Here is a 116,380-nt window from a genome sequence, read left to right on the forward strand (position 1 = left end):
TTTCTTGGAAGGCATTTAGAACCATCAAAGCCTCCCTCGGTATGTTGGTAAAAAAAAATTCTTAAAATTGTATCTTTAAGTCTGTTGAGATGCAGTTTGTACTGCATGCAGCATTCATCATGGTAATGACAGTCAAGCCAGAAGGAGTCACACTGAAATATTCAGCATGTTACAATCAGAATAGAGGACTAGAACAAAAATGTGTATGGAGAAGGGTGTATGTTCCATTTTATAAAGTTTATCTAGAACTTAATCTGCAATCTAACTTTTCATCCAGGTAGCTCCATTTTACATGTAAAAAATGATGGGATAGTTTTATTAGTGTTACATGTTAATACTATCAACTAGTCTGATATGTAATTATTTTATCCACTGGGTTCGAGTCACTAGTAGTGCATATGTATTGGTTAGACTGAGTTCTGCATATTACATTTTTACTTGACTGCCATCTGTTTTTTGTTTTTTTTTAATGTTGAAAATGTATGCAACCAGAGCCTGCATGTTTACTCTGTAGTGCTACCCCTTCGAAAACCTGAACCTACCTGTTTGCCAGGTATTCGGTAGGTTACCTCATTGCCTACTAGGGCACTAAAAATATGTGAATGTTCTTTAGAGGTTCCTGCAGCTTAGAGGAGAGGTCAACTAAACATACCTTAACCACCCCTAAATACATTTTATTTGGAACATAAAGTTAATACTAACTATTCTTAATGTGCCCCCCCCCCTTCCTCTTACCTATCCTGCATACCTTGTATATCTGTGTTCTTCCAGTCCAGTCACATGATCCTGCAGCTTCAGCTTCACTGTGTAAGAGTGCTTAACAATGGCTGTCAATTCCTGGAGCCGCAATGTCTCCTATTGACTTCCATGGCCCAGCCATTGTCGGCACTCCCTCTTCTTCCCTGCAGCAGCTGCTCCCTGACACAGGGGAGTTGGAGCTGGAGGATCGCGTGACTGGAGCAATTAATAATGTACACAGATCATTTTTATACAAGGTATGTAGGAGGGGGAGGGAGCATTTTTAAGAACAGTTAGTATTAGCCTTTTACTACCACTTTAAGTTCCTAAAGCTACTGAATTGGGAAATTTTATAATATTAAATTCGCACTCCAGAAACTAGTATTATACATGCACTTAATAGTATTGTATTTTTCTGTTTTCTCTAGATCTTGAAGAGGACATTTCCTTTCAATGGAAGAGTAGACGCACAAAATAATCATAAAGTGTAACCTTTCATATCCCATGGACTACTAAGCAGAGTGACTGTTACAGTGGTAGTTCCCTACCACCAAACAGAAAGTGGCACGTTCAGGTCTGTGCTGGCCACAAGGACATTTTAATCCAGATTGGTGGATTATCTTCCACCTCTGATTCTGTGCACCTCTCCAGAGTATACAACCACCTGAAGAAAAGCAGTTTATGTGGACTTTATTCACTTGCACTTTGTAGCATTTTGTGAGTAAATATAGAGGAATTATTTTTTATATGTTATTTGACTTGTCATATGTGTAATACTAATATTGATCATCCTCTTCCTCACTAGAGACATGCATGGACTTGTATTTAATTTCTAGCAATGCAGACCTCCCTGGTAATTCTCACTGTATAGTGTACATTTTAGATTTTCTACTGCACTGCCATGGTAGTGGTAGTAATCCTAGAAGACCTTGATAGTATATTGCTGTATCTCATAATCTTATGTATAGGTCTATACTATACTGCCATTATTCGTTAATAAATCATAATACACACTTTTTCCAAATCCATGTAGTAACACACTGATCCTGGGTCCATGAATCTATTTAACAACTTGAGTACCAGCCTGCATTATTCCTTCATTATGAGGGCAATTTTTTGTTTTTATTGCTTTAATACTTTGACAAATACTCTGTTATGCAGCACTGTACCCAAATTAATTTTATATCATTATATAGGACAGCTATTTAATAACCACTTTTTATTTTGTTATGTTTACTATATATAGGAAAAAAGTTTACTTAGTCAAACAGCACAGGACACAGCATCTTTAACAACAGGTTATGTGCAGTTACCTTTTAGGCAATTAAACACTGGGCAAAAAGCTGCAGGGACATAGCCTCACACCGTGAGGAAGCCTTAGTATTTTGCTTTTGTCCTTAGGTGATGGATGTCTTCTTTATACAGTGTACTTGTTTTATGTGGAGGTTTTTTCTCAAAGGATTCTTCTATCCAGGTTCCTGGATGCACTATAGCCACTACAGTGCCTTTCTGCAGCTTCCGGGACAGTTGGCTGCTTGGCTTGGCCACCTTCCTCCCAAAGCAGGCTGATCTTCTTACTGCTAATCAGCAGCTTCTCTCTCAGGGGGCCATTTTCTCAGTCCCAAATTAGAAACACTTTTCAGGGTTTCTATTCAAACTTGTTTGCAATCCCCAAGAGAAATGGAGGCGTGTGTCCCATTCTGCATTGAAAGCTATCAACTTGTACCTGCGTGCTCAAAAATTCAACATGGAATCTGCCAGGTCTTCCACCTTCCGAGGGATTTTCTGGCCTCTGTAGACATCAAGGATGCTTACTTGCACATCCCCATTTGTCCATCCCTCCAATGCCTTGTGCGTTTTGCTGTGGGCATTCAGAAATTAACAGTTTGTCATCCTTCTTCCCTTTGGCTTGTCTTCAGCCTACCTCAGGTTTTCATCAAGGTGCTTGCCCTGATCCTAGCTCTGCTCCATTCAATGTCCAGCAGACAGTGCAGAGACTTTATAAGTCATTACTATAACTGAATCACTGATTGGAGTACTTGGGCCTGACATTGGATACAGCCATGTCCAGAACTGTCTGTCCAGGGACAAATTTCTGTTCCTCCATTCACATGTCTACAACCTTTAGACCCAGGGGTGGCTCTCAATTTGTCCCTGCATGACGGTCTTGGGCCTGATGGTAGCCTCCAACTCAACATTATGGCAGCATAGGACAAACAGACTCAGTCCTTGGGCTATCCCATGTGTCTGACCTGCAAGGCCTGGCTCTGCCTGGAGTGGTAGATTTTCAACAAAGATGTGGAACGTTTTAATGATGGGTTGGGCTAGGGAGGAGTCTCTGGTCATCAGAGGAACCTATGTGTTCCTATCAACATCATGGATCTTGGATGTTTCAGTTGTTCCTTCAACACTGGACCCCTCAGTTGCAAAGTCACCCAACAAGAATTCGGTTGGACAGTGCTATGGACATGGCCCACATCAACCATCAAGGAGGTACCAGAAGTTGCGCCACTCAAAGAAAAGCAGTATTAAACCCTTGAAAGTTGGGACTGTGCTCTATGGTAAAGCTTGTAAAATATGACTTTTGAGTATCTCTGAAACATTTGAAATCTGCGCCATTTTGGAGATGTTCATGTGGGCATCTGCTGATGACGTCACTTGCGCACACGCAGTTTAGTCTGCATTTATAACACACTGGCTATGCCATGATTGCAGAGCGTATTATGCTGCGATGGTGACTCCCATGTGTATGTGTGGAAGTGACATTATTGCTGGCCATTCAAGTGCCGGAGCGCACATACCGGGAAAAAACCAAGTGAATATGGAAATGCCAGGATCGGTGACAGGTCAGCGCTGGAAGGCTTCATTGAACAGTTAATGTCTGCCATAATGTGCTAATATGTGGTGCATACTAGCTCACATCAACCACCTGGGGCCTGTTTTTAAGAAACAAATACAGCTTTAATCCTCTTAGGCTGAACTGCATGTTCTGGTCTTGTCTGCCATCTACATCCTGTGTAAAATTGGCAGTCAGACTTTCTTAGTCTCCAGCATCTGGATCTGGGGGGTTGGGCACCTCTCCTAGAGGTTCCAAGCACTTTGCCTCCGGTGGAGAACACTGGATAAGGAACTTCTGTCGTGCAGGTCTATCAACAAACTGGACAAGTTTGTCGCCAGGTCCCGAGACCCTCTGGTCTTTACAGTGGACACTCTATTGATTCCATGGGATCAGTCCTGCCTAATCTGTCTTTCTGCCTCCTATAGCATCTACCTCATCTGCTTCACAGAATCAATATGGAGGGCATTCCAGTGATTCTCATTTCATAGCATGTCTGTTATGTTGCCTATTGGATTTAGTCACTCCTACCCTCTAAAAAGCTGACTTCCTGCAAAGTCTATCATCATAGCACCTGGAAGGCCTATATTGCATGGTGTGAGCCCAGGAAAATTAATTCTGAGAAATAATCCATGTGACACATCCTGTGCTTTCTCTAGTCTGGTCTAGATCAGCATCTGCCCCTGAGTACCTTTTAAAGGACAAATCCCGACCTTGGCTGTTAAAGCTTTTGTTACCATAAAAAAAAAAAAAAAAAAAATGGATCCTGTTCCTTTAAAGCATGTTAAACAGCACAGGGCTTAAAAAACAATTTGAGTTTCAGAGACTATTGGCCTGTCAATGCTTAGTTAAAGTGATTGTAAAGTCGTTTAAAAAAAAACATAAAAAATAACAAACATGTTATACTTACCTGCTCTGTGCAGTGGTTTTGCACAGAGCAGCCCAGATTCTCCTCTTCTCAGGTCCCTCTTCACTGCTCCTGGTCCCTCTCTCCTATCGAGTGCCCCCATAGCAAGCAGCTTGCGCCATGTGTCCATTCAGACATGGAGCTGTTGTTTGGCCCTGCCCCCTCTCTCCTGATTGGCTAACTGACTTTAACAGCAGTGGGAGCCAATGGCGCCGCTGCTGTGTCTCAGCCAATCAGGAGGAAGAGTCCTGGACGGTCGAGAGAGGGGCTCAGATAAGTATTAGGGGGGCTGCTACACACAGAAGGCTTTTCTTAATCTTAATGCATAGAATTTTTTCTTCTGAGCTTCTGAATAAAACTGTCCCCTGACTACGCTGCCACATTCCTGTTAAATTGAGGCCCCCCTGTGCTACCAAGACTTATGGAGTCCCATAGGAATCTCCTTTTGTGAGAGGACGGGGTGCTCCCACATGGAACAACAATGGCACATGTAGCCATTCAGAGTGCTGCACACACAGGCAGCACGGGAGGGACACAGCCAAAGCCTCTTCTACTCCACAGGGTTTATCATCCACTCAGGAGACACTGTCGGTCACTACTGTGAAGGAGGATGAGAGGGCGTATCTTTGGATCTTTACCTGGAGGACAGTTTCACACGGAAGATCAGAGGCGCATATAAGCTCTGTTATTTACAATTTGCTTGACTTACCAGTAAAATCCATTTCAGGACAGGACACGGGGCCCTCCCTTCTGTTCTTTGATTTCTCTATTGTTTGCTACAAAACTCAGGGTAGCTTGGAATAAGAACGGTTATGTAGAGGATTTCCCTGCAGCTTTTTTTTTGGCCAGTGTCCAGTCACCTAAGGATAGCTTCTTATAAGCTGCAAGCCTTTTAATAAGCTCCTAGAAGCTAAATGGTGTTTTCCTATGTGTCCATGCACACTACTTTAGGCTATAAGTGTTTTTTCAGCTTCAGTATTTTGGAGTGTTTTTCCAGCAGAAAAAAATGCTGAATGCTCCTAAAACGCTCCTAACAGCTTTTTTGAGCTTTTTTTTTTTTTTCATGTACTGTAAAAAACGTTTATAAAACGCTACTACAAGCCAGCACAAAACCGCTATTTTCATCAAGCATTATTTTCTAGCATTTTTTGGGCTTATAAAAAACGCTAGTGTGAATGGAGCCTAAAGATCCTGTGTCCTATACTGTGCTACAAGAAAATAATTTTACTGGTAAGGTAAAAATGCTATTTTCCCCTCACTTTCTGTTAAAGGCCAGGACAATGTTAAAACCCCCCAAATTACCTTTTTTGGAAAGCAGACACTCCAAGGTGATATTTTTTTATTGCCACAGTTTTTTCGTAATAAAGAAACCTGTTCATACTAATAGTGTTAAACACTTTTGCTTGGTAATGGTGCACGAGATACAGCACATACAGGTCGTACACAAAGGAGGACAAAGGGATTAATGTACAGGTCGCAAACAATAAGGATGGAGATTAAGGGATTAATGTGCCAATGTGCAGAATAAGTAAGCTATTAGGGTTTATATAAATGGGCAACGTAAGATAGGTGAGGGGTAATATTTAGGTCACATAGACACTATGGCCATCAGATGTATAGGAGAAAAGGGGGTGATGGGGTCAAGAATTATTCTTGCAGCTGCTGCTTTGATTGTACCATGTGTCTACATTGGAGCTGTGTGAGTGGTAACGACTCCTTGTTGCTAAAGCAATGCTTTAAGGGCTCGCTTACACAATTCCTGCATTCATTGTACAGTTCTGCATATATGTTTACATGCCTTTTTGTAATGCATTTGCGGCACATTTGCAGTGGACTTTTAGAAGGCATTATTTCTAGTTTTGCGTTTTTTACTGCAGTGAATTTTAATTTTAATGGTTCATTTGTGTGTGTTTACGTGCATTCTGGTATGCTTAAGTGCTAAAAATCACGATGTACTTTTTTTAAACACAGGTGGTGCAGCAGAGGCTAGAATACAAAGCAAGGGGTTGGGGTGTGGTCTGGAGATGGCGGAGTGAAGACACGCATTACCAGAGCTCTGATCATACCTCCAGCAAATTAGCCTCTAATGCAGCCTTTCTCACTGACATGAGCACTGCGTACTCATAGAGTATCCCTTCGGTCAGAGATGCAGCATTTCTTTCCAGGCAAGCGGTCCTCTACATCACGGACCAGGCACAATAGAAACGCAAAGTGTCTCTTCCCTAGAGCCTTCAATGGCGGCCCCTCCAGCCTCTCCTGTCTGGCGGCTTTTGAGACCCCTTCGCAGACGAGTTCCCTGAAGCTGTTGACTACTCTGCCTCCTGTAATCGGAGACATCGATGTCAGGGCTCTCCTCCAGGCACTGCCCACACGGACGGATATGGAAGCGCTGGTCCTCCATATGGAGGAAGCACACCGTAAAGACCTACGATCAGTCCGGGCGGACGGGCAATCGCTCTCGCGCTCTCCACGGGTGAAGCGTCACTGACCTCTCTGGAGAACCGAGTCTCCCAGTTAGAGCAAGCACAGATTTCGCAGGTCACCCATGTCTCCTCATTACAACTCCACCTGGAAGAACTCGAGGACCGGAGCCGCCGTAACAACTTGCGGCTCTGGGGTATCCCAGAAGACACAGGACAGGAGTCTTTACAATCTATAGTCTTGGCGGTATGCCAGCATTTATCTATCTCTGTTGCCCCCCAGGATTTGGAATTTGATAGGGTGCACAGAACCCTAGGCCTCCGCTCAGCGGACCCAGGGATGTTATATGCCGCCTGCACCGCTATTCTCATAAGGGGGCTATTCTGCGTAAAGCATGGGAGGCAGGTGATATTGACTTTAATGGAGCTTCTGTGATAATACTAGCAGATCTATCCAGGGCTACTTTGCAACGTAGGGCGCTATTGTGCCCGCTACTGGATAAGCTTAGGCAGGTGGGTTGTACATACCGGTGGGGGTTCCCCATTTCACTAACTGAGGAAAAGACCATCATCCTTTGCCCTATTTCGCCCTGCTGACTTACCAGACCTGTTTACTTTCTTGGAGATAGATGCCTTTCCGATCCCTAATTGGCTACAACCCGTGCTGAGACCACCATGACGAGTTGCCATATCCTCTACAATATCTGGACTTTCTTCTCGAACAACTAGAGGACAGCATGGATCTCTTGAAGCACCTGGAGATTGTGAGTCCTAAGATGGCCGTGGGTCTTCCTTGTAAAATGCAGCATATTGAAGGAGGAAAAAAAGAGAAGAAAATGGAGGATTTTTTTTTTTTTACGCATTTTGTTTCTTGCCCTTGGTCAGAGATTAATATTATTTCGAGACCATTTCAGGATTTAATTTTGAAGGACTTTTTTATTTTTATTTTTTACCTCAAATTTTCCTATCTCCAGCATCCCCCCCCCCTTTTGTTTGCATTTAATATGTTTAATATACACTTCTTTTTTTTTTTACATTATAGGTTTTCTTTCTATGTATCAGAATTTGGGCTTGAGCTCTAAGTTTATTGTTGGAGTATGTGGGGGTTATTTTTTTTATTTAAATATTTTTTATTTTTTGGACAACTATATACACTTGGTATGTATGCCTATGTATGCCATGAGAATGACGGGCTGCTGTGCGGAAACAGGGGCTCCTGGGGGGTCCTTCACATGGAGCCAGGACAGTAAGCCTTGGTTTTAATGATTAGGCCTCCCTTTATAGGGTATTGTTGTTGTCCTGCTTCCTCCTGGATCCCCATTGCTGTTTATTTATGTCTGCACATTTGATGCAGATTTGATTTTATTTTGGTGGTGGGGGAGAAATGACAGTGTGATGGTAGTATCTGAGTTCTGGGATGAGGATCCCTCTGGCGGGAGGCTTGTGGGGGAATTTATCCTAAGATTTAATTTTGGAAGGTTTTGTAACTCATTTCTCTCCCTCTTTCTCCTACCTCTGGGATAACATCCTAATCCCAGAGCCCCCTTTAGTATTGTCGTTTTAAGGCTGCACCTTGGTTCGTGGTTTTAAATGGACCTTATATATATTATTCACTATTACAAGCACTAGACATGTGCTATAGATATTATATGCACTGATGGATTATAGATATGTCTTATATGCACTTTTCACATATAAGATGTTCTATCCCTTTATTTTTTGGGGGTTAGGACTTGGGTTTAAGGCTTTAGAACTTAAACGCCTAATCATGGGGGGGGGGTTTCGCACCACATACACATATGTAATAGTTTATGTACACTGAGGGGGTGGTGGGTCCTTGTTTGGAAACGTGGGTTCATGGGAGGTCTTTTCTAGAGAGCCTGGGCAGTAAGTCCTGGGTCCTCGTGATTGGTCCCCCTCAAGGGGAAGGGGAGAAGGAAGAGCAAAGAGGGGGTTCTTCCTTTCTTTTTTTTTTCCCCTCCATATAAGGTTGTTATTGCTGCATTATAAAAATGTCTTTTTTTGCTTTATATTACAATTGCTGGAGGGATAGGGCTTGGAGCTTTGCTATCTGGCTGTTTCCGACCACTTCCTCATATAGGCCTGCGCTCACATGAGCCGGAGGGTTCAGTAGTGAGGGCTTTCCTTAGGGTACTTTAAATTGTTTTTTTTTTTATTATTTATTTTTCTGTTAGGCTTTTGGATCTTCTCTCCTTTCTGTTTTTTTCTTTTTTTTTTCCCCTCTTTTTCTCTCTTTTCTTGAGGAGAGATAAAGGGAAAGAGAGAAACACTTTATTTATTATTTTTTTTCTCCTTCTCTCCTCCTCCTCCTTCCCCAGAGGAGATGGATACTATGTGTGTGACTTCTCTAAATGCCAAAGGGCTTAATGTCCCTGAGAAGCGGAGGATGTTTCTCAATGATTTGAAACAAACTCGGACTGATGTGGCGTTTGTGCAAGAAACTCATTTTAAGGGGAGTGGACTTCCTTTTATTCAAAACAGATTTTTTCCTTGTGTATACCATGCCTCCAATCAGGAGGCAAAATCTAAAGGTCTTTCAATTCTAATCTCTAGTCGTGTACCCTGGTCTCTCATTACTAGATGCTTTGATACAGATGGCCGGTACCCTTTTCTTAAAGGTCATATCAGTGGCATTAAGGTGATGCTAGCCACTATATATGCACCAAATATTCATCAAGACTTTTTTTTTTCTAAAGTTTACCTGAAGCTGACTGAGTTCACGGAGAGTAAATTGATCCTGGGGGGGGGATTTTAATCTTCCTCTACATCCCAGGGTAGATACTTCCTCTGTTCCTCTTGGCCCTAGGAAACGTGTTATGCAAATGCTACATGATCTGCAGATGGTTGATGCCTGGCGTATGTTGCATGCAGGGGAAAGAGATTATACTTTTTTGTTTTTTTCTATCCCTCACCAACTATACTCGCGTATTGATCTTTTTTTGGTCCCCCATCATTTACTCCCCTCGGTTCTAGATATCTCTATAGGATAATATAACATGGTCTGACCATGCTCCTGTCATGCTGCATCTTACTCCCTGGATTGGCATTGGCGGCAGACTCCTGAGGTCTTAACCGATGTGGTTGAAGAACTTAGCGTACTTTAGGATGAACTGCATTCTGGGGAGTGACCCGGTATAGTGTGGGAAGCCCATTAAGAGGTAATACGAGGGTCTTGCTTAAACATGGATCCTGTGTTAAGAAGGCACGCGAGGCACAATTAACAAAACTGCTTGCTGATATTCAGGCCCTTGAATCACAACACAAAAGGACACCTGTCCCCCTGTTTGGGGAATGATCAGGTTCATCTTCAGAGACAGGTGTCAGATCTTCTCTGTTTCAAAGCTAAAGCAGCTTTGCAATCCTGTCGGAAGATATCATATGTATCAGGAGATAAATGTGGTAAATTATTGGCCAGGACTCTCGGGGATCAACGTACTGTCTCGTATATACCTCATTTAAAGGGGAGCAACGGACAGATACTTTCTCAGCTAAAAGATATTGCTCAGGCATTTGGGGAATGTTATTCCTCTTTATACAACCTTTCAGCATCTTCTTCTTCTTCTCTTGAGGAGTATCTTTCCTCCGCATAGCTTTCTTCTCAGGTCAGTCTCGAGTTAAAAGTTCCAATTACAATTGAAGAATTACATAAAGCAGTGAAGACCGTTAAATCTGGGAAGGCACTTGATCCTAATGGAATTACCATACAGAATTACAAGACTCTCCTGCCTCTGTTAGGCCCACATATGATCATAGTGTTTAATGCATTGGGACAGTCTCCCCCGGCCACACTTTTGGCACATATATCAGTCATCTCGAAAGAGGGAAAAGATCCATCTGATTGCCGTAGCTATCAGCCGATCTCCATACTCAATGTGGATCTGAAGCTTTTCACCAAATTACTTGCCTTTCGTCTTCAATCTCAGCTTCCCTAGTTGGTACATTTGGACCAAGTGGGCTTTATTCCTTCTCGCAAAGCAAGAGACATTACTATTAAAGTGCTTCATTCAGTACATTATGCCAATCGTACTGGCATTCCTTTGTGTTTTTCTGAGTACCGATGCAGAGAAAGCCTTTGATAGGGTGAATTGGACATATATGTTCGCCGTCTTGAAGCATATGGGTTTTTGGAGATCAGATGCTTCAATGGATTACTAGGGTGTATTTGGCTCCTCGGGCCTTGGTTAAGATCAACGGGGTGTTCTCACATCCTTTTTTTTATATCAAATGGTACCTAACAGGGTTGCCCTCTTTCACCCTTGTTGTTTGCTCTTTTGTTAGAGCCTTTTTTTTAATAAAATTCGGTTGAACCCCAATATTGTGGGGTTACAAATGGGAGATTTTAACTACAAGGTTTCAGCTTATGCAGATGACTTACTCTTTTCAATGTCTAACCCACATGTTTTCATTGCCCAATCTCATGAAGGAAGTAGATTGTTATGGAGCCCTATCAAATCTGAAGATAAATTATACTAAATCTGAAGGTATGGGAACTGCTCTACCTCCCTCTCTGCGTCATACCCTACAACTTAATTTCAACTTTAAATGGGTGCCCTATGCAATGAAGTATCTGGGTAATACATTCCTTCAAATTTAGTTAACATTTTTGCGCTGAACTTTTTACCCTTGCTTAGTTCAGTTCGCTCTCTTTTAGATAAATGGCACCGAGGCCTGCATTCTTGGTTTGATTGATGTAACATTATCAAAATGAGTATTTTTCTGAAATTTTGGTATCTTTTTCAGACATTACTCATTTTTATTTCTGCAGGGTTTTTTTTGCCAAATCGGGGCCCTTTTTACTAAGTTCAATTGGGCTCATAAACAACCCAGGCTCTGCAGACGCCTTTTGACCCTGCCCAAATGTCCTGGCAGAATAGCTGTTCCGGATGCATTGAAATATTATCAAGCTGCCCATCTTGGCAGAGTGGTTGACTGGTGCAGACATAGAGATCTAAAACTATGGATGGCCATTGAGCAACAGTTTAGCTCTGTTCCTCTACACATGGCACTGTGGTGTTACACAGATTAAACAGCTTCTCTTAAGAGGCACCCCATTATAGGTCCTACACTCCGAGTAGGGATCCATGGCTTGTCAGACTTCTAGACTTTCCTCCATACAATCACCGTTGATCCCTATACTGGGAAATCCTGGCTTTCCCCCAGGTATAGCGCCTGGTCTGTTTCGTAATCTGTTGGAAAGGGGATGCTTTCAAACCTCTCATTTTTTGATCTCCGATAACTGGCCCACAGTCTCTACACTGATGCAACTAGGGGGCCGAAACGGATTAAAGTTCTGGCAGGCACTGCAGCTAAGCCATTATTTTCGATCATTAGGACCCTCTGCAAATTTCCAACGACAGCGGACACCATTTGAATTGTATTGTGAGGATGGGGATCCTCTCAGTAATACTCTTTCAAGATGTATACCTTGCTAATAGCCCCTTCAGATGATTTTTTGATGCCGGGCCTTAGCAAATGGGAAAGAGATTTGAATAGAACATTTATATCTGCCCAGCGTCAGAACATTATTTTTTTTCCTGAAATCATCTATTTGTACACGTATTCGGGAAACTATATATTATAAATTACTATCGCAATGGTATCGTACTCCGTTCTCTCTTAGTAGGTTTTTTCCAGAGGCCTCAGACTGTGAGGGACAGGTTTACCTTATTTCATATCTTCTGGCTTTGCCTGAGGTACAGAAGATCTCACAAAAATTTACGATTTTTTTTTTTTCCTTTTTTTTTTCTTTATTTTTTAATACTGAAGGACCCTGCCTTCTTGCTCCACTGTTCACAAATGCCACCTCAGACATATAGGAAATCGGTACTTTGCCACTTGGTCAACGCCGCCAAAGCATGTATTACTCTGTGCTTGAAGGACCCCAATCCTCCTTCCATTGCTATGTGGCTTAATAAGGTCAGAAGTATTAATGCAATGGAAGACCTAGTACTTACTGCTCAAGACAGAAGGGAACAATGCACCAAAACATGGTCACACTGGGATAAGTTTGTATATTCAGATGAGGGGAAGTTACTTCTGGAAAGCTGTTTGGTAGATTGAGGTTTCCCTCTTTCTCCTTTTAATACAAACACGCAGTCCATCGCCCTGGGGGGAGAAGGGGGGCTTTATTTTGTTTTGGGTTTAGATTTTTTTTTTGCTTTAAAAAGAAAAGAAGAGGGAACTGAGGTGTCCGTCTGAGTAAACCTTGGTGCACTATTTTTTCATCTCCTTGGTATGGAGAGGAGAAAAGGCCTTAGTGATATTTAGTATTTTGGTTACTTGCTCTATAATACCGTGGTGTTTTGAAACATTTTTTGTATTAGGTGAATGTGACGCTTAACCTGCGGTATATTGCATTTGATGGGTACTTGGTTCTTTTGTATAAATAAAGAATTTGAAAAAAGAATACAAAGCAAGGGTAGTCAGGTGGGGGGGGGGGGGGGGGTTGTTGGAAGCCAGCAGTCAGCTTAACAGTACTAAACACACTCCCAGCTGCTATAGTAAGCCACTGGTAGGCAAGTGGTTAAAGAAAAAAGTTGACCCCAATTTCCTTTCCACCTCTTGTATTAAATATAGAAATACTGTCCAACTTTTTCTCTTCTAACTTTATAAACCTGTTTTGTATGCCTATGAATGATTTTGCTGTGTAATTCATCTCCCACTTTAATAAATAATTTAATGTATAGTGTTGATATCCCATTTTCAATTTATATTATGTGGTTATTAAAAAAATGTAAATAAATATTTATTTCTATAATTACATACAATAAACTGTTCTTGCTGTTACTCATTTTTAATGATTTATGCAAACATTTCTGGCTCAAGTGCACCTAGATCTAAATTATATTTGGTATGCTAGACTGTTTTACAGGTAAACTCCCTTGTAACAAAAAAGAAAAAAAAACTGAAGGCAGATTTTAGTGAGGGGAAGCAGAACATGATGTAGGTGTTCACCATTAACCATTCAGAATAAAGCAAGGCCAGCCCAGGGACTTGATTGACCTGTCCCATAAAGACATCACATTGCGTTTTTTAAAGTCAGAAGTAAAACTGGGCAAATGGGACTGTATCATGTACCTGGTGGAGGCCAAGCTGGTGAGAGGTCTTCTCTTACGCTTCCTATCCAATACCCCCTGAATCTAGTGATGGAGTGTGGCAGGAAAAGTGACATGTGTGCCTGTGGTAGGTCCTGAGGTAACTTTTGTTGCTCAGCTTTACTGGCTTACTCATAAAGTGAGTCTTCAGAGACAGGGCAGCAGCTGAGTATAGTCCTGTACAGCGGGGTCCATATGCTGCACTCCAAAATGCCATGCTGAGGAAAGATATGCCAGATAGTTGCAGAGAGAAATCTTGATTAAAGAATGAAATTCAAATTATGACAAAAAGGTGCTACCCCAAAAAAAAAAAGTCTTAACACAGCAGAGCTGCAGAAAAGACATTCATCCTACGCATGCTGGTAGTTGGAAGGGTTTTCAAGGGCAGGAGTTTTTGTTTGCCAGTATCCAATCCTCCTGTAGGTGGTAGTATAACCCAAATATAGAAATTTCCTTTCCTGTTGAAAGGTTGACATGTATAGTAAAGTACTACAACATCCTGTGGAAGAATAGACAGGTATTTCCATGTGTCTGCTGAATTGCATTTCAATACCAACCTGCACCATGACTGCAACACAATCTTATTTAACCAAAAGTCATTAATGGTTATTGTAATAGATACTGTGTGATTTGTTCAGTTAAAGTTTGGTAGTTGAGTACACTTCGATAAATATTGCTTAAATCATTATATTTAGAAATTAGAAACAATCTGCCAAAATATGTTTTATTTAAATGAAACAATCTAAAGAAAAATTATTCTTCACATCATATGGTTATTTTCATTGTTCCAATAAAATAGGGGTGGCTGAAAAGTTGGTTCAGTTGGAATTTTCTTTAGGTAGCAGTAATATGCTTGTACCGGTTTCAGAAGATACGAATTGCCATCCCTTCTTGTTTTGAACCTTTAGTTCAGCAAGTCTAGACTACAGAACGTTGCCAGTCCATTTCCACAGATCATTACAGTTGATGCTTATTGTATGGACTTGTCCTTGACCTGCAGTTTGTCAGTTCAGATGGTCTTTTCATTAGCTGAACAAGATTCTCTTCTTTGTTTTTGTCTTGACCAAAGTGGGGGTTTGATGTAAACAACTAAGAAACCTCTTTACCAAAGAACCAATACGAAACGGCATTCTACTGATTGCAGTTGCCCACATTTTCCTTTTTGTTTTGTCCAAAGATGACTGATTTTTTTCTTCTTCTTATAACCAACTTCACAGCTGTGTCATTATTTTTTGTTTTTTTTATTATTATACAGGTTTATTCAGTTGAGATTGTAAATGTACACTGCTCCAGCCAGTCTTGCTTTATTGGAGCTTCTTACAGCTGCAACAACGACCTGCTTCTGAAATGCCAAAAACAAGAAGTCTTTAATGTATTCATCATCAACCATGTTTGCTACTAGCAGATTTATTCATGTTTGTCATATCTAATAATTTTTGCAATAGGCCTCATGCACACTGGGCAACTAGCATGAGCTCCTGTTTTGGTGAGGGTGTAAGGCACAGGCCAGCCTCAATGCTGTCGGCCTGTAAAATTCTCAGACAGAATGCTGCTATGGCTGGATGCTTTGGGCAATATGGGCCCAGCTATGAATGCCTGGAATGAAGACTGCTTGCATTCTAGGCATTTGCCCCAAGGCGCATACTGCCTTAAATGTTGTTACTGCTCAGTGCACTATCCAGCCACATCAGATTTCAGTCTTTCATGCTGGCAGCAGGGTTGGTCTGTACTTTCTGTCTGCACCAAAATACCAGGATCTCTTGCATTGGGCTAAACGCCCAGTGTACATAAGCCCTATTCCAAAAAGCATTCTTCAAAATCAAAACCATACTCTAGAGGAGGTAACTGATGAATTTGTACTGCAATAGGATGTGTTCTCTATATCGACATAACACCTGGATCCAGTCTGCAAAGAAACCATTTTTGTGACATAGGGTTATATTCATTTTGGATTACAAAGCCCTAATTGATAGTCCATGCAAAAAAAGCAGAAAGGCTGGTGCCATGAAAGTCAGCTAAAACATCAATTTATGATGAAAACTACAGGTGTAGATATTAACTATACAAAGGGAAGTTCTAGTGACACTGCTGTTTGGCCCCTGATCTTTCTGTGGGCCCTCATCAGTAAGCAATTGAATGTCTTCATTTCCCCAATTATTTGTTTTTTCTTTATGTGCATATGCATTATTTACTGGTGTTTAATATGTATACCTTATTACTTTATCTGTAGAGTATGTTCGTGCACTGAAGAACGTAACTCCTATGTTCCATCACGGAGTATATTGAGTACCAGTGTAATGTAAACTTTGTATAGTTTTTGTTACACCTGTAGTTTTTGTTATAGTGAAGTATCCAGATACAATGTATGTTGTAACTATGTATCAATAATTTTATATATTTTACTTGATGTGCAATCTGTTCAGGGTACCGAGAGAGTCAATTTTTTTTTTCCCCTTTTTCCCTTCCCTGCTTTGGAGACCTTTCGTGGGGAACAGTCTCCTTGCACTCAAATATCCATTATTGCTACTCGGATGTTGGTACCCCCAATTTTTTTACTCTAGTTATTTGGAGGCCCCATTGTTATAACAAACTAATTGTGCGTTCACCCAGGTCATTAGAGTACACAATAATAATTGCATGTTAAAGTGCAGTAATGAGTAGGCTTATGTCAAATGATAATCTTGCTTGTTGCAGTGCACTTCTAAATACATTTAGGAGCCTAAAGTTGTACAGGTTCAGTTGACTTCACTTACCTTTTGTTTGGAATTCACAGTAGTCACAGCACTTCCAAACCTTGATTTTTCCTGAAAGATTGAGCTTAATTATTATAAATGTAAAAAAAATGGGCATTTGTACCTAAAAGGTTCAACTTACCTCAGGAGAGACTAGTACATATTGTGCCTGCAAAAGAAAGAAAAAAAAAAAGCACACTAGGTATTGCATTTATTTTTTGAATGGGCCAGTAAGTCTTAAAGCCATGGATATTAAAAAAAAAAATCTAGTTTTCAGAATCAAATAATCTCTAACATAGAGGGCTTTGGCACCCACTGACATCAGACAGCTGTCGTAGAAAATTATCTAGTCAATGAAATCTTTTTTTAGCACAAGTTCATCTATATCCCCCAAACATACACAGCTGTGAATTTACCGTGCTAAACAACATTGTGCTAATGGTCAAATATTTCCATTCATGACTCAAAATTATTAAAATTAAAAACTAAAATTACTCAGGCAGGCCATAGGTTATGCAATTTTCTTTCCTTCCACCACTGGTGGAAGAAAAGAAAATTTCTCGATTTCTGCCGGCAGGGCTCCCCACCTGTAGAACAATGGCGCTGCAGAAAGGATTCTCCCATCAACACTGTTGATGGGGAATCCTTCCTGCAGCGCCATTATGTTCTGCAGGTGAGGAGCCCTGTCAGCAGAACACGATTAGTTATTCCGGCTATACCCAACGGCACTAATCGTTTGGGAAAAACCCAACAGGTTAGTTGCACATGTGTCGATTTATTAACCGCTTCAGCCCCGGAAGAATTTACCCCCTTCCTGACCAGAGCACTTTTTGCGATTCGGCAGTGCGTCGCTTTAACTGACAATTGCGCGGTTGTGTGACGTGGCTCCCAAACAAAATTGACGTCCATTTTTCCCCACAAATAGAGCTTTCTTTTGATCGCCTCTACGTTTTTGTTTTTTTTGCGCTACAAAAAAGAAATAGCGACAATTCTGAAAAAAACGCTTTATTTTTTACTTTTTGCTATAATAAATATCCCCAAAAAATATTTTAAAAAACATTTTTTTTCCTCAGTTTAGGCCGATACGTATTCTCCTACATATTTTTGGTAAAAAAAAATTTACAATAAGCGTTTATTGATTGGTTTGCGCAAAAGTTATAGCGTTTAAAAATAGGGGATAGTTTTATGGCATTTTTATTATTAATTTTTTTTTTTTACTAGTAATGGCGACGATCAGCGATTTTTTTTTTTTTTTTTTTTTTTTTTTTTTTTTTTTTTTCTGTGACTGCGACATTATGGTGGACACATCAGACATTTTTGGGACCATTGTCATTTATACAGCAATCCGTGCTATACAAATGCACTGATTCCTGTGTAAATGACACTGGGAGTGAAGGGGTTAACCACTAGGGGGCTAGGGAGGGGTTAAGTATGTCCTGGGGCGTGTTACTAACTGTGGGGGGGCGTGGCTATGTGTGACACATCACTGATCTCTGCTCCCGATCACAGGGAGCAGAGATCAGTGACACTGTCACTACGCAGAACGGAGAAATGCTTGTTTACATTAGCATCTCCCCGTTTGTCCTCTCCGTGAGGCGATCGCGGGTATCCCCACGGCGATTGAGTCCACAGGACCCGCAACCCGACTCACGGAGCTCCTGGTTGGCGTATGCCGCCGTCGACGCGCATGCAATGGCACGGCGGCAAATTCAAAGGGACGTACGGGTACGTCCATTTGCCCAGCCGTGCCATTCTGCCGACGTACGTCGGCGTGCGCCAGTCAGAAAGTGGTTAAACTTGTGTACAACCAGAGTGCCCATACATGGATCGAAATTCAGCCAATCCCTGCTCAACCAGAAGAATTTGAATCGATGTATGGCTGGCTTCACTCTGGATGGAGGAGGAGCAGAGCAACCCTTGAACAGAAGGATCGTCCATCTGGGGAGAGGGTAGTGTTGGATTCACTAGCAGATTTAAATGGATTTTACTCACAAATTAAAGCTGATCTCCAGCTAACACTTTTTAAGCAAATTACAGCAACAGATTTTTTTTTTCGCTTTCTGGTTAGGTTTTACATGAATGAACAAAAAGCTGACCATTGTAAGCACCTTTGTCAGTGTTAAATTGTTTGTCTTCAACCCTCTCAGTGCCATTTTTGCTGGACAGCATGGCCTGAAAAATAACAGTCCTACTGGCTAGATCACCAGGGAAAAAAAGCCTAAAAAAAATAATACAGCCACAACAATGTTTTCGGGTTTATTACCACTTTAAGAATTTTGCGTGCTTTATCACTCTTGGCAGAAAAAAAGCTAAACTCTGGTAATTGAAATATAGTTGAAAACCCCTGTGTCCTATACAAGAGTGGATACATACTGTATATGGGCAAAGCAGAAAACATTTGGAAAATAAGCTGGTATTGCATAATTTTCTTACCCAGTCCTCAGGACACGGGGAAGTCCATGATTTGCATTTATCTTTTAGCAATCCTGTAGAAGTGGTATTTCCATTATAAATATAGACTCGACCTGCCTGAGAACCGAACAACATTGAGGTGTAGTCACCAGTCCATAAAGGTGAGGTCACAATGATTTCATCTGCATGTCAAATATACAAACACAGGATTTATCTTTTCAGTGCAATACAGCCTTAACGTTTTGTTCCTTTGCTGTATACAATACATGCTAATCAATCTTACTAGAATCAACTGAATATTTTTTATTTTAAATTGAAAAAATATAATATATTTTGATTTGTATCAGTTCATATTTTTTTTATTCAATATGACTTTAATGTCAATTAGAGATAGCTTGGTTCTAAAAACTTTGTCAGGTTATATGCTTTTTTTGAGTCAATTATTTTATTGAGATTATAATGAGTCGTTTGTCTTTTTTTAGTTACTTTGCCAATTTAGGAGTACAGATCCACAGATTTCATGGATATTCAGCTCCCCACTTGGTTTAGCAAAGCTCAAGAGGAGTGGAGCTGATATCCTACCTAGATTTAATGTAAAACTTCCAAGGGTGAAGCAGTTCAGTGTTTGATCACTACCAAATACTGTATGAATCCTTACAGGTTACCCTATAAACACTATTTTGGGGGGCCAATCAATAAACCTGACACGTATCGTAGAGAAATAATACCCCAACAGTTGTAACCTGATTTTAAAAAAATTCAATACCATTGGAAAAGCAATCTTATTAAAGCAGATTTGTTTTCATACCAAGGCCATCGTCATCCAGATCACTTAGAAGCAGCTTTGAACCATAGCGAGAAAGTTCTCCACTCCCTCTTAGGGTTCCCAGTGGAGATGGATTCATTGTATTTTTGAGTTCATATACTGTGGATGTTCCAGCATGATGCAAAGTTCTTGATATAAACATAAGTTTTAAAACGGTATCTAAAACAATTTGAAGAAGTGGTTATTTCAAAGTGAACATATTTTGTAAACCATGTGGCTGTATATAAAGTAATATTAGCCTAACATAACATCTTTAATGATCGAGAGCTGCCAAAGCATTTTGCATAACACAATTGCACAATATTTCAAAGCAAGTTGCTTTTATAACCTAGCAAAAAAAACCCACCACAGAGCCAATTGCATGTTAGAAATAGAGCTGATTTTAAAATATCGAAATCCTCTGAAGACCTATGAAAACGACTTTTGCACTACTTTCTTGGCATGCCTAATACACTTTTTTCTGGCCTAAAACTGCTCTTTAATTTACATAGATTGTTTCTATCTTTTTTACCATTGCCCCGGGCCTCCTGTTGGAGAGGCTAACTGTAATGCCCCGTACACACGGTCGGACTTTGTTCGGACATTCCGACAACAAAATCCTAGGATACACAAAGTTGTCGGAAAATCCGATCGTTCTAAACGCGGTGACGTAAAACACGTACGTCGGGACTATAAATGGGGCAGTGGCCAATAGCTTTCATCTCTTTATTTATTCTGAGCATGCGTGGCACTTTTTGCTCTCAAACTTTGTGTGTTGGAAAATCCGATGGAAAATGTCCGATGGAGCCCACACACGGTCGGAATTTCCGACAACACGCTCCGATCGGACATTTTCCATCGGAAAATCCGACCGTGTGTACGGGGCATTAGAGTGATCGTTTCAAACAATGCATAGCATTTAGCAATCTGGTGTGGAATAGACAGTGTAGGGAATAAGGGATACTGAGTGGTTCTGAGTAGGCGTGAGCTTGGGTTTGGTATGAACCTGGAAGTTAGCTGTCGTTACTGGGCCAATGAACTGCGGGTGAGAGATTACCCTGCTGCACATATACAAAGGGGCAGGGATGTTCCTGATACCATAGTTCTAATGTAGCTACATGGTCCATATTAAATAAATGTTGTCACAAGCATCCCGCCCCTTTGTGTGCATCATCTGCAGGGTGGGAAATCTCCAGTCCATAGCTTATTGGCCCAGCAATGACAGCTAACTTCCAGGTTCAGACAAACTTGGGTTTGGACTGAACCCAAGCTCAATACTAGTTCTGAGCATCCGATGCATTTGGTATTGCCTCACTACCTGTTGCGTTTAAATAAATATTTGTCCACCTCTTTTTAGCCATAGGTTGTTCATACACAGCAGATCTCTTTTAACCATTTTAACAAAAGGTAAGAGATTTGCCAGCCACTACAATTATGTCTATTAAACCCATTCCACCATGCAATGTCATCCATGTATTATAAAGGATGTTACATTTCCCACAGGGAAAACTAAAAAGCCCTATTTTGTTATGGTCAAATCCAAACCGTCAGCATTAAATTAAGCCAGCTACAGACATAAGATGGGTTTGCCACCGTCTCTAGTTTCTTTTCCAATGGTTTTTATTGTAATTTTTCAATAACATAAAAGTGGGGTACAGTGCAGAAAAAAATAACATTCTTTGGTTCGGTGTATTACAAAGTACAGGGTTCATACAAAAAAAAGAGGAAAGTTTAACAGACCAATGTCTCTCGAACCCACGTGTGACCGTCGATTCATTAGTCAGGTAGCGAGGCTGTTAGTGATATATGGTCTTAACAGTAGACTATATGCTTGAATAACTTCTGCTGTCACCATCTCTAGTTTAAACAATTTAGCATGTTTTTGCATTTCAAACAGTAAAGGGTTAACATGCTCAGACGCTTTTGGGGCTTATTATTAGAATAAATCAGAAAGTGTTCTGGCAGTACTGTTATTTCCTGTTATACTGTAGGTGCCCTTATCCATTTTCAAATTCAATCATGCTTCACCATACATTTTAGTCAATCAAACTGTATAAGTAAATTACCTACTTTGTGTAGGTTCCCCAATTATCAGCACTTTCTTTCTTTCCCCGTTCACATATAGTGTCCCACTTGCAAATGATGAACCCATCTTACTGTGTTCCTGAAATACATGAGACCACATAACTCCAGGATTGAACAAAATCTGTGCAAAATATTAGTAAAATGTGAGCAGAATAAGTTCATTTCCTTGAAATGGTTTTCTATAGGACCTAATACAAGATATTTCCTGGGAAGAAAATTTTAAATGTTGCATGCTAAAGTGTTTGCACGCATATTGATGACCACCAATGTGTTGCTGCTGATAAGTATTAGTTTGCACTGAGATGCAGTCTACAAAGTTCTTGGTCTTAACTCTGGCCTCCCCATAAAGCAGGTGAGAATTGACTGCATGAAGCTATTAGAACATTCTGGTTTGTCTCAATGAGGACACTCTATGACCTGTTAAATTTTGCATCTGTGTTCATTGTTTTGTCGCCAGGACCGAAAATTAGTCTAAATCACTCATATGCCCCGTACACACGGTCGGACTTTGTTCAGACATTCCGACAACAAAATCCTAGGATTTTTTCCGACGGATGTTGGCTCAAACTTGTCTTGCATACACACGATCACACAAAGTTGTCGGAAAATCCGATCGTTCTAAACGCGGTGACGTAAAACACGAACGTCGGGACTTCAAACGGGGCAGTGGCCAATAGCTTTCATCTCTTTATTTATTCTGAGCATGCGTGGCACTTTGTCCGTCGGATTTGTGTACACACGATCGGAATTTCCGACAACGGATTTTGTTGTTGGAAAATTTTATATCCTGCTCTCAAACTTTGTGTGTCGGAAAATCCGATGGAAAATGTCCGATGGAGCCCACGCACGGTTGGAATTTCCGACAACACGCTCCGATCGGACATTTTCCATCGGAAAATCCGACCGTGTGTACGGGGCAATAGAGTTATGGGGGTTGATTTATTAAAACTGGAGAGTGCAAAATCCGGTGAAGCTGTACATGGTAGCCAATAAGCTTATAACGTCAGTTTGTTTATTTAAGCTTTGGCAAAATAACTGGAAGCTGCACCAGATTTTGCAATCTTCAGTTTTAGTAAATCAACCCCATGGGGTCATAGAAGGCAGAACAAATGGAAAAAGGTTCTAGCCTTTCTTCAATCAACTGAAAACTAGAAAATGCTTTTATTTATTTATTAGTTGCCCATTGCTAGTTACTAGACATAATAACAAAAACCTTGGCTAAAGCTGGATTAATACTTTTGACCACTCGCCAATTTATGAAAGATTGATAAAATAATGGTTGGGATAGCTGACAGCTAGAAAGCAACAAGGGATGTTAGAACCTGGCACTAATTGTATTATACATTAGTAGTGTGCGTTGATGAGGCTTAAAGCTGAACTCTGGGCACATACAAATAAACAGATGAAATCCATATATGGGGGCTGGTTTAACTGCCAACGTGTTTTTGTATACCCATTTTGTTTTGGGATTTTTTTGCAGCTCTGCCACACAACATAGCCCTGTCTGGCAGAGCAGAAGACCCAAACTAGCCGATTAATGAGATTATCTTTCTGTCACTCTGCTTTCTCATATCCGTATGTTCCTTCTTACTGTATGAGCACTGAAGCACAACTGATTGGTTCTTTGTGCTGCTTCTCACTCTACCAATCCGTGTTCTACTGTACAGGGGATTGGAACAACAATTAATACAGAGCTGCCTTAATTTGTTTATTTTATACCTTACTTGATTGAAATTTTAAAGAGTAGCTAGAGTAGCGCCACATATTTTATATAATTTTATTGTTTCCAGGACTGCTGACACGAGGATAAGCCAGTAAAGAAAAATTTAGGAGAGTATCAGGTAACAATTTTCTGTATTCCTGGCTCACCTCATATAAGCAACCATGGGGCGGAGCTTACTAACGGTTGCTGACATGAGGCTAAGCCAGGGAATGAAAATTACAGTTAATATCGGGTAACAATTTTCCGTTATATTCTAGAGATCAGCAACAGGAAATTTACATCTAAATTAAAGAAAGGAACTCACTGAATGCCCATTTATAACAAATGTTGTGTTTCTACTTGGTGGATAGAATCCATAAGCTTTCCCTACGCTCCGTAAGTCTTCATAATCATATCTGCAAAAAATAAACATTTTAATACAAGTGAATGAAACCTACTATGGCAGAGAATTACAGACTTTGGCACAAATTAGTCACAAGTTTAATATCATAAAAAAGACAGTACTCCCCCCCTCTCTTGCTCATGAAACAAAGTATCATGGTTCTTACTTAATGAGAAATTAGCTGTGATTCTACATGATAAACTAGATATCTAATTATCCCAGGGGAAACTCAAACAATTCCATCAGGTCACTATAGTGCATTCATGCCTACGCTTACAGTTAAGAGGTTCTCCCTGGGTAAAGGGGTCTGTCCGGGCCCAACTCTGATCCTTTACCCTACTCCTTCCCTTTAACCCCTATATACTTTCTTGTGCCCCCTTGTTTCTAGGAGACATTCTATTAGCAGTTTAGTCATTCACAAATGTCTCCCTCGTAGCTGAGTGGGGATTCCATATCTTATCTATGTTTCTGAGCAAATAAACACAATTACTTATTGTGCACTTCCCGTTTGGGGGCTTGTTCTAATGTTCCATCACTTTGAGGGGGAAATTGTAGCCTTTATAGGCATTTAATGACCAGCATTTTATTGTCACATAGGACCCTTCTTGTATTCTAATCTATATATTGCAATCTTTTTCTTCTGTGGAACAAAATCAATGCCATACAACTATAACTGCATTTTCAAAAATATGTTCAATAAAAAATGTTTGAAAAAGAAAAAGTCAGTGCTTACACCTTACTACTGACTTTGTATGTAGTAGAAGACTCAGAGGTTCTTAAATAACCCTTGTTTTCGCAAAGTGAGAGTGAAATGGCCTCTTTGTTTTTGTTATTTAGCCGATTACTATTGTCCTTACTATATTTATATTTGGTTTTAAAAATCAAGCCTAAGGCCCCATTCACATCTGAGTGGCCTTGAAGCTCCAAAATGCTCAACATCCAAAAATGTATGTATTTCAAGTGTGTCTCTTTACATACTGAATGAGCACACTGGCACCTGTAGCTTGATGCTTGCCACTCCAAAAAATACATGAACTACTTTTGAAGCAGAACTTAACCCTAAAGACATAGATGGGAATTACGTTAAATGCACGAATCATATGTTTTTGCACATTTTTTCAGGGTTTTTAGCCTATAATGCTTTTCATTGGCTCAAACAAAAAACCCTGAAGCTTGAATACACATGAAAAATGCTTTTTTACTCCTTTCATTACTTTTCCAGGAGTCACATCTGGTTCACCATTATTTACAAATACATACAAATTATTATTATATTTATACACATTTATAACTTGTTCCCAGTTGTCCCTGTTGATGAATCATACACTATCACCGTTCGTTATAGGGGGATTACATTCCCAGCGTTGCATATCTTTTAACACTGTTCAATGTTGCGTCATAGGTATATTGCAGCCTTAGCTCCCGTGGCAGACTATGTCCCCAGTTCACCCTCGGCCTACCACCACATGCCACATTCACTATCGCTGTTTGTAAGTATGGGTGGACAATTAAACACCTCTTTGTCCCCCTTTTTTTTATACTCTTCTTTTCTAGTCAGACTGTGGCTCGTTACACCTATATATATATTCTATAGATACTTGTGGCATCTGCTCCTGATGAGTGGACATGCCCACGAAAACGATTTGAGCCTTGTTGATGCCACAGCTATATTATATTCTGGAACATCTACCTAGCCATCAATCATGTCTGATGTTGTCGTAGATTTATAAATCATTTTTTTGGTTCCTACGTCATGTGAACTCTGATTTCCGTATTGGGCATTTGCCATCTGTACCTCCATGCCATGAAACCATGGGGTTGATTTACTAAAGGCAAATCCACTTTGCACTACAAGTGCACTTGGAAGTGCAGTCGCTGTAGATCTGAGGGGAAGATCTGAAATGAGGGGAAGCTTTGCTGATTTCTATCATCTAATCATGTACAGACAAAAATGCTGTTTTTTTTTTCCTTGCATGCCCCCCTCAGATCTTCAGCAACTGCACTTCCAAGTGCAAAGTGGATTTGCCTTTAGTAAATAAACCCCCATGTGTACATATATGAACTTACAGTATTTATTTATGTATATTTTTATACTTGCATTGTGTATTTACTCTATCTGTATTGTCATATGGAATAAACACTTTACAGACACACAGTGCGTATCTGTTTCCTTTTTGCATGCTTCATTTAAAGTCCCAAAACCCCCTTGTTTTCTCCTCGTATTAGGGATGGAGGCATTGGTCCTACACCTCATTTAAAGTCCTGACCTTTTTTCCTTTTTCAAAATATATAGATATTTACAAGCATGCAGTGACTGAGAACAGATCTGTCATGCATCTACAGCCGTGGCCAAAAGTTTTGAGAATAGGCTTGGGCGGGTTGCGGCCGTGAAGATGTCTTTGCTGCCAAAGCTCTTATATCTATATAGAGTCCTCCCGGTCGCAATCCCTCCCTACTTCGGGTCATACAGAGCTGAGTCTTTAAATATATTTGGAGTTTCACGAAACCCAGGGTCTCAAGACCTATCTTGCTTCCTAACAAACTCCGTGGGGGCCTTGGTTTACCCAATTTCCTACATTACTACCATGCAGCCCAACTGGCCCATATCACACTTTATCATGCAAAAACTGAAATGCCTATATGGGTCAGCTTAGAAGCAATAGACCTCCACCCCATTACAGTGACTAATTTGTTGTGGCTACCCACCTCAGCTTGTGGTCCCATAACCAACCTCATAACACAACACTCCCTCAAAATTTGGGACAAACTGCGAAACCCATTTAAATTAATGTCACCACACTCACCACTACTTTCTTTTCTCGGTCACCCACTCTTCTACCCGGCCTACACCGAACTAGCCTCATTTCAGGCCTGGTCCCAGGCTGGTTTGAGTCACATATATGATCTGATCACTGGCGATGCTATCAAAACATTCCCAGACCTATAAGCGCAAGCTCAACTCCCGCACAAGGAGTGCTTTCGATTTCTTCAAATCACTCACTTTGCTCAAACAGTTGTAGGATCTTGCTCTGGGCTAGATAACCTATCTATGTTTGAGGGTATATGCGACTCAGACCCACATGCTCCTGGTATCATTTCTCTCCTCTACACCCATCTCACATCCCCCCAAGCTAATCTCCCCTCATATGCTCTACAATGGTCCAAAGACCTAGCAATTGACCTAGATGTAGAGGACTGGACAAATATATGGACTAACACTAAAATCTCCTCCCAAAATGTCGCATCAGAGGCAAACTACAAAGTCCTCATGCAATGGTACTTGGTCCCAACTAGGATCGCCAAATTCCTGCCAAACTATCCCCCAAATTACTTCAGAGGTTGTAGCGAAAGAGACACGCATGCACACATTTGGTGGACATGCCCGATTGTGCAATGCTTCTGGGCAACAACATTTCAAATGGCCTCCACATTGCTCCAAGAAACTCTCGACCCTGACCCATCCGTTGCCTTACTAATTTATATCCCACAGGACTACACCAGAGCACAACTGCGCCTTCTCCTTCAACTCACCACAGCAGCCAAACAAACGATAACAAAGGCCTGGAAGACCCCAACTCTACACATAGCTGAAGTGAAAAATAGGGTTACCCAAGCTATGATACATGGCAAAATTGAACAAAGATTTTAGACAAGATCCCCCAGCACCTTAAAATCTAGCTTCCATGGATAGACCATATCCTACCCCCTGACTTTGACAAGCACCTCTTAGAACCTTAATTCCCCCCTGACCTCTAGCGGCAATGCTGCTGCGCAGCCCAGGCCCATGCGAGCTACCCGACCACCCTATCACTAACCAATCTTTTCTCCTTTCTTTTCAACCCACTTTCATCTTGACACCCCCCCCCCTCTTTACTCAATGTTCACCACTGGTAACATAATTTGTTAGTACAAATTGTTCAGTTGATACCGTGATCACCTTCTTACAGATTAACACCATTAGCTAACCCTCCTGCATCCAAGGGCCCTCCCTCCCCCTTACTATAACAATTGTTGTTCCTACTGGATTGTATAATCTATGTTAGCTTATCCAAACTCTGTATCTCCCCCCTCAGCATGTTCTCATCATACTGACCCATTGAAATGTACTCTGTTAATTGTACTTGCTCAACGTTAAACTGAATTGTCAGTAACTGTTAACTGATTGTTACCAATAAAAATCTTTGAAAAGAAAAGTTTTGAGAATGGCACAAATATTAATTTTCACAAAGTCTGCTGCCTCAGTGTTTATTATGGCAATTTGAATAAACTCCAGAGTGTTATGAAAAGTAATCAGATGAATTGCAAAGTCCCTCTTTGCCATGAAAATGAACTTAATCCCATAAAAAAAAAACATTTCCGCTGCATTTGTGAAGGAGGCTTCATGGTGCCCAAGAAAGTCCAGCGAGCGCCAGGACTGTCTCCTACAGTTGATTCAGCTGCAGGATCGGGGCACCACCAGTGCAGAGCTTGCTCAGGAACGTCAACAGGCAAGTGTGAGTGCATCATGTACAATGAGGTGAAGAATTTTGGAGGATGGCCCAGTGTCAAGAAGGGCAGCAAAGAAGCCACTTTTCTCAAGGTAAAAAACATCAGGGACAAACTGATAATCTGCAAAAGGTACAGGGATTGGACTGCTGAGGACTGGGGTAAAGTCATTTTCTCTGATGAATCCTCTTTCTGATTGTTTGAGGCATCCGGTAAAAACCTTGTCCAGAAAAAAAAGGTGAGTGCTACCATCAGTCCTGTGTCATGCCAACAGTAAAGCATCCTGAGACCATTCATGTGTGGGGTTGCTACTCAGCCAAGGGAGTGGGCTCAGTCACAATTTTGCCTAAGAACACAGCCATGAATAAAGAATGGTACAAAAACATCCTCCGAGAGCAGCAGCATTATCCCAACCATCCAAGAACTGTTTGGTGATGAACAATGCCTTTTCCAGCATCATGCAGAACCTTGCCATAAGACAAAAGTGATAACTAAGAGGCTTGGGGAACAAAACATAAAAAATTTGGGTCCACGGCCAGGAAACTCCCCAGACCCTAATCCCATTAAGAACTTGTGGTCAATCCTCCAGTGGCGGGTGAAACCCCCCCCCCACACAAAGTCTGATAAACTCCGAGCATTGATTATGCAAGAATGGATGAGTTGCCATCAGTCAGGATGTGGCCCAACGGTTGACTGATGGCACGCCAGAACACATTGCAGAGGTCTTGAAAAAGAATGGTCAACACTGCAAATATTGACTCTTTGCATAGACTTGATGTAATTGTCAATAAAAGCCTTTGACACTTATGAAATGCTTGTAATTATACTTCGTTATATCATAGTAACATCTGTGTCATTCTCAAAACTTTTGGCCACGACTGTAGTATAAATACAGCTAAAGTTCTTAGGAGAGGAGATATTACAAAATGTTCCCAAAGAATTATAAGGAATATAACAAGTCAGTAGGGAGAAAAATGTATGAAGAATTTGTCAACTATAACCAGGTCACAGAGGGGTGAATTAAATGGAAAAGCAAAATGGTGTGAACAGTGGGTAAAGATCAAACATCTCACCAATTCAATATTAGTAAAGATGATCACAGCTTAAAGCCCCATTGGTTGGAATGAAGAATACAATAGAATATTAAATTACCTAGAGGCAGCAGGGTTGTTGTAGGGAGTGCTAACTAGATTTCCTAACCACATAAGTATATATATCAAAGCAGCAAGTGATCAGAATACACATTAAATATACAAATGTTTACAATATGGTACATGATGGTAAATTCACAAAGCAGACACGCATGATAAGGATCCTTATTTACAAAAAGTCGCATTTTTTTAAATGGATTCTAATAATATTAAAACATTACAGTCATCTGGCTAAAAATACAGATCCTGATCCTTGTGCAATTCCTAGTGAATTGAGTCTTTAACCATATAAACCGCTTTTCAAAGATTATTTCTCTTTAGTTGTTATAACAGGAAACCGTAGCAACCTTGAATTTTGTTCAAGTGGATAATTCTGTTGAATTTTTCAGATGCTACCTCTATACTCTTTTCCCCAATTCTCCGCTACTATAAACAGAGGATGGGTACTCTACTGCAATGGGTGGGCCACTCAACTCAATTACTGCTTGAATTGGAACTAACCAGCCCTCCAATGGCTGTACTTTTGTCATGTTAAGAAATTAAAGGGGTTGTAAAGGTAAATTTTTTTTTTTTTTTTAAATAACAAACATGTTATACTTACCTTCACTGTGCAGCTCGTTCTGCACAGAGTGGCCCCGAACCTGCTCTTCTGGGGTCCCTCGGCGGGGGTCTCGGCTCCTCCCCGTAATAACTAACCACCTTAATGCGAGCTCTCTCGCATGGTGGTTAGTTATTGCGGGCGCGCTCCCGTGATACCGCTGGCTGTATCACTCGGCCCCGCCCCCGGCGCGCCGCGTCATTGGCTGTGATTGACAGCAGCGCGAGCCAATGGCTGCGCTGCTTTCAATCCATCCACTATAGCCAATCAGCGACCAGGCTGATCGGCTGAATGGAGGTCGGGAGCGAGCGGCCGAGTTTCGAGGTGTCAGGTAAGTAAAACGGGGGGGCTGGGGGCGGAGGTATTTTCAAAAGTTTTTTCACCTTAATGTATAGAATGCATTAAGGTGAAAAAATTTATACCTTTACAACCCCTTTAATGTTAATGTTAAATAATTTTACAATACCATGTATTATCATGTTTAGTAGCAAACAAAAGACTGACTTACTCTTTGAAGGCGTTCCAGGTAGGACTTCCAATGACTAACAACGTTCTTGTCTTGATTTTATGACTATGAAGAGAGAAACCAAACCAGGCATAATCATGTTCTCCCATCACAAGCCACTCTGCTTCTTCCACAAATAGGATTTCTGGAAAACACACATGCTAATGTTACTCATTATTATGGATAAGGATACTCCCTCCTGCACAGCTGGGTATTGAGTATGTATTAAATATATTTACTGTGTGTATATATATATGTGTGTATGTGTATATATATATATATATATATATATATAACACTATTTGAATATAGCAAAAAAAAATTAATATATATATATATATATATATCTATCTAATTATTATCTCACAAAAGTGAGTACACCCCTCATATTTTTGTAAATATTTTATTATATATTTTCATGTGACAACACTGAAGAAATTACACTTTGCTACAATGTAAAGTAGTGAGTGTACAGCTTGCATAACAGTGTAAATTTGCTGTCCCCTCAAAATAACTCAACATACAGCCATTAATGTCTAAGCCGCTAGCAACAAAAGTGAGTACACCCCTAAGTGAAAATGTCCAAACTGGGCCCAAAGTGTCAATTTTTGTGTGGCCACCATTATTGTCCAGCACTGCCTTAACCCTCTTGGGCATGGAGTTCACCAGAGCTTCACAGGTTGCCACTGGAATCCTCTTCCACTCCTCCATGACAACCTTGCGCTCCTCCACCTTCCGTTTGAGAATGCCCCACAGATGCTCAATAGGGTTTAGGTCTGGAGACATGCTTGGCCAGTCCATCACCTTTACCCTCAGCTTCTTTAGCAAGGCAGTGGTCGTCTTGGAGGTGTGTTTGGGGTCGTTATCATGTTGGCCCTGCAGCCCAGTCTCCGAAGAGAGGGGATCATGCTCTGCTTCAGTATGTCACAGTACATGTTGGCATTCATGGTTCACTCAATGAACTGTAGCTCCCCAGTGTCGGCAGCACTCATGCAGCCCCAGACAAATGACACTTCCAACAACCATGCTTGACTGTAGGCAAAACACACTTGTCTTTGTACTCCTCACCTGGTGGCTGCCACACACGCTTGACACCATCTGAACCAAATACATTTATCTTGGTATCATAAGACCACAGGACATGGTTCCAGTAATCCATGTCCTTAGTCTGCTTGTCTTCAGCAAACTGTTTGCAGGCTTTCTTGTGTATCATTTTTAAAAGAGGCTTCCTTCTGGGACGACGGCCATGCAAACTAATTTGATGCAGTGTGTGGCGTATGGTCTAAGTACTGACAGGCTGACCCCCCCACCCCTTCAACCTCTGCAGCAATGCTGGCAGCACTCATACGTCTATTTCCCAAGGACAACCTCTGGATATGATGCTGAGCATGTGCACTCAACTTCTTTGGTCGACCATGGCGAGGCCTGTTCTGAGTGGGACCTGTCCTGTTAAACTGATGTATGGTCTTGGCCACCCTGCTGCAGCTCAGTTTCAGGGTCTTGGCAATCTTCTTATAGCCTAGGCCAGCTCTATGTGGAGCGAAAATTCTTTTTTCAGATCCTCAGAGAGTTCTTTGCCATGAGGTGCCATGTTGAACTTCCAGTGACCAGTATGAGAGAGTGAGAGCGATAACACCAAATTTAACACACCCGCTCCCCATTCACACCTGGGACCTTGTAACACTAACGAGTCACATGACCCCGGGGAGGGAAAATGGCTAATTGGGCCCAATTTGGACATTTTCACTTAGGGGTGTACTCACTTTATTTTGAGGGGACAGCAAATTTATACTGTTATACAAGCTGTACACTCACTACTTTACATTGTAGCAAAGTTTCATTTCTTCAGCATTGTCACATGAAAAGATATAATAAAATATTGACAAAAATGTAAAGGGTGTACTCACTTTTGTGAGATACTGTGTATATATATATATATATATATATATATATATATATATATATATATATATATATATATATATATATTTGCTATATTCAAATAGTGTTTTTTCATGTCTTGTCTAGAGGTCGACCAATATATCGGTCGATATTTGGCATTTTTTCACTTAATCGCCATCGGCCGATTGTGCTGATAAAAAAAGGCCGATTAATAGAAGTCAATGCAAGTTGCCTGAAGTCTTCTTTGAAGTGACTTCTCTCCCCTCTGGGCAGCCTGCCAAATCTGATAAAAGAACCTGAAGAGATACAATACACTTATCAATGAGCTGAACTCTGTGTGTAGAAATTCTCAGTTTAACCATTTAAAGACTAAATCTTTTCTGACATTTGTTGCTTAAAGTAAAAATCCTGTATTTTCTGCTAGAAAATCACTTAGAACTCCCAAACATTATATATATATTTTTTAGCAGAGACCCTAGGGAATAAAATAGCGGTTGTTGCAATATTTTATGTCACACGGTATTTGCGCAGCGGTCTTTCAAACGCAATTTTTTTTGAAAAAATACACTAATGAATTAAAAAAAAAAACTAAGCAGTAAAGTTAGCCCATTTTTTTTTTTCGTCCAAAAGTTTTGATTACCTGTTTTTGTGTATTTAATATTTAAGATATAGTTTTTTGTTTTTTTTTAATCTAAATTATACATACAAGTGAACTGATTGGAGGTTTGTTTTGTTTAATAAATGTTTAAATGTAAAAAATCTTCTGTTTCACTAATTACTTAAGGTTGCCCTCACACTGGAGCGGGCAGGCGTTGACGGTAAAACGCTGCTAGTTTTAGCGGCGCTTTACCGGCATTTTAGCAGCGCTATTCGGCTGCTAGCAGGGAGCTTATAACCCAGCTAGCGGCCGAGGAAGGGGTTAAATGCGCCCCTGAAGCGCTGCTGCCGATACGCTTTGCAGTCGCTTCGGCAGCGATGCGCATTCATTTCAATGGGCAGGAGTGGTGGAGCAGCGGTATACACCGCTCCAAAGATGCTGCTTGCAGGACTTTTTTTAACATTCTGCCAGCACATCGCCTCAGTGTGAAAGCACTCGGGCTTTCACACTGAGACTGCAGGGGAGCCGTTTTACAGGCACTTTACAGGTGCTATTTTTAGCCCAAAAGCGCCTGAAAAACGCCCCATTGTGAAAGGGGTCTAATTGTTAGATTTTATGAGATGAAGGGAAAAAATAAAATAAAAAATAAAATCGGCCTTATATATCGGTCCAAAAAAATCGGCATCACACAATATCGGCCATCGGCCACCGCGATTTCTAAATATCGGCATCGGCCAGAGAAAAACCCATATCGGTCGACCTCTAGTCTTGTCTAAGTGGGGTTTTCAGACCTGGTTTGGATTTTCAAAGAGAATTTCTCCAAGTTTGGTGCTTATTTAAATGTATTTGTATTATATTTGTTTTATTAAGTAGGAGGAAGTGTTTTGTTTAAAGTAGACTTAGATGCTCAATGTTTTGTAGCTTAACACATTAATCACAATAAAATAAAGATTCCCCAGTAAGCTATTTGTAAAAATACTAACCTCAGCACTTTAGGATGTTTACAACTTTTAATGCTGCTGGCTCTTGTTATTTCAATGCTGCTCCTCTGAACTTCCAGTCTTCACAGGAATGAGTTAACAGTGGACAATGCAGTCTCAATCCAGTCTGTTAGCTTGGTGAAGGGAAGAGGAGGGAGAAGAAGCAGAGGAGTGCCTTGCCATCCTATGCTATGGGGCTGTGTGTTTCTACTGATGCACACAGTGTTTGCAGACCCAATTCTAGTACCTGCATGCAAGGGTGGCTCCATAGGGCACTGTGAGGGAAAAGAGCTACCCTGAAACAGGAAACCTGGGGCAGCAGTCATGGCAACAGCTTAACTTACAACATATACTAGGATTAGGGACAAAGAAATGGCATACTCAGTATGTAATTAAATCATCTGCTGAAAGTGCTAAATAAACTGAAGGTTTAATACCAATCTAACAATAGATATTGCAGCAGCCTGTACTTTATCAGTTCTGCCACTAGATGGTGCATTGTGAATTTTATCTCTATATTTATGTGATTTTTTTGTTGTTGCTATGTGGCACAATGCACATTCGGATGCAAATGTTGTGATAACTATTTACATGAAAAAATTATTTTAAATATATGTATATATGCGCAAAACACACATACATACATATATCTATACGCACACTTTTTAGGCCAAAATGTATGGTGCTACATTTCTTTGGTAAATATACAACCTATGGTATAATATATTTAAAAATTGATCAATGCTGATGTAATGACTACCTAACCTTTTTTTGGAAAGTAGACAGTCCAAGATATTCAGCAAGAGACATGGGGGATTATTTACTAAAGGCAAATTCACTTTGCACTACAAGTGCAAACTACAAGTGAAAAGTGTACTTGAAATTGCACTGAAAGTGCACTTGGAAGTGCAGTCGCTGTAGATCTGAGGGGGACATGCAAGAAAAATTAAAAAACAGCATTTTTGCTTGCACATGATTGGATGATAAAATCAGCAGAGCTTCCCCTCATTTCAGATCTACCCCTCAGATTTACAGCGACTGCACTTCCAAGTGCACTTTCAGTGCAATTTCAAGTGCACTTTGCACTTGTAGTTTGCACCTGTAGTGCAAAGTGGATTTGCCTTTCGTAAATAACCCCCATGGTGAGTTTTTTGAAGTTTTTGTCCAAATTTTTGGGAAAGGGAAGAATATTAAATCATTTTTTTTTACAAAGTTGTCATTTTAACAAGTTATATCTCACACGCAGCATAGACATACCTATAATTACACCCCAAAACACATTCTGCTATGCCTCCCAAGTATGGGGATACTACAGTATCTCACAAAAGTGAGTACACCATGACATTTTTGTAAATATTTTACTCTTTTCATGTGACAACACTGAAGAAATGACACTTTGCTACAATGTAAAGTAGTGAGTGTACAGCTTGTATAACAGTGTAAATTTCCTGTCTCCTCAAAATAACTCAACACACCTCCATTAATGTCTAATGCAACAAAAGTGTGTACACCCCTGAGTGAAAATGCCCAAATTGTGCCCAAAGTATCAATATTTTGTGTGGCCAGCATTATTTTCCAGCACTGCCTTAACCCTCTTGGGCATGGAGTTCACCAGAGCTTCACAGGTTGCCACTGGAGTCCTCTTCCACTCCTGTTGGATGCTAGAGACCTTGCGCTCCTCCACCTTCCGTTTGGGGATGCCCCACAGATGCTCAATAGGGTTTAGGTCTGGAGACATGCTTGGCCAGTCCATCACCATTACCCTCAGCTTCTTTAGCAAGGCAGTGGTCATCTTGGAGGTGTGTTTGGGGTCGTTATCATGTTGGAATACCGCTCCGGCGGCCCAGTCTCCGAAGGGTGGGGGATCATGCTCTGCTTCAGTATGTCACAGTACATGTTGGCATTCATGGTTCCCTCAATGAACCGTAGCTCCCCAGTGCCAGCAGCACTCATGCAGCCCCAGACCATGACACTCCCACCACCATGCTTGACTGTAGGCAAGACACGCTTGTCTTTGTACTCACCTGGTTTCCACCACACACGCTTGACACCATCTGAACCAAATAAGTTTATCTTAGTCTCATCAGACCACAGGACATGGTACCAGTAATCCATGTCCTTAGTCTGCTTGTCTTCAGCAAACTGTTTGCAGGCTTTCTTGTGCATCATCTTTAGAAGAGGCTTCCTTCTGGGACGACAGCCATGCAGACCAATTTGATGCAGTGTGCAGCGTATGGTCTGAGCACTGACAGGCTGACCCCCCCACCCCTTTAACCTCTGCAGTAATGCTAGCAGCACTCATATGTCTATTTACCATAGGCAACCTCTGGATATGACGCTGAGCACCTGCACTCAATCTCTTTGGTCAATTTAAACATGAGAATGTATCATGACACAGAGTGGTACTGTGGATACATAGCCAGTAGGCAAGTGCCACGTCCTGAATTTAGTATATAAAGATGATGGGAGGGGACTTTGGACTTTTTAGGCACAGTAATACAAAAATTACTTTGTATTACTGTGCCTAAAAAGTCCAAAGTCCCCTCCCATCATCTTTATATACAATCTCTTTGGTCGACCATAGCTAGGCCTGTTCTGAGTGGAACCTGTCCTGTTAAACTGCTGTATGGTCTTGGCCACCCTGCTACAGCTCAGTTTCAGGGTCTTGGCAATCTTCTTAAAGCCTAGGCCATCTTTATGTAGAGCAACAATTCTTTTTTTCAGATCCTCAGAGTTCTTTGCCATGAGGTGCCATGTTGAACTTCCAGTGACCAGTATGCGAGAGTGAGAACGATAACACCAAATTTAAAACATCTGCTCCCCATTCACACCTGAGACCTTGTAACACTAATGAGTCCTATGACACCGGGGAGGGAAAATGGCTAATTGGGCCCAATTTGGACATTTTCACTTAAGGGTGTACTCACTTTTGTTGCCAGCATTTTAGGCATTTAATGGTTGTCTGTTGAGTTATTTTGAGGGGACAGCAAATTTACACTGTTATACAAGCTGTACACTCACTACTTTACACTGTAGCAAAGTGTCATTTCTTCAGTGTTGTCACATGAAAAGATATAATAAAATATTTACAAAAAGGTGAGATACTGTACATGTGTGAGACTTTCACAGACTAATGCATAGAGGGGCCAAAAATCCAAGGAGCACCTTTGGACTTTCAAGGAGCATAAACCACCCGTAAATTATGCTAATTTCCTGACTACCTATCGCATTTTTGGAGACCCTGGAGCACTAGGACAGTAGAAACGCCCACAAAATGACCCAGTTTTAGAAATCAAACACTCCAAGGTATAATAAAGCCATAGAAAATGTCATTTTTGCCACACGGATTTGAAAAATGCAGAACAGATTTTTTTATTTTTTTTGTGAATTATTACGATATTTCTAACACATCTCATAGGCATACCTAGAATTACACCCCAAAACACATTCTGCTACTGTGTTTTTTTTAGAAATATTTTTGTTTCAATTTTTTTGTTTTGTTTACAATTTGTTTTGCATACTGCAAACAGAGTAGTGACACTTTAGACACTGTACTACTCTGGCAGGGGGATTGGGATTTTTTTTTTATGCTGTGACTGCTGATCACTTTAAAAGCAAGTGTTTTAACTGCCATTAATGGTTTTCATTCATAATTCATTGTTTACTATACTCTTGTTTACTATTGTGATGGCTGTGAGTGGACTCAGCTATCATATGGTACATGCCGCTGTGATTGGCCCTGTACATGAGGTAGTCTCCTTTCTTCAATGTTTTCCGCCTGGGATTATAAAGAGTTTATCTGAGCATTTAAAGGGAGTTGTGGCCGACGGATATTTCCTTAATGTTCTGGAAATGTCCAGCTCATGTAGTCTGCCTGATAACTGTGTCCAATCATAGAGATCCCAATAGTAAACAATGCTATCATGGATGCCATTCATGATAGTTGTTTACTAGCGGACATGTAATCGCTGAGATTAGTCACAGCGATCACATGGTACCTGGGCCAGTCACAGGGGCCCGGTATTGACAACTGTAATCCTCTGTATCCAGTGTACACAATAGTCCCCAGTCGCGCTCCTGAACACCATCGGTAGGATGTATGGGTACATCCTCCTAGAACTACAATGCATCCACCCAGCGGTTTATATACATTGGCCGGGCAGGAAGTGGTTAAATAACGATGAAATTAATTGATATGTTCATATCATGGTGTATGGGTAGTGGCTTTGTCATTCTTAACAAAAAAACACGTTAGAATAGAATTTGTTCCTGCTGGCTATGTTAATAAATGAAGAATACTGTTTTGCATCCTGGTGTGCAGTGTTCCTGTTGCTGGTACAAAAGGATTGCTTTGACGGAGTTGAGCCAGCACCTAAGATGTGATCGTGGAGTGTGGAGACTGATCTCACCGACGTATATGTAAGTAACATAAGTAACATTATGAAACTTCTATGATGGTGTACAACCCATAGTTTTAATGCCTTAAAAGAAACCTGTACTGAGAGGATATGTAGAATGATGATAATGACCTCTCCTTGCTAGTTGTTCGGCTGCCATGTTCATTCAATGGCTTCAATACTTTGAGTCACTGACAGTGATCAATTTTGCAGAGTCCTTCACCTCTACTTTTTTGCATACTTTTTCCTGAAGTGTGCACAGTGTGCCATGTTCATATACAGAAATGCAGGATAATACACTAAGAATATTAGACAAAAATATAACCATTTCTGGATCTTCTATGTCTTGAGGAAAATGCAGCCACCAGTCCTCTCTGCTTCCCTCCACCTGGTGCATAAGGGGAACCAATTACAAGGTCATCTTTCTTATCTTTATTCATATCAGCAGCCAGAAGGGTCCATCCCAAATTGCAATAGGTTTCCTGCAGAGACAGTTTATTATAGTCAGTCTACTGTATCTGTACTGCACTCCACACGAATGTGCAGTGCTATGAGTAGGTTGGTGCCACACCCCACTCAACAAAGTAGTATAAAAAGGAGAAAAAAAAAGGAGTGTTATATACACGCATGGGACGTACGTGGACATTTCAACATGATAATGATCCAAAACACAAGGCCAAGTCGACCTGTCATTGGCTACAGCAGAATAAAGTGACGGTTCTGGAGTGGCCATCTCAGTCTCCTGACCTCAATATCATTGAGCCACTCTGGGGAGATCTCAAACATGCAGTTCATGCAAGACAGCCCAAGAATTTACAGGAACTGGAGTCTTTTTTCCAAGAGGAATGGGCAGCTATACCATCTGAGAAGATAAAGACCTTCATCCATAAATACCACAAAAGACTTCAAGCTGTCATTGATGTTAAAGGGGGCAACACATGGTATTAAGAACTGGGGTATGTAAACTTTTGATCAGGGTCATTTGGGTAGTTCCTGTTGTCATTATGTTTTAAAAAGAGTAAACACAGTTGATTGATAATAAATTGCTTCAGCCAAACACTAACCATGAGTGAAAGAAAAGTTTTTGTGTTATCATTCATAGTCTCTGAAAAATGTCCAAGAAATCATAAATTCTGCCAGGGTATGTAAACTTATGAGCACAACTGTATGTGCAATGGCATTACATTCAATTGAGTTTACAGTTTTTTGGTGTTTTTTTTATATTTTCAAGTTGTACTTCTTGTCAAAAAGCAATATTTATGTTTGTTTATGAAACGTGGTTTTATTTATGAAGACGTTATATATCACAACGGCTAAATCTGTGTCTGTAGAGCATGTTCAAACCTTAATACCATAAGTAATAAACGTGTTATTAGATGTTTACTCGAGGAGTATATAATGTTCGGCAATTCTAAAGAAATAATGCATTAAAATTTAACTAAACCCATTAGATTTTAGTAGGCTATAATGTACTGGAGATTTTAGTCTACTAAAATACGACTAAAACTAAAACAATTCAAGTGTCTAAAATACAACTAAAACTAAAATGGCATTTTAGTCAAAAGACTATGACTAAAACTAAATCGAGATTTGATGTCAAAATTAACACTGGTTGGAAGTCAGCAGAGCTTCGCATCATTCACTAAGATGAGAGATAATTCCTATGCAAACTGGAAATTGAATTTCCTTATTGAAAAGGCTATTCTCCTTTAGTGAATGAACTCAAATATACAGTATTTGTCATTTATGTTTAGAATATAACATGTGCCCTTACCCTGCATTTTATAGTGACATTTGCTTGAGAAGAGAGGCCTCCACCCCTGGTCCCAAAATAGACATATACAGAACCCTAGAAATCAAGTGCATATTAAAGAAATGTTATTTAGCAACATATAAGCAACAAAATTCTACTAGTTCTCTTTTGTAGGCTTCTTTTTCCCTTTATGTTCACCTGGCGATCTAGCCAGTAAGTCTGTTAGACTTCTTTCACACCGGTGGCTATTCTGCCCTTGTTAAAAGCATGTTTTTTTATTTTGAAATTCTAGGACTCCAGGCACAGTGATCACTTGCAGTTGTAAATTGCGATTAGCAGCGGTTACGTGCATTTACGTGCGGCTGCGTTTAGCTGCGGTGGAACATTCTTGACATTTCTGATGTGCTTCCTGTTTTTCTTTCCTCATTGCCGCTGCTATCCGCAGGAGGAATAGTACACTGCGATTACCTGCGGCTATGTACAGATAGCTGCGCTAAATCGGTCCTAGACGCAGTCAAATTTATTTTTTCTAACTGCACAAAACCCCATGTAACAAAACTGTCACTAAATGCATTAGGCCTGATTCACACCTATGCAGGTTGCAGTTTGCATATTCCAGGTCCATTTTGCATTTTTTAATACACATTTTTGATCCCTTGGAACCAAAAACCAGAAAAAAGTCCCTGACCCTTTCCATAAAATGCATAGATGTGAACTACATCCATAGGAAACCATGTTAAATGCACTGTAGTGTGTTTCTGCAAAACTGAAAAAGTGCTAAAAAATGCATTGGTGTGAACCAGGCCTAAAAAGTGTCACCTGGAGTCTGGCTTTAATTTGTTAGCCAAGTCCAACTAAATCTGTTAATCTAACACTCCTCGTTACTCAAATTGACAATACTGCTGTCCAAGGGTGTCTCCATTGCTCTTCCATCCCAAGTGGAGACACCACACCCTAAGATCGGATTTGTGTTACTGGCAGGATCACCAGGTGAAAATAAAGGGGGAAAAAACAAATGTTGTCACTAAATTTTGGTAAACAGCAATATTTTACATTTTTGTTTTTGGATTTATTACCTCTTTAATGTCTGCTATAAATCTATTGGTTTACACCTCAGTTGCCTGAGTCTAAATGTTTTTGAAGAAACAAATGGTATATGGTATAGGAACAATATTTCTATGCCATGTAACCCTTCATTACATTATTGAAATCTTTATTGTTCTCCTATCATACAAAATCATCACTTCTGTCTATGCGGGTGCTATATCTTACTGTATATGTAAGCGTGCCTCCTCCTACTGATGGCGCTCCCACGGCTAGATCTGGCTGACCATCAGCATTGAAATCCAGCACTACCACTGAAGAGCCAAACCGTCCAGAGGGCTAGAAAGTAGGTAAACAAAGTGTTGTTCCACATCATGTGAGTTTAAGGAATAACATGCATTTATACGCACACCATATTTTTTACTATTATAATTATTTTATTTGATTAATTCCCGCTGATAGATGTATCAGCGGGAATACCTATTTGTTGTTTTTTCTTGCAAGCAATTCCTCTGGTATAGCAAATACTGATTTAAACTAGACCTAAAGGCAAAACTTTTTTTTTTTCATTTTGGATAGAACAGAATAGTGTTTTGAGTTAAGTCAAGTTTTTTGCCATGTCCCATTGAGCAGATTTCCTTTTACTTCCTGTTCCATAGACAAAACGGGAAATGAGAGGAGTTATGTTGGATGTAATGCGTGAGATGTTGCATCTTATATATGAAAATACAATCCTGTTTTGATACAATGGTTAAAATACTCACAAGCCCCCCCCGTGACTGGGGTATAACTTGATGAAGTCATATGAAACTAGCTGTCTGAATGTATCAGTGGTTGCTTTACACTCATGACTCAATGTCCTCTCTTGTCCCCCTATGTGCCCCTTAGGCATTCATTGTTGCTTTTTTTTTTGTTCTATTTAGCTGTGTTTTGTTTCTATCAATGTATGTTTGTTTGAAAATATAAAATAAAGATAATATAAAAAAAAACAGGAAATGAAAGGAAATTTACCCAAAGTAAAGAGTAATGCCGCGTACACACGAGCGGACTTTTCAGCATCAAAGGTCCGACGGTCTTTCCGACGTCTTTCGATGGAGTTACGACGAACTTTCGAACGACCGGACTTGCCCACAAACGGACGGACTAAAGTCCGTTCGTTTGAACGTGATGACGTACGAAGGGACTAGAATAAGGAAGTTCATAGCCAGTAGCCAATAGCTGCCCTTGTGTCCTTTTTTGACCGCCGGACTAGCATACAGACTAATGGATTTTTCGACCGGACTCGAGTCCGTCGGAAAGATTTGAAACATGTTCCAAATCTAAAGTCCATCTGATTTTCAACAGAAAAAGTCAGCGGAAGGTCCGATGAAGCCCCCACACGGTCAAATTGTCCAACGGTTTCGTTCGGTCGGACCAGTCCTGTCGAAAAAAGCCCGTGTGTACGCGGCTTTAGGGTAAAACTAGAAGAGTCCCCCCCATTCCTGTTCTGATGTCACAAATTGGGATTTTATTTTCTTTTTCACTCTGGGTGATAGGACAAATAGGGTAAATCTCACTAACAGGGGCATAAACAGCGATAATACCCTGGCAAGTATTCCAATCCCTCTCCAATTTATCTAAAGCTTAAAATATTTAGTTATGCTTTAAGCATAAAAACTAATAACATGCATTAAAGTGATACTAAAGTCTCATTTTATTTTCTCTACAAATAACAAACATGTTACACTTACCTGTTCTGTGTAGTGGTTTTGCACAGAGCAGCTCCCATTCTCTTCCCGGGTCCCTCTTCAGTGCTCCTGGCCCCTCCCTCCTGTCGAGTGCCCCAACAGCTAGCAGATTGATATGGGGGCACCCGAGCCCAGCTGCAGCTCCGTGTGTCCATTCAGACAACCGTCCCGCCTCCTCTCTCTCCTGATTGGCTGATTTTGATTTACAGCAGCAGGAGCCAATGGCGCCGCTGCTGTGTCTCAGCCAATCAGAAGGGAGAGTCCCAGACTGCCGAGCCACTTGTGCACATTGCTGGACAGAGATGGGGCTCAGTTATGTATTGGGGGGGCTGAGGGGGGCTGCTACACACAGAAGGTTTTTTATCTTAATGCATAGAATGCATTAAGATAAAAAAACTTCTGCCTTTACAATCACTTTAAGAGCATGAACCGAATGAAAAACAGCACCACTCACATGCTCCTGTCAGATGTGTTGGTCGGTTTAAACACTGTTGCTGGGTGATGTGTGCTGGGTCACTGATAAGAGCACCTCAAGCCCAACCACATAACAATAAATGTTTTCCAGGACTGCACACCAATATAGTGAATCACAAACAAATGATCACAAAATGGCTTCAGCTGGTTCTCCATGCATCAGGGAAGCCCCTCTAACATGTTTTACCTGTGTAGGGCTTAATCATTATGAAGCTGAACAGTGTTTTCTGACCTACTGGGGCCCCTTAAAAGCATGGTATTTTACTTTTAAAAAGTAAACTTAGCCTTTAAAGAGGAGCACCAGGCTCCTTCAGAAAAAATAAAAGTCCGCAAGCTACAAATACTGTAGCTGCTGACTTTTCATAAAAGGACATTTACCTGTCCATGGAGACTGCGATGTCCTCACTAGAGCCGATTCTTCAGTAGCATCTTTAGCAAGGGAAACAAGAAGTGAAGCCTTGTGGCTTCACATCCTGTTTCCTACTGCGCATGCGCGAGTTACGCTGCGCCAGAAGACTGTGGGGGAAGGAGGGGGGGCTGAACTTCCTGCTCAGTTCGCTGCAATGATCTGAGAAGGAAGTGGGAGCAGGTACCTGTCAAAACCAGGTACTGGCTCCCCCCTGTCAGAGAACTCACAGTGCTAATGCCCGTCTCCATGCAGCAGTGGCTAATCCCCATTCCGCTACTGCCAATGGACATTGTCAGAGAACTCACAGTGCTAATGCTCGTCTCCGTGCAGCAGTGGATAATTCCCATTCCGCTAATGCCAATGGCCATGTGCAATGTCCCCAACAGAGGCGAACGAGTTCCGGAACGAGCGTGTGCGCACACCCATGCTAACGTGTGTGCGCACTCGCGCATGCACATTCAATTCCACCAATCCTGGCGCATGGTGCCCTATATACACAGAGTCTCTGCCTGATACCAGTGCTGGATCATCTTCAGCTTGTTCCTGAGTTCCTGATTGCTGTTTGACCTGTTACCTTGCTCCTGACAAACCCAGCTTCCTTGATCATTCTCCTGGATCACCCCTGCCTGTTATCTACCTTTACTGATTATACAGACCTTGGCTTGGATTCTCTACTATGGCTCTGCTTCCTGATTCTGTACCTCGCTGCCAGCCCGTTGCCAACCTCTGCCTGTCCTTGACTACGAACTTGCCTTCCGTTTATGTACCTTGTTGCCAGCCAGTTGCCAACCTTTGCCTGTTTCTGACGTTGCAGTTGTTCCTGAATCCATACTTACCTGCCTGGCTTATGCTGAACAGTTCTGGTGATCAGTCTTCACGCCTTCCTCCGAGAGGACCCTGTATCTCCAAGCTGCAGCCTTCAGCCTGCAGGCACCTGCACCCTTTAGTTGCCCCAGCACTCCCTGTCCTCACTACCAGAACCGTGCAAGAGGCCACCCTCAGCATTTCGGACTCCGCTGTAAGGTATGTGACAGCCCCCCAAAAGTGGAAAATGTAGCAGTGGAGGGGGGAGGGTGCAAGCGAGCGGAAATTCCCCTTTTGGGTGGAGCTTCGCTTAAACCACTTGCAGTCTGCCCAGAGTACAGTTAGGGCCGGGCGACAGCTGCAGGCTAAGCCACGTACTGGAGCACACAGTGGTGCGATCCTGTGACCACTGCGTCCGGTGGACACAGAGGATTACAGTGCTCAGTATTCAGCCACTGTGAGAGGCTGGGGTATCATTTTATCACTATGAGCAATCATAGCCCCCTTCGCCCTCTCCATTCAAATATCACGTTTAATTAATAGAATGTTTAACCTCTTTCTGCCCATGTAATACAGGAACTTAATGTGGAATTTCAACCAAAACAGTTTTTCTAGTTTCAGGTAGGGTGAGGAAGGGTTAGGATCGCTATTAGATTCTATCTATGCTATTGGCATTCCCAAAAGGAAGATTCACCCTTCCTTGTTGACAGTTATGGTTTGGGTTCGCCGCTACGCGCTACCATGGGTTTAAGGTGAATCCAGCAGGTACACAATTTGTGATCCTGGTGATTTTTATGTGCAGGTTCACCAGGGTGAATTTTGTTAAAACTATAATGTCCAGCATGGCCTTTAAACTATACCCAACAGGCTTAGAAGGGCAATTAAATATGGCTTTTTGGAAAATCCAGCTCCCTAAATAAACAAGAGGGGCAGAGAGCAGGAATAGTATCATTATATTGCAAACTGCTGTAGGGAAAGGTAACAAACTGCATAAGGAGGGATTACGATCAATTGGAAAACCTCTGCCATTCATAGAAGCCTGTACTACAGTATTTATGAATGAAAAGCAATCTGTGAATGGAGGACGGGCAGATAAATGAAGGGTCCACCTTCTCCATTTGAAGATCACGTTTCGTTAATAGAATGGAGACGCTGGGTAGAAAGGACAGGTATAGCTGGGCAGTCTTGATGAATGCCTGTGACAGCGACATCTTCTGTCACATTCACTGGAAGATTACAGTGGTGGGGGTGAGAGAGTAGGGTCACCAAAGGAGGAAGATTTCTGCTAAACAGGCACACAGCAGCACAAGGGACACATCTCATTGAAGGTAAGTACTGTCCATTGTGCTTTTTTTTTTAAATAAACTTAGGCTTTCATTTTTTTTTTTTTGTGGTTGATTTGAGGTCATTTGTAAGTTATAGCTGGTGGTCTGTCCATAGCAAACATGGTTTTATTTGTTTATGTCACAATATACACAACAATATACAGTACCGCAAAACAATTTTATAATTAAAAAGCAGTTCTTGAGCTCAAGTGAAGTGACAGTGCCTAGGCACATAATCTAATGTCACCTCACCAGTGTACTGGAAGGAGCATTTTCTTAGTCTTCCCCCCAAGAGGAATCTACGAAGCAACAGGGGCTGATTTATGTAAGGCTGTAATGGGTTTGTACAAGTTAAAAGGCAGACGGATAACTAAGGTGTGTGGGACATAAATATTATTATGCAGGCCACGGGATGTACATGACTGTGTCGTAGGTCACTACCAGGAAAGTAAATAATGACCATGAATGATGCCTGAAGTAAGATGGCACCATCCTGCTGGATAGAGAGAAGATGAAGGTATTGTCAGGGAGTAATGTAATCTCTTTTAGAGGTAATAAATACTATTATTGAACATGTAAACACTTAACGTGAAAAAATATAACAAGAAAACAATCACCTCCAATCCTTTCAATAAGACAGCAGCATCCTTGTCTAGGTCCAGGTTAACAGAAGGTAGTCCCGAGTCATTACCGTAAAGTATGTAGACACAGCCAACTTGAACATGTCCCAGATTACTGTAACCTGGAGCTCCTATGACCAGGTCATCCCAGCCATCTTGATTGAGATCTGCTGTGGTAAGTGCCCTGTACAACAGAAAACACCAACATATTTAGCTCTGTACTTGATAATTTATTTATACATCAACTGACTGAATAATTTCATTGGATTTCCTACTTTAAGGTGCCTACAGACATAAGAGAAGTTTTGCCTGATCTGACTATATCAATCTGGATGTTACACCACTTCCTCAAACTCAATCTATCCAAAACCAAACTTATAATTTTTTCTCCACATGCCTCTTCCCCTGATTTCTCTGTCAAAATTGATGGCACAACTATTAGCTCATCCCTGCATGCCAAGATCCTAAGTGTAGTCCTGGACTCTCCTTAAAGTCCCACGTCCAATCACTGTCCAAATTTTGCCACCTCAACATCTCCAAAATACATCCCTTTCTAAGCAATGACAAAACAAAGCTCTTAATTCACTCCTTGGTCATCTCTCGCCTCGATTACTGCAACTCCCTCCTCATTGGCTTACCTCTACATAAGCTATCCCCCCTTCAATCCATCATGAATGCTGCTGCCAGACTCATCCATCTTACCAATTGCTCTGTGTCTGCTACTCCTCTCTGTCAATCTCTCCACTGGCTTCCGCTCACCCAATTAATTAAATTCAAAATACTAACAGCAACGTACAAAGCCATCCACAACTTAGCCCCCCAGCTACATCACTAGCCTAGTCTCAAAATACCAAACTAATTGTTCTCTTTGTTCCTCTCAAGACCTCCTGCTCTCTAGCTCCCTCATCACCTCCTCCCACGCTTGCCTTCAGGACTTTTCCAGAGCCTCTCCAATCCTATGGAACTCCTTACCCCAATCTGTCCGATTATCTCCTACTTTATTAGCTTTTACATGAGCCCTGAAAATCCTCCTCTTCAGAGAAGCCTATCCTACCCACACCTAACAACTGTATTTTCATTTTCTCCATCAGTTCATCCCCCACAGTTATTGCCTTTTGTTTCACTTAACCCTTCCTTCTAGACTGTAAGCTCTAATGAGCAGGGCCCTCTGATTCCTCCTGTATTGAATTGTATTGTAACTGTACTATATATACAGAAAAGTGCAGCGCTGGATATAGACAAACACTGAAAAAATATATAATTGAAAAACACTGTGCTGAATATAGACACACACTGGAAAAATAATAAAATTGAAAAACACTGTGCACAATGATTCACTAGTGATACCCAAATCAAATTAGTATATATTGTCCATTAGTGTTCCTATATAGTTACAAACTGAGGTGTGGAATAAAGTGCGTGGCTATCACCACCGCAAACCTTTATTTCACTGAAATAAACGTGCTTAATCTTCATTAGTGTCCATAAATATGTGAGAATCCCTATTGGGTGATTCTGTGACTTCCACCGCAGATAGACCCGTCACCATAGAAGCGTTGAGTGGATATTTGCCGGATGAGACCCATCCACAGAAGGGACAACATCCAGAGTGGAGGTTTTTTCGTGCCTTTCTTTAAGGGCTGTCTGGTAAGCCTTAAATCTCTCTATGGTGACGGGTCTATCTGCGGTGGAAGTCACAGAATCACCCAATAGGGATTCTCACATATTTATGGACACTAATGAAGATCAAGCACGTTTATTTCAGTGAAATAAAGGTTTGCGGTGGTGATAGCCACGCACTTTATTCCACACCTCAGTTTGTAACTATATAGGAACACTAATGGACAATATATACTAATTTGATTTGGGTATCACTAGTGAATCATTGTGCACAGTGTTTTTCAATTTTATATTTTTCCAGTGTGTGTCTATATTCAGCACAGTGTTTTTCAATTATATATTTTTTCAGTGTTTGTCTATATCCAGCGCTGCACTTTTCTGTATATATACTTAGTGGTGCCCCCTATCAGGGTTATAGTGTTCAGCTGCAGGACACCCTCTTCACAGGTTTTTTTATTCATATTTTTTTCACAATTTTTGTACACTTAGCGCAAATTTTTCTTTTAGAATAATTGTAACTGTACTGTCTGCCCTCGCATTGTAACTGTTGGCACTATATAAATCCTGTATTATAACAATAATCTGACTAGTTTGTCTGTTTCAGGCAATTTAATAGGTCAGGATTAATTTTTAGGGACTGATTTCTAGCCTTTTAATTTGTAATGATCAATGCTTTCTGATAACAATAATTTCAATAAAATACTCCCAAACACTCCACCATGAAGGAAGGTTCATATGTTCAAAATGATGAAGATCTTTTTGTTTGAGTGAGCACCAATCCTAACAATGAACCAACTGTTACGCAAACGCTTACTCAAAGGTCTTTATAATTTGGAAGACATGGACCATGCTGAATAGTGGAGTGCATGAGAATATTTTCTTGTGCAACTATTGATATCAAAAAGTATTAATTGTGAAAACACGCAGCCCTTTATACACGCGTTTTTTTTTTTTATTTGTTAAAGTGATACTAAAGTCTTGTTTTTTTTGTTTATAAATAACAAACATGTTATACTTACCTGCTCTGTGTAATGGTTTTTCATAGAGCAGCCCAGATCCCCTCTTCTCGGGTCCATTGCTAGCGCTCCTGGCCCCTCCCTCTTGCTGAGTATCCCAACATCAAGCAGCTTGCTATGGGGACACCCCAGCTGAGCCACTGCTCTGTGTGTCCATTCATACACAAAGCCGCAGCTCAGCCCCACCGCCTCTCTCTCCTTATTGGCTTACTGACTTTGACAGCAGTGGGAGCCAATGGCTGCCGCTGCTGTGTCTCAGCCAATCAGGAGGGAGAGTCCCGGACAGCAGAGTCTCTCGTACAACATCGCTGGATCGAGATGGTGATTATTAGGGGGCTGCTGCACACAGAAGGTTTTTTAATCTTAATGCTGCTGCACACAGAAGGTTTTTTATCTTAATGCATAGACTGCATTAGGATAAAAAACCTGGCTTTAGAACCACTTTAAATATTGTAATAAAAAAAAGAACAATTTTAGAGAAAAAAATATTCCTGTACGTATTATATATCAATTGGTGACACCTGAATGTCCTTTTTTAGGGTATTTGCATGGGAAAACAGATGGCTAAGAATGAGAAGATGCCCCTGGGGTACTGGGGATAATGTATTATAAGGAAATAGTCTTTTCACTTTGAAGGGAATTTTCCCCAGAGGTTAGTGAATGTGGTGAAATTTCATTTTTCAAAATATACCCAATCACATGCAAGGGAAAAAAAAACCTCCATGATTGGATAATGGAAGTCATCTCATTCACCAAGCTTTGGGGAAAATTTTCTTGCAAAGTTCAACTTCCCTTGCACAGTGAACAAACTATTTGTCATGGCTGGCTTCCTGATGGTGGCAGTGGCTGAACTTGTGATACAGCCACTTTTAATCTCCACCTGACACATCTGACATGGTGACCATGCAGGAGAGTAGTTGTCAGTCAGGGACAGAATGTTGTTGCCCAATAACAGAAATTAATGAATCTAAAGGGTGCGCAAAACCAGTATATCTGTAGTGATCAATACAAAATTATGTGTGTGAAAAAATAAAGTAAACTTATATTAAACCATGATAAACAATGTGCATCAAATAAATGGTGAAATAACAGTCCCATAACACATAATTCACTTATGCATACAAAAGAAGTAAACTCGAAGATTTGAAATCTTGAAAATAATGAACGTCCGCATGTAAGAATCCAAAACCACCTCACAGACAAGTGTGTCAGTTCCCTTACCAAACAGTAATGATCTGCAAATGATAAGAGACCAACAGTGCAGAAATCATCCAAATGGGGGTGCCAACACTCAGGATACCACTGCCTCCAGAGCTTTCACAGTTCTTTTATTGGTTATCCAAAGCCAGCAACTAGTAATAATGGGTAGAAGAAAGAACCAAGGAGCATAGAGTAGTATGCTAAAACCACATGATTTATTAAAAGTAAATATACTCACAAAATATAGAGTAACATAGGCAAAACACACCACACCAGGGATCAAGAGCAGGTGTACAAAATGAATTATATGTTATGGGATTGTTATTTCACCATTTATTTTTCATTATGTTTAATATGAGTTACCTTTGATTTTTCATACACATATTTTTGTATTGATCACTACAGACATATTGTTTTTTCCTACGTTTTTATATGACTTATTTTTGTAATTTCTTTGTGTCTAGAATATAGGTTGCTGCATTACCTCTTTTTGCACTAAGCGCACCATTTTTTACACAATGTAATACCTAATCTCGCAGTTGTAAGCCTCTATATTAGGCATCACCAAATGGCAGAATGTAGTTCAAACCTGGACTGAGTGACAGTCTTGTCTGGACTGCCGTGGCTGTGTCTTGAAGCTGTCTGAGTCACATCTCCCCCCACCACGGCAATGGTCCAGACCTGATGCACCTCCCACTCTCTGCCCTGCTGTGCAGATGACATAAGCTGCAGCGCAGCGACAGCAGTGCAAAGGACAGGAGGTGTGACAAGTGTGAATGGAGGGTGGGAGCTGCCCGACTTTTCAAGTTACCAGGTGATTGGTTGCTATCACTTGGGGCGGTCCTAGAAACCAATCACCCATTTGTTAACAGCAAAAGCTATGGACACTGATGTAAACCTGTGGGCTGCAATACAGAGGGGGACTTGTAATGTAAAGGGGCCTGTAATGTAATTGGGCCAGTGATATAAAGGGGGGAGCTGTGAGGTAAAAGACTGCCTGAGATGTAAACGGTGGTTCTTTGATGTAAATAGGGGTTATCATGTAAATAGTTGGGCAGTGATGTAAAGAGGGAGGGGGCTATGATTTGGAGGGGAGGATTGATGTCACTGATGTAAAGTGGGAACTGTGATGTAAAGGGAGGGCTCTTGCCATATTGTGAAAGTAGGCGAATCACACTATAGCACACTTACCTCACACAGTGCTCTCCTCTCCAGCATTGACAGGTGCAGCCTCCAGTCGCTGCTCTTTCCAATGTTGCAGTGAACATCCCCCGCCAATTCTTCCAGGTCCCACAATGTTGTTCTTCTGCTTTTGGATGCCCACTGTCAATGTAACACTGCACATGCACAGTACATTGTCCCTAACACCTGGCTCTATGCTTGGTATGCTGCGTGCACCATGCAGTATAGTGTACATTTAAGGAGGTACATTGTAGGAGCGTTGGGAACAATTTTTTTTTTTTGGGCAAAAGAACTCATCTCCTTTGCCAAATAAAAGCCTCTTAAATTCTAGCAAGTTTTCAAAGTAGAATTTTAGCCCGCTTTTAAAATAATATACTGAAGAAATCATACTCTTACCATCCAAGCCTGGAGTATGGTGAGCCCACAAAATAGGTGGCTGATGGATTCAAAATATACTTTGAATTCAGGGAATTAAAAACTTGAAATGAAGTCACTGATCGAGTGGCATCACTTATCAGCTGCATAGATCTCTGTAACAAGGCAACAGGCATTACTCATTTCCATTGTATTACAGTAACTATCATGTATTACAAGACATAACGTTTCCTTTGGTAGATAAAACCTTAAGAGGTCAGGTTAACCCAAAAATCTGTTTTTAGGCTAGTAGTCTCATCTACTGGGTTCACTGCAGTAGTATAGCTCTGTCTTTCCCACAAGACCACAATGAAGGAGCAAATTTCAGTCCTAAATATTTACATATTATATATATATTATTATGGCAAGAAGCCATTATTGTGGATTTCATTTGGCCTTAGGAAAAAGATATATCACCATTCTTCTTTTTTTTTTTTTTTTTTTTTATTTATTTTCATTATATCAACGTACAAAAAAAAAAAAAAAAAAGAAATTCAAAATTCAAACATGATTACATTTAATAATTACCTTTAAGTCCCCCCCATGAGTTCTACCCACTCCCCCCCCCCCCCTGCTCGATCTATCCCTGTCCCCTCCCACCTAATCCCTTATCTAGTTTTCTCAATTTCTCCCAGTTCTCCTGGTTCACCCTGTCTTATCCTGCTACTACCTCCACGTATCTCATCGTCTTCTTAAATGCCTTCCAATCTTTCCATCTATTTACCATTCCTTCCAGTCCCTCCTCTCCCCAGTATCTCAGATATTCCAGGTTATATGTCTCTTCTACCCTTCCCATCCAATCATTTATTGTGGGGCTTTCTATTTCTTGCCAATGTTTTGGTATTTGACTTTTGGCTGCATTCATCAGATAAGATATCACAGATTCTTTATATTGTTTTATTAAACTTTCTGTCCAGTGGAATACGCACGTCCAAGGATCTTCTAATATTTACCTATTAGTGATCTGTTTTATTACCTGTAAAATCTCCTGCCAGTATCTTTTTATTTTTGGGCACTCCCACCATATGTGGGCCATTGTTCCTACTACTTTACATCCTCGCCAACAGTGTGGTGATTTCCCTGTTTGATATTTGCATATTTTGCCTGGAGTTATATGGCATTTGTAGTTCATCTTTGGTGTATTAGTATCTACTGCGGAGCTATGTACCAGTCTCAATATTTTTCCTAAATTTTGTTTATTCCCTCGTGTTCCTAATTTTTTTTCCCATTGCCATACAAATTTTATAAATCCAGGATATACTATTTTTTGTGTTTGATACTATATACAGCCACTCCAGAGGCCTTAGTTCTTCCACTGATCTTATTGGTTGTGGCAAAGTTGTAACAAAATGCCTCAACTGAAGGTACCGTCATTCGTTAATCACCATCAAATCTGTTTTGTGTTTTAGTTCTTGAAATGTGCATATTTTCCCCTTTTTCTATTATGTCCTTTAATTGTGCGTTTTAATTTTTTATCCATGCTCCGAATAAATTCCCTTTTCCCGGTGTGAAATAATTTGTTTCTTTCAGCGATAATAATGGAGAGTTATATTTTTATTTGCCTTGTTTGTGTATTGGGTCCCAAATTCTAAGTACATTTCGTGTCATTACCTATTCGTATACATATACTCTCTCCCAGTGCTCTAAATCGAGGTGGAATCCAGACAATTCTACCCAGCCGTGTATCACTCATTATATTCTCAATTTGTACCCATCTTTTTTCATTTTTCTCCCTTAGGCCCCTTTCACACTGGGGCGGTAGGGGGCGTCGGCGGTAAAACAGCGCTATATTCGTATAGCCCTCGTATAGCCGCGCTGTCCCATTGATTTCAATGGGCAGGAGCGGTGAAGGAGCGGTGAATACACCGCTCCTTCACCGCTCCAAAGATGTGGCTGACAGGAGATTTTTTCTTCTCCTGCCAGCGCACCGCTTCAGTGTGAAAGCCCTCGGGCTTTCACACTGAACAAACAGTGGAGGCTGTTTAGGGGCGGTTTGCAGGCGCTATTTTTAGCGCAATAACGCCTGCAAACCGCCCCAGTGTGAAAGGGGTCTTACCCACGGCATTACTGGTGATATTAACACCGCATTATAATATTTAAGTATAATATATAAGTCTGGTATCTTTCCTTCGTACCGAGAATGAAAATCTCGGTTTCCTATTCTGCCAAATGAACTTAGTTATTATATTTTTTAACGTTTTAAAATATGTCTGAGGTAGAGAAATGGGCAACATTTGAAATTTGTACATAACTTTCGGTACTATTACCATCTTTATGGTGTTTATTCGTCCTATCTATGAGAGGGACCTTGTTGCTATTTTTCTTATTTCCGATTTTATTTCATTTAGTAGTGGAATGTAGTTTACCTGGTATATTTTCCCTGGAGATAATGTTAATCTTATTCCAAAATATTTTAATTCTGTGTTCCATGTAAATTGAAATTCTTGCTGTAGGCACCGTTCTTCCTGTTTATTTACGTTTATGTTTAAGATCTCTGATTTAGAAAGGTTTATTTTTTTTTTTTTCACAAGAAAAATGTTTATTCAATTTTTACAGTACAAGCGATGCATATACACAGTTGTTCACAGATATATTATTGCATGAAGTGTCATAAGACAATTGGGGGGGGGACTGCGGGAAAGGACGGATACGTGGGAAGTAAGGGGGGGGAGGGAAGAGTGGGGGAGGGACTAAGGAGGGACCTCGTCTACTTTGCTAAGCTCACAGGGCCCAATCAGTTGGTAAAACATTCGGGAGATCCTAACCACAGTACACTATTGTGGGGTAGGCACATCAGCAATATCTCAGTGATAATCCGCCACCTCTGTGCCCCATGCATCTATCCATCCTGACCATATCTTGTCAAATTTGGTAGGGCAGTTTCGATTGGTATAGGTGAGCTTTTACAGTGGTAACACCGAGTTTAGTGTTAGACTCCATGAAGACACCCTGGGAGGTAATGCGTCTTTCCAGTGTAGGAATATTTCCCTGCGGGCATAAAAAGTAGCGTAGTTCAGGAATAGTTTAGTATATTTGCCTCTTACCCTAGAACTGAAAACATTTAGCAGCATAATTTTTCGGTCTGTTTCCAGCTCCAGGGAGGTAACCTGGCTAAGGGTGTCCGTTGTCTCTGACCAATAGTCTCTGAGGCGGGGCAGGACCATATCATATGGAAGGAGGCGGATCTCTGATCGCAGCATGGACAGGCCACAGGGGTGTTAGGGTTCATTATTGTTAACCACTTAGGAGTGTAGTAGGCTCTGTGGAGGAACTTGACCTGCATAAAACGGTCTCTTGCCAAGATCATGTTGGTGACAAAGGAAGATAAACATGTCTCCCATTCCTCCACTGACAGATCTGGGATGTCTAAATTCCACTTAGCTAGGGTTTCCTCAAAGGAGCTATGGTCAAGTGGAAGTACAGGGAGGACAGGGGGTTATCTATGACCTTGGCAGTAAGTAGTCCCTCCACAGAGTCTGATTTCAGTATTAGGTGCCCTGGGAACTGTTTTCTGTAGGCATTTCGAAGCTGGTAGTATTGAAACATCGGCCACCCCGGTAGTGAGTAGGCACTTTTGAGATCATAAAAGGATCTCAATTTACCCCCCCGTAATAATATGCTTCAATTTGACAATTCCCTTCCTTGCCCAGACTTGGGGGTCTGGAACAGTGTTCATGTGTGGTAGGTTGGGATTGCCCCAGAGAGGGATGTGGGGAGAAAATGTCTCGGGGGAACTAAAGCGGGTCCTAGCTTTATGCCATACTGTGATGGTTGTGTTCATCAGTGCCGTGATGCCAGGGTGAGATCTCAGCCCCCTGAACACCACATTACTGAGGGAGGAATATGAGTCCATTATAGCTGCTTCCAGGGTCACTGCTGGCTTGTCTTGTGGTTGAGAGAACCACCATCTGACCGTTACCAGGACTGCCGCCCAGAAGTAGGTCTGGAAGTCTGGTAGGGACAGGCCTCTTTGGGTAACGGGTAGCTGAAGGGTGGTGACAGCTAATCGTGGGGGCCTTCCGTTCCAAACAAAAGAAGATATAATACTTTTTAGTTTGGCGCAAAATGAGGCTGGGGGGATTAAAGGGGCGACCCGAAAAAGATAGAGGAATTTGGAGAGATACACCATCTTAAATAAGTTAACCCTGCCTACAGGTGACAGGGGGAGGGTTCTCCAAGTTATACATTTCTGCGATAAGTTTTTTAGCAGTGGTTGGAGGTTCAGTTCGTAGTATGATGACAGCAGAGTATTAACCCTTATTCCCAAGTATTTGAATTCAGGTGTCCAGTTTAGGGGGGATCCTGTTGGTGGGTGGTGGCCCGACACATTTAATGAGAAGAGGAGTGATTTCCCCCAATTAACCTTGATGCTTGAAAACGAGCCGAATTTGTCTATTATTTGAAGCACTGGTGGGAGAGAGGAGATATCTTTGAGGAAGAGGAGGGTGTCATCGGCATATAAGGATATTTTATCTGTTATTACACTGACTTCAATTCCCTTTACTGAGGGGCCGGATCTTATGCGAGCTGCCATGGGCTCCATGGCTAGCGCCAATAGTCCAGGGGAGAGTGGACAGCCCTGTCTGGTACCCCTGGATAGGGGAAACGGCGAGGACAGTGATTTATTTGTGCGTATACGGGCCGTGGGATTATGGTATAGCATCAGAACCCATCTAATAAAACGGGGGCCAAACCAAAATTTGCGAAGGAGTGCCCAGAGGTAGTGCCATTCGACCGAATCGAATGCCTTTTCGGCATCTAGGGAGGCAACCGCCTCCAAGCCATCCCCGCTTGCCCTAGAGTGATGTGTAAGGAGACGTTGAATGTTTATGTTGGTCCCCCTGCCTGGCATAAATCCAGACTGGTCCACGTGCACCAATGCCGTGATCACAGTGTTCAATCTGCCGGCTAGTACTTTAGCCAGCAGCTTGGCGTCTACATTAAGGAGGGAAATCGGAGGATACAAAGAGCACTGATCAGGGGGCTTACCGGGTTTAAGGAGGACAACTATGACTGCCTCAGCCATTGTCGGGGGTAGTGAATTTCCGTCCATGGCTTTTTGAAGTATTAGATTAAATGATGGTAATGTTTCCTCTGCATAAGTTTTAAAGAATTCAGCAGGGATACCGTCCAGGCCTGGCGTTTTGCTATTTTGCAGGGAGGCTACTGCCCTTTGAAGTTCCTCCAATAGGATAGGACTGACTAAAGCTTCTCTAAATGTGGATGTTAGGCAAGGAAGCTCCACCCCGGGGAGGTATGTTATTGTCAGTTCTCCGTCTGTGCATTCCATTCGGGAACCATAGAGCTCACGATAGAATGATGCAAATCTGCCATTAATGGAGGAGGGATCTGTTAAAGTCGTCCCGTCCGCATCGTTTATGGCCGAGATAGTCACCGGGGAGGAGCTTTCCCTCGCCAGCCATGCCAGCATACTGCCCGTCTTCTCCCCGTGTTCAAAGATTCTTTGGGATTGATGTAAGGATTTAGTTTTGGTGGCTGATGTTCGTAATAGGAGAACGTCTCTCAATGCAGCCTGAAAGTTAGAGTATGCTCTTGAAGACATGGACTCAGAATATTCCTCCTCATGTGCCGCCACCCTCTCCTCAGCCTTTTGGGTCTCCTCCCACAAATCCTTCAGGATCCTGCAGGTATGTGACTGCAAGCTGCCCCTGGTGAAGGCCTTAAATGCGTCCCAGGATGCGATCAGAGAGACCGATTGATCCACCTCCCGCCAATAGTGCGTCGCCTCGGACCTTTATGGTTCCGAGATTCTGGAATCAGACAGCCAGAACTTGGATAGTCTCCATAGGCTTTCCCCGGGTGCATTGGACACGCACAGCTTCAAGGCAAGCGGAGCATGGTCGGATATGCCTCGGGGGAGAATAGAGATATCCCTAACCCTGGGCAGGACGGACCCCCCCCGCGTAGGCAAGGTCTATTCATGAAAAGGGTTTTGTGTGAGGCTGATTGACATGTGTAGGCCCTCCGAGAGGGGTGGCGCCACCTCCACACATCAGTCAGGTTGGAAGCTTCTGCCCAGGAGAGCAGCTCTAAAGATGACCCCTCTCAAGGTGAGAGTCTGTCCATCCCAGGGTCTGGGGCCAGGTTGAAATCCCCCAACATCACCACATTATCTGTAGCATAGGCAGCAATTTTTGAGATAAGTGGATTAAGTAGTCTCGTGGAGGCTGGGGGGGGGGGGGTAGGTACAGTCCCACCACCACCAGCTCCAATCTGTCCACCATGGCATGGAGTATAACAAAACGTCCCTCTTGGTCCAGTTCTAAGGCCAGCAATCTAAACGGTAGAGATTTGTGAACAAGAATGCTGACCCCTCTAGAGTAATTGGTGTATGTGGAGTGGTATTGATGTCCCACCCAGGGTCGTCTAAGGCTCAAAAGTTTACTGCCTGTCAGGTGGGTCTCCTGCAGTATACATATTTGGGGATGGTAGGTTTTGAGAAACTGAAACACTAATCACCTCTTTACAGAGGAGTTCAAACCCCTAGTGTTCCATGAAACAATAATGCAATCAGCCATATTCATCTAATGGTACATTTTCAAACCATGAACCTCCATCCAGAGTTAGATGCAACGTCCAGACCATAATACTGATCAGGGCGCGGCATCCCATACATCCAGTGACATACATGTTTACATCGCTTGTGAAAAAACAATAAGAGAACAAATTATAACAAAACTTACCCAACCAACGCCCCCACCCCACCAACCCCCGGCCCCAACTTTGGGGAGGCTTAGGATCCCAACTTAGAACCAAGGCGAACACGCCTGTAATGGGGGAACACGTGCGATACGGCATCCACACTTCAGCAATTAGATGTTACATCTAGTCTCTTGATGGAGACCGATCAGAAAAAAGTGGGTGCAGGCTCCCAGCAGCTGCCAGGGGTACAAACTTAAACTTTAACATTGCAGAGTTATTCAAATTATTCTGGCCATGGCCAGAGGAGAAAAACAGGATGGCAGGGGAGGGGGGAGGAGAGAGGATATGGCAGGAGTCAACCTTCATATATATCCCCCTTTGAGGTGCCTCTACCAGCCTCGGGGAGCGTTAAGGAGCAACATCTCCCGATACCTCTGTCACCTGTAAGGGTGGGTACTCAGTGGCTCCCAATGAATGATCTGGGTCGAAAGGCCCTACTCAAGCCAGTGTATAAGAGAGGCACATCTTTAAAGCCACAGGTGGCTATGGCACATATGAGCTAATTCCCTACCATAGGGATAATAGTAGCTGAGTACATGCTGTCACATTCGGGGGGGGGGGGGTCTGGGTCCAGGATGGGGAGAGGGGAGGAGGGAAGAAGCAGGATACAGACCTGGAGCCATCCTTCCAGCAATGAGGCCAGAAAGGGTAATTCAAGGCTTGGCTTCCCGGCTTTCAGGGTTCAGAAGCGGGAAACACAGCAGCACGTGGAGAGTAGCAGAACCCAGGAGGAAGACTCAGACCAATGTGTAGAAAAAGGCACATTGAAGAAAACAGCAGTCCGCTCAATCAGGCAATCAAGTAGGTCACTTATTTGGGCGGGAGTGTGTCGATCCATCCGGGAAGCCTCCTCTGGGGATGTGAAGAACCGAACAGACTCCCCATCTTCCACCCTCAGCCTGGCCGGGAACAGCATGCTGTACTTTATATGGTGTTATATGGTGATCTTACAGCATCAAAGGATTTCCGCTGCTTCTGGGTTTCCAGCGAGTAATCCGGAAAGATTAGGAGTTTAGCGTTTTCAAAGCGGAGTTCACCTTGGGCCCTAGCTTCCCGCATCACTATATCTCTATCCCAAAAGTGAAGAAGTTTAAAGATAAATGTTCGGGGTGGTGCTCCTTGGAGACCCTGGTGGTGGGTATGTGATGAGCCCTTTCTACAGTAAAGAATTGGTAAAACCGTGCTGAAGGGTGTAGCTGTTGCAATAAGCGTTCAGTGAAGGTCGTGGGGTTCGTGCCCTCCGCCCCCTCAGGGAGTCCCAGAATACGCAAATTGTTTCTTCTGTTGTGATTCTCTGCATCTTCTGCGTGGGACTCAAGCGTCTTTACCCTGGCTTTAAGTGCGTGAATCAGAAGTGGACGAAGAGATCTGGATGCCGCACACCGGACAGAATTGCAAGTGTCTTTATTGTTAAAAAACTGGATCACAAGATATACAGGACACTACAGCAGGAATGTACAGAGCTCAGCTGACGCGTTTTGCATTCATAGCGGGTGCTTACTCATAGCTGAGCTATGAGTAAGCACCCGCTATGAGTGCAAAACGCGTCAGCTGAGCTCTGTACATTCCTGCTGTAGTGTCCTGTATATCTTGTGATCCATTTTTTTAACAATAAAGACACTTGCAATTCTGTCCGGTGTGCGGCATCCAGATCTCTTCGTCCACTTCTTTTTTTTTTTAATTGGGAAATCCGACTTTATTAAGCTTCAATTGACAGATACATAACAAGCATTAACTGTGTACATATATTAGAAAGTAGGTATTTACCTTGCACCTTGAAATTATTACATTCAATTTTCTTAATAGTTATACAGTTTGAGACAGAACCATTGATAAGCTTGGTACCACACTCTTAAGATGCACTTATTTATATTTCTTTTATTTTATTTTATTTCGCGGCCCTTACCTCTCCCTCCCCCCCCATCATGTCATATACACTGTTTTATGTAACTGTGCAGCGTTGAGCCTTTAAGTACAGGTCTCTCCGTCTTCCAGCCATCTATCCCATACCTTTGAATATTTCTGTTTGCATCCTCTATGTATGTATATCAGCTTTTTATATGGTAGTACATTGTTTACATCTCTTTTCCAGGACGATGTTGTAGGGGGCAGAGACTGCATCCAGGTTTTAGCTATAGCTTTCCTAGCTGTAAATAGGGTTTCATGTATAAAGGTAGCATGAAACTTCTCTATATCTGTATCAGGTAGCAGCCCCAGTATACACAATTTTGGGTCCGTTACTACTGGGGAACCCATTTTATCATGTAGAAATTTTATCACTTGTGCCCAATAATCCTGTAAACATGGGCATTCCCATATCAAATGGTAAAAGGTTCCCGGTCCATGTGTACACATAAGGCACACCGAGCTCTGTGATGGTTGGAATTTGGCTATTCTTTTGGGTGTCAAGTATGTTTGGTGGACAATGTAGAGCTGTGTCAATCTGTCTGAGAGTTTTGGCGATGACTGTTTAACGTTCTCTAAAATTTCGTCCCAGTCCGAGTCACTGATGTCCCCTACGTTCTTTTCCCAACCTGATTTGGCCTTTTGGATTACTGCTGCTATTCTGGGGAGTCGGATAGTGTAATATAGGTTTGAAATCAGCTTTTGAGGTTCAGCACCCAAGATTATCTCTAGGACCTGCGGGTGAGCAGTAATATTAGCAGTGTCCCTAAGTTGAATGCGCAGAGCATGGCGGAGTTGCAAGTATTTGAATAACAAGTGTTGCGGTATTGAGTAGTTGTCTTTAAGGGCTTGGAAAGTCTTGAGCCTTGTGTCAGTCATGACCTGGTGGAGATATATTATTCCATACCTAGCCCATATATGCGGGTCTGGGAGATTTTCAAGTTCTGGCATGTGTTTGTTGAGCCAAAGGGGGGTATGGGAATGGATATGCCCTATTTTAAGCCTCTTTAAGGTTATTTCCCATATTTTCCGGTGGTGTGTTAGCATGCCCTCATTATATCGGGTGGATCGTTTGCTCGTTAGTCCCCGTCGGAAAATAGTTTGTAGTGGTGATGACAGTGGACTTCTTGGGTCATTGCAAATCAACATTTGATATCGCTGTAATTCTTCCTTGTTAAAGTAATACATGTGTGATAATTGGGCGGCTATGTAATATTCCTGTAAATCTGGTAGTGCCATCCCCCCCATGGAGGTGGGGTTTTTAAGGATGTGCCAGGCTAATTTATGCCTTCCGTGTCCCCATACAAACGAGTTAAGAATAGCCTCCATCTTTTTAAAGAACTTGGGGGGAATGTATAGTGGTGCGTGCCAGACCATGTATAGAATTTTAGGGAGTAGAATCATTTTGATGATGTTTATTCGGCCTGTTACCCCTAGGGGCAGTCTGGACCAGGCCTGCGTTTTGGTTTTTATCAGTTGAAACAGTGGCTCTACGTTATTGGTGATGTAGTCTCCCAATTCCCGAGTAACCACTACCCCCAAATATTTGATAGTGTTTACTCTGGCTAAGGGTAATTCTGGGTATGTGACCGACGGAGGGAAATGGTCTATGGGGAGAATTTGGGATTTATCCCAATTTATGCGCAGTCCCGAGAAACTGCCCATTTGTTCTATGATCTTTAACGCTGCCTGCAGCGATGGACCTTGATCTGCCAAATATAAAATGGTGTCATCCGCGTATAATCCTATTTTTTCCGTATAATTGTCGACGCGCAGGCCCACTATTTCAGTTTCCGCTCGAATAGCAATTGCCAGTGGCTCAGCCGCCAGGGCATACAGAAGAGGGGAGAGGGGGCACCCCTGCCGAGTGCCCCTCTCTAGGGGGAATTGTTTCGATAGACAGCCGTTTACGAATACTCTCGCTTTAGGTGTTTGGTACAGAATCTGCACCCATTTTATAAAGTTTTGTCCGAAACCGAATTCCCTCAAGCATTCCCATAAAAAGCGCCACTCTACTGAGTCGAAGGCCTTGGCTGTATCCAAGGCTACTACCACTCTAGTTCCGTGATTATCATGTTTTGCTTGGATGTTCATGAATAGCCTCCTAATATTCATGGCCGTATTTTTCCCTGGCATAAAGCCAGTTTGGTCAGGGTGTATTAGCGATAAAATGGCCTTGTTAAGGCGCGATGCAAGTATTTTTGCTAATATTTTGATATCCGCTTGCAGTAGGGATATGGGTCGGTACGATTCTGGGTACCGGGGGTCTTTTCCTGCTTTGGGTAGTACTATTATTTGTGCTTCCTGCATAGAGGAGGGGAGTGTACCTTTATCAAAGATATTCTGGTATAGCTGTTTAAGTTTTGGGATAATTATCTCCGAGAATGTGTCATAGAATTCTAGGGGCAGACCATCCAGTCCTGGTGCCTTTGATTTAGACATTTGGGATATAGCTTCTGCGATGTCATCTTGTGTTATAGGGGCTTCGAGCATCTCGATTTGTTCCAAATTAAGCTTGGGGAACTGTATTGTATGTAGAAAGTTTTTTATTTCTTGTTGGGAATATGTGCTCTGTGATTTGTACAGCTCACTGTAGAATTCCTGAAATCTGGCCGCTACCTGTGGGGGGTCAGTGACTATGTCTCCCTGAGGTGTAGTCAGGGAGACCACCACCGGTGGTTTGTCATTCAAATGCGCTAAGTACGCTAGCATTTTCCCTGCCTGTTCACCGTGCTCAAACACTCGCTGTTTGCAGAAGAATACGTGCTGTCTGGCTTTCTCTACGTGTATCTGGTTTACCACCCTGGCTTGTAGGTTTACTTTTTGAAGATTATCAGGATTGGGGTCTGAGGCATATACATTCTCTAGTTCTGTAAGTGTGTCAGTCGTCATCTGTAGTAAGGTTTTGGACGATAGTTTAAATCTGTTTATATTGGATGTTAGTACCCTGCGTGCCTGAACTTTAAATGCGTCCCATTCCATACCCGGTATATCTACTTTGCACGTGTTGTGCAGTATGTACTGCATTTCTCTCTTTATGGCCTCAAGGTCCGGCATAACCGTGAGCCAGAATGGATTAAGACGCCATGTAGGAGTGGGAGCTGCCTTTAACATGGAAACTGTTATCCAGCATGGCGAGTGATCCGATAGGGCTCTGGGTGCTATGCCTGATCCAGTAACTCTAGGGAGTAGGGTGTTTGTCACCAATACATAGTCTATCCTCGACATTGTACGGTGGCTGACAGAGTGACATGTGTATGCTCTCGTGGACGGATTTTGCCGCCTCCATACATCCGTTAGAGCAAACTCCTTCAACAAGCGACTCAGTCTGGTATGTTGTATTGAGGCACCGGGGACTCCACCCTGATCTGGTTTATCAAGTGCCGGGTTCATGGTCATGTTGAAGTCCCCCATCCAGACAGCCGGTACCGTTGGGTGCTTGGCTAAGTACGCCAATCCCTTCATGATCACCTCTGTCGTGAATGGGGGAGGAACATAGCTTGCCATGACCAAAACCGGATTACCCCCTATCATGGCGTTCAGAAACAGAAATCTTCCCTGCTGGTCCGACTCCAGCTCTATTAACTCAAATGGGACGTTTTTAGCTATAATAAGGGAAACTCCCCTAGATTGGTTTGTGTGTGTACTATGATAAATCCATCCCACCCATGGTTTTTTTAAAGCCGCCTGCAGGTGGCCGGTTACATGCGTCTCCTGTAGAGCTATAATGTCAGCTTTCTGTGATTTTAGGAACGCGAGTGCTGCGGTTCGCTTAACTTTGTCCCTCAGACCCCTCACGTTCCATGTTAGGAATTTAATGTTTGTCATCTTTGTCTAGTGAGTATTTCGCCTTTGCGGACCAGCAGAACAAGACCAAGCTATCATAATTACTGACACAATTCCTGATCCTGTTTCTGTGCAGTGTGACCCATTTACTTTCAAATACAATATGCATATCTGTACATTCATGTGCTACGACAAAGCCAATTTCCCCAAAACTTTGCAACCAGTGGTTAACCCATCCCTTCCCTCCCAGCTGCACACCTCCCCAACCTGGTGTGAGCATGCAAACCCGAACAATCAACATGAGAATAAACATCCAGCTTGTCTGGCTAGCTGGAGGCACTAAACTTAATATGAATGGTAGCTGTATATCATGTTGAGTAACTATTTCTTTGGGGGCGAAAAATTCACTGTCAACCGTGGAGCAAAACGTGGAAAATAGGAACGATACCATCACAGATCTCCCCAAGTGGGAGCTCCCTTAAAGGTCATACTTGAGTTTATGACAGGATATGTTCAAGTCTCCAATCTGTGTTTTCCTGTGTGAGCCGTTCCATGTCAGTGATTATAGAACTGTTATAGTTACCAGTCAGGATACAGCTTAGGGACACCTTAAAAAGTATTGTGCTTAACCCTTAGTGGTACTCATGACAAAAGTCACGTAGTTTTACCTGCGTTCTAGCTGTGAAGGACAAGGGGAGCCAGTATTCCAACTATGCAACAGAACCAAGGAAAGTAACTAGGCTACCTCTCTCTGACCCACGTCCGGTGGCACATTATATGATTCAGGTCAGAGTATCATGGGTCAAGCTGTGGCGCCAACATCTGTGGTTGTATGAACTTAGACAGATTAAGCCAGCCTGTCTCTACGATCCAGCCATGCTGTCGCTGCCGCCGGGTCGTCAAAGAACTGTACTTTTCCGTCTTCCTCCACCCGCAGCCGGGCAGGGAATAACATCGCATACTTGAGATGGAGGGTCCTCAATCGGCGCTTCACCTCTTGATATTGTGCTCTCTTCCTTTGCACCTCGCTGGAAAAATCCGGAAATACTGCTATCTGGCTGTTCCCGATCTGTATGTTTCCTCTCTCCCGGGTGAGTTTAAGGATTTTGTCTCGGTCCCGAAAATTTAGAAATTTGGCGATGAATGTGCGGGGAGGCGCTCCAGGTGGTGGTGGCCGCGCAGGTATGCGGTGCGCCCTCTCCACCGCAAACATTACTGAAAAGGCTTCCCGGCCATACGTTTTGAGCAGGAGCGTTTCTAGATAGGTTGCCGGGTCCGCTCCTTCCTCTTTCTCCGGCAGTCCTATGAAGCGGAGGTTACAGCGTCTAAGGCGGTTCTCCATGTCATCCTGATGGGCATTAAGTTGTTGTATTTGTCTCTGCATCTCTTCTGTAGTATGTCTCATGGGGTGCAGGGCATCTTCCGCGTTGCTGATTCTGGTTTCTGCCTCCGTAACCCTGTCTTTCAGTTTTGAGAAGTCCCGTCTGATCAGGGATATATCGATTTTTACCTCGTCTATCTTCGCAGTCAGCGTACCTTGCAAGGCGGCTATAGCGTCCAGCACTTTGTCGGTGTCTGACGCCTGAGGAGCGGGACCCTTACACGTGTCTGCGCTGCCCTCCTGCTGCATGTCTTTCTCCAGGCGGCGAAATTGCGCGAGCTTGTCTGTCGTCCCAGTGTTCCGCTTTGGTGGTGACATAGTCCTCAGTGGTCCCGGGACAGAAGGGGAACCCTTGTGATGAATTACTTTGGTGTATCGTTCCTCAGGACCTCTATCAGGAGTTTGTGTGCTGGAAGTTTGCTCTGTCAGTATCTCACTCCCTCACCTTTCAGGCCTCTCCTCAGGTACTGTGTCCCCAGAGGAGATCTGGAGGCCCTTGCACGCAGAAAGTAGTCCTTTGGGGGGCTCGGCAAGTCAGGAGAATCTGCAGGGCTGTTGCTGGGTGCAGCAAGATGGCCGCCGTTCCGAGGACCAGGCCGGAGCCCCGGGCCGTCCCAGGAGCCGTCTCAGGGTGCAGAGGTTCAGCGCTGGGGGCCACAGGCAGTCCGGGGGCTGAGGCAAGCAAAGATCTGTCTCTGGGGAGCCTAGTATGTCCGGGGGATAAGCAAGAGATGCCGCCAGGTGTAGCAAGATGGCCGCCGCTCCGAGGACCAGGCCGGATCCTCGGGCCGTCCCAGGAGCTGTTTCAGGGTGCAGAAGGTCAGCGCTGGGGGCCACAGGTAGTCCGGGGGCCGAGGCAGGCAAAGATCCGTCTCTGGGGAGCCTTGTATAGCCAGGGGATGAGTAGGAGCCGCCGCCGGGTGGAGCCTCTTCGTCCACTTCTGCTCCACTTTGCATTAGCCAGCACTTGGGACTCTCCTCTTCTGAAGGATTCATACTAGCCTTTCTACTCATTGATCCAGACCTACCTGAGCGGTGGAGCGCTCTCTGCTTTGATTGCATTTAAGTGCGTGAATGTCGGCCCCATGATCACTTACCGTATCCTCCGCCTGGGAGACCCTTTGCTCCACCTCAGTCATTCTGCCACAAAAGGCATCAAAGTCCTTCCTAATAAACTCCACATTGGCTTGAATATGATCCACATTACCGGTTAGGGTTGTTATGGCCTGTAGAACTGCCTGGAAATCAGCCGCCGTGGCAGGCAGCCTGTCGGGGTCCTCGGCCTGGTTCTCCATCCGGGCAGGAGTCTTAGGCGAGGCCGCAGCTGCGGCCTTGTCTGTAATGTCGGGCCTCGCTGCCTTTTCCGGGATCGGGGCTGGCTTTTCCTCCTTTGCATACCCCGGGGAGGGTACTGGGAGTGGAGGGGGACAGGGGGGTCTTGTTGGAATCTCTTTTTCCGGCGTCCGGATGGGTACCGCGCTGGCCCTGTGAGGCCGCGGGCAGGATTTTCAGGTGAGTCTGCGGCTTCGGGCTAGTCCGCGATGCCCGGCCTCACCGCCTTTTCCCAGGAGCATGGCCGGCCGTTCCTTTCCCTGGGCACTCTGGAGTGGCCCCCAAGGTAGGAGAGACACAGGAGGGTCTTTTTTAGGGTCTGAACCCAGTAAAAGGAGAATTATTTGTTCCGGTCCTGGGGAGCTCAGACAGACACGTCTGCTCCCATTGCCATCTCGGACACGCCCCAGAAAGGTTTATTTTTAAGTTTGATAATTCTCCATAATATTTCAGTATCTTCATTAAATTGGGCATTGTAATCCTAGGATTAGAAATATAGAATAATACATCATCAGCATAAGCTGCTATTTTATGCTCCTCCTCTCCTATCTTAATTATTATTATTATTATTATACAGGATTTATACAGCGCCAACAGTTTGCGTAGCACTTTACAACTTGAGGGTAGACAGTACAAATACAATACACTTTAATACAGTAGGAATCAGAGGGCCCTGCTCCTTAGAGCTTACAATCTAAGAGGGAAGGTCAAGAGATACAAGAGGTAATAACTGTGGGTGATGTGCTGATTGAGAAGATAAATGTACAGTTGTTAGGTGGGGGCCATATAGGCTTCTCTGAAGAGATGAGTTTTCAGGGATCGTCTGAAAGTGGATAAAGTAGGAGAAAATCGGACGGATTGGGGTAGAGCATTCCAGAGGATGGGAGAGGCTCTGGAGAAGTCCTGAAGGCGAGCATGGGATGAGGTGACAAGGGAGTTTGAGAGCAGGAGGTCTTGGGAGGAGCGAAGAGAACGATTAGGTTGGTATTTTGTGACTAGGTTAGAGATGTAGCTGGGGGCCAGGTTGTGGACGGCTTAGTTAGTATCTTGAATTTAATTCGGTGACTGAGTGGCAGTCAATGGAGGGATTGGCAGAGGGGTGTAATCCCTTCTATATCTGGGCTGTTCCTAATTGTTGCCAGAAGGGGTTCTAGTGATAGCACGAATAATAGTGGTGATAGGGGACACCCCTGTCTCGTTCCATTGAACATTTCAAAAGGGGAAGATGAAGCCCCATTGACCTTTACAACTGCAGTAGGGTGCTTATATAATACTTTGATCCAGTGGCGGTGCGTCCATAAAGGGCGCAGGAGCGCCGCCCCCTCTTTCCTGCACCGCTCTGATCACCATAGATAGATTCATGCATTGCATGAATCTATCTATGGTCGCTGCTGACACCCCCTATTCAGGTGCCCAGCCCATTTTTGGGCGTCGGGCATCTGAATTACAGCGGCGGGGTGTTTTTTGGAAGCACCTGATTAGAGCCACAGGCTCTAATAGGCGCCCAAAAAGGTGAACAGCGAGTGCAATGCTGTGCGTTCGCTGTTCACTCAGCTGTGTGTTAGCAAAGCGGAGGAATTCGCTTTGCTAACACTGAATCTGCCTCTCAGCCAATCAGGTTGCTGGGTCTGTTACCGGTTACCTAATTGGCTGAAACATCAGGCGCTGTTATTGGACGCATGAGAGAAGACGGAAGAAGACATGGAGGACATGCCCCTGACCCGCTCTGAGACAGGTAAGTGCCGGGCAGCATCTGATGGGGCACACTGGTGGCATCTGATGGGGCACAGTAGCGGCAATTGATGGGTACACTGGCAGCATCTGATGGGGCACAGTAGCGGCAATTGATGGGCACTCTGGTAGCATCTGATGGGGCACAGTAGCGGCAATTGTTGGGCACACTGGCAGAAATTGATGGGCACAGTGTCAGGAATTGATGGGCACAGTGGCTGCGTTTGATGGGCACAGTGGCTGCGTTTGATGGGCACAGTGGCTGCTTTTGATGGCACAGTGGCTGCGTTTGGCACAGTGGCTGCGTTTGATGGGCACTGTGGCTGCGTTTGATGGGCACAGTGGCTGCGTTTGATGGGCACAGTGGCTGCGTTTGATGGGCACAGTGGCTGCGTTTGATGGTACAGTGGCTGCGTTTGATGGCACAGTAGCTACAACTGATGTTTTTTTTTTCAGTTTGTTTGCGCCCCCCCAAATATTTTGAGCACCAGCCGCCACTGCTTTGATCCATTGGACCATCCTTGGACCTATTCCCATAGCTTCCAGGGTGTTCAACTTAAATCCCCAGTCCACCCTGTCGAATGCTTTTTCTGCATCTATCGACAGGAATGGACCTGGGGTGTTTCCCTCTCTAATTTTCTGAAGCAAGAGCAATATTCTCACCCCATTGTCTCTTCCTTCTCTGCGGGGGATGAACCCCACTTGGTCTGCATGCACCAAATCGGTCATCAGATCTTTCATCCTTGTGGCTAATACTTTTCCAAATAATTTTGTGTCTGCGTTCAGCAGGGATATTGGTTTGTAACTTAAACATAAAGTACTATCTTTTCCCTCCTTTGGAATAATTGTAATTGAGGCCAACAGGGCTTCTCTTCCCATCTCATAATTTGTTCCCAGACCATTCATATATGAACATAATTTAGGTAATAAAGTTTCTTTACGTTTTAAAAAATAATAAGTCGTGAACCCATCAGGACCTGGACTTTTTCCTGATGCAAAATCTTTTAAAGCTGTATTAATCTCTTCTTCTATTATAGTTTTTTCTAAGGCAAATAGCTTGTTCTCTGTTACTTGGGGTAATCTGGCGCTTTTTAGGAACTCTTTAATCTTTTCCAGTCTATTTCCTGTTGTCCCTTTTGTTTTATTGAATTTAATGTCCCAGAATAATTCTGGAACACTTTCGCTATTTCTGTTGTTGAAAATTCCATCTCCCCGGTACTGTTCTGAATTTTTTCTATACAATTTACTGATTTTTTCTTCTTCAGTATTCTTGCCAGGTGTTTCCCCGTTTTATTTAAATATAAATATCTTTCTTTTGCAATTCTATTAAAGGCCCTTCTCGTCTCCTGATCCAATAGGTCTTTTAGTTAATTTCTTTTTATCACTAGTGCTTGAAGCCACTCCTCTTCTCCCTTTTTTTTAATGCCCTTGTTCTAATACATGGATTTCTTTTATTAATACTTCCATATTTTTTTTTCTTTCCATTTTTTTCCTTGATCCTATCTCTATCAGGATGGCCCTAATATAGGCCTTATGGGCCTCCCAAAGAGTAACCTCCGTTATCTCCTTTGTGTCATTTATTTTGAAATATTGGTCTAGTTCCTCATTTATTTTCTCTTCCTCTTCTTTACCCTGTATTAGTTCTTCATTTAATCTCCATGAGTTTGATTTTTTTTTGAGCTCCTGGTATCTTCATTTCCATACTCACCGGGGAATTATCTGACAATGTTGTTATTTCAATATTCGTCCATTATATAGTCGATCCTTGAGTACGTCCGGTGCACAGGGGATTAGAATGTATAGTCCTGTGTTTTAGGATGCTGCACTCTCCATATGTCCAGCATTTGACAATGATATCATTTTTTTTAAATTATTTTCAGTTGCACATTCCTAGTCCCCTGTACCTGTGATGTACTATCAATTCTTGATTCAAAGCAGAAGTTTTAAATCTCCTGTCCTAATCACACTTCCCTTTTTAAAATCCATTAACTTACCCATAACCTGCTTCAGATAAATTGTTGGATTCTTATTGAGGTATTAGATGTTTGCCAGGGTACATTCCATTTTACATAATTTTCCTTTTAGGAAGAGGTATCGACCTTCTGGATTATTATTATACACGATTTATATTGCGCCAACAGTTTACGCAGCGCTTTACAATGCATAATTACAGTACAGTTCAATACAGAAGGGACAGGAGGGCCCTGCTCGTAGAGCTTACATTCTAAAGGGAGGGCGGTGGTGGTAGAAAAGGTAATAGATGCAGGGAATAATTTGATGGGAGTGGCTCGGGGGCAGTTGTTAGGTGGGTATGGATCTGTCATCCTTTCCTTAAATATGAACTGCACTCCTCTGGCCACCCCGATAGCTACCCCCTTTGCTCTTCTTGTTGTAGAGTCCCCATAATACCATATTGGGTAATCTTTCGAAAACAGCTTTAGATTGGTATCACGGGAGATATGCGTCTTGTGAAGGAACACTACCCCAGCTTTATACTGTTTAACCTCCTTTAAAGATTTTATGTCCCTTTGCTGGCGTATTAAGCCCACGAACATTATATGATATAAATTTTATTGATGTCATCTTTGATTTCCAGGCTCCTTTCTCCTCTCTCCCTCCTTTCCATTCCATTGAACCTTCACTCTATTTATAACCTTTCTGGGAAAAAGATGATCCGATTAATGTAGATCACATAGATGGGGGTCTCCGGGACCCTCCAGGAGGGAGTATATAAAGGTATTCAAGGAATACCTTTCCCCAAACCAGTCATAGGCAGTTCGTAGGTAATTCATAAACAGTTTCATAGACAGTTCAAGAACAGTTTCATAGGTGGTTCACATGCAGTTTCATCGTCAGTTCATATGTGGTTTCAAATGGGCGTATAACTGATAACATAGTTCAATGTGGAGTGTATAGAGCTATTCAGGAAATACCTTTTCATGAGCGATTTCATGAATAGTTCATAAGCAGTTTTATAGGCAGTTCATAAGCAGTTTCAAAAGCAATTCATACGCAGTTCGTATGCTGTTTCATATGCCGTTCCTAAGCAGTTTCATAGGCAGTTCATAAGAAATTTCCTGACATATGCCGTTCTTAAGCAGTTTCATAGGCAGTTCATAAGAAATTTCCTGACATTTCATAGGCTGTTTCATAGGCATTTCATTATTAAGTAAAACGTTAAATTTCTCACTTTAGGTGTAAGTTATCACTCACCCCTTCGCTCGCTTCTTTCCTTCCAGCTTATCAGGATCTAAGCACCCATAGGGTACTTCTGCCTCTCCTCTCCCTCCTCCAAAATCTTCAGGGAGAGGGATAGAGAGGTTAAAGTTGTTGTAAATGCTTACATACCACTTTTACTTACAGGTAAGCCTATAATAAGGCTTACTTGTAGGTACTGAAAATATCTCCTAAACCTGCGTCATCGGCGCATGCGCACTAAAGAAAGGGCACAATCATGCTGTTTCTATAGGGTCGGTGCCGTGACTGTCGGCTCCCATGCGCATGCGCGGGAGTGACGTCACACGACTCTGGCCAGTCCCGGAGCCGGAGTCCATGGCCCCGGATGGAAGAGGGGTGAAGATGGACGCGGCCACCAGGGGGGACATCGCAGGCTTCATTTGCAGGTAAGTGCAACATAATGGGCAATGCATACTAGCCCATTATGCTTTTACTTTGCAGGGGAATAAAGAGGAAGTAAAACCCATTAGGGTTTACTTCCTCTTTAAGGAAAAAATAATGGGAGGAGAAAAAAATAGAAGGAACAAAGCAAAAAGCAGTGGCACCAGTAGATGCACTCCAGGGGTGTGGCGCTGTGTACTCACGTTGAGCTGATTGCCCTGACATCCGGGGTTCAGGGGTTCCCCCCTTTACTCCGGCTCCACGTCTCTCTCTGCACTCACCGCTCTCTCCCTTGTTCACTGGCAGGCAGGCTCTGGTGTTACCTTAAACTTTGTTCCCACAGCTCTTCACTTTCTCTCCCCCTGACTACTCCTCCTCCGCTGTCACATCAGCTGGCATAAGCCTTGGCGTCTCCAGTCACCACTTCGCTCTGCTCTGCTCTCCTCCACTTTCTCTGTTCCTGTGATACTGACAGAGAGCTCCGGTAAGACCATCCGCTGGGTCACCCTTTCATATGATTCCCCAGCTCGGCTCCCTCACTCCCTGCCAGTCAGTGCCACCTTGCATAGGTAAAGGAGATAGCAGGGGGGTTGCCACTTTATTTTCCGGTCGCTCAGCACACACGATTTCCCGCTGGTATAATGTAGCCGCTTCGCCGTGAGCCAGCCTGAGGGGTCAGCAGGAGTCAGTGAGGGTCGGGACTATCAGGAGTAGGGACACCACAGCCTCTCACACCACGGGTCTCCCACAGATCTTCTCGGATCACCCTCTCACGCTCCCTCTCGGAGCCATGTTCAGGCCTTGCCCCCAAGAAGAGAATGTCACGTCCTCATCCCTGGTCTCACCATTCTGAAGTAGACACCACTACTTTGATAATCTCCACTAGCTTCCTGGGTCCCATAATCAGGTGGCCTGATACATTGTGAACACAGGAGGTCAGCTATTCAGCACAGGCACTATTCAGAGAATGCTTTTTATATTCTGAAATAATGCAAAGTGTTCTCTGATTGGATGAGGTGGAGAGGCACGGCAGTGACATCTCTTTTTCACAACTTCTTGGATTCCCTGCATGCTTTGCAGCTTCTTCTCTGCTGCTTATGTTCAATTTCTAAGGACTACATATTCCATGGTACCTTGCTGCCTGCAAGCTGTGATTCTACTGCCTCCTCAAACTCCTCTTCTCAGCACCTCTTTAGTTCAGAAGGCAGGCTCTGTAAATTATCTGACACAGCAGTGCCAACTAACAGGGCATAGTGAATATGTGTCACAGAATTCATGGAAGTAAATGTGGGGGCAGCTTTACAAAGTAAATTTACAAACTTTAAAATCATTCAGACTAATAGGAGTAGGCTCAAAACAACTGAAATACTATGTAGAAATGAATATTTGATTTTAAATTTTGACCATAGACACGCTTTAATTCTATATTATATAAAATAACTCTTATCAACTTGCATCACAACAATCCTATGAAACTTTTTAACAAAATTGGGTATCCAGCTGCTTTACCAGTATACACACATAATAAGGAAACTTAGGAACTCTGTGTGACCATTGCTCTACCTCTCTATGCAGATCTGAATCAAGAAAAATAAACAAGCTCTTTGTGGTGACAGAATAATCACCAACATATCTCAATTCTAAATAGCTTCCAGTGAGGCCTGTCATGCACATTAATTATTCTGGGTGGCTGGCTTAGCAGGTCGACTAACTTGCTCCTGTCCAGCATCATAAACTGAGGTAGAATTGTTAAAGTTTAGAGCTCTAATGTTGAGATCCAAATAGTTTTGCGATTAGATATGGAACACTCTGGTCAGCGCCATTGGCTGAGAGCGCTGATTGCAAGCCGATTGGCAGACCTTTTTTCTGCCATGCCCCTTCGACAGAAGCCAGTCATATGGCGGCTTCTGTCATACGGCTGTAATACACACGGCCCATATGTCGGCTGGTTTCTTTTGAACCGGCTGGTGCCGCCCGATGTTTGGCCCCTGTGTACAAGGCTTTATTGTTACAGGTCACCTAGAAAGATAGGACAAAATACATGGGGAAGTAAATGGTGTAAAGAAACTTTAAGCAAAATCACAAATGAGTTAGAAGGTAGAAATGGAAATGGCACTTTTACCTCTGCCCACTGACTCATGTGAAAGTAAACTCCAGACTCTGTTGTAACAATATCTGCTCCAGATGATACCACACCTGTTGTGTTATAGTCTTTGTAGTATTCAGTCTTCTGCAATAGCTTTCTTCTGGGACTGCAATGTAGTAGTCATTTTGAAATTAATACAATTACCCTTCAGGTTTTAGTTAAACAGCAACTGTACTGTAGTATTGTTCTTATGCAGGTACAGGATAAGTGAGGTAGCTATAGCACTTGGTCATGCTGTTTCTCTGAACATTGCTGTTATTGACACCAAACCCTTCTAAAACCTAACCTCCTACTGTGCTGTGCAGTTTAACTGAAAATTATAATACTTTGTATAGAGTAATGGGTTAGAGTGATCAAGACTCAGATATGTTAATTTGGCACCATCGTCCCTTTAAAAAAGAGCAGGTAAAAAAGAAAGAGAAGGGAAACCCATGTTGGGAGTATGGGACTTTATGGGTGCTTGTTTCAATAAAATTAATATATCACAACAAAGTATGAAAAAAAAAAAAAAAAATTTATTACAAAAACATGGAAAAACAGACAGAGACAATAATCACATAGAAAAAAAAAACAGGGGTCGTTTTCTCTATGCACTATATCCACATGTTAAATTTTCCACACGTGAATTCTACATGTTTTGCCTCACAGCTTCCTCAGGAACATGTGTGGACATTATTCTATAGGTGCATCCAAGAGGGGTGACAGAAATTCTCAACCAGTAAGCTCTCTTCTCATGAGGGCCTTGATGCCCAATTATTTGCTCTGATATCACCCATCACAGACTGGTTTCTGAATCTCCTAAACATTGGAGCCAGAGCCTACTGGTTATGAATTTCTGCCACCCCTTCTTGGATGCACCTTTAGAATAATGTCCACACATGTTCCGGAGGAAGCCGCGAGGTGAAACATGTAGAATTCATGTGTGGAAAATTGAACATATGTGGATATGGTGCATAGAGAAAACGACCCCTGTTTTTTTCTATGTGATTATTGTCTCTGTCTGTTTTTCCATGTTTTTGTAATAAAATTAATTTTTTCATACTTTGTTGTGATATATTAATTTTATTGAAACAAGCACCCATAAAGTCCCTTACTCCCAACATGGGTTTCCCTTCCCTTTCTTTTTGCAGTCAATTTTATTTTATTTGTCATATATTTTAAGGCTCCACTCTTAATTATACTCTAGCCCCGTTCATTCTCAACTACTCCTCCTTGCCTATGCAATCATCCCGCAAATCACTTGCTATGCACATAGTTAAAATAGTAAATTATGTATCCCATTCACTGACGATCCAAACAATCCCCTACCACAAAACAATTGTTTACTAGAATTAACAAAATAGCAGAAATAGAGGAGCTGATCCATATCTCACAAGACAAACTTACCAAATTCATAACCACTTGGTCCTGTTGGACCTATTTTAAACCAACAGCAGCATATCAGAATTCTTTTTCAGACTAATTTGACTAATTATTTCAGTGACTTCAATTGAAGTGTGAACCTGGATCCTTATATACCCCAATACAAGCATTTTTAAATTGGACACTTGTGAGGAGGTGCAGTGTGATGCAGCGGCAGAAAACACACAGTGTCCCGATGCAATATCAAGAATATATTATAACAGTCAGCAAAACAAACAGGCCTGGTGGGAAACCAACCCAACCAGGAGCATTTACAAGTTGTAACAGCAAAGCGTCAGTAGAGTGGTGTTCCACAAGTGCTGACAGAGTCTGTCTCGAAGAGTGGAATGTGGCCTGACTGGTCTGTACCCCATTTCCTTCCCCCTTTTTTTCTGTTATTCCTGCTTCTACCCTTACACCTTATACACATTTATTCTAAACTCCTTTCACATCTAGTTCTAGAATGATAGGCCTTTTTTTATATTTAGATAAAAGATCATTTGCCTATCTATTAAGATTTGTAACCTAGACACTTCTTTTTTATTAGACCCATGGGTCCTAGCTACATGCAACATGGGATTATGTGCTCCACTTATAGTATCTATCTTCTTAGAGGATGCCTTGTGACCTCCCTTAATAACTATCTGCTCTGTAACTTGTCTACTTTTTCTTGTAATGTCGAATACCAGACTTTTTCTCTTTATACTTATACCTGAAAAGTTAGGATAAAATGTTCATGGAAAAAATGTAATATAAGACAAAGAATTTCCACAGCACTATCTGCTAGCTAAAAAGAGAGCACAAGTAGTTCCATCCTGTTAAAATAATGCTGGCAATTTGCAATTTGGCACCCAGTGAACCCCTCTAAAACCATGTTGCTATTGTGAAATTATTAGCAATGAAATATTGGTGGCTTTATCGTCATTTTACCTACATATTTTAACATCATTCTTGAGCCCTGTATGCCTCTGGTTGTGCTTAGTACAGCCCAAAACGGAAGCCAGAGCGACTTTCCTACCCATACTCTTTAGGATTCGTTGAACTTTATGAGAGGGGTTTCTAAAGTGCAAAACAGCAAAGGAATCGGCAAAATAGCAATGTTGGCAACAAAAGTTTATTAAGATATGTATATGTATGTAAATAGTTTTGAAAGTGTTACATTTAACAAAAGTTCAGATTCAGAATTTTTTGTGGTTTTACTCACACTTTGGGGTCTCTTTTCTCACTGTTGCACTGTATAAAGATAGGATTTTCAGGCAAGTAGCATTCACTAAATAAAATGAAAAACAAACATGTAGTCCAGTGTTTTTCAACATTTTTTCAGTCAAAGCACCCTTTAAATTTCCACACAATCTCAAGGCACCCCATTCTAAAATGTAGAGAACTAAACAAATAGATTTACATAATGGAGCAGCATCCACACATGTAGGACATCCAACATTAGAGGTGATTTATTTTTACAAACCAAATATACCTTTGCACACTGGTACTGACTAGTATTCTAGCGTTCCTCTTCTCCCTCATTCAGCTAAAGTGACCCCAGTGCTGATGGAGATTGGCAAACAAACCTGACGTCCTCCTTATTAACCAAACTACATCATCAGTTGTTAGGATGCCAGCGGCTGGACCTCAAAAATTGCCCAAAATTGTAATCACGCACAATAAAATCCTGTGGTTTGTGTAACAAAAAGACAAGCTTGATTTTTTTGTTGGTTTGTTTACAATTTTTGGGCAATTTGAGGCAATTTTTAGGCATTTTGCCAAAGCACCCCTGAAGAAGCCAGAAGGCACCCTGGTTGAAAAAGGCCGATGTAGTCATTGCAGTTTTATCTTTAAATTGTTTAAAGGGGTTGTAAACCCTTGTGTTTTTTCACCTTAATGCATCCTATCCTAGGAGCTACCAACGCCGCCGGGGGACCCCAGAAGAGGATGATCAGGGCCATTCTGTGCAAAACGAGCTGCACAGTGGAGGTAAGTATGACATGTTTGTTATTTAAAAAAAAAAAAAAAAAACTCGAAGCTTTACAATCACTTTAAGCCCCGACCTTTAAATATATTTAATCAATGTTAATGCAAATGTGACAGCTGTCATTTCTGACATGGCTTTCTAAAGTTGCATTATCTGGGCTGTGATCCTGTTCATGAATTCAATATCTAGTGAATGACTCCCTAGCACAAGCATGCAGGTTGATATATTTGTGGGGGGGGGGGGGGGGGGCAGGAGGCGGAGCCTAGCGGAGCAGACATGCATTGTTAGAGCTCCACACTGCTGAGGAGAAAAGAGAAGGACAAAGTGGAGCCTGCAGCCTCAAAAGGTATCCATTTGAACCTTTTTGCCCCAGGGAACAAACTGTGAAAGTTTGGGCAGGAAATATGGTACTGGGAGGAAACCGTGGCAGAAATAAAAATCACCTCACAAAGAGCTCACAGGCACTCACTGCAGCTGAAGCAGCTCCAGTCACCTCACAAGATACAGCATCAGGGCGCTCTCACAGACAGAAAATGTCACAGCAAGACTCTCCATTTGAGTCAGATACAGAACAAATCCTCTCACAAACTTCTCCACAAGCCTCCTCAGTATCCCCAGTAATATTATTACAATTTGAAAAGATGCTTCATAAGGCTTTAAAACAAACCTCAGACCAAATAACAAAAAGCCTAACCAAAGAAATAAGAGAGCTGGGAAACCGCACCGCAGCCTTAGAAATAAAAATGGATGAAATTGAAATTACAACCCAAGAAAATATAACAGAATTGGAACAATTAAAAAAAGAGAATTTAATGCTTCAAACTAAGCTCGAAGATTATGAAAATAGAGCCAGACGTTCAAACTTGCGCATAAGGGGAATACCTGAAACTGTGACAGACCTGCAATCTACTATTACTGCTCTATTACAAGAACTAAAGCCAGATATCCCTATTGAACGTTTAGAACTGGACAGAGTACACAGAGCCCTCACAGCCAAAAAGAAAGATGGACCCCCACGTGATATAATCACAAAATTTCATTATTACAGAACGAAAGAACAAATACTAATTGCTGCAAGAGAAAAAAAGGAACTTAATTTTCAAGGACACAATTATCAAATTTTTGCTGACCTATCCCAACTTACTATTACTAAAAGACGATCCATGAAACCCCAACTAATGGAACTGCAACGCCACAGCATTATGTATCAATGGGGCTTCCCCTTTTCAGTCAGATTTAACTACCAAGGTACAATTTACAGAAGCAGATCAGCAGATGAACTACAACAAACCCTTTTAAAATTAAATCTGACAGAACCCACAAGCAGCAACACTCCCATACGCAGAAGAATGGCATCATCTTCACCTTCAGGCAGCACCCAGAAAATTTCAGAACAAAATGGGAATCATCATTCTCACAAAAGAGGCCGTTATGCCACATCATCCATGGACCAAGAAGATTCAATGGACTGACATCCTAATTCCTGATATCTCTTAATTTATTATACTAAGAGATGGTTCTCTATAAAAAACCTATATTTATAACTGAATGTAACTGCATTCTGATAGTCACACACTGTGTGCGATCATGTTACATTCCAGTTATATTTCCTATTACTTCTGATTCATATAGCCTTAGAATATATAAGTGAAATAAGGAAATTCTTGTTCAGTTATATATTATCAGGTAATAACAATAGATTTATTACTTTTTAGGACAAATATGTTCAATAATCCAGAAGTAATAGAAGCTTTTTCTTTCTTTTCTTAAAACAAATATATTATTACCTAACTAGTTCCTAGAATTATGTTTTTGTTTATTCTAATCTGAAGCAATACAACCTCAATTTTATGAGTTAACATATCTAAACAGTTACATATGAATAAAATATGTAATTGTTTACTCTAAAAGGGTTAAAATCCCAAAATAATTCAAACTATCTTCATCAATACCAAAGTTATTAACAGTACCTTTCTAACTGAATTATTTAGCCTAGGGCAAGACTAACCATATACAACCACCCTGGAATAAATAATTTCAACAAAAACTATATTCTGCACTCCAATTAATGAAACATCATTTTGATGTCTTTTGACATAGCACTTCTCTCCTGTAAGCGGAAGATCCGTGTACCCCCATTAGCCCTCCTCATTCTCCCAACCATATTATGTGGGAGTGTGACGAAGGCACTTATTCCCCTGAGAGAGATATTTATTCTCTTTCACGGGTAAATTGTGATTACTTGCAAAAAATAATTTATACAATGTATCATCTAATCTCATATGTTTTTTGTTTACTCTTTACTCCAGAATTCACTGGTTTCTTTTCTATCTATTCATCTCTTCAGTCCACACAGGTTGATCTGCGCAGTCAGCTCTGCATAACAAAAAGTAAGTCAAAACTATTTGATCTATTGCCATGGCACCACTGAATATACTTTCCCTGAATATTCAGGGACTAAATGTCCCTCAAAAAAGGACCAAAGCCTTCCGTACTTTCCATAACAAGAAGGCTCACATAGTATGCCTCCAAGAAACACACTTCACCAAAGATTCTACTCCAAAATATATTTCTCCTTTTTATCAACAAATTTACACGGCTTCTGCCTGTACCAAGCAAAGGGGAACTCTAATTGCATTTCACCGATCCACACCATTCACCTTATCATCAGAAATTAAAGACCCAGAAGGTAGATACCTGATACTCATGGGTTATATAATGGATACAGCAATCACGGTGATTTCCTACTACGCTCCTAACAAACAACCTACACCATTCCTCTCACATATATTACAAGTGATTAATACACACAAAATAGGAACAGTGATAATGTGCGGGGATTCGAACCAGGTCCTCCTCCCATTTCTAGATAAATCACCTTTTACACCATCCAAAATAACCTCTAGATTACCTTTTTCTCAACTTCTTTCCAAATACAATCTGGTAGATTCATGGAGAGAAAGTAACCCAATGAAAAAGAAATTCACTTATTTCTCACACCCTCATCAAACCTTCACCAGAATAGATCATATTTTTCTAACAATAGGAATGATACCAGAAATTATTGCATCAGATATAATTCCGATTCCGTGGTCTGACCATAATGCAGTATACACTACTATAGCCTCAGCCATACCAAAAGCACATGACCCAACGTGGTACTTACCGGACATAATGCTCAAACACCCACTACATCAGATGGCCATTGAACAAGCTTTAAAGGAATACATATCAATTAATAATACAACAGACATCTCCCCAATAACACTGTGGGAAGCTCATAAGCCTGTCTTGCGTGGTACAATACAAAGACAAATGGCACTATTTAAACGGGAACGCAAAAATCTAGCAAAAAAACTAGAACTCAATTTTAATGCAGCCTACATATCATTTCAAGATAATCCATCTCAGAGTACAAAATCTCATCTGGAAAAATCTAGATTGGAATACGATCTATTTCTCACTGAGTCAGTTGATAAATCCCTCAAACGCTCCAAACACAATTTCTACATGAATACAAACAAACCAGGTACATATTTGGCTCGGGCATTAAATTCAACTAACAAATCTTTCAAACCAATACGTTTGAAATTATCAAAAAATGTTTACACTTGTAATCCAGTTAAAATAGTCCATAAATTTCACTCACATCTCGCAACTTTATACAAGACAAACAATGAATTTAATCCTACAGAGGCTGAATCCTTCTTCTCAAAAATAACCTTACCTGAGTTATCTCAGAATCAAAAAAGCAGTTTGGATGAGCCTATAACTATAGATGAAGTTGCTAACGCCATAAAAGACCTAAAACTTAACAAAAGACCAGGCCCAGACGGCTACTCGGCTTTATACTATAAAACATTCTCAGAAATACTCTCTCCCATTCTCACTGAAACTTTTAACAAACTTCTAGATGGACATTCTTTTCGGCAAGAAACACTAATGGCAATTGTTTGTATGATCCCCAAACCCTTTTCTGATGATACTTCCTGTGTGAATTATCGGCCTATCTCTCTGTTAAACCTCGATATTAAATTATTAGCAAAAATAATAGCAAAACGCCTCAATAGCATTATAGGAAAATTAATACACAGAGATCAAGTAGGCTTCATGCCAAATAGACAGGCAGGCGATAATATACGCAGGGCAGTGTTATTGGCACATATTGCTAAAAAACGGAAAATCCCTTTATGTTTTCTATCTCTCGATATTAAGAGGGCATTTGACACAGTATCCTGGCAATATATGCAATATTCATTACAAAAATGGAGTTTTGGACCCCACTTTTTAACATGGATCAAAGCATTATATAATAAACCCAAAGCCTATATAAAATATGCTGGATACAAATCTGAAGCCTTTAATATCGAAAGAGGTACCCGACAGGGTTGCCCATTATCTCCCTTATTATTTGCCCTTATACTCGAACCCATGGCCCAATACATCAGAACAAACCAAACTATAACTGGCATTGAAGTAGGAGGTATTACACACAAATTATGTATATTTGCAGACGATATATTACTTTTTCTATCATCACCACAGGTCTCTGGTCCTAACTTAATACCAGCTCTTGATGGATTTGCAGCCCTATCCGGCCTTATGATTAATCCTAAGAAATGCCTAGTGCTTAATATTTCACTCACAAACATGGAATTGATCCCGGCTAGGGCTGCACTCCCATTCACATGGGCAGAAAAATCAATCCCATATCTTGGAATTCATTTAACAGCATCTCATTCTGACTTATTCTCAACCAATTATCCTCCTGTATTAAGACAGATCACAAATCTAATAAAACAATGGTCGCAACTTCCTTTATCCTGGATAGGGAAGATTAATGCAATCAAAATGACTATTCTACCCAAATTGCTTTATCTATTCAGAGTCCTCCCTATTCCAATTCCTTCCTATTTTTTGAGAATAGTACAAAAAAGAGCAACTTCGTTTATATGGGGCTCTTCTAAACCACGTATACCTATACACACACTACATCTTCCCAAAAATAAAGGAGGCCTGGGATACCCTAATTTTACTAACTACTACAGAGCAGCACATTTGGCCAGTCTGTCCAAATACCATGCAAAACAGGAAATCCCATTATGGGTATTTATAGAGGCTTCAGAAAATGACCCTCTATTAATATCAAATTTATTATGGCTTGATCCTAAAGACCGCTTTAAAATTCATAATCCCATAACTAAACACTTCCTATCTCTCTGGGATAAACTAAAAACCAAATATCAGTTACAATCTCCACACAATCCTCTCCTTTCTTTTATCAGAAATCCGGCCTTTTATCCGGCATGGATCTACCCAAATTCTTTTAAAGCTTGGACAACATCAGGCATTCAGATACTAAATGACTTCATAGCATCTAAATCATTCCTTTCATTCCCATCGCTTAGAGAAAAATATGATCTACCAAACTCTGAGATATTTAGATATCTCCAAATCAAAAATTTCTATACACCATTCCTAAAGGGGGATACACCATTATCCCAATTATCCATTTTTGAATCAATCTGTACAAAAGATCCATTTGCTAAAGGTACAATTTCATCACTTTATAATCAAATATATGGAGTAGCAAATCTTAATAGACCCTCTTACGTTCAGCGGTGGGAGGAGGACCTGGGACGAACTTTAGAAGACACGGACTGGTCTAACATATGGCTCACATCTAAGTCATCTTCACCCAACATCTTAGCACTGGAGACAAATTATAAAGTCCTAACTCGCTGGTACCTTGTACCCGCTAGAGTGGCAAAATATTCACCTAATACCTCAGCTCTTTGTTTTCGAGGATGCCCAGAAATAGGCACATATTTACACATATGGTGGACGTGCCCAGTAATCCAAACCTTCTGGAAGGAAGTCTTCGTGATTGCATCTAAAATATTTAAAAAAATAATACAACCAGATCCATATTTAACTTTACTTAATCTAAAACCAGAATGGTTAACACTCTCTCAATTCAAACTTATGATCCAACTAATAACGGCTGCAAAACAAACAGTGGCCAAGGCATGGAAATCTCCTACATTGGTACTAGCAGAAACAATTCACAGAATGAATAATACAATGTCCCATGCTAAGATGGTAGCCATCGATCAAAATCAAATTCCAAAATTTGAAAAACTTTGGCATCCTTGGATAAAACAACAGTTCCTGTCAAACGTCAATGACTCTGTCCTGTTGCCATGGTAACAGATTAAATGACTTACAGAGACACCCATTCTAAGGCTTCAAAGAGAACTAAAAAGAATAATAAACTGACGAGCGGGACAACCTTGTGGACCATACCTCTACCTTTCAACCCTTTTTCTTCTTTCTCTTTCCTTTTCTCCACCTTACGATTAAAGCTCATTATCAGAATTTATTTGACCTATATACACTCTACTTGTAAACAATATGTATAGTAGGTATAAATCATTTAAATACCTACAAAAGTAACTAAGGAAATGATATATATCTTTAATTTAGGTTTACGTGAACCCAATGTTTAATATTTGAAATTTCATGATATTTACCTATATAAACCCTACTGTAAAACAATGAGCTTACTTTATAGATCCTTGTAAACTTACTTTATGTATCTTTATAACATTGTATACTCAATAAACTTCTTTTGACAAGGATATATTTGTGGGGTTTTTTTCTACTGTCTGCGTGCTTGTTCTAGGTCAGGGGTCTCAAAAGTTTTCAGTACAAGGGCCACATTATATATTTTACAAATATTCACAGGCAAAACAAATCAGTTTTTATGAATAAATGAATCAAGTTTAAATTAATGAATACATTTTGCTTGGAGCTTTTTGTAATTAGCATGAAATGATTTAGAACAGAGAAAAAACTTCAGTAATAACGCAAAGAAATTTCAAACCAATTTTAGCCCATCAGAGTCCCTATCAGAGCTCCCATGTATCAGAGTATCTATCAAAGTCTTTACCTCAGAGCCCCCTACACCAGAGTCCCCACTTACATTAGGGTCCCCATGAAAGCAACCTCCCTTACATCAGGGTCCCCATCAAAGTTCCCACACACATCAGGGTCCCCATTAGCAGTGGCGTCTCCAGCTTTCATATTTAGGGGGGGGCACATGGGGGGACAGGGACAAAAGTAGGGGGGCAACTATGAAATGCAATTATATATCCTGGGGCCCTTTACTACGATCCCACAACGGCCCTTTCACATGTTCTGCAGTGAGCTCCCTTCCTACTGTATTGGGCCCCCCCTAGTGTGGCAGAAAACAAGAGATATATGTCACCAGCATACCAAGAAAATATAAGGGTCCAAAGCAGTGGGAGAACTATCAGGGTTGCAAAGGTTGTCTTGCCACCGGGCCCTGGTGTTCTGCCACTGTGGGGTTCCCCAGCCTCCTCTTGCTGTCCTGCCCCTGCTATTGACAGCGCTGGTCTGGCATCTCTTGGAATTTACAGGCTGGTTCTCCTGTCCTAAGGGTGGGAGAAATCAGTCTGTTTTTTCAGCAATGGAGAGTCCTGGTGGAGTCCTTCCTGCAACTCGCTCTTCTCCCTGCCAATGGGGATGCAGGGGAAGGAGCAGATTGGGCGGCCGTGCAGTGTCATTATAATGCAGTGCATTATGCAGTGCCAGCGGGGGAGGGGGGAGGAATCACCCGCAGGAGCTGACTTGGGACACTCTACCTCTTAGACATTGCCTTTTTGTAAAAAAAAAAAAAAAAAAATTTTTAAATTGGGGGGCACATGGTGGGGCACAGCATAATGTTGGGGGGGTCAGGGCCCCCTCTGGCCCCACCCTAGGGACGCCATTGCCCATTAGGCCCCTCTCACATGGGGCCGTTTCTGTTCTGATCAGCAGGGGATCAGCTCACAGATCCTCTGCACTTTGGAGAAGAGCAGGCGGATGACGTGTGTATGTCTGGTCAGTTTATGCAGAGAGGACACGGTCAGAGCCTGCTCTGCTGTATGGGCGGCAGGGAGTAAACAAACTCCGCTGTCCCTTTACACCCGAGCACCTCCAATCCGCACTGCCTAAATGGAAGAGGACGGAGTTTCCTTCTGTTTTTTTTAGCGGACCTGATCTGACTCAGGGCTAGGCGGGTGTAAACAGACAGAAGTCCATTGACGCCCGACTGTCCATAGGGATGAATGGACCTTCCAATTAGGTTCACCTGAAAAACTATCAGGCAGACCTGATTGGAACGACCATCTGAAAGGGGCCTTAGAGTCTCCACACCAGAGAGCTAAAAATATTTTTTTGTAGCAGGCCGGATTCTAGGTTAATGACTTACTAGGTGATGATGACAGGATCAGAGTGAAAGCCCCAGGAGACTACACTGGTTCTCTTTAACAACAAAATGCATTAGGGCTTATTTACTACGTTGCAATGTTTACTTAGTAAATAGGGTTAAGCTGTGCTCACATAATCATTTCCAAGCACATATCCTATTGCTTTACACAAGATTAGATATTCCAAGTGAAGGTAGTGTCACTATATTTAGGACCAGTGGCCACAGACTTTTGTTCGCATTACAATTGCTTCTAGCCTTTTACAAATCAATAGAAGTGCAAGCAAGGTGATGCAACTTAGATGGAGGTCAAGTGCAAGTTAGAAGTAGATCAACTTGAGACGAAATGCACCTGTTATAAAAGTCTAAAGGATCTTAAAAGTATCTCAAATAGGTGTCATATGCCAGCTATAGCTCAAAGCAAGTTGCCTTAGTCCACTGATGCTAATGTCTGTCGACACAAGCCCATACTAAGTTGGGTAAATATGATTGACTCAACAATGTGAACATTCTCTACTGCAGTGTTTCTCAGCCAGGGTGATTTGCTTTGGATCAGCATTATGAGCTGCCATGGAGTGGGTGGGATGGCCGTCAGGACCATAACAACCAGTGATGCTCTAGGGTTGGGGTGCATACCATGGTAATGCATAACTCTGATTCATGGCAAGTGGCATGCAGGGCTGCCCACAGCATTCAGAAGACGGAAGTCTGGCTACTCCAGATCTCCTCCACCTCCTTTCCTCTGCTGCACTGCCAAAGCCAAAAGGTTGGCCTCAGATCTGATGTGAAGAGGAGACTATGTGATTGGGGGGCCTGTGATTAATACAGCATGACAGCCCAGTATGACTTACCTAGTACCATTATCTAACATGAGACTTGTAAACTGAAATATGTTAGTGGACCAAAACGCCATGTCATCAACACCACCCAGAAAGTATTCATGGAATCGTTCCACCAAGAAGGGGGATTTTGTAGCGTATGTAGTGTAGAGCTATAAAGCAATGAAATTAAACATACTGTAACATTCTCTTTTGCATAAGTACATATCATCTATATATTATTCTTATAAAATAGAATTACCTTAGAAACCGCAAAATATTCACCATAGCTGAAAAGAACATGAAATGCCACTTAATCGTTTTTAAAACTACTGATTTCTGTTTGTGCGACTGTAGTGCTATGTTTTACTCACACTTGCAGGAAGAGGATGTACATACAGTCAACAATTGTTCTCTCATCAATGACTGTCTTATTGTAGAATTCCTCATATATGTTAAAAAGGTCCTTTACCGGAATATACCTAGAAACAAGAGCTTGTTCAATAAGGCAAAAAGGAATTTGTGTATCCCAGTTACCAATAGCAACCACATCGCAAATTATCACCGCTTTGTACTGCTGTGCTGAAAAAGCCATGCACAGCAAAACAATAGGGCTACTTTAACTGTGACTCAACCAACAGCTTATACTTAAAGTAGAACTATAGGCAAAACTTTTTTTATATTTTGGATAGAGTAAGGAAGGGTTATAACCCCTGTCAGATTTTTTTTTGGCATCTGTGTCCCATTGCGAATATTTCCCTTCACGTCCCATAGCCTAACAGGAAGTGAGAGGAAATCCCTGCAAATTAAGGGAATTCCTTGGGGACCCCCAAGTCACCAGAACTAGTGTTCCCATTGGAAGATTTCCCCTCTATTACTTTTCTGGAGACAACCCATAATTTGGGATTTTCTTTTACTTTCACCTTCAATGATAATGGTAAACAGGACAAATAGAGAAGGTGAATCTCCTTAACTGGTGGGGGCACAGACAGCAATAAAAACTGACAAGTGTTCCAATCCCTCTCCACTCTATCCAAAACTGGAAAAAAAGTTTTGCCTTTAGTTATACTTTAACTTGGCCATAGGCACATCGAAAATTGGCTGGTTTGGCAGGGACCAGCCTAAATTTGATCAGTTTGTCTGTCCCCGTTCAGCCAATCGTTAAATCTGTCAAATGGACAAGCTGGAAAACTTTTGTCGATCAGCAGCAGCGTCCCGGACGGGGGTAATCCTCCACTCATCTTCTTTGTGTGGACGGGGGAATTTGTGCTTTTTGTCTTCATCCATCCCACTGGCTGAAGGAAAAAACTAAGGCCTGCTGCCTGGCTCATCTTTTATTCCCCTGCTCAGCCACTAGGATCAAAGAAAAATACCCAGTACATCGGGGCATGAGCACATCCAGCAGGGGAGCGAGTCCTTGTGGAAGCTTACACAGGGCTAACACTCATCAATCCTAAAGGCCAAAGCAGTGCAACGCAGAGAGCATAGAGAAGGTAAAACAAAGCTCCTCGTGGGGTCGCCATTAATTAGAACCTGTTTCTATGCATTAAACATACAATATATTGGCAATGGTTATTTTGTAAATCACTGCACAAACTGTCAGGCTGAGCACTGGTTATAGTTTGGAGGAGGCGTTTTCATTCTCCTCTGACTGTCCTATGAGGCTGCATGACCCCTGACTTTCTGTCTTGACAGTGCTGATTGGCCCTGTGCTGATCACATAAACAACCCCCCTCCCCCCCCCAAAAAAAAACTCTCTAGCAATACACACCAAACTGAGCATTTGCAGAGTGCCTCCTGGGGCTCTGTTCTATCAACATAAGGAATGGGGACAGTAAAAGAAGGGGAAGATCAGAGAAGACAGGATCAAAACAGCTTTTTTACACAATGGTGGAGGATTAACCCCTTAGGTTCCACAGTGAGTATAACACACATGCTTTACTGCATATACAGACTGATTTTACTATTGTGGGTTTAGTAACATTTTAAAGTGGTTGAAAGGTCTTACATATACTCAGTGAAGTGACTGTCCTCAGGTGATACACAGAGATGAATCAAATCCTCCTGCACAGGCAATGGTGAGGCTGCATTGATGGCCACTGATCAGGCTGCACTGATGGGCACTGGTCAAACTACACTGATGGGCACTGATGAAGCTACACTGATTAGGCTGTACTGATGTGCACTGGTGAGGCTGCACTGATGGGCACTGGTGAGGCTGCATTGATGTGCACTGGTGAGGCAGCATTGATGTGCACTGGTGAGGCAGCATTGATGGGCACTGGTGAGGCTGCACTGATGAGCACTGGTGAGGCTGCATTGATGGGCACTGATCAGGCTGCACTGATGGGCACTGGTGAGGCTGCACTGATGTGCACTGATCACTGGTGGCCTGGTTTGGGCCTGGTGATTGGCAGCTTTGGCCCAAGCACTGTCACATTTTACATGGACAAAGTGACAATGTCTGTTTAAAGCTCTTTAAAGCTGACCATACAAAGTAGTCTAAAATTGTAGTGCAGTTTTGCCAAATGGTGTTAGTGGGGCACTAATCACAAAAAGTAAAGCCCCGTACACACGAGCCGAATGTCCAACAGAAAAAGTCAGACGGAAGCTTTTCATCGTCTATTTTGATCGTGTGTGTGCCTCATCAGACTTTTCTTTTCGAAAATTCTGACGGACCTAGAAATAGAACATGTTCTAAATATTTCCGACAGAACCAATACCTATCGGGAAAACCACTCGTATGCTGTTCCAACGACCAAAAACGACGCATGCTCTGAAGCAAGTACGAGACGGAAGCTATTGACTACTGGCTATTGAACTTCCTTTTTCTAGTTCCGTCATACGTGCTGTAAGTCACAGCATTCTGGACGGTCGGACTTTGGGTAGACCGTGTGTAGGTAAGACTGCTTGAATGGAATTCCATCGGAGTTCCGTCGGAGAAACCTTCGGAGTTTATTCCGACGGCAAAACCAGTCGTGTGTACAGGGCATTACTTTTTTTATTATATTTTTCTTAATGTATACCAAATCATAATTAACATTGCTAATCTTTATTCTTCACCTCACCATTTTGATTCCAGATAATTAAAATTGAGTTCAAATTGGCTGAGTACATCACCACCTAAGACATAAAAGATGTATGTTTAAACAAGGTAGTAGATGCATTGTGATTATTCAACAAAAAGAGACCCTAGTAACATTTTACCCTAACAAGAATACCTGTTATTAATTGTAAGAGATTTTGTACTGAAATTATATTTACCATTTAATAGGAATAAGTTGACACTAGCCCATTCTCTGAAAAGCATTCTGCTGTGAATTACTTTTTAGAGTGTGGCTAAGCCACTGTCAGGCATTCATAAGGCGATCCTGCCACCTCCTGAATGTGTTTTTTTTTTTTTTCTTCCTTTCTTTTTTTTTTTAAAGGCAATTTACAATATGACTAATTCCCCGCAAGCACAGGCCAAGAGTTTGGTTCGCAGTTGCTGTGCAACTTGAATGGCCTGTCAACTCAACATGCTGCTTTAAATTTGCTGCAAAGTATTGTGACCATGACATGTATTATAGATTTTAGGTGGGTGGATGTGGGTTGAGGGGCCTGGCCGTGTGAAAGAGGCCTTAAAAGATGCATGGGCTGTAAACAAAATTGGGAACATTTTTGGAATTCATGGCGTTTTTAATTTTGAGCTTTGTAAAAATATAAGAGAAATAAGCTTTGTTATCTGCTGAAGTACATGTACAGCCAAATTACACATAACAGTAAGCCCCCATTCACACCTGAGCAAAGCGTTTTCGGGCAGAAAGTTGCGCGATTTTTGCCACAATTTCGACGCGTTTTTGCCGCAGTTTTGTACAGGTCAAAAGGTCACCAATGTAAAATGCAGAAAAACGCCCAAAGAAAAAGTTCCAGAACTTGTTTGAGCTTCAGGCGTTTTGGAGTTCTGGCTTCAGGCGACATGGAGTGGAGATGTGAACAATCTCCATAGAGAATAATTGATTTTTTTCCCCTCCAGCGTTTTGTAGCTTCAGGCTTCATGCTACATAATGCTCAGGTGTGAATGGGGCCTAAGTGTAATGCCCCGTACACACGGTCGGATTTTCCGAAGGAAAATGTGTGATAGGACCTTGTTGTCGGAAATTCCGACCGTGTGTGGGCTCCATCACACATTTTCCATCGCATTTTCCGACACACACAGTTTGAGAGCAGGCTATAAAATTTTCCAACAACAAAATCCGTTGTCGGAATTTCCGATCGTGTGTAAACAAATCCGACAGACAAAGTGCCACGCATGCTCAGAATAAATAAAGAGATGAAAGCCATTGGCTACTGCCCCGTTTAGAGTCCCGACATACGTGTTTTACGTCACCGCGTTCAGAATGATCGGATTTTCTGACAACTTTGTGTGACCGTGTGTATGCAAGACAACTTTGAGCCAACATCCGCCGGAAAAAATCCTAGGATTTTGTTGTCGGAATGTCCGATCAATGTCCGACCGTGTGTACGGGGCATAAGAGTGAGTATGAGGCCTGAGACATTGTGTAGTAATGAGGTGACCCTCCTGTTCACACTCCCTTGGGCTGCATTCACACCTCAGCGTTTCAAAGTTTTTACAGCGAGTTTGCCGCGATTTTGTTCAGGTCACCAATGTAAAAGGCTGAAAAACATCTGTAATTCTGCCCCAAAGAAGCTCATGTTCTTTTTTGAGCTTAGGGCATTTTTCAGGCGTTTTGCTTCAGGTGACAAAATGCTCAGATGTGAACAGGTGGCATTTACATGAATGGGATTTTGCTTGTTGGGCGTTTTCCAAGCATTTTTTCAGGCACTTTACGAGCGTTTTATGAGCTGAAAATGCTCAGGTGTGAATGCAGCCTTACAGAAACATGCATAAGACCATCCAAACTGCGTGCAGACCATTCCCTTATGAGATTTGGACCCAGAATCCCTGCACTTAAAAAAAATCTCTGTGGCACAAAGCTGCTCAGCTTTGATATCTATCTATTTATATATAATATATACAAGAAAAAGAACCGCTGCTCCAGGTGTATAAAGATAAGGCTGATTGGAGTATCTTGCAGAGTGCTAGCCCCGGCCCGCCTCCGTGGGAAACTTGGAAAGAAGAAAGAAATGGCTGCACATCCAGAACTTCCGATTGGTGTTTTCTTTGTGAAGCAAATAAAAGGCAAAGACACCAAACCGTGGTCACGTAGACACGTTTCACACATACATCTGAAACGCGTCTACATGACCACAGTTTGGTGTCTTTGGTGTTTTCTTTGTGAAGCAAATAAAAGGCAATCGGAAGTTATGGATGTGCAGCCATTTCTTTCTTCTTTCCTATATATAATATATACTTGTTAAATAGTATAAAAGGTAATATTATATTTATGATTACCAAAATCACCAACTGGATGGGCTTCTGAATATGAGCCATGGAAGTCAATCTGAAGAAATAAACGATAGAAAATATTTCTGACAGATATAAAACATATATCCAGAGCATATCATCTCAAGAGAAAATATATAGAGCAGGATAAAAATAAAGTTTAGAATATGGACAATAAAACATATAAACATTATATCACCATTATCTTACTATCAGTAATAAAGTATTTTATAAAACTAGAAAAATGAAAAATGTGTTATTTGCCATAAGATTGGAATAGAAGATTGTCAGATGTGTGGCCTTAGATCTAATGATATATAATGAATTTATGAAAGGGAAATGAACAAGAAAAAGACATAATGGTAAGCTTGCATTGTAGGATTGCTTTAGCGTGAAGATATACATGTGCAAATCAGCTGCAACCGTTTAACCTATTTAACAATCTGTACGTTAATGTTCAATGTGTACAGTGCAGTCCTAGTTTTTTAGTTTACTTAAATATCCAAAAAATGCTGCTTTGCACGAACTTATTGCAATATATTGTACACTAAAAAATGTAAGTTTGAACACTATATCTGATAAAAATAAAATACCATCATGGCTCACTAATATAGCCAAAGGACTCATACACCATGCTGTCGCATATACTCTGGTACTTTACACTGGAACCTCTATTTCAATAAGCAGTATAGAAGCCCATATACATGCCCTTCCTCTGGGCACAGAATATACAGTATGTACATGAACACTGTAATTTTTTTCATCACTATGGCTTTTTTTATTTGTATATGATTTTTACAGTCACTTTGGCCCTATTAGCAAACAATGTATGCAGCGTTGCTCCTACATACTGTGTCAACCATTCTAAACCAGGGTTTTGTGGTACCCTAGGGCATAGTTGCCAACATTGTAAAAAAAAATGTGGGACACTTTTGTGGCTGTAGGCGGAGCCGTACAATAATTAGGGGGCGGGGCATTTGTTTGTAGGCGTGGCTTGGGAAAATATACAAGTGCGTCGCGCGGAGCGGTGGAAAATGGGCGTGGTTTACGCGACATAGTGGGCATGGCTTAAATGGGCATGGCTCAAGAGGGTGTGGTTAGAGTCTGAGATGAATGATGGAGGGGGAGAGGGGGAAAGGGGGAGAGGGAAATGACGGGACAGCAGCCCCAGATCCTACACAATAAAAATATGTGTATTCTAGAAAGTTTAACAATCAGCAGATAAAGATACTCCAAACACCTGGTGTTAGCACTTCAATCATCCCGGCACCATGGTTGTTATGGTGTCAGGATGATTGAAGTGCATTATTTCTATTATTATATTGTAATATAAAATGAAATCATTCAACTCACCATAATGCAGAATCAGTGGGATCCCTGAGCGTGTCACTAGCCACATCGCCTGCCACCAGCCGTCCGTCCTTGCGTCAGATGTCCCAGCAGAGTCCGTCCTTACATCAGATGTCCCCAGAGGAGCCCCCCCCTCACACCAGGAGTCCCCGGCGGAGCCCCCCCTCACACCAGGAGTCCCCGGCGGAGCCCCCCTCACACCAGGAGTCCCCAGCGGAGCCCCCCCCTCACACCAGGAGTCCCCGGCGGAGCCCCCCTCACACCAGGAGTCCCCGGCGGAGCCCCCCCTCACATCAGGAGTCCCTGGCGGAGCCCCCCTCACATCAGGAGTCCTCGGCGGAGCCCCCCTCACATCAGGAGTCCCCGGCGGAGCCCCCCCTCACATCAGGAGTCCCCGGCGGAGCTCCCCCTCACATCAGGAGTCCCCAGCAGAGCTCCCCCTCTCATCAGGAGTCCCCGGCGGAGCCCCCCCTCACATCAGGAGTCCCGGCGGAGCCCCCCTCACATCAGGTGCCCCTGGCGGAGCCCCCCTCACATCAGGTGCCCCCGGCGGAGCCCCCCTCACATCAGGTGTCCCTGGTAGAGCCCCCCCTCACATCAGGAGTCCCCAGCGGAGCCCCCCCTCACATCAGGTGTCCCCAGTGGAGCCCCCCCTCACATCAGGTGTCCCCAGTGGAGCCCCCCCTCACATCAGGTGTCCCCAGTGGAGCCCCCCTCACATTAGGTGTCCCCAGTGGAGCCCCCCTCACATTAGGTGTCCCCAGTGGAGCCCCCCTCGCATCAGGTGTCCCCGGCGGAGCCCCCCTTGCATCAGGTGTCCCCAGTGGAGCCCCCTTACATCAGATTCCCAGAGCGGTGCGCCCCCCCACCTCAGAGGTATCTGCCGGCCGCATGGCTAGAACCCCCGCCCCTTTCCATAACAGACTGGCAGCGGGGCCAGGCGAGGCAAAGCGGGGCGGAGGGTGGGCGGCGACGCAGGACTGGCAGCGGGGCGGGGGGTAGGTGGGGCGAGGCGGGGCGGAGGGTGGGCGGCGACGCAGGAGCTCCGTCTAGCCCCCCCCCAGCCGTCTTCCTGATCTTCGTTAAAATGGCGGCCGGCGGAGACATCGTCTCCGCGGGCTGCTGACCTCTAGTGGCAGTGGCGGCGAAAATCATGAAGAACCGGATTTCTCGGGACATTTACCGGGACACCACAAATTCGGAAATGGCGTCTAAGTCCCGGGAATGTCCCGGGAAATCCGGGACAGTTGGCAACTATGCCCTAGGGTTCTTCCTGAGGTTGTTATGGGTTCTTTGAGCTGTGATTGATTGGCCATTCATGTGCTGGTGCATGCATAGTTCTGGCTCCAGCACCACTTGGCAGAGCCTGCAGCATGACACAAATGATCTTTTTAGCTGCCTGTGACATTCTGATTGCAACTGTAATGAGGATATTCTTTCCGCTGATCACCAATGTAATCGTCATTTTTTCCCTGATCTCCATTGATTTGGTTTTAGCAGGGGTTCCTCAAGACTTGAAGACCTGCGATCGCCTAGTACAGAGGCAGAACAGGCATCTGCCTTTGCAAACAAGGTGAATCCCCATTCTGACAGGGGACATGTCAGAGATCTTCTGTACCCAGTGATCAGGAACAGTGATCGCTGTCATGTCCCAATGAGCCTATCCCCCCTACAGTTAGAACACACGTTACAAGTTAACCCCTTGATCGCCCCCTAGTGTTAACCCCTTCCCTGCCAGTGTCATTTTTAGGTTGATCAGTGCCTTTTTATAGCACTGATCAATGTAACAATGTCACTGGTCCCCAAAAAGTGTCATTTGGGGTCAGAGTTGTCCGCCACAATGTCGCAGTCCCACTAAAAATTGCAGATCGCCGCCATTACTAGTAAAATCAAATAAAAAAAATAAGTCTCTAAATCTATCCCATAGTTTGTAGACGCGATAACTTTTGCGCAAACCAATCAATATACGCCTAATGCGATTTTTTTTTTTTACCAAAAATATGTAGAAGAATATATATCAGCCTAAACTGATGAATAAATGTGTCTTTTTATTTTTTAAATTTTGTTTGGGTACAACGTCGCACGACTGCACAATTGTCAGTTCAAGCGATGCAGTGCCGTATCACAAAAAATGGCCTGGTCATTAAGAGGCAAATCCTTCCAGGGCTGAAGTGGTTAAGGGTTCCTCTGGGGTTAACAGGTTGAGAAAGGTTTTACAATGATGTACAGAATATAGCTAACAGCATTTGGATAGACCCAAAAACATTAGGGAAAATGAAATTTTTATGTTAGATAGGACACCAACTAGCTGGCTTCCCTTCAGACACTGGAGCATATAGTCCTTAGAACAGGGGCGTAGGTACAGGGGTCGCAGGGGTCACCGTTGCGACCCAGGCCCCACGGTCAACTGTAAAACTGGATAGGGGGGCGGCGGCATGTAGAGGATCCGATCCCTCCATGTAGCCGCTGAATGCTCGCTTCACCTCCTCTCCCTCCCGCCCGCAGACATTCATCGGGCTCCTCCACATGCCACTCCCACTGCCTCTCTATCCCTGTCCTACTGGTCCCTGTGTGTCCCCCTCTTCCCACCTCCCGCCAGTTGCTGCGGGGAATCTGTCAGGATAGAGAGCAGGGAAGGAGCCGGCCCCTTCCTTGTCACCATAAATCAAAAAAGTATAGCATGTGATACTGTTTGTTAAAAAACACAGGCTGCTTACATAAACTGTGCCCACTCCAGCACTGGAAATGTCTGGCTATTACAATACTGGGGATCACCACTGCTCCGCTCAAGCCCTGGAGCCAGTGTGTGTTCCACCTGCTGGAAGCTTGGGACCAGAAGTGATGTGACCAGAAATTACACCTCAATGTACGTTTCGTCAAATAACATCATCAGGAAGCCGTGTTGATGTTCTAAAGCCTTTTTTAATAAACAGTATCGCACTATATATATATTTTTTTGATTTATGGTGGCATGGCGGAGTGGAGGAGTCAAGTATTGGATCTATGACAATTGTGCTATATCTGTGAGGAGCCACAAACAATCCCAGAATACAAGTGTGTATTGACCTTCTTCTTTGGTCATGATAGTCTGGTGAGTGACATTCCATCAGAACACATCGGGTGTAATGATATTTCACATTGAAGAATCAAGAATATTTGTCTATAAGGGCACAATGAACTTTATTTGAAGCACTTCAACACTTACTGCACTTGGTGTTTTGCATCCACTTTTTTTTTTTTTGTTTTTCACAGTTTAATATCACTTAGGACTGTATACTTATTTAAGTATAGCACCTCTTCACTCAATTTTCACTTAGTGTTTTATACACATTTGGGGTAGCAGCTTTACAACGTTATTTAGTTTATCTATTAACTCCATAGACATATGTGTTAATCGGTGCAAGGTTTATTTTTCATCTAAACAAGGCTCTTTGCACGGGCGTATGCTTACGTACGTCCATGTAAAACGAGGACTTGCAGGATAAATTAGTTCAGTAAATACTCACTGCTGCCATTGCTCTGAGGAATCCTTGATCAATGTGTAGGCTGTGCCAACTCACATCACTTACTTGATGGGAAGCTATTCCGAACAGGAAGGCCACCAGTTTCTGAGCTCTCTGGAACATGCAGAACAAATCAAAGGTCTTGTAACATGTGTGAATGTTATCAGATATTTAATATCACTCATCACTTTTCTCTATTACCATGAAAGTAACTGTACCTTGTCCCATGGCAGTGGATATGTTCTTCTAATATAATTAATGCTGGTTTTCAAAAAAGGTGTCCAGTGGGAATCTTCTGATACATAGTGATATTTTCCTGTAGAAAGCAAATTAAACATTATTTGCCTCTTCTTATAAAGAATAATTCTGCAAATAAGTATTTATCTAAGGCAGTATTCTTCAAACTTTTTCAGTCACTGCGCTCTTTGTATAAAAATCTACAAAATCTTGAGATACCTCAGGTAAATAAGTACCCGGTCACACCGTGCAACTTGTCATGCGATTTGACAGGTCCAAGTCGCACCCTATTGTCGGCAATAGAGCTGTTCCAATCGGTGCAATGCCAAATTTGCGGTGCCGCACCAATTTGAAAAAGAAGTTCCTGCACTATTTTTGCCGATTTCAGGTGCGACTTGCATAGACATCTGTGCATGAAATCGCAAAGATGTCAGCCAAGTCGCACTGACAAGCAGCTTTGAAACCTTGTGATTTCAAGTGAAGTTGCACGATTTCAAGGTCGGATTTCCTGTGACCGGGGGCTTATACCTTGTTTTTTTTTTTCAGGATAAACTGGGCCTCTATTTTATTTTTGGGTTAAAGTGTATGTAAACCCGATTCATGAAATTTGAGCTGGGCTGTAGTGTTTTCTTATCTCTCTCCAAAGCACTAATAGGGCGTACACACGGTCAGACTTTGTTCGGACATTCCGACAACAAAATCCTAGGATTTTTTCCGACGGATGTTGGCTCAAACTTGTTTTGCCTACACACGGTCACACAAAGTTGTCAGAATTTCCAATCGTCAACCACGCGGTCATGTACACCACGTACGACGAGACTAGAAAAGGCCGGTTCAGAACCAAGCGCGGCAGCCTTTGGGCTCCTTTTGCTAATCTCGTGTTAGTAAAAGTTTGGTGAGAGACGATTCGCGCTTTTTCAGACTCGTGGCTTTCAGATCGTTTTCTGCCGTTCAGTTTGTGCTTGTGTGTTTGTATCTGCTCTTCAGTGCATGCAAGCAAGTTCCGCGTGACTTTAGGTAGTCATTGTATTCTTTTTCGTTCGTTACTGGTTTTCAGGTCGCTCTTCACAGGCCTTGCTGTTCTTCAGTGCGTTCTGTTACTTCGTTCTGAGCAGCCGACCGTTTTCTAGCCATGTTTTGTATGCGTACTCCTCGTACAGTTCGTGCTGTGTGGGGGCTTGGTGTTGGGGTCCTGACCTTGACACAAGTCCAGTCCATGAGCAGGGTGGGGAGGAGTTCATGGACCAAGAATTGGTTGCTTCAGCGTGACCAGTTCTCTCATATGCCTTTGCTCCGTGAGATCCGTGAGAATAATCCTGATGATTTCAGGAACTTTCTCCGGATGACGGACCCCCTATATCAGCAGGCAGGATACCTGCATGAGGCAAGCCATCACTCCGGAGCGGAGGTTGGTCGCTACCTTGCGGTATTTGGCCACAGGGAGAAGTCTGCAGGACTTGAAGTTCTCGACAGGCATCTCCCCCCAGGCTCTTCTTTGTGGACATTTACTGCTTGTGTTTGTTTGAGCTGACCCTGACAGAAATGTGTTGAGTGCAGAAAATGTCGTGATTGTGTAACCTTATACAAAGCACTGTTGGCTGTTATTTACTAAATGCAAAGACACTTTTCACTACAAGTGCACTTGCAACTGCACTGAAACAGCACTTGTAGTGCAAAGAGGATTTGCCCTTAGGAAATTACCCCCATTTTCTCATAAAACAACAATTACATCACCCCAAAAGTGTTGTAGCGTTGAGACAATAATCCACACATTCTTGATGAACAATCTTTTTAATACCTGCACAATCACATGTGCATTTACCAAAGGTTTTTCTGACAAACCAACATGTTTGTTGTATAACAATTTTTGTGGTGTCATTATCTAAAATCAAAATGTGCATTTTATAGAAAACAGGCCTGTGTAAAACCCACAAGAAAGACACAAATCTTGATCTTACAAAGTTCACATTTGGTAGAACTGGAAGGCAATATCAGACATGAGTATTTAGGAACTGTGTTTGATATTGCGTTCAGATGGGGGGAAATCACCCCAGGAAAAGCCAAATTTGGAAGATGCACATACATTTCCCAATGTCAACATGTGCTATCTGCCATCACGGGGGATGAAGGGACGTGTTTTGGGGGAGAAAGCCCTTCCTCACCGCTACTTTATAATTGAGGAAGGGGTTGCACCCCCAAAACGCGTCCATTGATCTCCCGTGATGGCAGATAGCACATGTTGGCACACTGTGTGCATCCTACAAATTTGACTTTGGGAAAAATCACAAAAACATTTAGCACATTGTAGCACACAAAAGAAGAAAGTGATTTGGAGGGGCTTTAAACTCGCCCCAAAACATCAATTATGTTTTTATATTTTGGAATAACATCATTGATGTTTTGCTTGATGTTTTCCAATTGTAAATTACACCCCATGATCTCCCCCCGATCAGGATCTGGGCACTTTCGGATGTGAAAGGATCTTCATCCACAACCTCACGATCACCTAAAAAGAGAGGAACCCCAAAATAAATTAGGTTTGCAAAAAAATGCCGCCATCCATCTCTTACGTGAGCCTGTGGTTGCAGACACTCACCTGTCGTGGTGACTAGTTCCACCACGTCTTCATCCTCCTGCTCATCTTGTGTTGTTGGGATTTCCCCTTCTTCCGGGGGTGGGGGGGGCTCTGGTCTCCTGGGATGAGGGGTGTCCTCCGAGTCTTTTCTCCCCTATGTAAAACAAAAATGGTATAATTAGCACACAGATATTTGATGGCAGAACTATAAAGATGAAACATTGCTTGGAAGTGGGGTACAATGATCTATTTTAGCCGAGTTCCAAGATGTAGCTTTTTTAGTGTCCTTTGTCAAGCTGCAATACTTTACCTGTTTGGTACAAGCTTCACAGATGTATCCCCCCCTATAGTATACACTGGAGCACCTGTGTGGCCCCCTAATAAAAAGGGTGTTCTGGGGTCCCACACTAGTGCTCCAGTGTCCAGATGTGAAAACAGCTGCTCAGTGTCCTCTCCTTACACACAATCTAGTTTGCATTTCATTCTAGTAACAAACCCATCTACACAACCCAATTCTTTGAAGCCAAGTATAGGGCGTCAAAATGGTGGCCAAATGCATATGGCCTAAACAATGGTATTTTATCGTCCGAAATAAAAATGTGTGATCCGAACGAATAATGTGCCCATGAACATGAAAGTTGCCATTTTAAACTGTACAACAGTTCCTAAAAGCACATGGAGCAGCACGAACGTAATAAACACAAAAAGAATAGGAACACAGCACAACTACTTACTTTTTTGCAGCACTCTCCGGATCTTTCTGTACTGCTCATGTTCTCGTAATTTCAGGTCCGACCACCGCTTCCTGAGCTGATCTTTCGATCATCGTACCCTGAATTTCCGGTGCAGACTCCTGACCACTTTCGCCATGATCTTGGCCTTTCGGACATTGGGGTTGGGGTAAGGCCCATACTTTCCATCATAGTCGGCCTTCTTCAGGATGTCCACCATTTCCAACATCTCCCCAAAGGACATATTTGAGTCCTTTAATCTCCTTCTGGATCGGGGCGTTTCAGGCTCCGGCCTTTCCTCCCCCTCCTCCTCGTTGCTACAATTAGCACGATCCTGCTGTCTATCCGCCATGTGCTCTTCCCCCACTGCGCCGAACGAAAAGGGGCGGGGAATAGACTAGAAAGAACGTCAGGGGCGGGCGGAGTTATACGCATGCGCAGTGTGTATAAATCGTAACGCGCGCGTCTTACGTACGATCTGTGAGTGGAGGAAGGAGCATCGGAGACGCCGATCGTGCTAACGAAGGTAGGATCTAAACTTGGGCCTATACTGCTTCGAAATGGAAGCCTATATTGTAACAAGATTAGGGGAGTTTGGCCTGACATTAGGGTTTGTCTTGTGTTGTGTCTTGCAGAGAAAATGGATGGGTTCAACGACCACAATTTCCTGCCCCTGTTCATTGACAAGTACAGGGAGCTGCCCTGTCTGTGGCAAGTGAGACACCCCCACTATAACCATAAACAAAAGAGGCAGGTAGCGTTGGAGAAACTGCTGGAGTTGGTGAAGCCGGTGGTCCCCACAGCAACCATCCCTTATTTAAAAGCTAAAATTGGTGGCCTGAGGAGCACTTATCTTAGGGAGCGCAAGAAGGTCACAGATTCCCAGAGATCCGGAGCTGCAGCAGATGACATTTATGTCCCCAGGCTGTGGTACTACGAGAGACTACGATTTCTGTCAGACCACACTGAAGTCAGGGAATCCCTCTCCACTCTTCCTTCCACGTTTCCTTCCACCCCAGCTGAGGCTTCCGATGTCCAACCCGGGCCTTCCAGCCAGGAAGAAGTGGAGGAGCCCAGCTGGAGTCAGGTATAGCATTCTTCTACAGATTTCTGGGCAATAAATAAATGATGTTTACTAGATGTTATTATTGATCACTAATTGCTGATTAAAAAAAGTGTTTTACATATCAATAGACAGTAGTGGGCACCCAAAATTGGGACAAGAATGCAAAATGCTGGGCTCAGAAGGATAGTCTGTTATATTTGTTAACATTGAATTTGCAGCAGTCAGGAGGTGAAAATTGTGTGTGATTGATGTAAAAAATACTAAAACTATGTCCCTTTTTCATACACAGGAAGACCTCAGCCAGGAGGAGGCTGTGGAATGTGGCAATCAGGAGGAGGCGGGGATTAGTGGCAGTCAGGAGGAGGCGGGGATTAGTGTCAGCCAGGAGGAGGCGGGGCTAAGTGTCAGCCAAGAGAAGCCTGGGACAAGTCGCAGCCTGACTGAGTCTCAGGTTCCTCCCCTCCGCCTGCCATACAAAAGGGCCAGGAAGGCCACTCCCAGTCCTGTGCAGGATTCAGCATACAGGCTGATCCAGGAGGCTTCGGCGTCCCTCAGAGCCTTCCCCAGTCCTGCAGAGGCCTTTGCCTGCATGGCTGCCACCAAATTGCAGGGCATGCAGGAGGGCCAACGCAGGATCTCTGAGGACCTGATTTATAAAGTCCTACGTAAGGGGTTGAGTGTGGAACTGACACCCAAGACGGATGTCATTGAGATCGACGATCCTCCTCCTCCTCCTGCTGCCACAACTCCACCACCACAGCCAAAGCCTGTAAGGAAGCGTGGAAGGAAGACCAAAGAGTGATTGCCCTGGGTTCAGTCTGGTCTGACAGAAGATGCAGTCTCTCGTATGACCACAGCCTGGGGACATAGATGTCATCTGCTGCTTTCAGGATCTCTGGGACTTCTGGACCAGACTGCCCTCCCTTAGATAAGGACTCCTCAGGCCACCAATTTTGCTTTTAAATAATTGATGTCTGCCCTGGGGGTCCAAGGCTTCGCCCACTTCTGCAGTTTCTCCAGCGTTGCCTCCCTCTTTGTTTTTTTATAGTTGTGTCCCCTTAATAAAATTTTTTTAGGTAAATTCTCTCACATCTCTCCTGTGTGTGTGTGTTTTCATCCAAAAAGGACAGTTTGTTGGTGACGATTCAGGTACATTTCTAACATAAAATGTGAAATTAACAAGGGACAACAACACCAAACAATCTCCTACAGATTAAATAGAACAACATATCAATGGTGTTGTGGGAACAAAAAACACACAAACATTTTCGGGAGTACTAATCAAAATCACCAAAAAAAAAAAAAAAAGAGAAACACAAAAAAAGATTCTACATTAAAGGCAAAAAAAAAAAAAGATACAAAAATATGTTGTCAGATGTGAGAAATCAAAATATATTGAGGGAATCCCGATAAATAGTAACGAAAGAAGTTTGTGAGAAGTGTGTGTGAATATGAGCAGCAAAACTACTTAATTCTTGTCTCATTATAAAGAAGAAGAGAGTGCGCTGTATTAAACCATTTTGAACATTGCAGCGTGACGAAAGTGCTGTATCCATTGCGAACGCTAAGTTTACCAGAACGAGCTGTCCCGTCTCGGAATTTCTTCTGAGCATGCGTGGCACTTTGTGCGTCGGAACAGGCCACACACGGTCGGAATTGACGCGATCGGATTTTGTTGTCCGAAAATTTTATCTCCTGCTGTCCAACTTTGTGTGTCGGAAAATCTGATGGAAAATGTCCGATGGCGCCCACACACGGTCGGAATTTCCGACAACACGCTCCGATCGGACATTGTCCATCGGAAAATCCGACCGTGTGTACGGGGCATAAGTCCTGTGGCTTTCTCCTGCTTAGTAGCTCTGTTATCAGCCTGATAACTTCTGACAAGTTCTCAGAGACGGGAGATAAAAGCAGCCTGAAATTTGTGTTGTGGGAGGTTGCTATAAATAGATTAGCAGAGAGCTCTGCACACTACTTCCTTCTTTTGCCAATGTGTGTGTGTGTGGGGGGGGGGGGGTGCCTTTCCTCCAATCAGCTGTCTTGACTGCCAATAATCCACTCCCAGTGCTGAACAGGAAGAGAAAATCTGTAACACAGTGTGCACTTTTTAAAGAATATATAAAGCTGAAGACAGCAGATATAAAAGTAAAACTTATGTAGGGAGATTTGTTTCATCTCTGTGTATCATCTGAGGCTGTTCACTTCACTGGGTATATGTGAGGGTTTACATCCACTTTAAATGTAAATGGATTTCTTTCTTTTTTTTTTAATATCAAAAGAAAAGTGGTCCAAAATAGTAAAATACTTTTTAAACTTTAGCTGTATATTTGTATGCCATGACCTTGACCTTGGACTTAATTTATGCTCTAACAAGTGTAGGAGCATAAGCGTTTATAGGCACAAGTGCAGATTTTGGGATTCTGTGTTATGGATCTGAATGCAGAGCATGTTTACACACCTGTGTAAATGGCTCCATTGAAAACAATGCAGATGTTTTCAGATCTGTAATGAAAAAACACTTGCATTTCTGCGTTTGTATACAGCTGTGTGGCTGTATGGCCCTGTAATCTATTATTCATTAAATCATTTATAAATGCATTGCTCCCAACTGTCCCTGATTTTGAGGGACTGTCCCTGATTTGTAACAAAGTCTCTGTCCCTCTTTCCTCCTCATCTGTCCCTCATTTTGGTCTCATCTATATAGTTGTATATAAAGTGCACTACTTATCTTTCAAAAAGTGTTTCCCAGTGCTTAAACTTTCATCCAAAGTGCTGCATTTGTAAATTTTGAAAGCCAGTAAAAAGGAATAGTAGGGGTAAAAAAGCACTATTGGGTTTAACTAATCATTTTTATTTTTAAAAATAATTCTCCCTTAAGGGGGCATGACAGGGGGTGTGTCCTATGCCTACATACTTTTGCTATTAGGTGTCCCTCGTTCCCATCTCAAAAAGTTGGGAGGTATGCTAAATGTGATCTTCTGCCTCCTTGTTCTGTCCTCTGTGATCTACCAAACCTCTCCTTTTTTTCCCTCTCCTCACTTCTGTTTGACACAAACAGTGCAGGTTAGTTGCAGTTATGTGCACTGCTCTAGGCATGCTACAAATCCCGTAGTCCATCTCAAGAGTGAGCAAGAGAGGGTGGCTAATGCCCTGTACACACGACCGGTTTTGCCATCGGAATAAACTCTGAAGGTTTTTCCAACGGCGTTCTGACAGAATTCCACACAAGTTGTCTTGCATACACACAGTCACACCCAATTCCGACCGTCCAGAACGAGGTGACGTACAACACGTACGACGGGACTAAAAAACGGAAGTTCAATAGCCAGTAGACAATAGCTTCCGTCTCGTACTTGCTTCAGAGCATGCGTTGTTTTTGGTGCGTCGGAACAGCATGCAGACGAGCGTTTTTTCTGATTTTTTGTTCCGTCGGAAAAATATAAAACATGTTCTCTATCTAAGTCCGTCTGAATTTTCGACAGAAAAAGTCCGATGGGGCATACACACGGTCGGAATATACGATGAAAAGCTCTCATCGGACTCTTTCTGACGGAAATTCCGCTTGTGTGTACACGGCATTGGTTCCATGGTAATTGGGACCATGGAGAATGAATGTAGCCACCTTCTAATAGGAAGTTGGATCACAGCAGCAAAAAAATTAGTTTGGAGATTTGCAGGAGGCTGAGAGCAATAGAAGGGACTTTTATCTTAAAAATATATACTGTACTTTAATAGTATTTTCTTTTTTTAAACCAGAGTTTAGTGTCACTTTATTATTTATTATAACTCAGCTACAGTTAAAACCTATTATTTTAGTGTTGCAATAGAGTGGAAAAGGCTTAGAACCTCTCTATTTTTCATTGCTGTGTATGAACCCATTGGGGATGTATTGGTCAGTCTTTAGGGGTTGCTCCATTTACCTTGCATGCAGATGCCCTGGTAAAAGGCATCAGGGTATACACTACCAGCCTGGTATGCATCAAGATGGTTCTGAAGCAGCTGGTAATAGGATAGATGCACAGAGAATTAAACACAGTATTAGTAATCATTTGCATTAAGCAGTATGAAGTCTTTCTAAAAGGTGTAATGCATTCTGTTAGACTATTTTTATTATTTTTTACATACAGTACTTCTATTTTGCATGTTTGCTGCCACTGGTCTTCGTACAGTATGGTCACAATGCCCCTGATCAATTCAATCCCCATTCATAAATAGCCATAGCCCCTCCATTACATCCAACCACAGCAAGTAACAGTGCCCAAATCTCTCTAAATCTCCCATCACAGCCTCCACATCTCCCCAAGCCTTAGAACATTCAGCCACAACATAGGTCAAGATGCTCCTCTATTCCTCCCCACATATATCTTGCAGAGCTGTCTACAGTTCAGCATTTAATTTCTTCTGCAATTTAACTGATATGTGGAGAGAGCAATTAGAGGTGTGTAAGGGCTCATTAACACCAAGTGTATTGGACTGCTTTGGGCAGTATTGCTCAAGCCAAGCCCAGAACACTAACAACAAGAAACAAAATATTGTTTTCAATGTGCCCAGTTCACACTAACATGCTGCGTTGGTGTGCAATTGGTGAGAATAGGATATGCCACATTTAAAAGCAGGACAACGCATTACAACGTGTCAAATGCACTGCAATGCTAATAGAAAATAAAGTACTTTGGTTCATGCTGAGAAAAAATAAAAAATTGCGTTTAGGAGAGGCAATATTGACCACAAAAATGCTGAATGTCGTTAAACGCACATAAACACGCACAAACTCACCTAAATTCTAGACATGTTTAGCACTTCAGCGTTTATTTATTTCAATGGACAGAATAAATTAAAATCCTGGCCAATGAAATAAACGCCAAACTCCGTTAAACTCTGCTAAACTCACCTAAACTGTTGTGAAAACTGCAGCTTAGGTGAGTTTATAACGCAGATTTTCTCCTGTCAGGAAAAACAGCATTTACAAGAAACTAGTATGCATGAGGCCTTATCTAAAATCTAAGGCCTGATTCATACTTGCGACTAGCAGCAGACTACAAATTTCTAATGCCGCGTACACACGGTCGGACTTTTCGTCTACAAAAGTCCGACAGCCTGTCCGACATACTTCCGACGTACCTTCGGCAGACTTGCGGCAGACTTTCTTACGAACGGACTTGCCTACACACGACCACACAAAAGTCCGACGGATTCGTACGTGATGACGTACACCGGACTAAAATAAGGAAGTTCATAGCCAGTAGCCAATAGCTGCCCTAGCATGGGTTTTTGTCCGTCGGACTAGCACACAGACGAGCGGATTTCGGGGTCCGTCGTACTTACGACGTAAAGATTTGAAGCATGTTTCAAATCTAAAGTCCGTCGGATTTGAGGCTAAAAAAGTCAGTTGAAAGTCCGGAGAAGCCCACACACGATCGGATTACCAACCAGCTTTAGTCCGTCAGCGTCCGTTGGACTTTTGTAGACGAAAAGTCCGACCGTGTGTACGCGGCATTAGGGAGACTCATGCAAACAACTGCAGGTGGGAAGCCTAATACAAAGCAATGAAAGGACAGGCAGCGATTACCTGTAGATAATTGGCCCTGGATGCAACCCTTTCTGTCCAGTGTTGATCATCCCCAGATAATCTCTGCATGTCCAGTTACAGACAAACAGCCACAAATTGAGCCTCTCATTGCTTTGTATAGAGTATCCCACCCACATATGTTCACATAAATCCTACTGAAATTCATATTCTTCTCCTAATTGCTAGTATGAATGGTGCCAGTGTACAAAACATGCCCCCCATCCCAGGTAGCAAGCAATTGTGGTGCAAGTTTGAAAATGACTTGCTAAGCTATTGTGAGACTTGGCAGGCCTTACAATTTTCTTGCACAATTGCAGCAAGTCTGCATTGCATGACTTCAGATCAACTTTCTTTGCAAACATCCTGCAAGTCTGCTGCAAGTTCTGGTTCTGTTATGTTGTGCAATAGTCATCCCACCACAGTGGTCACTGTGACTGAATTTTCATGCTGTACACCTGCCAGAGCCCTTGCTGTAGACTCACCACTGCAACTTTGCTCTTGCTAGAGACTTGCCGTGCAAGTTTTCTACAAATTGGAAAAGTGTCAACTAGAACTTGTGCTTCAAGTGCTCTGCAAGTGTACAACTTGCCAGTGAAAATGTGCAGCAAGTTAACAGACTTACAATTCAACACTGCCACAAATTTATGGCAAGTTATCCTTGCTATCTGGGATAAAGCACAACTTTGATGAAAGATTCAGGCATTTTAAAACTGTTCTGTGAAAGGAAGAAAATTACTTCCTTTGCCAGACCATATTTAACTGGCAACAGTCAGGTTTGCACAGCCAAGAAATTTGATATATATATATATATATATATATATATATATATATATATATATATATATATATATATATATATATAGGCTTTCTAAGACAGCCAATGGCTAGTTTGCACAAGCGTTGCTATCTGAACGCTCTTCAGAGAGCATTTGACAGGCGGTGAGGAGGCGTTGTATCACCTTCTCATTGCCTGTTTTAACCACTTGCCGACCGCTGCATGCCGATATACGTCAGCACAATGGCACCGGTGGGCAAATGGGCGTACCTGTATGTCCCCTTTAATTGGCAGGGCTAGCGAGCACGCGCGCGCCGCATACAATGTGACCGTGCCCAAGGGGGGGTCGTCGTAAAACCAGCTCAACAGCATGGTTTTACGACAACCCCTCCCACACACACTGTAGAGCCACAATTCTGTCTCCTGCTGGTAGAATCCAGTTGGTGAATCTGCTGGTACATGTGTAGCTAAATAAATAGATTGCCTACATTTAAATTTACCTCTCTGTAGTTAACTGTTCTTTCATTTTGATTGAAATACTCCAGAGCTCTGTGTGCTGTAAAATCAAATAATGAATGAATAAAATGATCTGAAAATTAGATAATAATTCCACCAGCCACATTTTACCCTGATCAGTTCCACTTCTGAAATGATCTCCCCTCCATAGGGAATTTATACCAAGGGAAACTTACCTCAGGAAAGAATTTCTCAATCTTTTTAACATGTAGTAACCATTGAAATAAATTTTGGGTCTCAGTGAACTCCTGCAAATAATTGCTGTATCTACTACTTGGGTTTCATGCACACTGGGCTTAAAAAAAAAGAAACGGCAGTTTCCTTGGCAGAAAAAAAATGTTTAGGAACGTTTAGCGTTTCTTCTGCCAGTAAGCTCCAATCAAAAACGCGAACCAGAAGGGTTGGTTTTTTTTTCCTACCTCTAAACGCTCAGCTTAAAATATGCCTACAGATAGCTAAAGAGATCACAGGTTTCAGTGGTAACATGTCCAAATTGCTCATTGATCAAGGGACCTTCAGGAACCTCTGGAGGAACCCTGGCGTTCCATGAAGCCCTGGTTGAGAAAGGCTGCTCCAGGATGACTGAACGTTCGCTATCTAAGGTCTGGTTCACACCTATGCAGGTTGCAGTTTGCATATCCCAGGTACATTTTGCGTTTTTTCAATACACGTTTTTGATCCATTGAAGTCTATGGAACCAAAAAAGCAGAACAAAATCCCTGGCCCTTTCCATAAAATGCACAGATGTGAACATGACCCATAGGAAACCATGTTAAATGGACTGTAGTGTGTTTCTGCAAAATTAAAAATACACAGAAAAAATGCATAGGTGTGAACAAGGCCTAAAATTTAGTTTTGGGCCTAAAATTTGAAAATGTAAAAATCAAATCAATTTTTAAACTATTATTTTTTATGTATTAAAAAAAAGCCTGAAAGTTGAAAGTCACGTTGATCATTCTAAATAATGTTACCTTGAAATAGACAGTTCTAACTGCTTACAAGTTTTCAACTTCTTCCGTGAATGTGTTCTCTCCCTGATTTTTTATTTACAGTATATTGTATTAAATATTATTAGAGAGAATGAAATAGGAAATTCAGTAGTTAAGGTGAAACTAAAGTCAGCTGTGTGTCCCTTTTGCCACAAAATGCACATTATGGTGGACTTACCTGCCAATCCGCCCTTCTAGTAATGCAATGGCCATGATCTCCCTCATTGCTCTGTTGCCGTTGCTGGCATCTTCACCCACTCTTGTTACAGGTTCGATGGTTCCCGGTTGGCTGGCCTGGCATAATGTAAGTCCCATGAATGGACGAGGGAGTTAATTTATCCCAACACCAAGATATGTCGAAAATGTATACGGAGCTGTGCATGCACTGTCTCTTCTGCAATATAACCTTACCAGCCAGCAAAGTTTTTTTTTTTTATGGGATTTTAATTTTAAGGCGGGGATCTTGCTGCTAAAGTATGCAAGACCTAATAAGTGCTAGGGCTTGACTCAGCACATTATACTCCATTAATAACTAAAGTATCAGAGGTGTAATGAAACAAAAAAAACAACACAATCTATTCCTAAGTGAGTAATATTTGTGGAAGATTATGTAACTTCTGTTTCCTCGGTATAGTACACCCAGACAGTTTGATTGTCAGACATTAGACAGTCATAATTTCACTTACCTATCTCTATGTGTGTTGAAAGACCACATGGCTCACATTGTTGTAATATAATAAAACAAACTGCCAGAAATGCAAGATATGCAGCCATCATTTTTAAACTGTCAGGTCATATGTTATAATGGGTAAAATGGATTTACACATCTGAACAACCTTTGGAATTTGATGTGGTTACTGCAATGTTGACAGAAAAGTTAAACTGTCACAAAAATTTGTAGGGATAGGTGGGGGTGGGGTGTTAAAATGTAGTGTTACCTACAATAACCCTACATGGTGTTCCTAGACAATTTTGTTACTTTTGATATATCAGGATGATTTAAAAAAAAAAAAAAAACTGTTAACAAAATGAACTGCCATTGTGCAATTTGTTATCATGGTGTGTTTGTTGGTCAAGCTTTATTCACACTTTACTTGACCCTATAGTATGGGAATACACTCTGCAGTGGGTGTTCCTGAGCTACAGCTTGCAACTGAAGTCCCTGAATGCTAAGCAAGCCTAGGGAGCAAAAGTAATGTATTTACAGTATACTGGAAACCCTTTAATGAAGGTATATACTAGGCTTTTTAACCACTTTATGTCCACACGCCATATATAAATGGTGGGGACTTCAAATAATGAAAGCAAACTGGTGGCTGTAGCCGCAATCCAGACACTATGAAGAATTCATCACTTCTGGTTTCAAGTCAATTTTTCATTTGCTGCTTCAGCCAGGTAAGCAGCTAAGTAAGCACAATCTGTGCTTGATTAGCTGCAGTGGAGGGCAGAGGTGCCAGTCTCATAAAGAGAACCTGTTACCTGCCCATGCTATCACATAGGTTAAAAGTTCTAGGGCCATAATTCACACGTATCTCTAAATTGTTAGCTTGTAAAAGCTCTAAAAAACGGTTGTCTCTGGACAACTTTGGATACTGAAATTTTTCGCCATTTCACAGGCACACTCAATTTTAAGGCTTGAGAGGCTTGGTATGTAATTACTCAATGCAACCATGTCTTTTATATGTTACTGAAAAAGTAAGTATTATATTGAGTTTGTGCACTAAAATTCATTTTAGTGTATTCTTTCCTGAAGATATATGCGTTTTAATGCATAGTTGTATAAATATTGCGCAACATAAAAAAACTGCAACATGTATTTCACAGGGTCTCTACTTTCAGAAATGTTACAGTATAATTGTTTGGATGTTTAAAATAATTTTCTAGCAGAATAGTGAAAAAAATAATATGTTATGTGTGTGAAAAATTAGAAAATTGCCCTGGACTTCAAGTGATTCATTTGCAAATTTTAACATTTCACTGCAGTATCCTTAAAGCCCAACTCCATTAAAAAAAATCCACCCTTACCTGGTTCCCAACCAGCCACCACAGTTATACTGCAGCAGGTTGGGTCCTCTGGGTGAGCCGTTGTAGCTGTACGTCGGCCGCTTTAAGAGCACTAGGGGGAGCGCGCGCGCACGCCCGCGGCACGACGATGGAGCCGATGCACGTGCCCGGTGGTCGTGATGTCCGCCGGGCACCCGCGATCGCTCCTGAGAGACACAGAAAAGAGGTCTGTCAATGTAAATAATACAAAAAAAGGTCACTGCCCCCCACCTATAACTGGTCTTCACAGCAAGGAGCACTGGAAGGGCAAACGCATGTCAAAAACCAAAGAATTTCCTAGCTCAACTTACCAACCAGCCTGCGACCAACCGAATTAACCTGCCTAACAGTATGCGTTAAAAACAGGGATTTAGTTGCACACATTTGCAAATACATGCATAAGCTACAGGCCACGGCAAAGCACCCTGTATCCTGCAGACCCTAACTCTAACTTTGAAGAGTCTCCACAGTGGGAGCACATGTATTCTAATGGATACAGATTGCCTTGCTGTGACCTGCAGCTTACGCATGTATTTGCAAATGTGTGCAACTAAACCCCTGTTTTTAATGCATACTGTTAGACAGGTTAATTCTATTGGTCGCAGGCTGGTTGGTAAGTTGAGCTTGGAAATTCTTTGGACTGTCAATGTGAATAGACAGATCTCCATTATGTCAGGGATTGAGGAGACTCATCAGTTATTCCTAATGCTTAGGAACAACGATCTGTCTCCTCCCCCAAGCAGTCCTGTCCCCCCACAGTTAGAAACACTCCCTAGGTAACACATTTAACCCCTTGATCGCCCCCTAGTGTTAACCCCTTCCCTGCCAATGACATTTATACAGTAATCAGTGTTCTTTTTAGCTCCAATCGCTGTATAAATGTCAATGGTCCCAAAAAAGTGTCAAAAAGTGTCCGATCTGTCCGGCGCAATGTCGCAGTCCTGATAAAAAAAAATCGCAGATCCCCGCCATTACTAATTGAAAAAAAAAAATAGTAAAAATGCCATAAATATATCCCCTATTTTGTAGATGCTATAACTTTAGCGCAAACCAATAATTATACGCTTATTGCAATTTTTTTTTACCAAAAATATGTAGTAGAATATAAATTGGTCTAAACTGATGAAGAAATTGTTTTTTTTTTACATTTTGTTGTGGATAGTTATTATAGCAAAAAGTAAAAAATATTGTTTTTTTTTTTAAATTGTCGCTTTTTTTTTTATAGCGCAAAAAGTAAAAACCGCAGAGGTGATCAAATACCACCAAAAGAAAGCTCTGTTTTGGGGGAAAAAGGATATCAATTTTGTTTGGGTACAGTGTCGAACAACCGTGCAATTGCCGTAACGCAAAAAATGGCCTGGTCATTAAGGGGACAAATCTTCCAGGGCTTAAGTGGTTGAAGTGGGTTCCCCCTGCACTGCAAGGGTTAATTGCTTGTTATGTCTAGGGGCAGAGCATTAGGGAGAAAATACCTTATTCCTTACTCCCTCAGGGTTCCTCTAATGCTGCAACTGGTCTCCCGCAGCTTCTCTGCAAGCTTCAGATGGTCCTGGTTGCTCTCCAAACTCCAAAACATACAATACAGCCAGGGCTGGGAAAAGGGGCAAGGGGAGACAGAAGGGACACATACTCCAGGTGAAGCATTAAAATGTGGAGGGGGGCACCAGAAGCATTGCAAGCACCTGGGGAAGCATGTGCCCCACATCTCCCACAGGGTGTCCTGGCGCTATGATTGCCCTACACAGCAGCAGCCGCCATCTCTTTCCGCCAGCTGCCAATTAGTACAGTTATGCTCCATTTACACTTGCTGTACCTCCCAACTTTTTGAGATAAGAACGAGGGACACCAAGTAGCAAAAGCATGTAGGCATGGCCTCTTAACCGCTTGCCGAACAGGCCACCGCCGTTATACGGCAGCAGATCGGCTCTATTGCATGAATTGCTGCACCAGTACGGCAGTTCGTTTAATAGCTATAGATATTTGTTTAATAGATATAGCAGGCGCACAGCACGCGCCCGCAGCATGGTGCCGGAGTCGATGCGCGTGGCTGGCGGCCGCGACTTCCACCGGCCACCCGCGATCTCTCCTCAGAAGCAGCATGGGGATCTGCCAAGGTAAACAAAGCAAATCCTCGTTCTGTGGAGAGTACAGTGAGATTGTCTGTTCCTAGTGATTAAGAACAGCGATCTCTGTGTACTCTCTGTCAGTCCACTCCCCCCCACAGTTAGAAACACCTCCCTAGGACACACTTAACCCATTGATCGCCCCCTAGTGTTAACCTCTTCCCTGCCAGTGTAATTTATGCAGTAATCAGTGCATTTTTATAGCACCGATCGATAAATGTCACTGGTCCCAAAAAAGTGTCAAAAGTGTCCGATCTGTCCGCCGCAATGTCACAGTCCTGCTAAAAATCGCTGATCACCACCATTACACAAAATCTATAGATACAAAATCTATCCCCTATTTTGTAGACGCTATAACTTTTTGTGCAAACCAATCAATATACGCTTATTGCGATTTTTTTTTTTAACCAAAAATATGTAGTAGAATATATATTGGCCTAAACTGATGAAGAAATTGTTTTTTTTTTCCATTTTTGTTTTGGATAGTTATTATAGCAAAAAGTAAAAAATATTGTTTTTTTTAAAAATATTATCGGTCTAATTTTGTTTATAGCGCAAAAAATAAAAACCCCAGAGGTGATCAAATACCACCAAAAGAAAGCTCTATTTGTGGGAAAAAAAAGGACATTAATTGTTTTGGTACAGCGTCGCACCACTGTGCAATTGTCAGTTAAAGCGACACAGTGCCGTATCGCAAAAAATGGCCTGGTCATTAATGGGGTAAATCTTTCCAGGGCTGAAGTGGTTAAAGCAGAATTATATTTAAAAAAAAAAATGAATAGTGAATCCCGCAAGTGCTTTTTTTTACCACTGCTATTCCTTTATACTGGTTTAGAAATTTACAAAAGCAGCAATTGGAAATTGGATGAAAGGTTTAGCACTGGAAACACTTTTTGAAAGATAAAAAGTGCATTTTATATACAACTATATAGATCAGACCAAAATGAGGGACAAATGTGGAGAAAAAATGGACAGAGGGACTTTGTTCCGAATAAGGGACAGTCCCTTGAAATCAGGGACACTGGAGAGCTATGTATATGATGTGTGGCTCTTGGATCTCAGCAGTCTGTAGTGGAAATATTGCTTAGGATAATAGCATTGATGTTATGTAACATATTCCCATTTTCGTATTGTCTTCTGCAACATATCCCCAACCAAAAATGTAGCATGTCTACGATCTCTGACCCTCATTTCCTCTATAATGCCGCGTACACACGAGCGGACTTTACGGCGGACTTTGCCCGGCGGACTGGATTTCGTCGGACAATTCGATGTGTGTGGGCTCCAGCGGACTTTGCTTTCTCAAAAGTTGGACGGACTTAGATTTTAAACTTGTTTAAAATTTATCCGACGGACTCTTCTTTCTAGCGGACAAACCGATCGTCTGTGTGCTAGTCCGACGAACTCAAACTGACGCATGCTCTGAAGCAATTACAAGACGGAAGCGCTCGGTCTGGTAAAACTAGCCTTCGTCTTGAAGCTAGCACATTCCTCTTCTGTCGTCTTTTAATACAGCCTTTTTTTAGGATTGATAATGCGAGAGGAATGAAGTTGTTTTTCTGCTTTATATTCACACAGAGTTCTCACAAACTTCTTTCTTCATGATTTATCCTCCTGCCATGACTAATATAATATTTTGTAACAGCCAGATCTCCATAACTTTGAAATTTTAAAATAGATATTTTATTTTTTTTTTTTTATTTCCGCACTTTAGCTATTTTACAATGTGTGTTAAATGCTAACCACATTTTTGGTGTGTATTTTCAAGTTACCACAATTAACATTCATATTTTGTGTTGTTTTAAAGAACCTTAATGAGGTTGTTGTCCCTTGTTCATTAGACATAGGGGGGTGTATTTAACAAAGGCAAAATCATTTTTCACTCCAATTGGTAATTATACATATAATTCCACATAAAGAGCATTTTGAAGTGTGTTCGCTGTGGATCCGAGGGGCACATGCAAGGAAGCCCAAACCAAAACAATTAATTTTTATTTGACATGATTTTCGGAAAAAATCAGCAGAGCTTCCCCCGAGCTTGTTTTTGACAAAAGGCTTAAATCATTTAAGAATATC

General features: G+C 42.2%; 2 protein-coding genes across 3 annotated transcripts in view; one reads left to right on the forward strand and one right to left on the reverse strand.

Moving 5' to 3' along the window:
- Nucleotides 1-1,762, forward strand: part of MRS2 (magnesium transporter MRS2) — a 42,544-nt gene extending 40,782 nt beyond the window's left edge. The window contains exons 10-11 of the mRNA XM_073631154.1: nucleotides 1-39; nucleotides 1,167-1,762. The exon at nucleotides 1-39 is cut by the window's left edge and continues 75 nt beyond it. Of these exons, the coding sequence (XP_073487255.1) occupies nucleotides 1-39; nucleotides 1,167-1,229 (102 nt within the window). The 3' untranslated portion in view covers nucleotides 1,230-1,762. The remainder of the gene's footprint in view (nucleotides 40-1,166) is intronic.
- Nucleotides 1,763-14,726: 12,964 nt separating this feature from the next.
- GPLD1 (glycosylphosphatidylinositol specific phospholipase D1) lies at nucleotides 14,727-110,979 on the reverse strand. 2 transcript variants are annotated; one of them, XM_073631152.1, is made up of 25 exons: nucleotides 110,825-110,979; nucleotides 109,134-109,189; nucleotides 106,210-106,288; nucleotides 97,899-97,996; nucleotides 97,684-97,794; nucleotides 92,837-92,885; nucleotides 90,510-90,564; nucleotides 87,816-87,923; nucleotides 87,704-87,731; nucleotides 87,475-87,614; nucleotides 77,587-77,652; nucleotides 74,958-75,087; nucleotides 52,342-52,475; nucleotides 46,925-47,111; nucleotides 41,797-41,907; nucleotides 40,546-40,620; nucleotides 39,097-39,253; nucleotides 30,898-31,039; nucleotides 24,078-24,168; nucleotides 22,036-22,129; nucleotides 19,969-20,145; nucleotides 19,182-19,342; nucleotides 16,891-16,917; nucleotides 16,770-16,820; nucleotides 14,727-15,358 (listed from the first exon to the last, which is right to left on the reverse strand). In XM_073631152.1, exons 1-25 carry the CDS (start codon nucleotides 110,913-110,915, stop codon nucleotides 15,278-15,280), a joined length of 2,499 nt encoding a protein of 832 aa, XP_073487253.1. In that variant the 5' UTR covers nucleotides 110,916-110,979; the 3' UTR covers nucleotides 14,727-15,277. The 2 variants fall into 2 exon arrangements, with proteins under 2 accessions (XP_073487253.1, XP_073487254.1); XM_073631153.1 differs by lacking the exon at nucleotides 16,891-16,917.
- Between the last annotated feature and the right edge of the window lie 5,401 nt (nucleotides 110,980-116,380).

The sequence above is a fragment of the Aquarana catesbeiana genome, linkage group LG05, assembly GCF_042186555.1.
Source record: "Aquarana catesbeiana isolate 2022-GZ linkage group LG05, ASM4218655v1, whole genome shotgun sequence".
Classification (NCBI taxonomy): Eukaryota; Metazoa; Chordata; class Amphibia; order Anura; family Ranidae; genus Aquarana; species Aquarana catesbeiana.

Coding starts and splice junctions, on each gene's coding strand:
- GPLD1 (XM_073631152.1), bottom strand. CDS start 110,915: ATGATGGCTGCATATCTTGCATTTCTGGCAGTTTGTTTTATTATATTA. Junction 52,476..74,957: donor ACATGAGTCAGTGGGCAGAG/GTAAAAGTGCCA, acceptor GCCTTGTTACAG/AGATCTATGCAGCTGATAAG. Junction 39,254..40,545: donor ATGTCACTATAAAATGCAGG/GTAAGGGCACAT, acceptor CTGTCTCTGCAG/GAAACCTATTGCAATTTGGG.